At 41.2% G+C, this 144,179-nt stretch overlaps 1 protein-coding gene across 3 annotated transcripts; it reads right to left on the reverse strand.

Annotated features, from left to right (window-relative positions):
* Window positions 1–5,774: 5,774 nt before the first annotated feature.
* Window positions 5,775–68,247, reverse strand: LOC145342370 (insulin receptor substrate 2-A-like). 3 transcript variants are annotated; one of them, XM_080187899.1, is made up of 2 exons: window positions 64,283–68,243; window positions 5,775–12,357 (listed from the first exon to the last, which is right to left on the reverse strand). In XM_080187899.1, the coding sequence occupies exons 1-2, from the start codon at window positions 67,977–67,979 to the stop codon at window positions 12,353–12,355; spliced, it is 3,702 nt and encodes a 1,233-aa protein (XP_080044025.1). In that variant the 5' UTR covers window positions 67,980–68,243; the 3' UTR covers window positions 5,775–12,352. The 3 variants fall into 3 exon arrangements, with proteins under 3 accessions (XP_080044025.1, XP_080044024.1, XP_080044023.1); XM_080187898.1 differs by lacking the exon at window positions 5,775–12,357 and adding an exon at window positions 60,911–61,391 and having other exon boundaries at window positions 64,283–68,247; XM_080187897.1 differs by lacking the exon at window positions 5,775–12,357 and adding an exon at window positions 60,911–62,505 and having other exon boundaries at window positions 64,283–68,246.
* Window positions 68,248–144,179: the final 75,932 nt, after the last annotated feature.

Here is a 144,179-nt window from a genome sequence, read left to right on the forward strand (position 1 = left end):
TTGCAGCAGGACATAGATAGGATGCAGGACTGGGCGGAGAAGTGGCAGATGGACTTCAACGCGGATAAATGTGTTGTCGTCCATTTTGGCAGAACCAACGGGATGAACGAGTACACTATTAAGGGCAGAAGTCTGAGTAGTGTTGAGGAGCAGAAGGATCTTGGGGTCCGGGTCCACAGGACTCTTAAATCGGTCTCGCAGGTGGAGGAGGTGGTCAAGAAGGCGTATGGTGTACTGGCCTTCATTAATCGAGGGATTGAGTTTAGGAGTCGGGAGGTAATGCTGGAACTTTATAAGACCCTTGTCAGGCCTCATTTGGAGTATTGTGCGCAGTTCTGGTCGCCTCACTATAGGAAAGATGTAGAAGCTATTGAAAGGGTGCAGAGGAGATTTACAAGGATGTTGCCTGGACTGGGAGGCATGCCTTATGAAGTTAGGTTGAGGGAGCTGGGACTCTTTTCCCTGGAGAGACGAAGGTTGAGAGGCGACCTGATAGAAGTTTACAAAATGTTGAGAGGAATAGATAGGGTGGACTCTCAGAGGCTATTTCCCCGGTTTGAAATGGTCGCTACGAGAGGACACAGATTTAAGGTGCGGGGAGGGAGGTTCAGAAGTGATGTTAGGGGTAAGTTTTTCACTCAGAGGGTGGTGAGTGAATGGAATCGGCTGCCGTCAGTGGTGGTGGAGGCGAACTCGCTGGGGTCTTTTAAAAGACTTCTGGATGAGTATATGGGGTTTAATGAGATTGAGGGTTATAGATAGGTCTGTAGGTTGGTAGGTGATGTGGTCGGCGCAACTTGTGGGCCGAAGGGCCTGTTTGTGCTGTAGTGTTCTATGTTCTATGTTCTATGTTCTATACCCACAATCTTGTTTGTGGGGTACTACAAAGTTAAATTTCCCCGTACCATTCCGCCCTCCCAATTTGTTCAGAGGACTGCTATCTGAGAAATTGTACCTTTCCACTTCTGACCCCACAGGTTTCGTTTAAAGGGCTTGCGCCATGCTATAGTATCCGCCTTAGTATCGATTATACTCCCAACTGTTCTAACAGACCTTTTCAGATCACTCAATCTACAGTTTCTAGCTGCCAGATGTATAACCCCCTAACTACTGGCTGGTTATTAAAAATGTACTCACCCACTTCTGGGAAACATGTCTTGCCTCCAGACTCCAGTGACCGATCTGGCCAACTACCAATTGCAAAGGGATTTTCTGGGGGCTTCTCTCTGCTGCCATGTATTGAGCTGAAATCAGCTAATACAAAGATTCACAAAAGACAGTACGCAATTAAAGAAGTTCTTTATTTTTCCAATACGCATTGGGAGAGACAGCCAAAAGATTCCAACTTCTCCCTTACCGTATATGCGTAAAACATAAATTTTTCTGAAGGTTCGTTTCTCCCGCCCAGCCTGTCATCCAAACTGAATGATCCAATTATACTAATGCACATTATTTACCTTGGCCAATAGCATTCTACCTTGTAGCAGAATTGAAAATGCATTGGTCATCGGACCCAGATGTTCTTCTCCCCCATTTTCTAGCAATCTTACTTACTCAAATCCGGTAGGTTCAAGGATCGTCCTCACCATCTTCAAACCATGGGAATGGAGATGAAGTAATTTCCCTCTGTCTGCTAGCTATCCCTTATCAGTAGAAGCTGAATACTTCTATTCACTGAAGCCAGAAGCTAAATGCCTCCATCCATTTTAAAACCTTGGTAGCTTGCTGCTGTAGGGTCTCCCATTGATAATAGAGAATATATTCTGTACTTTATTGCTTCCAAAGAATGTGGACTGTCTAGTTTTGCTCATTTCCCATTATGCTTTGGGGCAGGCTGCATCTTAGCCAAAACTTACAAGACACTTAAAAATATATTTTAAATCTACATCCCTTTCAGTAATGTTCCTTAATCCATCATAACCAATTTTGTGCCTTATACCATTGTAGTTTCTTTTATTTAGATTCTGGACTCTAGTCTTGGAATCGACTATATCACTCCATATTTTAATGACAAACTCTATCTGATTATGGTCACTCCAAGGGGTCTTGCGTAACCAGATTACCAATTATTCCTTTCTCATTATACAATACCCAATCTAGGATGGCCTGTTCCCTAGTTGATTCCTCAATGTTTTGGCCCAATAAACCATCAACCATCCCATACACACTCCAGGAAACCCTCTTCCTCAGTACTGTTAATAATTTGATCTGTTCAATCTAAATGCAGATTAAAGTCATCGGTGAACAAATATTGCCTCCCCTTCACATGACACACTCGCAATCTTCGACCCTATCAACTCGCTCTGCCTCTTGTAAACTTAGCCATACCCTCCTGTTGTGCTCCCCAGGTGTCAACAATTGATTCCACCAAACCCTTCCTGTGAGAATATTCACCTGGACTTCTCCCCACCCCATTCTCACACTTGGATATTCACCACCCACCAAATGGCCCTTTCCCAACTTCCTCCTGTAGTGCCTGTACTGCATTGTTACATCTCTGTAAAACCCTCTCCTGGATCCCCAAACACAACACCCTCTCTAGGCTCCTACAAGTGCAGTCCTCCCTGTCTTCCTTAACCCAACCTCCCAGTAGTAGTAGGGCACATAAATAAATTTTGATCACAACTGTTTGCATGGGTGAACACATTGTCACAAATCTAATCTCTGTAAATATAATTATTTGTGCAGCTGTGTCCATCCAGCATCAAGTTCTGCTCACTTTCCAACTGATCAACATGGTTGTTGTCACATATTTCTGCCCCCCCACCTGAACCATTGACACTCATGGTATCACTTTCAACCTTCCCACTGTCACCTTCCAACTCAAACCCTTTATGGAGTTGAGGAGGAACTTCTTCACTCAAAGGGTGGTGCATCTCTGGAATTCTCTGCCCGTTGAAGTGGTGGAGGCTACCTCGCTAAATATATTTAAGACACGGGTAGATAGCTTTTTGGTAGGCAAGTGAATTAAGGGTAATGGGGAGAAAGCGGAAAAGTGGATCTGAGCCACTTCAGATCAGCCATGATCTTATTGAATGGCGGGGCAGGCTCGAAGGGCTAGATGGCCTACTCCTGCTTCTATTTCTTATGTTCTTTGAGAATATCCAGGTGAATAATCACATTCCTTTCTTACCCAAAAATCCCAATCCCTTACAAATTGACTTGCCCGACATCCTACCATCCACAACTCCTCCCCCCAGTCTCCATGACTGTTGCCGCATCTTCTCCAAAGGTTCTTGCCTCCCCTTCGCCTGACACACCCTCACTCTTACACTCTACAAATGCCGTTTTCCTCTTGTAAAGTTAGCCATACCCTCCTTTATGCTCCCTAGGAGACAACAATTGATTCCATCCAACTCCTTCCTGTGAGAATGTTCACCTGGATATCTCCCCATCCCATTCACACACCTGGACATTCACCACCCTCCCTTCCCACCCATCAATATGGCCCTTTCCCAACCCCCACCTTCTTTCCCTGTACTGCATGGCTACACCCTGTGAAACCCTCTCCTGGACCCCCACAGTGCCCACACTAGGCTCCTCCAGTTGCAGTCATCCCTATCTTCCTTAACCCAACCCCCCTTCACCATCCATCAGTAACTCTTGTTGTCTTTCAACTTTGGCAGCTCAAGGATCCAAGCCCCAACATGAAATCCCTGGAAAAGGTCCGGAGCCTGAGCAAAGTTGTTGCCTGTAGAACTACCACCTTCCGAAAGCTTTTTCGTAAAGGGCCGATATGGATGAGGCGCGCCCTGTGTTACAATGCACAATTGCTCCAGGGTCCAATAGATGGAGGCCTCCACCCTCTTCTTATTGAATGTCCACAAGCTGCAAAGCCCTAAGGCAAGTCCTGACATTTGCATGTCACATTGATCCAGAGGTGACAGAGAATTGGGGAGTAGCAGGTCTGACATCCTTATGCAATGAGGGTGCAAAGCTAATCGTAACAAGACTACTTAATCTAACAACAGTGGCAGGGAAAGTTTGGGAACCTTAATCAGGGAAGAAAATCAAGACTTTGAGAGGATCGAGTAAATTGAGAGCCAGCCCAATTTGTAATCTAATTGAATTTTTTGCTCAATAGAGAAGATTGATGAAGGGAATGCAGTGGGTATTGTCTGTATAGATTCATGAAAGTGAACAAGGTACCACACAAAAGGTTGGTTAACAGAACTAAGGCTTATGAGATCAGAGGGCCACTGTGCAATTGGATAAAAATTGGCTGAAGGTTCAGTGGTTTCCCCTTCAATGAGTGGAATATTATATATAAAAATAAATAATCTTGGAATATGGAATAAAATTTCAAAATTTGTCGATGGCACTAAACTTGGAGGAGTCAGGATGACTGCAACATACCCATCTTGCAGAACAGGCAGACAAGTGGTAGAAGGCTTTTTAAACAGAAAAAAGTGTGAGGTGATGCATTTTGGCAGAAGGTATGGGGAGAGGAAATGCTACATTAAATGCTATGATGGTTGTTCTACTTGGAGCAACAGAGAATGATGGGAGATTTGATTCAGATCGCAAAATTATGACAGGTTTAGATAAGGGAGACGAAAAGCTCTTCCCAGTAGCTTATGGTACAAAGAGAAGGGAACACATTTAACATTGAGAAGCGACGCAGGAGAATGTGAGGCAGAATGTTTTAAAACACAGGCAAGTGGTAATAACCTGGAACCCGCTGCACCTTAGGGTGTTGATTGCAGAATTAATTATGTTCATCAGAAATTAGATGGACACTAAAAGCAAATTGACTTGTAGAGCTACTGAGAATGAGCAACAGTGAATGGAGCATTCTGTCCAGCATGGAGTTGATGGGTCAAATGGTCTCATTCTGTGCCATAATAGACTCTGGAAGTCTGGCAAATGTACCAGATAATGAATATGACCAATGCAAGGAAGCTGATCTCTCTCCACATATCACCTCAAGCCACCCCAGCTACGTTAATTTTTTTCAGTAAGCTGTGTCTATCACTTTGCAACAGAAGGTCTGGAATACAACAGGGTTGAGCCAAATCTACTGGCATGTTGTGAACTGATGCTGCAACTATTGTACAATAAAATGAGTTTTTACCTTTCACATCTCAAGAGGTAGAAAAGTTTTTGCCATGATGGAAAGGCTTTTGCAGTGAAGGGAGTAGAAAATGGCATTACTAACTGACCATGGTAGAAAGCTACTATTGCACAAACTAAAGAATTCAACCAGGAATTGATTGATGTTGAGTTGCCCATCCTCACCGCCTGGAACTTGTGAAAAGAAAAGCAATGCAAAAATTAATAAAACATGCTAAATCACACAAGAGATGTAAGCAATAACATGAACACAATTTTATTGCATGTAGCTCTATGGAAAGCATTTGTGATAAATATAAACACTATACAGAACTCTAAGCCAGTCTCCCATTCACAGACATGGTGGATTAACATTTAACTGCTAAACAATATTTACAGTGGAAGACACAGCAAGATAAAGTTAGATATTTTCAACCTTCTGTCATGTGTGATGCAGGAATAGCAATATATAGAGTATCAACCGTCTGCTTTTCTGTACAGCCAAAAAAAACTATGTCCATTTGTCAAATTAATTTACAGAAGGAATACAATTGTTTCATCTTTGTTTTATTATACAGCAGCATACTATTGTCTGGAAGATGCAACTTTTGTTTTGCATGTACGAGATGAGGGAAGATATTTGCATGTTACAGTGGAAAGGTCCAAAAGCAATACTCCCTCTGCTCCCCCCACCACCGCACCCCCTGCCCCCCCACCCCTCCACTAACGGCTCAATTATTTTTAAATTTTAAAATCAAGTGCATTTTATAGCCAGTTACAATAATTTTGAACAATCATTTGAATAATGATCCTGCTGATTGTACTTCATTCCACTCCTCCCCACCCACCTGCTTTCCCAGGATTTGTGTAATGGAAAAGGCAGCAGGAAAAGCATCTTTTCATGCTTGAGGTTCTGACCAATTTACTGAGAAAAGGATTGAAAATTTAACACAATTTTGAGGAAACCTGCAAATTATCATCACTTACATCTTTTTCTCCACATGGAAGCAGATACCTGCCCTCATTTGTTTTTATGTTGCTTTCCACCACTAATTTTCTTTTTCAGAAATTATTTCTTCTGTACCTATCAAATGATATGTAAATTCTTATCCGGAAATAGTCTTCCAGCACAATACTGAATAATTTAGTAACTCTAAGCTACAAGTAGACTGAGAAAAAAAGAATTGCATATTGTGTATGCCATACCTATTTAGCCAGAAATTGGCTTTTGAGGTTACTGTATAAAATCAGAACGCAGGTAGTCAGTGCTCAGTTTCGTACACTAGTAGACTTCAGGACCCAGGTGTTTGATTTATTAGCTAAACTGCATGACAATGCTAGTAGTCCTTTTGCAGCGTATGTTGACTATTTCATAACCATTAAAAAGAACTCAAAAAAACATTAGTACCAAAATGCATCAGTCCAGTTAGATCTGCTACATTTTTCATTTAGTACCCACTGGTACTAGTATATTACCTTGACCTATACTAAATTTAGGAGACTAAATAGGATTCAAAATGCCTTAAGTTAGAACTATAGTGGTCTTACAGTGAATGCGTAGCGTGAACCCCATAAATCATCCCCCCCAACTTTTTTAAACCAGTATAGATCTCCTAACAGAATGGTATTTCTATCTCTATTATTACAGATTCATGCAGTATCTGGTGTCTATAATTATCACTGAACCGCAAATACTTATTGGGATGGGTCAGTATCTAGAATTCGTACCTCACTATTACAATCCACATAGTACTGTCTTGTGGTACAAAGCCAGCATGTATATTTGTACCTTTATCACCACTTGTGCAATCTCAAGTCACTGGTACAAGCCATAGAGCAGCACTATCCTGGTACAGGTCTAGTATCAGTTATTTGTACCAATAATATATACTGTAAAGTTTACCTGTAATGTGATGCCGGAGAAAAAATTTAATTTTGTTGCGCAATGCAACATGCTGTTTCCCCTACTTCATAATTACTGTAACCACCTTTATTACTTCTTCGACAACATAGATCTGCCTTTACCATACAGTCTTGTCAATTGGACACATATGCAGCAAGGAGTTTAAGAAAGAAATAACACTTAGGGTAGTGCTGCCATTCACTGCAACTTTTCTGTTATATCATCTGTAATGCTCAATTAAATGTTGGTCACATTTTACTATACATATACAATATAAAATCCTTATTAATGCATAGCACTCTTATGACAACATTCTTAGTGATTGGTTGAGGCTTGAATGGGAAGGCAAATGTTCACAGTCACATTTTTATTTCTAGTTGTGGCTGAGATGTAAAACGCTTATGTTTCTTCAATAGCTGTGTTGTTTCTATCTGACATTTTCAGCAAACAGTTTTTCTTTTAATTTCCTCTGTTGTGGACTGCAAACAACAATGTGGACAGGTTGGGTGATACAAGCCATGGAGGTTGAAATATAAGTATCTGTTTCCCAATGGAGAAGTCAATGCAATCGATCTACTTTCAGACAACTCCACCACCCCTGATTATAAAAGGTATGATTGATAGCGATCAATCTGGAAACTGACAGATCATGAAATCATCAATATTAGGCACTAGCTTAAACCAATTTGATTCATCAACTTCAATGAAATGAATGGAACGGATGGGACATCAGAGGGAAATCCTCAAAAAAAAAAAGAAATTTTAACTACTAGACATGATAAATACCCAAACTGAGTATCCATTCTTAGAGCTGCATTCCCATTAAATTGTAAAGCTTGGCAGAGTAACTTCTAATTGTTAGTTATAGTAATCACTGCAAAAGGTGATGATGGTGATAATAATTATATGTTTCTGGGCCATTTGTCCCTATGTGAAAATACAAAAAACGAATACTGGAACTGGGGGCAATGCATATGTTGTGGAATCTCCACACATTTGAATTAAACATTATATCAATACAAATTGGCCATGTCAGATTTGACTAGCCAAACAAATCATATTTCGTCTTAACAGTTATTTAGGAGTATTTCTTACAATAAAGAAATTTTATTAACATCTATTTAGTGATAGTCTGAAACATAGCGCAACCACCAAATTGGTTAAGCCTGTCAATGAATAATAGGTTTACCGATACAGTCAGTATGATACTGTCATTTCTAAATAAATGAAAATAGCCAATTTTCGGCACATGGATATAACAGAGAGTGGTTACTTAATCCTTTCACCCAAATATTACTTCCCATTCTACATACTATTCACAAATCAAGGGGACAAGCAAACAAGAAATGTGCACAATGTAATGTGCAAGAAGGGCCCACATAACTCCAAAATTTCTTTTCACTCCCTCTAGAGGAACAGCTTAAGTTTCCCAGTCATTCAACGGCAAGACCATAAACCTTCAGTGCAGCTTTTGGGGAGGGCGGGTGAAATCAAAGTATAAAAAAGGAACAACTAGGCTCCTATAACTTTATGGCACAGTAAGCTGACTTATGCTATGAAACAGCTAATCTCTCCTCCCCTTCTCTGTATATACTGCCCTTCAAATAAGATCAGTTTTCTTTATAACAAAGTAAATTGAAATGAAAACAGCCTACTTTCAGCAAGGATTTTGATATTAACAGCTTGAACTGGACAAAGACGTGGTTTAAAATAAAAAAAATGTTGTAAATTCTTAGCAGGTCTGGCTGCATCTAAGGCGAGAGAAATAGGGTTAATGTTTCAGGTGAGAGGAAAAAAAATGCCTACGATGTGAGAGAAGACAGGAAGCAATAAACGACAGTAGTTGGGAAGATAGGCTAAATGGAGTGGTAATTGAACAATAAAGAAATAAAAGATAATTCCTGAGGAGTTGTGAATAGTAGAACAACGAACAGTTGCTGACTAAAAGAAAAAAAAGAACAAGTCTAAGACCAACACATACAAAGAAAGGAAACAAAATGGGAGGCAGAGATTATGGTCTACAACTGTGACTGTAATCTCTGCCTATTTTGTTTGCTTTTCTTTGTATGTTGGTCCTTACCACTTTATCTATTACCACTACCTGTAGCTTTGCCAAATAATGTCTCCTGTCTTCCGCTCCATCACAGGCCTTCCCTTTTGTCTTTTACACCACTCTTCCCCCATTTCACTCATTTAAATATTATATTTCTAATATTTCCCAATTCTGATGAGAGGTTAACTAAAATGTTAACTTTGCTTTTTGCTCGACAAATGCTGCCAATTTGCTATTTCTAGATTTTTCTGTTTTTAATCCAGTTTTCCACCATCTGCACTATTTTTATTTGGAAACATATTACTTTGCTGTGGATCAGCTATTCCCTTACTGAAACAGTGGGCTAGTTTCGCTGAGACAGGAAGCTCGGCCCAGGATGTTTCCTGATTCAGATGTATCTCCTTTAAAAAAACCCCCATCATACTTTCATGTCTGCAAGGTGGCATGTTGGAGTAAAATCTGCTCCCGTTGGAGCAAGTGCCACGATGGGTTAGTTTAGAAGACCCAGCTCAGTTCGCTGGGACTTTGTCCAAGTGTACTGAAGGCTATTAAGCTCGCTAGCTCTCATTTCTCTCAGTGTCCACTATACTAGCTCCATGCCCCTTCCATAATCCCTTGTACCCTTTATCCTCACTCACCTAGAATGAGATAAAGGACCAATGAGCAGGTTTCTAAATGGTATGCTTTTTACATGCTTTTCAAAACTTCCATTATCAGATGGTTTATTAGCTCCATAGTGCATAGCAGAGTGAGCAAGCATGGAGGCTGCAGGGATACAAAGTTATAGAATCCAGACTATGGTTCACAACTCCTGAGAAGTTCATGCCCTGGGAAACAATCCAACTCCACAAATATTGTAGGGGGTGCTATGAAATGCTTATACCTGAAATGGAAGATGCCTAGGGTGGGAGTGCAGGTTGCAGCGTTGGTACTTGCAGTCTTACCCGCACCAGCAAATATCTCCAACAGTGGGAAAGGCGGGTAGGAATCCTGCAATCAGGTCCCATTAGCCATTTTTAAAGGTCTCTGGAGTCAGCCTGACTCCACAAAAACCTGATGCTGTATCTTTTGTTGACCTGGATTAATTGGATTTAATTTAAAAAGCAAAATTTTACAGAAACTACAATTAAAGTGCTGCATATTTGTGTACACATATAAACCATGAATTTGGAAGTAACAATGTGAAATGAATATGACAAATGCTTAGTGGGGGAATAATCAATTACTTAGAATGCATGTTAATGCACATTTAAAAGCTGCCAGGGGTTTCATATTTTCCTTTTGTTTACTACTCTATTGAAAGGTTGTAACCATGTCCATGTTCTCTTAATACCATGAAAATAAATACCATGTCTCAATGACTCAGATATATGTAGGATAGGAAAATAACTGAGTTTTAAACAGTACCCCTACTAAACAATTTAAAATATTTCATTGTTCTGACCATCTAAATGACATCTAGTACCTTTTGGCTAACTGATGTCTTTAAAAAGTGGCATTTTCTGTATTGCGTGTAGCATATTTTTTGTAACTGGTATGTCCAAATAGTCCATTGAACTTGTTTCAATTATACCCTTCATTGCAGTATTGCTAATGCATTTAATTTGAAAGTTGCCTGATAAAATTGCACCCAAAACTTATCTCGAACAAAAATGCATCTCTCTAAACTAGAATAAATATGGTTCATTGTACTCCAGTACTAGAAGCTTCATTATTCCTTTAGTCAAAATATGTAATTGCTTAAGCCTTCTCTTAGTTCTTAGTTTTAAACATTAAAAAGCATTTCTTCAGATTAAACTGTCCAAAAAAAAAACTCAATGTAGAATAAATACACCTTTAAAATGGCTAGTTATTGTTCTGACAAAAACAGGAAAACAAAAATAAAGAATGAAATCACACACACTGGTCAAACCAAGTTTATGAGACATGTACTGTGAACAAACTGGATGAAGAGATATGGAAAAGAAAATCACTTTTGATGGATATTTGGCATCATTCACTCTGCAGCTGTGCAGAAAGGATGTGGTGATATATCAATGATATTACAAAGGCAGTGTGTCATAAAAGTTAATTAACTCTATAGAGGACAGCTACAAGGAATACTGTAACTGTTAATGGTCACTTTTCAAAATCATGCACCATGATAACACCTGGGAGATTAAAATTTGCATATTCATGAAAGGGTAAATTCTATTAGTTGCCGGGGTGGGGGTGGGGGGGGTACTGAAAGTAGATTTTCATTTGCGTTTACATAATGCACATGTAGATCAAAAGCCAACAACATCGTAGCTTTAACGTGAAATTAAGCAGCTTTTAGAAAACAGAAAAATGTATCCTGGTAAAATGAAATTCACTGAGGTAATAACTGGCAGTGAACATATCAAATATCCAAAAAAGGAAACTTAAATGTTTTACAAATATTTTCATTGCTTGTGACATCAAGGAGATAAAAGTTTAAACTTTGGGTCAGCCTATGCTGTATTCAGACTAGATTTAACAATTTGGCCTACTTGGCTGGTGGCCACACGTGAGTTGCAACATGATTGCTTTGAAACCTAGCACAAGTTAAAGCAGGGAAAGAAAGCAATAAACTATGTACAGCTGGCCTACCTTAGGGATCTGTTCAACCATCCCATCTTGATTTTACAAAGGTGTAATGCATGAACTTATATAATAGTCTAGTAAACCCACCAGTCCTTTGTAAGGGTTAGTTTCAAAATCTGCTATCCTTCCAAAATATTTAAATCTAAAACATAATATGCTTAAGGATACCATGGAATATGGGTGTTCCATGATTAGCTACAACATTGTTTACAAACCACTTGTGAAATGATTTTCATGCTCCATCATGAATGGGTAGCAGTCACACCAGTTGATTACCATATAGCACGAGTCAAAAAAAGCCTATTAGTGTTTGAACTGGGGAACATTTTAAAGGTGATTTTTAGCAGGTATTTCTTTGTGAACAGCTGTATTAAAAAATGAACATTTAACTGTTACTTGTTAACATTCAAATGGATTCAAAACACTTCAGTAGATAGGTTCACATTAGCTATGGCTCTTTTTTTCTTTTTTGCTCAGCTGAAACTTGCAGGAAGAATGTCTTTTTGTTGAAGGAAGTACCAAAAAGGCAGCAATTTGTGTTCCTGTTGAGATTCATGTGTTGGCTTTTCCCACTCATCTGCATGGGAAATAGGTCTATGTATATTCTTGCAATAAGGTGACTGCTTCTGACAGTACCAGTTCCAGCTAGTGAGTTGTACAATTGCAAGGTTGGTGACTTTGGGAAAAGGTGCATTCAATCCTTTCCTCTGTGGACACGGATTTAAATCACGTCAATGCGCCTAGTCTGCAGAAAACACAAAATCAAAATGGTTAAAATCAGAATACTAAAGAAGTAAATATAGCAGTAAACCTCTGCCATATCCAGTTCAATAATCTAGTTGAGTTTTGAGGATGAAATTTCTTCTAGGCCTGACATTGGCCGGTTCCATGCAAATCTCGTCATTTGACTAATACTGCTGCAACACAAAACTGGCTAAGTGATTGGTTATGAAGTACTCCATTATAAATGAAGGGTAAATAGTACAGTCTGATTGTTAATTGTTATTTTGTACTTTTATAAAACACTCATTAAAATATACAGATTGAAAGCTTTCAACTATTTTCCCACACTATGAAGCTCTCTTGATAGTGCATAACACTGATCTAGGCTAACTCTATCTATGCCTCTACAGCTATATGCTTCTTACTTGGAATCAACAATCTATCACTCCCTGGCATTTTTGCACTTTTATCCCAAAATGAGGTGCTTTTCAAAACTCACAGCCCTAGTTCTTTCCTAGTGGTAGTGACTCATATTTTGATTTTACAAGCATCTGAAATATTTCTGCATCTCAAAGCATTCACACTGAAGTTTTGACAATATTAACAGACTTGAGCATGAAGGGCACCAAAGCCAAGTGTGATTTTTCCTCATTCCAACATACAAATGAACACTTGTGCAAGGAACACTAGATATATAAGTACCAAGAGTGGAAAAGACACATTTGATTTTCCACCTATATATTACCAGAACATTAAAGCTAATTACAATGCTGTGTGCAACATGAATAGTGAATAAGTCCAGAGTGGCACCTTCAACTTTCATAGGGAATAAAGATTTGTTGGGACAGCATGGTGGCACAGTGGTTAGCATTGCTGCCTCTCAGCACCAGAGACCCAGGTTCGATTCCTGGCTTGGGTCACTGTGTGAAGTTGCACGTTCTCTCTATGTTTGCGTGCATTTCCTCTGGGTGCTCCGGTTTCCTCCTGCAGTCCAAAGATGTACGGGTTAGATGAATTAGCCATTTTAAATTTCCCCTTTGTGTCAGCAGAACTAGCTAGGGTAAATGCATGAGGTTACAGGGATAGGACCTGGGTGGGATTGTGGTCGGTGCAAACTTGATGGTCCGAATGGCCTTCTTCTGCACTGTAGGAATTCTATTTGTCTGTTTGGTGTAGTGCCATGTGGGTTGGGCTGCAAGTACTTTATTTTGCTATTCCAATACAATGAATAATTTCTCAAGCATAATCAATATGCACCAAGCTGTGAATGGTTTACGCAAAACATATCTAATTATAACCACAGCATCTGTGACAATGACCTGACTTCATTCCCCTTGCATCATTGCTTCTGGATTCTCCCAAAGATGTATCCTCAGCCCCTATTTTTTTCTCATCTACATATTACACTTGAGCACGTCATCCAAAGATGAGATCAGCTTCTGTGAACATTTACCTCTCCACTGCCATGTTGGACCCCTCCATTGCCTTAAATGTTATCAGATTGTGTGCCCTCCACAGTTTTAGATGAACCACATTTCCATCATTTTAAAAATTTGCTCATAGGATATGGGCATCGTTGGCTAGACCAACATTTATTGTCCAAACCGGAGGACATTTTAGGGTCAATCCCAAAGCTGTGAATTTGGAGTCGCGTGCAAGACAGACCAGGTAAGGATACTAGCCTTCCTTCCCTAAAGTAAAGCAGATTGGTTTTTACGACAATCAATAATGGTTTCATGATCATAATTAGAATCTTAATTCCAGATTTTTATTGAATTTAAATTTCATCACCTGGTACGGTGGGATTTGAACGCTCGTCCCCAGAGGAATACCCTTGGTTTCTGAATTATAAGTCCAGCAACAATTCCATTACGTCAATGCCTCAAGTTTGGGAAAACCAAAGGAGTAGTCTTTGGCTCCTTCTGCAAACTATCTTTCCCGCTAATTCCAGTCCTCATCTCTGCCACAATATCAGGTTCAACCGCTCTTCACAACAAAGACATTGTGTTCAATTCAGAGCTGAATTGTCAATCCCACATCCTCTTTAGAAATATTGACTATTTCAACTTCCATAACATTGCCCATCAATTTGGAACCCTCATCTATATGCCCATTTCTTCACAACTCAACTATTCCAACACTCACTCTGTTAACCTTGCATCGTCCATTCTCAATACACTTCATCCCATGACATATTCCTGCATTTTATTCTGTATCAAATTCCACGCTCCCATGATTCCTTGCTCCCACTGATCTAAACGGACTTCTAGTCCTTCAATGTTTCAAATTTAAAACTGCCATTCATTTGTGAAAATCTCATTATTTCCTTGACCCTAACCCATCACTGTAATCTCCTCCATTGCAACAATTACCCTAAATCATTTCTGACCTAGACTTCTTGTGCAGTCCCTATTTTGCCACACCACTAGCTGCTATGCCATCAGTGATCTAGGCTCTTATGTTCTTGAATTGTCACTCTAAACCTCCATCGCCTTCTCTGCCTGCAAGATCTACTTTATTTCGCTGACCAAACGTTTGGTCATCACTCATTAGACAAACTGCAACATTATTTAATGTATATGCATTTCTGTCCACAACTAATGGTTTGTCAAATTGGTCTATAACTACCAGATTTACAGTTCACTTTCAGCAAATGTAAAGCTTGTTATATAATTTCCGATCTGAATAACTGAAATTGCATTGTTGTTTAGGATTTTAGAATTTGAAGGGAAGTTGAAAAATACTTGAGAATCCTGAAGTTACAAATATTTTAACAGCATTCCCCATCTGAGAAGGAAACAACTTATTACTTTCAAGCCTCTGAATATAACTTCAGTAATCTGTTAATGTTTTTCTTCTTTCTGTGATGTTAAAATCGTCTATTTTCAAATATGCCAATGTACATCACAGTATGTATCGATTTTATTGCGTAGACTAATGTTTAAAATCTGTAACTGCAGCAGGTCAGAGTTAGTGAAAAATCCCGCACTTGTTGAAATTAATTTTTCACCAGTCAATAAATATTAAAACACATCAAGGGTACAATGTGCTAAATTCACACAAAAATTATCAACATTTAAACATGCCATCGCTGTACACTGTCCTGAAGATAGATGTCAGGTTAGAATTTGTAGGGGGTCTCTTCTGAAATATTTCTCATGTTTCTGTCTGGTATTAATAAAAGCAAACAATACTTTAAATCGATGCATCGTTTCTTCGGATAGTAGCAAATGCTGTAATTTGCCTTTTCTTTCTTGTTTAATGATTGTTAATACTCCATCAAGATGAGGGCATCAGTATGTGGAACACATACCTAAATACGGAATCAAGTATTTTTTAAACAACTCAAATCCCACCTCCTACTGCATCAATACAATTGCAATGTGGTTGACTCTCAAGTGCCAATGGAAATGGCCTAGCAGGCCACTCAGTTTAACGGCAACTAGGGATGGACAATAATGCTGGCCCAGCTAGCAATGCCCTTGTCCCACAAATGAATAATTTAAAAACAAAAATGCTCTCAATTTCTACACCAGCCATCTCTTGGATGGTTCAATTTATTTTTGGATTGGTCTCTGTCCCAACTGACTTTATTGTTGTAATGGGCTTCTTTTAGTCCCAGACTTCCATGTTTATATAAGTGATAATGACAGTAAGCAGATGTCATGATAAATGCAATGCAAAACAGAATCAAGTTCACAACCTCAACATTTTACGTTGAGTTGACAAAATGTTTTATTATGTAGTGACTTCACATTCTGGCACGTTGATGCTGAACTGGCTAATCCACACATTATGTACAGTAAAACAGGATGTTTTTAATGGAGAAATTACTGCAACTAAATAATAGCACATGATACTGCTCTTAAGCAGGAACTGTCCTACTCAGAAAACCCAGATAATAAATGACACTTTGAAAAATTACGGCTTTGCAAATTTGACAGTTCACATACAGAGATTAATTTTTACTGAACTAGTTTGTATTACTGCAGCAACCTAGATCTGAAAAATGTTTACTGTTTCAAACAGGCAAGTTTCGCAATATACACAATTATTTTCTATTAATGTTCCGCAATTATAGCCAAGATTTTTAATCTCATCATCAAATTTACTAGTATTATAAAATCACAAGCAGTTTTTACTAATAGTTGACTGATGAGCAGTGGCAAAAATTGTGCCCAGATTGGGGATAAAGTAACCGCATTCCTTTTGTTTACTGAACTGAAGCTATTCTTCAAAATCTACAGACACATCTATCATCAATACAGTTGTACAACACTCACCACAAAATCCGATAGCTGTAGGTTTGAGATTAAGAGGAAAGGGTAGAAGAAGGAAAGAACTTGTATTAATGTAGTGCCTTTCATGGTGTCCCAAAGTACTTTATAGTCAACTTTTGAAGTGTAGTAAGTTTGTATTGCAGGAACTATGACAGTCAATTTGCACATATAATGAAATCACAGATTTTCTTAAAAAAATGTTAATTGAATAAATATTGACAAGATATAAGGCCATTGAACTCCTCTATTCTATAATAATGCAATGGAAACCTTTACTAAAGCAACTCCCATTTACATAAGTCTGTTTAACTTAGTAAAACATCTTGAGGCAATTCACTGGAGCATTTTTGTACAAAATTGAACAAGGACTCACACAGACAACATGTTATTTTGTGGGTGGGGGGGGTAGTTTCTGATGAGCATCTGAAAGGGGTGAGAGTTTCATAGAAGGAAATTCTAAAGATTAGGTTGGAAGATACAGCTGCTAATGATGGACCAATGGCAAGCAAGGACACACAAAATTGGAGTATTGCAAGAGATCGAAGGGTTGTAGTACCAACGGTTCTGATGACAGGTTAACTATGGAGGGAATTAAACTCCGGCATGATGTTAAGATAAGAAATAGAGGAGTAAGCTATTCAGCCCATTCAAGCCTGTACCACCAATTGATAAGATCATGATTGATCGGATTAACTCTGCTTTCCTGCCTATAACCCATAATTTTGTTGTCAATCAAAACTCTGTCAACTGCTTCCTTTTTATCCATTTTGCTTGTTAGATCCTCAAAGAATTTTAATATTTTTTAAAAACACAATTTTCCTTTCACAAATCTGCCTGACTGAATCATGATTTTCTAAATAGCCTGCTACTACACATTAATAATGGATAATAACATTTGTAAAGGTTCACAAATGGACAGAAAGGTAGACTGATCTTAAAACATGAAAAGATTGAGCCAGGTAATCTTTAGCTTTATCAATCTGATATTCCAAAACAAACAATCCTGAGGTTTGATCTTAGTCTTGAAAAATCAACTAATTGATTCAATTTTATCACAGATGTTACCTTACCTATTGAATATTTCTAAGTTTGGTTATTGAGCAGGTTAATGGTCTTTCTAGCTACAATTTCATAAATGATCTTTTGTGGTGTCAGGACCAACCAAGACTGTGGTATAATAGCGAAAACCCCTGTTCCATTAAGTCCAAAACAAAGACATAAAAAAAACAATTATGAAAGGTAGATCACTGCTGCTAGTTCTGAAGCTACATACCTCAAACAGCTTTACAAAGGGGCTCCAGGTTTGCAATCCCTGAGTGTATAAGGCTGAAGATTTAAATTTAAAGCTGAAGGTTAAGCTTATACAGAACCAAAAATGAAGATCTTTGCAAATACTCATGCAATGTTAAGTTATGAAAAGTCAGTCTTTTAGTCTACAAAGATTTGATTTATTGTCATATATATTGGTGTACAGTTAAAAGTATTGTTTCTTGTGCACTATACAGACAAAGCATATTGTTCATGGAGAAAAAAAACAGAGAGGGAGCAGATTGTGGTGTTACAGTCATACCTAGGGTGCAGAGAAAGATCAACTTAATGCAAGGTAGATCCATTCAAAAATCTGAAGGCAACAGGGAAGAAGCTTTTCTCGTGTCGGTTGGTATACATCCTCAGACTTTAGTATCTTTTTCCCAACGGGGAAGAAAGTGGAAGAGGAAATGTCCAGGGTGAGTGGGTCCTTAATGATTCTGGCTGCTTTGCCAAGGCAGTGGGAAGCATAGACAGTGTCACTGGGTGGGAGGCTGGTTTGAGTGAAAGACTGGGCTTTATTCACGACCCTTTGTAACTTCTTGTGGTCTCAGGCAGAGCAGGAGCCATACCAAACTGTGATACCAGAAAAAAATGCTTTCTATAATGCATCCAAGTCTCGTAATGGACATACCAAATTTCCTTAGTGTTCTGAGAAAGTAGAGGCATTGGTGGGGCTTCTTAACTATGATGTCAGCACGAAAGGGACTAGAACAGGTTGTTGGTGATCTGAACACCTAAAAACTCGAAGCTCTCGACCATTTCTACTTCGTCCCCATTGATACAGACACAAGCATGTCCTCCACTATGCTTCCTGAAGTCGATGATTATCACCTTCGTTTTGTTGACATTGAGAGAAGAGATTATTGTCTTCGCACCAATTCACCAGATTCTCTCTCTTTTTCCTGTACTCTGCCTCATCATAAACTCTGATTCACTATGGTAGTGTCATCAGCAAACTTGAAAATCGAGTTGGAGGGGAATATGGCTACACAATCATAGGTGTAAAAAGGAGTATAGTTAAGGGCTGCAAACACAGCCTTGTGGGATGCCGGTGTTGAGGATTATCATGGAGGAGGTGTTATTGCCTATCTTTACTGATTGTGGTGATTTTGTAAGGAAGTTCAAGATCCAGTCATAAAGGGAGGAGCTGAGTTCCAACCCACAGAGTTTGAAGATGAATTTCGTAGGAATAATGGTGTTGAAGGCTGAGTTAGTATGCATATTCGGTATGCATATCAAATGCACTCATATACATATTTACAAGCATCTTTATTTTAGTTAAATGTAATTTGGTATAACAATATACACTAAATCATGTTTGTAATAGAGGTTTACAGCATGGAAACAGGCCCTTAGGCCCAACCTGTCCATGCCAACCTTTTTTTTAAAACCCATAAGTAAACTAATTCCAAATGCCTGCATTTGGCCCATATCCCTCTATACCCATCATACCCATGTAACTATCTAAATGTTTTTTAAAAAACAGATTTGTACCCACCTCTACTATACCTCTGGCAGCTTGTTCCAGAAACTCACCACCCTTTGTGTCAAAAAATTGCCCCTTTGGACACTTTTGTATCTCTCCCCTCTCACCTTAAGCCCATGCCCTCTTAGACTCCCCTACCTTTGGGAAAAGATATTGACTATCTTGCTGATCTGTGCCCCTCGTTACGTTATAGACCTCTATAAGATCACCTTTCAGCCTCCTACGCTCCAGGGAAAAAAGTCCCAGTCTATCCAGCCTCTCCTTATAACTCAAGCCATCAAGCATCCTAGTAAATCTTTTCTGCACTCTTTCTAGTTTAATAATATCCTTTCTATAATAGGGTGACCAGAATTGTACACAGTATTCCAAGTGTGGCCTCACCAATGTCTTGTACAACTTTGACAAGACATTCCAACTCCTGTACCTAATGTTCTGACCAATAAAATCAAGGCTGCCGAATGCCTTCTTCACCACTCTATCCACCTGTGACTCCACTTTCAAGGAGCTATGAACATGTACCCCTAGATCTCTTTGTTCTCTAACTTTCCCCAATGTCCTGCCATTAACCGAGTAAGTCCTGCCCTGGTTCTATCAGCCAAAATGCATCAGCTCACATTTATCTAAATTAAACTTCATCTGCCATTCGTCAGCCCACTGGCCCAACTGATCAAGATCCAGTTGCAACTGGAGATAACTTTCTTCATTGTCCACTACGCCACCAATCTTAGTGTCATCTGCAAACTTACTAACCATGCCTTGTATATTCTCATCCAAATCATTAATATTAATGACAAATAACAGTGGACCCAGCCCTGATCCCTGAGGCACACCACTGGTGAGTTGAATTTCATGCGTAACATTAGTACAACATTATTTGACTGAAAAGCATCCGGCCAACCAAATATGGTATTTTTCAACAGCTACCAATTTGCTATACAGTGACTTCTGTTCAATGAGAAGGATCTTCGAATGGATTTATTTCCATGTGTGGCTTAGAAATATTAAAGATTATTGTAATGATATTACTGCTCAAGTGGGTATCAATCACTTCAGAGGACACACACCAAAGTCACTTCAGGGGACATGAGAATCACCTTTTTTATTCTTTCACAGGATTTGGACATCATTTGCCCTCAAGAACATGAGTAACCCATGTGTGTGTGTGCACAGAAACTTGATTCACTTTATTTTTATACAACCCACTTTTTATATTCATTTGTGGGACATGGGTGTCACTGGCTGTCCACCATTTATTGCTCATCCCTAGCTGCCCTTGAGAAGGTGCTAGTGAGCTGCCTTCTTGAATCGCTGCAATCTATGTTCTGTGGGATGACCCACAATGCCACTGGGGAGGGAATGCCAGGATTCTGACCCACTGACTGCAAAGGAAAGGCTATATATTTCCAAGTCAGTTTGGTGAGTGGCTTGGAGGGGAACTAGCAGGTGGTGGTGTTCCCATTTATCTGCTGCCCTTGTCCTTCTAGATGGAAGTGGTTGTGGGTTTGGAAGGATCTTTGGTGAATTGCTGCAGTACATCTTGTAGCTAGTAGACACTGCTGCTACTGTCAGTGGTGGAGGGATTGAATGTTTGTAGACGTGGTGCAAATCAAACAGGCTGTTTTGTCCTCAACGGTGTCAAGCTTCTTGAGTATTGTTGGAGCTGCACCCATCCAGGCAAATGTGGAGTATCCCATGACCCTCCTGTCTCGACTTTGTAAATGGTGGCTAGGCTTTAGGGAGTCAGCTGGTAAATTACTCGCCGCAGTATTCCTAGCTGCTGACCTGCTCTTGTAGCCACTGTGTTTATGCGGTGAGTCCAGTTGAGTTTCTGGTCAATGGTAACCCCAAGGATGTTGACAGTGGGGGATTCAGTAATGGTTACACCATTGAATGTCAAGGGGCTGTGGTTAGAATGTGTCTTATTAGTGTTGACCATTGCCTGGGATTTATGTGACGCGCCACTTGTCAACCCAAGCCTGGATATTGTCCAGATGTTGCTGCATTCAACTTTCAGCTTCCTTCATTTAATCACTTCAGCCATTATAGGCTTTCATAATAATTTTGTAAGTCCAAAACGCTACATTATTACTTAAATTAAGTAAAAACAATTAAATTACACATTCCTGTATAAGCTAGTGTAAATTTTCCACTTGTGTACTGCACGACAGTAATGCACAGTGTGCAAATGTGCAACTCCAGCTTGCAATTTAACTTCATTTATCCAAGGATAAAGATCTTAGGGATATGCAGGCATAGAGGCAAAGGATTGAATAATTATGAAACTGAAAAAAGGCAAAAAGACTTCTGAAAAAAAATTCAAGAAGTAGAGCCAGAGAAATGTTTCCTTTTAAATTTAAAGGAGCAGGAGCACTGAGCGTGCAAGCAAGAGAACTTTTTAATTATTACCAGTTCACCCACTCCTCAAGTGGGTACTACTTCCAATGGTTAACATTAAGGGGCCATGGGAGCATGGCTGGCTGGGGGCTAATGTGTGAGAGTCCATGTAGCTGGCAAATAGTTTTGTGACTGTGTGCCTCTCCCCAATTCCAAACAGATGCACAGGTATAGCTAGAAAGACTTGCTTATATTTGATTTTTGTGTTTGCACCTATTCCTTGGCACAAAAGGGGGCAGTGACAATATGGAAGTGCTTTGGGTCACTTAATGCTCTTGGGAGGTCAGTGGGGGTCCTACGGCTCAAAGTTTGGGATATCCTGTTCGGTGTGATGAAAGGGCAGTCAGTGCAGAGACAAGAAATTAGTGAAGGGACAGAAAACGTAGAGGTGAACTGTTCTTCTTCGGACTGGACAGAAGTGTGCAGTGGTGCCTCGCCAGGAGTTGGTACTGGTACCTCTGCTCTTAATGACCCGACCTGGGGACACAGGACATAATTTCAAAATTTGCAGAACAAAAACAGTGAGAGGATAGTAAAAAAAAAAGTTTCAGGATGATAAAAATAAATTGGTGAAATGGGCAGACATATAACAGATAAAATATAATAGAGAGGTGTAAAGTAATTCACCTTGGGAGGAAAGCAGGAGATGCAATATAAACTCAATGGCACAATTTTAAAAGTGTGAAGGAACAGGAAGGGGATGTATGTTACAAGTCTTTGAAGTGGCAGGACAAGTTGAGATGGCTGTTAAAAGGCACAAGAGATCCTTGAGGGGCAGATTACAAAAATAAGGAAGATATGCCAAAAACCAACATTGGTTAGGCTTCAGTTGGAATATTATGATCAATTCTGGGCACCTCATTTTATTAAGACTGTCAGAGGTGCAGAGGAGATTTACTGGAGTGGTATCAAGGATTAAAGAATTCAGTTACTGAAAGATTAGAGTAAAGCTGTAGAACAGAGCTAATTGAGAAGAGGTTTAATAGGGATGTTCAAATTCTCAAAGAATTCTGATAGAAACAAATACAGAGAAAATATCCTTCTAGAGGCAGAAGGTGCAGTAATGAGGGGTCAAGGATTTTTTTGAAGTAAATTGATAAAACAAGCAGAGGAAACAGGATGAAAAAGAAAAATCAATTTCTAATGATCGGGAATCTATTGCCCAAAAGGGTGATGAAATAACTTTCAGAAAGGAATTGGATAAATATTTGAAAGGCAAAAAAAAAGACTGGACTATGGGAAAATTGCAGGGGAATAGGACTAATTTGATAGCTCTTTAAAAGAATTACAACATGTGCTGCATGATTTTAGGTAACTTATCATTTGCAAATTCAGCAAATGTAAAATAAAGTGGTCCAGATCCATTGGAAGGAGCACTTCTAGCTACTCGCAGGCAGCATCTTCTGTCTCTACTATTTGCTATCTAACTATTTTATTCATATCGTCCGTAACCTCCCGGTTCTCCAGTATCGAATTTTTGGGGTGTGCTAAGATCCCTTTCAGACGTTCCCAGCTAAGTGGTTATCCAGCAATTGTCCAGAAGGGCTAACTTTCCCTGAAAACTGCACTGCACTGGGAACCATCTGACAAACTGATTTAAATCATTGACCTCAGATAAAACTGCTAGTTTTACACTCAAAGCTGCTCTGAAAGTGTGAAAGGAAAAAAAGCACTTCTTATTTCAGAATAACTGAGCCTGGACAGGACAACCGCTTACTCCCCCACCAAATAAGCACCCCATCTATATGGCATTCCCAGCCCCCCTCTCCAGCCTGATCCGCCCACATCGCTGACAGCATGCTCCTGCCCCTGTCCGGTCGATGTCCGAATCCCCACCTCCAAATTGCATTCACTCATCTTAGAAACTTCCCTTCCCCCTTTCAATGGGACCTTTAAACTCACCTGCTTCACAGCAGCTAGAGCCACAAAAAGAGAAGTGTCCTCCTTTGCACTGCTCCTTTTGCACTTCGCTACTGGAGTAAGGGACACGCTTTGCTCCTCGAGTCCCACCCAGCCTGCGTCAGGAAGGTCAGATAGAACAGGTGCTTTAGAACTTAAGGGCAAGTAAGTTAGTATGAGTAACACTACGCTGCTGATTGCCAATCAAAGGAATTACTGGCCAATACCACACATTCACAATTTAATTATAACAAAACGCAGATCAAATGTTTCCAGGAATCAAAATTTTATATCCAAAGAATATGACTCCTTGTTACCTTCAAATAATTCCAATAGATGTGCTGATACTTTTACAGCTTGTAAAAAAATCAACTTTTATGACATGAGTATGCTTTAGATGAATATCAACAGGATCTTGTAACATGCCTTTCAGAAATTTCCCTACAAGTCAGGTGAATTAAAAAAAAAACAAAAAATGCAAGCTAAAGTAATAAAAGGGATAAATAAAAATTACTGTCTCAAAGAAATTGAGGCAGCACTAAACAGCAGACCAAGAATAGAAATCAAACAGGAACCTCCTCTGGGGCCATTCAACTGTGAATGCTGTCGGGAGGCAGTGGGCTGTGGTCAGCATCCACTTCCAGTATGTGATGTCATTGGAAGGAATCTTGTCATATGGAGTTCTAACATTAACCTTGTATGACCTGCATAAATGGATAGTTAAATTGGTTGGAGTGAAGAATTCACACAACCCATGGCATTTTACCCTTTGTGAAACTTGTCAGGGAGACAAATGAGGGATATCTTGCATGCAAAAGCCACAGTGACCTGATGATCAAAGGGATTTCCTATCTGCACCAGCAAGGTTATATTGTGACTGAAACTGTGGCATTTGCCAAACAGTTTTAGAACATGAGAACTGGAAGAAAATAAAAATCTATAGAGATTTTATTTTACAACATTTAGGGAATGAAAACATAGCCATCCTTTAAGCTTATGTAGTTACTTTAATATATATTATGCAACTTGTTTTACCCTCAACTCCAAAAATCTATTACAAAATAAAACACAAACTACCTATGTTAAAAACTTCCTCTGCCAAATTCTTGAGATATTTGCTGAAATTTTCCTGTTACAGTGTTTGATTCATAGTCCTACTATCTATGCTCCAATAAAAATATCCCCAGGAATAGTTTAACATTTTAAATATCCTCAAAAGGGGCAGTGAAGAGGAATATTGCTAAGAAGAATCTTATTGTACTAAAAAGCTTGGCAGGAGTCAGGAAAGATTAAAAAACTTAAAATTACTGGAATTATTTAACTCCAACATTCATTTTACTTAAACATCTCTTCACAAAATCTACTGTAAGTTTAGATTCACAAATCAGAGACTGTGATATGCAATTTTGTGTAGTGTTGGGGATTATGTAAATTTCATGCGGTAGGTACCCCCAAACTACAATCAATGATTTTTCTTGTTTGAATGCACATACAACAGTATCCAGATAATGATCAGAAACATGATACTTGTCCAGCTTGAGGCTTATTTTGGAAATTATTGAGAAGCTATTATATCTTGAGTAACCTGCAGATTTAACAAACATCACTAATGCCCCTTTAACAAATTTTAGTGATCAACTGCAACCACATTTTGGCTGCATCACTTCACTACATTATTGAATACTGACAGACACTTACTTGAGTTCTAACAGTGGTCTACAGCCCTGGCAAAAGCAAATCAGGGAGAATAGGGATCTGGTGTGTTCTAGTTAAAACAGGCATGGCAACTGGATTAGAAAAAGGAAGCAAGTAGCGCTTCAGGCTGGTGAGAATACCTTTTGGACAACAGCTGACAGTTTAGGTTGAAGCAAGGATCCAGGGTGCAGGATGCGTTTTCAGATGTTGAATGCAGGAAACACAAATTAATCTGATTCAGGACAGGACAAAGTAAAAGTTGAAAGAAAAGGTAAGGTGCAGATAGACAGAGGTGTTTGAAGCAGTACCGGGGGGAAGCAAATAAGATGTGTACCAAGCACTTGGGGGATTGAGGAAAACAAGGAAATTGGAGGTAGTACAGGAACATGTGATGAGAAGCTCCTACCTTTGGAAAGGTCCTATAATTTACAGCTTTAATTGTTCAACCACTAGGCTTTCCCCTAAGCCAAGGGGACCATTAAACGGGAATCCTCTCTTGTAACTTAAAAGCCCAGTACTAACTTTAAGCAGAAACTGACTTTTAAAGTGCAAAAGCATGATTCTTTAAGCAGCATCCCATGTCTTCTGAGAAGACATATCAGGAGTTTCCTCGTCATTATTGTTTAATTAATATTCTACAATGTACAATATTCTGTCATAAGATTATTCAAAATTTGTGACTTTTAGTAATAGTTTGTGGTCAGAAAGTGCCATATTCAAACTTGTTTGTAAACATCTTCAGGTTTACTGACAGCCCCATTCCCAATAACAAACACAGAAAAGAAGCCTATGAGAGAACTACCAACCAAATCAAGTAATGCACAAACTTAATTTGGAAGTACAGGATTTATGGATCCTTTGCTTGCAAAGCCAACTTCTCATGCCATCATCTCTGTAAAATGCCATTTTTGTCTGATTATGCTTCTGTCAAGCAACTTGTGATATTTGATGCCATTAAAGGTATTTTAGTGTAACAACAGTGGCAGATTTTCCCTTTCATAACACAGGGATGCTTTATACAATATTATCCTAGAGAAGCCCAACTGGAGGTCAAATAACACACCAAGATTACATTCTATACCCTGCTCTTTTATACAGCTAAACTATTGCCTAAAGTTAGCAGACATCTGTTGGATGAAAGAGATGGCATGAGTGAGAATGAGTCTGCATGGGCTTCCTCCCAGTGCTCCAGTTTCCTCCCACATTCTGAAATGCACGCTGGTTAGGTGCATTGACCCAAACAGGCGCCAGACTGTGGCAACTAGGGGAATTTCACAGTAGTTTCACTGCAGTGTTAAAGTAAGCCTTACTTGTGACTAATAAATAAAACTTACCTAAAATACTACGGTCCGCACTTAAAACTAACTAAACTAACTTGTGTTTCATTCAATGACAGATCTGGCACGTTATAACTATCCAAAAACTTGGCAATTACTATTTATCACAATTGTTTCATGATACAATCTGTTATAATCTGAGTTTTACAATTCTTTATAATCTGGTTTTAAAATTTGAGTCATGACTGGTGGTGGAGCCAGAAACCAGTTAGACTTCATTGGTTACTTTTCATCAATTCACTTCCATTGCTATTGATTGGTGTCAGCACCTTTTCTAATATTTACATAAAGTGCTGAAGTCCCTTTCTCATCGTAGACATCCCACACACCTAGAGCACTTTTATTCCACATATTTTCCCCAAATTGCACATTAGTTTTGAGATTATATGAAGCAAAATCTGTAGTGTGCAGACAAAAGGCAAAACCTTAAATAAAAATAATCATTTGGCCATCAAGAGACTTGACATCCTTTGTGCTAAGAAAAAAAATGTGACGGAAGACAGGATTTGTGCTATGTTTGGTCACACTGTCCTATAGCCTCAATAAATTTCTGGCATTTTGTGCTATTGAAGTTAAAGATTTAAATTAGTTTACTAAGATATCGCATAATTTGCAGTTAAAATATGCAAGTGAATTACATTGTTTTTATTCAAATAATTTAATGGCAGCCATTCAATGGAACTTGAATTTGGCAATATATATTAATCAGATTCATTCAACTGTAGCCTTTGAATGCAATGCCTTTTCACAATTCCATGTCAATCAGCTATTGAAATATTCCATCAACGGTGATACACTCCAATACCTCTCATAAAACATGAATCCCTGACACAAAAACTAGGACTTCTTCATCGAGCTTGTAAACCATATATATTTGTTCAATTTATAGTGTTAAACTGAGCATCTGTGATGACCAACTTTCATTTGCAGTATCGCATGTAACTTTAACTCATTTGACTTGTGGTCTATTTTATTCATTCCCATTGGCATACTCTTTGCTGAGAGGGATATAGTCATAAACTGTGACCCAAAAAATTCTTACTTTCTGGAGTGCACACTTCATGCACTGGAGAGCAGGATGGCAATGGATAGAACAGATCAGAATACAGTATGATAATGCATTAAGGAGTGCAAACCGCCATCACATTATTTACGATTCTGACTCACTTCCCAAATCTTTGTCTGTCTATCTTTGCTTTCTGATCTACATTAGCTTCGAGAAACTTTCCCAGGAAATAAATAGTGAATCCTGTTTGGTAATGATACTGGACTATCCTATACCTTCAAAGATTCATTTCGATTTTGAAATACAATTGAGCGCCACAGTCAACCCCATCTGTAAATTATAGTGCTAAATTAAGCACCTGTTATTAATTTGTTAATAATAATTAATTAGTTAATTTGTGGGACATGGGCATCACTGACTAGCCAGCATTTATTGTCCATCACTGGTTACCCTTGGAGAGCAGCTAAGTGTCAACCACATTGTTTTGGATCCGAGCCACATGTAGGCCAGGCCAGGTAAAGATGGCAGATTTCCTTCCCTAAAGGACATTAGTGAACCAGATGGGTTTTGCCCAACAATCAACAATAGTTTCATGGTCATCAGTAAATTCTTAATTCCAGATATTTCTATGGAATTCAAATTCCACCATCTGCTGTGGCGGGATTCAAACCCAGGTCCCCAGAATATTAGCTGAATTCCTGGCTTAATAGTGTACAATAATACCATTGGGTTATCATCTCCCTGGAGTGAGTAACGCAATAGAAGTTAAATACTGTGAAATACAGTTAAATACAGTGAGTAACACAATAGAAGTTAAAATATTTTACAGCAAACAATTATCTTCCAGCTTAGCAACTAGAAAATAGCATCTCAAAACTATATCTAATCTTTTCATATGATTTTAAAACGTTGCATCTCTTCTGAGACTGTCATACAAGTACATGGCCAGAACTCTCCTAAAAAATTTTGAAATGTAGAATTTGTGTCAAAACTGGAGCAATTCATGTTTTTTTCAGCGAGACTTCAGAGAAGAATCTACCACATCTGTGCAGTGCAGAGGCCACGAGCGTGAATATTATTAAAACCAGAGAGCAGGGTCTATTCCCGCTGGAGAGGCTGAAATCAGTATGCTGAGTGGGCCACTGCGCAGTCACCAGTGTGCCAGCACTGAGATTGGTGCATGCACAATGGTCTTTTGGTTGCTGGCCAACCCCCACAAAGTTGGCTCCTCCCCCCTCCAACCAGCCCTGATTTCCAGTCACCTCCGCCACCACCCACTGATACTCTGACAGCTATCCCTACCATTCCGACCCACCCAGCAGGCTGACCATTCCTCTGCCGGCTTACCCCCACTCCCCACAGCATGCCCTGATCACTGGCCTCCCTCCTTCCTCCAACAATCCCTATGCAGAGTGGCAGCAAACCCTCTAGGCCCTTCCCCATGGCACTCCCGTATGCCCAATGGGCAGTGCCAAGTTGCCCCCTGGACATCAGCACTTTCCCCTTGGGAAGAGCTGGGGACACAGGTTGACACTGCTCAAGGAACACCCCACACCACCCAACCTCTGAGCCCCCTGCAATTTCCCCTCCCTTCACTCCAGCGGGGTCCGGCTGCTAGTTTGCCATTATTTGGGAGTTACTCTAAACCCTGCTAGCGAGCCTCGAGACTTCAGTCCTGGGATGCTAACTGTATTTAAATCACATTCAAATTGCCACTTAAATGGTTTTTGTGCCTCCCCGCCGATTTCTGGCAGAGCAGACACCACTAAAAATCCAGCGCTGGGAGGCGTTAGCGGTGTGCAAATCCTGTGAATCGGCCAATGCTACAATCTCTCAGCCTGCTGCACTAGAATTTAGCACAGCGGTATGAGAAAATCGAAGTCTATATCTACATGTGGATATCTCATACCTATACCTGATGTAACACTGACTGATTTCTTTATCTGAAAGGCCAATGACAGGCAAAAACACGAAGACAATGGTCCATTGGGTGTACTGAGATTAAATAATGATATACTACGTGCATACAGCTATTTTCATAGCTGATATAATGGGTGGGATTTTATTGCCTTTCTTGTCCCAAAACCGAAAAATTCGCACATGCCACCACAGCCCCCCCCAAACCAAATTTTCCATGATCCGTCCCTCATCCACTCCAATTCCCTTGGGGGTGGGGTAAAATTTCAGCCAAAGTACTTTCCAAGGTGGTATAATTAAAAATACACTTTAAATTGATTAGTGTAAAATCCTGGATATGGAAAATATTGATAGTATTAAACTATAATATTTTTTCTCCTACAAGAGGATCATATGAAATGCCAAATACTTTATTTTGTGGGCACAAAATACTTCCATAGCACTTTATGGTTTCCTTTCAATTCAAATGGTGGTACTTGTTGATGTGTTCAATCAAAATGATTAAACTTGTTAGCTGGTTCCAAATGTAACCATGTGCATGGTGCACAACTATATACTTCTCAGATCATCTGCCAGGATTTGTAGAGCAATGCCCTATATGTTGCCTCACTGCACAGCCCATTACCACTAAACAACTCCAGACCTAAAACCAATCCACTAAAATTAAGTTACATTACACGATTATACTATTTGCCATTTAGCAACTGACAGTCTGATGATTATTTCATGAAGACCATTGTGCTACCTTAATTGATTCACCCAGAAATAGCTGACAGCCCCTCTAATAGTTTCTTAAATGTTCAAAGTTTTTGCCTTCACGGATCTATATGGAATTTAACTTTATGTCAATAACTCCCTATCTCAGTTTCGATTTAATTTTCTTGATGCTTGTTCTAATTCTCCGAAGGCTTATTTCCATGGTGAAAAGTCCATTTTTTCCCAGTTTGATTCCCAGTTGATGGCTTCTCAGTGACCAGGTTGGGAAAGAGTACTAAAAATGTTCACCGACTAGAATGCTGTACTATTTAATCAGTGCTTCCTCCAATTTTCATTCTTCTCTTTTGACCATTTGTTAGGCCTCTTGGGTGCAAAATCTACCAAGACTCTTGGATTTCTTTTAACTTCATCTTCAGTTACTTCTACACCATTCATCAAATTTTCTTTTCTATATGTACTACTCTGTATTGGTCAGTATTAAATTTCATCTGCCATTGTCTAGTTGTAGATTTTGTCCAATTCATTCTATTGCCGTTCCTAGCTTAATATAAAATCTGTAATTTTATGAATTTACAGTTAGTTTCTGAATCATAATCACTGACGTAAATAAGGAACAATAGCCAATCCAAACATCAAGTCAGAGAGGTTCTTTCTAACCATTTTCTTATCTTTCTTATCAGTGACATTCTCTTTCCCACCTTCCCACAATGCCATACCCTTGCCATTCAGCTGTCGAAACAAAAGCTTTTCATTAGCTATATGCTATTTTCCCCTTACTATACAACTCTTTTATCCCTCAACCAGCTAGGAGATCTCGGTTGCCATCAACCCGCAAAACTATTCTCTCACTTCCATCTTTGATATCTTTGTCCCCAGCAAAACTATCCTCATATTTTGACCAGCGCATCTCATACCTATACCTGTTAAACGTGGAATTCACAAAACAGAACTGTGCTTGGCTCATTCATAATTGATCACTACATCTAATTTGAACACTTAAACTTGTTACCATGTCTGAATAGACATCTGGACAGCATGAACACCAAGTTATCCTTATGACAAACCATCTCTTTTTCTGTTCAGTTCCACCACCAATGTCAGGTGCCTGAAGGTTGGAAGGCAGCAAATGTTGTGCATATGGAGGGTGACAAATGTTGTGCCTTTGTTTAAGGGCTGCAGGGAAAAGCCTGGGAACTACAGGCAGGTGAGTCTAACATCTGCAGTAAATTGTTAGAAGATATTCTGAGAGACAGGATCTACAGGCAATTAGAGAGGCAAAGACTGATTAAGGACAGTCAGCATGGCTTTGTGAGTGAAAAATCGTATCTCACAAATTTGATTGAGTTTTTTGAAGAGATAACCAAGAAGATAGTTGAGGGCAGTGCAGTTGATGTTGTCTACATGGACTTTAGCAAGGCCTTTCACAAGGTACCACATGGTAAGTTGTTACATAAGATTAAATCTCACAGGATCCAGGGTGATGTAGCTAAATGGATACAAAATTGGCTTGATGATAGGAGACAGAGGGTGGTTGCAGAGGGTTGCTTTTCAAACTGTAGACCTGTGACCAGTGGTGTGCCTCAGAGACCGGTGCTGGGTCCACTGTTACTTGTCATTTATATTAATGATTTGGATGAGAATATAGGAGGCATGGTTAGCAAGTTTTCAGATGACACCAAGATTGGTGGCATAGTGGACAGTGAAGAAATTATCTTGGATTGCAACAGGGTCTTGAGCAATTGGGCCAATGGGCTGACGAATGCAGATGGATATTTTAGATAAATGCGAGGTGATGCATTTTGGTAGACTGAACCATTGGTGTCAGCAATCAATACATAATAAAACTAATTTCCAGAGCCTCAGAACAGCTCCAAATGAGTTTTGGAATCTCAGTGTTTCACAGAGCATTCTGTTGGTAAAGTCTCAAAGGGTGGCGACAATCTGTTAAATGAGGTGTTATGTTTATAACAGTGCTCTCTAATTTAGTTACAAAAAAGATTTCTTCAAGAGCATGTTTCTATTTTGTCATAATTAATAAATTAGGAGACTGGTGGGCAGAAAATAATTGGAAAACCTTTACATTTGGCTCCTGCACTGATTTTTGCCCTGTTCCCTTCCATCTCCAAACAGCATCTGGACATTTAACAGACGTGTGTGTCATGGTCAACCTTCTGTAATTGCTCCTTTTGTGCCAATAGCACACAATTCCTTTCAAGTGCTTGTTTCAATGGATCTCCTAAAATGAAGGTTGAACACAGGTGGATGTTTCTACACTGCTCTAGCTTACCAAATATGCACATTTCAAAAAGCCAAAAACTGCGGAAATGCTGGAAATTTGAAATAAAAACAGAAAATGCTCAGAACACTGCAGTCTGACAGTATCTGTGGATTGCAAAACAGAGATAACGTTTCAGGTCAATGTCTGTTCATTAGATTGCACATTTCAACCCTTGTTGGCAGCCATGCACTGCTGTCCACTGCTCAATGTGCTCAACAATTCTATGAAAATAACTATGAGCTAAACAAAACAAAGTTCTTCAATTGATATCCTGTCATTAGATTCTCCAAGAAAACTTTAAGGCCATCAGAATACTGTCCTTTAAAGGCATTTCACAGAGCAGTTCAAAAAATCTGCATGGGATTGCGTAGAACGTACAGTACAAAAACAGGCTATTTTGCCTAACCATTCTATGCACGTGTAAATGCTCCACTCAAGGCTCCTCCCCCACTGTAACCATCTATTCCTTCCCCTTTATATGCTTGTCCAGTTCCCACTTAAATGCATCCCACTGGGTTTAACTACTCTTTGTGGTAGCAAGTTGCACATTTCTTACCACTCTTTGGGTAAAGAAGTTTCTACTGAACTCCCTATTGTATTTCCTGGTGACTACCTTTTTTTAGAACATAGATTTTTTTGATGGCCTCTACTTAGGCTCTTTCCTTAAACAGCAAACATTTTCTCTACATCCATTCTGTCAACACAATTCATAATTTTAAGACCTCTGTATGTCACTCCTTAGGTTTCTTTTGTCAAGAGAAGAGGGAAACAGACCGTCAATCTTTTTCTGATGTATACCCACACAGTTCTGGTATTATTTTTGTTAATCTTCTCTGCATCCTTTCCAGTGTCTCCGTATCCTTTCTGCAACATGATTTTATAACACTATTTTTAAGTATGGTCTAACAGCTTTCCTACAGGTTTGGTGTAATTTTCTTACTTTTCAAATCCATCCGTCTACGTCTAAAAATAAAGCCTAGTGCTTGGCTTGCTTTTTCAAAAAGCCTTGTTAACCTGTGGCAAAACTTTTAGCAATTCTTGTATTTGTATTGATTAGAGACCAGGTAGACAAAGTCTGAAATCCCAGTTACTTACTCAGGGAATAAAGCCACAGATTCCATAGTTTCAAACAAAAATAAACTTTTGCTCCTTAGTGTTGTAGGAATAGCAGGGTAAATCTGTGGGGTTACAGGGATAGGGCATGGGTGGTATTGTGGTCAGTGCAGACTCGATAGACCAAATAGCCTCCTTCTATGCTGTAGGGATTCTATGATTCTATATAGCTTATAGTAATATTCAAAATTAACACTGAAGTAAATATGAATTAACAAACAAACTAATGGAAGATGCAACCAAGACAGTTCCATGGATTTCTCAGCAACCCACCAGATGTCAGTGATCACTGAGTTAAACAATCTTGTTAAAGTTCTGCCTCCCTCAAGAAGAGATCCTGACTTCCCTTAAAAGTTACTTCAATTCAGACTGCTTGAATGACTGCATACCTCCCAATGATGCAATTACTTCTGTGAGATTCACAAAGCTGCATTCCAGCATCCAATCGGTGGCACTATTTTAGCTCCTTAGCAGACCACTAGCTTCACTGTAGGAGCTGTCCCTGGATTTCTGACCTCCTGCCTCCTTTATAGTATTGAGCTATAAATTGCTCCCAGGGTTTCTTTTCAGCTGTAACATCTTCCAACACAGAGGCTGCAATCTTCTGCGATCTTGGTTCACTAGTGCTTCACCCAAGTCCTCAGTACCTGGCGAATGCTAACAGCAGCATTTTTGCTGTCCAGAATTGCCTTTTCTGCACTTCTCCCAATTATTTCTCTCTCTGCCCTGCCTCCCCCTCCAATCCTCATTTTTATGGCACATTTTTACACGTGGCAAGTGCATTGGATAATACTTATCTAGACTCATGATTTTGATCTGTATCAAATCTCCTCTCAATCTGATATTTTCTTAAGGAAAAAAATCCTCGGTTCTTCAACTTAGCTCTAAAATGAATGAATTTTAAGTCAGCTGAGAAATATGAGAACAAAGTTCTTATTTTGTGGAGCAACTTGTCAGGTATTTAGCCACAGCAGTTACTTTTTCGCACCATTACTTTTTTTCAACTAATTTAAATACTAATGCAAAAAATTACAGTTTCAAAACTGACAAATTAACCACACCTATTAAGTATTTTAGTTCCGCATGTCCAAAATTTTTGAAATTAGGCAGTTTAGAACTCTGCTCAAATGTCTATCCTTGGTTACTAAATATAAACTGTTTAAAATTACAAACAGAGCGGAAAAACCACCAACAATAAACCATTGTCTGCAATCTGTTACCAAATCTGGTCAAGTTATTTCCTTTGTTCAGCTACCCTGAAATAAACCAATTTCATAGTCTGCACTGATAAACAACCTCAAGGAAAATGCATCAACTATAGCTGCACTTTGCAAAATGTGAGGATTCCCAAATAGTCCCATTTCACAAACTGAAGTAAGCTTTACACAGTTCACTGTACTGCTACAGAGGGCAAGTTACATCTGCCTGTAAATTAATCACTGAGCGAAGTACTATCAGTCCAGAACTTGCAGTCTCCAGAAGATTGTACTCAAGATACCAGATTATACAAATTAGGCCTGTTTTCTCTAGAATTTAGAAGATTGAGGGGTGATCTGACCAAAGTCTTCAAGGTATTAACAGAAAAAAGACAGGGTACATAAAGATAAACTGTTTCCACTGATTGGAGATTCTAGAATTAGAAGGCATAACCTAAAGATTAGGGCCAGACCATTCAAGAGAAATGTTAGAAAGCACTGTTACACACAAAGTGTGGTAGAGGTTTGGAACTCAATTCCACAAATGGCAGTTAATGGTGGATCATTTGCTAATTTTAAATCTTTAGATTTAACTTTTATTTTAACTTTTTCTTTAATCTTTAGCAAAGATATTAAGGGATATGGGCCAATGGCAGGTACACAGATCAGACATGATCTCACTGAATGGCTTACTCCTGTTCCTTTGAAAGATGCACTGATGCATCGCTCAGAAAACCCCGTGTAAAGACTGCATGGGAATTGCCGGGGCATTTCAACTACTGTTCGATGATTAACCACATCTGTAACCTTCTAAAGATCTTGATGTGAAGTTGGAGACTTAGGATGGTTCAATCTACTTAGTAGAGTGCTACTTAGGAAGTGGGCAGTCATGCCTAACAAATTTGATTGAATTTTTTTGAGGAGATGGCCAGGTGTATAAATGAGGGTAATGCGATTGATGCAGTCTATATGGATTTTAATAAAGTCTTTGACAAGGTCCAACATGAGAGACATCTAAAAAAGGCAAATGCACATGGGATACAGGATAATTTGATACGGTGAATTCATAATTGGCTTAGTTGTAGGAAACAGTGGACAATGACTGAAGGCTGGTTTAGTGACTGGGGAACTACAGAGTTCTGTGTTGTGTCCTTATTATTCATCATTTATATAAACATAAGCCTGGAATTGCATTTTAAGCCATGGACGCTACTAGACCTTAATGTAGAGAGAAGTGTGCAGTACAACTTCAGTCTTTGCAGAAAACATTTATGCAGGGCTGGCTTTTACTGCTCACTCCAAGTTGCCCCTGAGGTGATGCTGAGGTGCCGTCTTTGCAGCAGTTTGATGCAGCAGAATGGTTTGCTAGTCAACTTCAGGAGGCAATCAAGAATCATTCACATTGGTATGGAGTCAATCACACATAGTCCATACTTTATTTCTTTAAGGATATCAATTAATCAGTTGTGTTTTTACAGCAGATGTGACGACCCACGTACAAGTAATCGGCAAAATCTAAGGTCCTTTAATGGAAGGAAATCTACTTGCATATCCTGAGACCCACAACTGCCCTCCAAAATGGACTGGCAAGCCACGTACATCAGGGGCAATTAGGGATGGGCAACAAATGCTGGCCTTGGCAGTGACACCCATGTCTCATGAAAATGTTTTCCTTTATTTCATCTGGGCTCCATTTGTAGGATGGTCTTTTGATAGATAAAACCACAAGCACTGCCATGAATTGTCAGGAAAAAATCACAAGCCATTTGAATCAATGGACTTGATGCACCTCAGTTTTAAACGACCAGCTCTATATCCTGCAGATAGGTCCCCTTCTTCTGCTAGTGAAGACATCTTGTCATCCACCCTGTCAAGCCCCCTCAGGATCCTATATGTTTGAATAAGTTCACTCCTCACTCATACAGACCCTGACTATGGGTGGCACGTTGGCACTACTGTCTCAGTGCCAGGGGCCTGGGTTTGATTCTCAGCTTGGGTGACTGTCCGTGGAGTTTGCACATTCTCCCCATGTCTGCGTGGGTTTCTTCTGGGTGCTCTGGTTTCCTTCCACAGTCCAAAGATGTGCAGGTTAGGTGGATTGGCTAAATTGTCCCATAGTGTCAGGAGAACTAGCTAGGGTAAATGTATGGGGATAGGGCCTGGGTAGGATTCTGGTCAGTGCAGATTCCACAGACTGAATGGTTTCCCTACAGTGCAGAAGGAGCATAGAAACATAGAAGATAGGAGCAGGACGCCACTTGGCCCTTCGAGCCTGCTCTGCCGCTCATTAAGATCATGGCTGTTCATTCGGTTACGAGGAAAGGTTGGAGAAACTGGGACTATTCTCCTTGGAAAGACGGAGATTGAGGGGGGACATGATAGAGGTATATAAGATACTGAAGGGAATAGATAGAGTCAATAGTGAGAGACTGCTCCCTAGACTGGGTACAAATACGAGAGGTCATGATTTAAGGGTGAGGGGGGAGAGGTATAATTTGGATGTGAGAGGAAGATTCTTTACGCAGAGAGTTGTGGGGGTATGGAACGCGCTACCGAGTAGGGTGGTGGAGGCAGGAACGTTGGACTCGTTTAAGGTTCAGTTAGATAGACACATGAGTGAAACGAGGATGGAGGGTTATGGTAGGGGCTATTAAATAAGGTTAGAACCTCAGGAGACACTGGAAAAGCAGACTTGTAAGATTAACGTTTTTGACTTTTTATTCCGCAGGTGGAGGTCCACCTCGTGTCAAACGAGGGGCATGCACACAGTGGGTCATGCGTGGGCTGCTCTTGGAGGTTCCGGGAGTGGCCTAGTACTTCGTGTCGGTGTGTGTGCTTGATCCTGGACCGGTAGATGGGTGCCGCAACAGCTCGGTGACTAGCACTGCTAGCTGTGCAGATACATGGATTTGGGCCTGTGTCTGTGGGAGTTTGTGCATTCTCCCTGTGGTTACGTGGGTTTCCTCCCACACCCCAAAGATGTGCTCTTAGGCTGACTGGTTTTACCAAATTGACACTATTCTCCCCTGAATCTGGCTAAGTTAGGGGTTCCATTCGTAGACACGCAGGGTAGAATAGTTGTAGGGTGATGCGGCGGCGCGGGCTCATTGGGCCGAAGGGCCTGTTTCCCGTGCTGGGTTGTTCTTTGTTTGACTCAATAGCCTAATCCTGCTTTTTCCCTATAACCTTTGATCCCATTTGCCCCAACTGCTGTATCCAGCCACCTCTTGAATACATTCAATGTTTTGGCATCAACTACTTCCTTTGGTAATAAATTCCACAGGCTCACCACTCTTTGGGTGAAGAAATGTCTCCTCACTTCCGTCCTCAATCGCCTACCCTGAATCCTCAGACCCTGACTCCTGGTTCTGGACACCCCCAGCATTGGAAACATCTTCCCTGCATTTATCCTGCCTGGACCTGTTAGAATTTTATAAATCTCTATGAGATCCCCCTTCATTCGTCTGAACTCCAGCGAAAACAATCCTAACCTAGTCAATTTCTCCTCATACATCAGAGCCACCATCCCAGCCTGGTAAACTTTCGCTGCACTCCCTCATGAGCAAGAACAGCTTTCATCAGAAAACGAGGCAAAACTGCATACAATATTCTAAATGTGGTCTCACCAAGGCACTGTTTAGCTGCAACAACAATTCTATCACTCTATGATGTACAGCTTCATAGCTGTTATCTGTGAAAGGGACTTTCTATTTCCACATCATTTTTGAAAAACTGAATTCAAGTTCTCAAACTGTCATGATAAGACATCAATTTATATATTCTAGATGATTATTTAGGTCTCTAGATTATAAGTCCTATAACATAATCGCTAAAAGAACTGTACTTACAGCAATTACAGAACAATGATCCTGGCAACACAGAGAAACTTAAGTAAATCAGTGTGCACTTTTGGCCATTTAAGGTAGCAGGAATCTATTTCCTTGCTGAAATCCCTAAAATCTAATCTGATGGGCAGGTAGAAACTCCATTCAAAGATGTATGTCTTCCACTCTGGGACCAAGAAACAATTCCCTTGTCATAGAGAAGATCAAGCAGTATGACCTACAATCTTGATGAAAAGGTCAAGTGAAACAGTAATCCATTAATATCTGAAAGGAAAAGATCCCGTTATACAATTCCAACATTTTTACTTTTTATTTCAGCATGGTTTACACGTCAAACAACAAGGTCATCACCGACCTTCGATTCAAGTCCTAACATTCACCATGCAATGGCTGGTAATCTGGTAACTTCTCACTGTCTTGCAATTCAGAACATAAATGATTTCTGCAAACACTGAAGTTGCACTGCACACTTCTTGCTACATTAAGATCTAGAGTCCATGGCTTAAAATACAATTCCAGACTCTTGATATCCTGAAGAAAGACTAATCATTTTACTTGAACGATCTAGCAATGAACTGGTGGCTAATAAACTGACTTCAGGTTAACCACGGGTCTACCCATTCTCATTTTGAGACATGCTCTGTATTTCACTTATCAGCAACTTTACAGGTAATAATTTTCTTCAATTAAAAGACAAATGCACACCTGCAGTTTTATATTAAGTAAGCACAATGATAGCAACTCATCACCAAGTGTAACTAGCCAGAGTCTGAATTTGGGAATTGACTGAGGAAATTTGAATTAAGGGGGAAGGAAAACAGGTGAGTGATTAGTTGGCATGTATTTACTCATTATTTTTCAAAGCCCATGCAATTATTAGTAAGATTTCATTAACAGTAGTGAGGTATACTATCAATAGTAAAGCTCAGAAAGTAGCAGTCATTAAAAATTAAAATAAAACACAAACAAGGTAGCAGAGTAGGTTACACAATCAAAATGAGGAAGTGACTGGAAACCAGTGTGATCCAGGAACTTGGCTCGGAGTCACTGAGCTAGAAGCCAAGCTGCACATACAACGATTCTTCAGGGAGAGGGAAATTTACTTAGACACTTTGTTCCAGAAGGTGGTCACATCCCTTAAGTTAGATCTTCTGATTAAGTCAGCGGTCAAAGACAGAAGGGTGTGACTGCAAGTGAGCCAGTAAGGGAGCCGAGAGTGTAGAAATGGATAGCCTCAGCTCTTGCAATTGTCCAATAGATTTGACGTTCTTGCTGGTGCTGCAGGGTGGATAAATGAACTGACCATGGTACAATCAAAATATTTGCCAACAAATCACTTAATCTTATGAATGAAGAAAATTATTACCTGTACAGGGAGCCATTCAAGTGGGCGAGTTCACGGAAATGTAGTGGCTGCAGGGGACAGTATAGTCAGGGGGCATTGACTGTTCTCTGAAGTTGAAAATGTGAGTCCTGACAGCTGTGCTACCTGCCCAGTGCCAGGGACACCTGCTCAGGGCTGGAGAGGAACCTGACAGGGACAGAGAGGATCCAGTTGTTGTGGCTCACGTTGGTTCTGCTTCAGGACTTCGAACAGCTAGAGGCTAAAGCAAAAATCTCTGAATTATTGCCTGAGCCATGAGCAAATTGGGACAGGGTATGAAAGATAAGAGAGATGAATGTGTGGTTCAAAAGTGTGGGAGAAATGAGTTGAATCATTATACAATGTGAGAAGGAATTTAGTAAATCAAAGGGCAACACCAAATTACTCGAGCAGTGATTTAGGTAAAGATAATCAGAGCATGGCAGGAAGAAACAGTGATTACCAATTTAAGAGTGCAGTATTCTTAACAAAATAGATGAGTTGTTAGCACAGATACAAATATGACCAGAGAGCCATCACAGAGGCATGGTTGCAGGGTGACTGAGGCTGGGATGGAATATTCAAGTGTATTTGATACTTTGAAATTATAGGAAGCTAAGAAAAGGTAATGAGGATAGTTATATTAATTAAGGATGCCATTAGTACAAAAGCATGAAATTATTTTAGCTCACTTTGAATCATAGAATCCCTACAGAAATGGAGGTGACCATTCGGTCCATCAAGTCTGCACCTACCACAATCCCACCCAGGCCCCACTCCTGCAACCCCAAACATTTACCCTGCTAATCCCCATGACATTAGGTCAATTTATCATGGCCAATCAACCTAACTTCCACAACTTTGGACTGTAGGAGGGAAGTCATGCAGACACTGGGAGAATGTGCAAACAACACAGACAGGTGACCCAAGGCCAGAATTGAACCTGGGACCCTGGTGCTGTGAGGCAGCAGTGCTAACCACTGGGTTGACCTTGTTTCAGATTTGGATAGATGTAAGAAATAGGAAAGGCAAGAGGTCATTTGTGAGAGTAGTTTATAGGTCCCCTAAACAGTAGTTACACTTTAGGTTAGAAAATGTGTGATTTAAATTTACAAATGGATTGAACACATCAGATTGGCAAAGATAATCGAGTTGAGCCTACATGGGTCAATTTCCTAGAGCACTATTTCTACGATTAACTGGACTCTAATGAGCAATGAGGCAGGATTAATCAATAACCTCATGGTAAAGGAGCTTTTAGATAACCATTATTATAACATGGGTTTGAAGGGGAGAAGTGTGGGTCTAACACTACTGCGTTAAGTCTGAATATAGATAATTATAAGGATACATAAACACAGCTAGCTAAAGGGAATCATAGAACCCTACAAGATTAAACTAGATTAAAAGATATGACAGTAGATATATGGTGGCAGACATTTACAGTAATATTTTATGATAGTCAGATTTATTCCAGTGAAAAGATGACACTGAGAAGATGCTAAACAACGAAGTTAAGGGTGCTATCAAATTGAAAGAAACTCTGTATAAATATGCAAAGATTAGTGGTACGTCAGAAGATTGCTGGTTCTCAAGTCCAACCAAAGAATGACAAAAAAAAGGAGAAAATTGAGTACGAGAGAAAACCATCAATATAGAAAAGATAGTAAATGCTGCTGCACATAGATGTAGAGTAATTAAAGCTGGTGGTTGTCTTCTAAAGAGAGGTGGTTTAGTGAATTGATAATGAAAAACAAGGAAATGGCAGAGGCATCGGACAGATATATTGTTTATGTTTTCACTGTAGAAGATTTAGAAAACTAAACATACCTGAAAATCAAAAGGTGAACAAGAGTGAGAAAACTTTGCAAAATCCTCACTACTCGGGAAAATATGCTGGGAAAACTATTAGGCCATTTGATCCATTGAATCTGCATTAGCTCTCTGAAAGACCATTCTACCTAGTCCCACTCCACCCTCCCTGCCTCATCTCCACAACTTTACATACATTTCTTTTCCCAGATAACAATCCAATTCTCTTTTGAATACCTTGATTGAACTTCCCTTCATCACATTCTCGGAAAGTTTGTTAGAGTCCAACCATTCTCTGTGTGAGTACTTTTCCACCTCACCATTGACTTAGGGCAGCACAGTGGCAGAGTGGTTAGCACTGCTGCATCAGAGCGCCAGGGACCTGGGTTTGATTTCCAAGTTGGGTCATTGTCTATACAATGGCTGCATGTTCTCCCCGTGTCTGGGTGGGTTTCCTCTGGGTGCTCCAGTTTCCTCCCACAATCAGAAAAACGTGACGGTTAGGTGCATTGGCTATGCTAAATTCGCCCAGTGTACCCGGGCTGAATAAACTAGGCTTGTACTCGTTAGAGTTTAGAAGAATGAGGGGAGATCTCATTGAGACGTATAGGATGATGAATGGGATGGATAGGATAGAGGTGGAGAGATTCTTCCCGCTCAGAAAGGACAGTAGGACTAGGGGGCACAGCCTCAAGATAAAGGGGGGGTGGTTTAGAACGGAGTTGAGGAAGAACTTCTTCACTCAAAGGGTGGTGAATCTCTGGAATTCTCTGCCCGTTGAAGTGGTGGAGGCTACCTCGCTAAATATTTTTAAGAAGCGGGTTGATGGGTTTTTGATAAGAGAGGGGATTAAGGGTTATGTGGAGAGGGCGGGAATGTGGAACTGAGCCACGACAGATCAGCCATGATCTTACTGAATGGCGGGGCAGGCTCGAAGGGCTAGATGGCCTACTCCTGCTCTTATTTCTTATGTTCTTATGAACTGGCACCGGAGTGTGGCAACTAAGGGATTTTCACAGAAACTTCATTGCAGTGTTAATGTAAGCCTACTTGTGACACTAATAAATACTCCTTTTGTCCATTATTATGAATCCGCACGCTCTAGTACTTGATGCTCTCTTGAAGGTGAGCAGTTTCTCGTTGGGGCAGCACATTGGAACAGTGGTTAGCACTACGGCCTCACAGGTCAGGGTCCCAGGTTCAGTTCCTGCCTCAGGTCTCTGTGTGTGGAGTTTGCACATTCTCCCTGGGTCTGTGTGGGTTTCTTCTGGGTATTCCAGTTTCCTCCCGTTGTCCAAAGATGTGCGGATTAGGTTGATTGGCTATGCTAAATTGATCCTAGTGTCAGGGGGACTGGCAGGGTAAAGGCAGGGGGTTAAGGAGATATGGGCTGGGTGGGATTGTGGTCAGTACAGATTCGATGGGTCAAAGAGCCTCCTTCTGCACTATAGGGATTCTATGTTTCTCACTATTTATCCTGTCCAAACCTCTCAGGATCAGGAACATCTCGATCAAATCTCCTCTCAGCCCTCTTTTTTCCAAGGAAAACAGTCCCAACCTCTCCAATGTACACATAGCTACATGGGTTGCATGGTGGCACAGTCAGCACTGCTGCCTCGCAGTGTCAGGGGCACGGAATTCAATTCCAGCCTTGGGTGACTGTCTGTGTGGTTTGCAAGCTCTCTCCATGTCTGCGTGGGTTTTCTCTGGGTGCTCCAGTTCCTTCCTACAGTCCAAAGATGTGGAGGCTAAGTGGTTTGGCCATGCTAAATTTTCCCTTAGTGTCTCAGGATATGTAGGTTAGGGTGATTAGCAGGGTAAATATGTGGGGTTACAAGAATACGGCAGGGGTGGTGGGCCTGGGTGAGATACTCAAGAGTCAAAGCAGACTTGATGGGCCAGATGACCTCCATCAGCACTATAGGGATTCTATGATTTGTTTATCTCTGGAATAATTTTTGATTCTCCTTTGTACCTTCTTCAGTCCTTCACATCCTTCAAGTATGGCATCTAGAACTATATGCAGTACTTCAGATGACACCTAACCATTGACTTTTACAAGTTCAAAAGACCTCCTTACTCAGTGCCCTATTACTGAAGCCTGAGACGCTGTTTGCTTTAACTGCTTTCTCAACATACTCTGTCACCGTTAATGATTTATGTACATATACAGATCCCCCTGTTTTTTCACCTCCTTCAGAGTTTCTCTCTTTATTTCGTACTGTCTCTTTATATTCTTACAGCCAAAATTAATCATCTCTCACTTCTCTGCATTGAGCTTCAACTACCACTTGTCTATGCTCTCTTTTGATGTTCAAGACTATGCTCACCACAGTTAACATTTCCAAGCTTTGTAGCATCTGCAAATTTTGAAATCATGCACCAAACAACCAAAGTCTTGATCATTAATGTGCATCAGGAAGAGCAAGGACCCCAAACTGATAGAACTTCACTGCAAACCTTCCTCCAATCTGAAAAACAACCATTTATCACCACTGCTTCCTGTCACTCAGTCAGTTTCTTATTCAAGTGCCTGCTTTTCCTTTTATTCCATACAACTAGAATATTGCTCAATTTTGTGTGGCACTGTGTCAAATGCTTTTTGAAAATCCACATACACGAACTGAAGTGCACTTCTCAACCCTCTCCGATACTTTCTCAAAAATCTCAAGCAAATTAATTAAGCATGATTTTTCTTTAATCCTTTTGATAGAGATATTCAAAAGAAAGAGATCTGATAGTGGTATTCAAAATCTGGATAGATTAGGTAGGGAGAAATTGCTCCCACTTGTGAAGTGATCGGGAATGAGAAGGCGCAACAGTCCCAATTTCTCCAATCCGTCTGAGCAAAAGTGATAGGAGGAAAAACATCTTTACACAGTGAGTGGTTATGGTCTGGAATGTACTGCTTGAAAGTGTGGTGAAGACTGGATCAAAGTATTCGAAAGTCAATCAGACTGTAATCTGAAGAGGAAGAATGCGTAAAAGGCAGGTGAATGGCACTAGGACAAATTGTTTGGGGAGGTGATGCAGATAAAATGAGTCAAATGGCCTTCCTCTCTGCCAGAATGTTTGTGAAAACAAATCATGTGGAATGAATCTAGTTGGATCATTTGAGTAATTTTGAGGTGGTAACCAAATTGGCACATTTAGGAATATCTTTGGATGTTAGTAATATGGACTTCCAGAAGATATTTGAGAAGGTTAGCAAAAACAATGAATTTTGAATTGAAGGTAATTTAGTTACATGGTTAAGAAATGAGTTAGGAGGCTGGAGGCAGAGCAGGGATACTGGACATGCAGTCAAACTGGCAATGCGACTCATAGTGCTCCCAGAAATCTCTACAAGGGTTTCAGCTTTTCCTTGTATTTATAAATTATTTAGACAAAGGAATAGAGAGTAGCGCATTTACAGGTTTGTTAATAACACTCATCTCCAAACTCCGTGGCCTGGGCCTCGGTACCTCCCTCTGCAACGGGATCCTGAACTTCCTAACTCACAGGCCATAATCAGTAAAGGTAGGCAACAACACCTTCTCCATGATAATCCTCAACACCAGTGTCCCATAAGGCTGTGTTCTCAGCCTCCTACTATACTTGTACACCCATATTCCCCTCCAATTCGATTTTCAAGTTTCCTGATGACACCACCATAGTGGGTCGGATCCCAAAACAATGACGAGACAGAGTATAGGAATGAGATAGAGAATTTGGTGAACTGGTGTGGCAACCATAATCTCTCCCTCAATGTCAACAAAACAAAGGAGATTGTCATTGACTTCAGGAAGTGTAAAGGAGAACATGCCACCCCCCCCTTCTACAACAATGGGAATGAAATAGAAAGGGTCGACAGCTTCAAGTTTTCAAGTGTCCAGATCTCCAACAACCTGTCCTGATCCTGCCCATGCCGACACTATAACTAAGAAAGCCCACCAATGCCTCTACTTTCTCAGAAGACTAAGGAAATTTGGCATGTCAGTTACGACTCTCACCAGCTTTTATAGATGCACCATGGAAAGCATTTTCTGGTTGTATCATAGTTTGGTATGGCCCCTGCTCTGCCCAAGACCGCAAGATAATACCAAAGATTGTGAATGTAGCCCAATCCATCACGCAAACCAGCCTCCCATCCACTGGCTGTCTATACTTCCCAATGCCTCAACAAAGCAGCCAGCATAATTAAGGATCCCACGCACTCTCTCATCTCCTTCTCTATGAACTGTATGTTTTGTCTGTATAGCACGCAAGAAACAATACTTTTCAGTGTATGTCAATACATGTGACAATAATAAATAAAATCAGATAAAAAAAACACTGATGGCAGCAGAAAGTTGCAAAAGGACACGCTAAATTGAAGTCAATCAGCAAAACTGTGGCACATGGAATTCAATGAAGGGAAGTTTGCGATTATCTACTTTGGACCAAAGAAATACAGATATTAGTGTTTTATGAATGCTGAGAAGCTAGAAACTGTCCTGTAACCACAATATAAGTGCTTGCATTCAGTTCTGGGCACAAATCTCAGGAAGGATATATGTATCCTTGCCCAGGAGGATGTGCAGCATTGATTCACCAGAATGGTACCAGGACTAAGCAGGATCAATTAAGACAAATAGGTTGTAAAGAGGTAGGTTTGTATTACCTTGAGGATAAAGTGTTAAGGGATATTCTAAAGTTTTATTTTTACGTTTATTTATTAGTGGCACAAGTAGGTTACATTAACACGCAAATGAAAATGAAAATCCCCTGGTCACCACATTCCAGCGCCAGTTCGGGTACACTGAGGGAGGAATTAGTATGGCCAATGTACCTAACCAGCATGTCTTTTGGATTGTGGGAGGAAACCGGAGCACTCGGAGGAAACCATGCAGACACAGGGAGAACGTGCAGACTCCACACAGACTGTGACTCAAGCCGGAAATCAAACCCACGTCCCTGGTGCTGTAAGGCAGCAGTGCTAACCACTGTGCCACTATGCCACCTGTGCTGTAATTGAGGTGTAAGATTATTAAAGAATCTGAACAATTTCCTCTAGTGGGAGAATCTAGAACAAAGGGGCATAACCTTAACATTACAGTCGAGTTGTTTAGGGAACACATCTTAACACAAAGGATATTACATTTTCAACTCTTGTCCCAAGAGCTGCTGAGGTTAAGTCAATTGAAAATTTTAAAACAGAGGTGGATATAGTTGGGTTATTAAGGAATAAGGGATATTAAATAATGTGGAATCAAGACAGTGAAATGGAGTTGAGATACTGAACTCAACTAACATTTAAATGAATGATGGAACAGGTGAAAGGGTTGAATGGTCCTTTCCTGTTCCTATGTTCCTATAGGCTATATCTTGTTATTTCTGAGTAAAATAATAAACTTAGACCCTTGGACCTATAAATGAAATAATTCTGAAGGACACAGATAGTTACATAATTTTGACATACTTATTCAAAGCAGTTTGTCAATTGCTGAGGTGCATAACAATTTTTAATAACTTTCACTCAGTCAGGCAAATAGAAGGAAACAGTTGATGGCTGCTTCAGGTTATTAAACCACATCCAGTTACAGTGTGAACTTATGGGAAATAATGTGCTGTTATCTGCATCAAAATGCAGAATAATGTATAAACATTTTCATTCAATTTATAAAATTTCTTAATGTGATCTGTTTATTCATATTAATTTATGGAAATTGCCTCTTGTAGTCACACGCTTTAAAATTTGGCAGGATGGATGTTATGAAAGATCTGTACCAATGCTGCTGTATGTGGTATACCTAAAGTTTTACAATAGATATAACATCTGCATGCAATCTACATCCACAACAGCTTACATCGCATTATTTTTGTGTTTTTTTTATTAGCAATTGCTATGTTCACATTTACAAAGGAAACTGTCAACATAGAAGTGTCACAACATAACTAAACCTTCTTTCTGGTATAGACATAGTAGCTGTTAAGCTTTGTATTTCTCAGATCTTCAGTTTACGCTGGACTAAGAAAATTGCATAATCCCACTTTACTTCAAAAATTGCTGTAAAATTTTCTGTTTGTAACTATTAATTACAAAAAAAATCAAAACCTTTTAGGAAAGCTATTTGCACAATATAAGATCAAAATCTGAGAAAAGCGTGGCTTTAAATAGGGATCAAATTAAACCACCATGTTCTGATCCAACGAACCCTTTTCCTCTAACCCCATTTCACCTGCAGACTATACTTGGTCCCTACTTTTCTTATACAATAATGATATGGGAGATTAACTAGTGACACATAAACAGCTTTTTAAAGTATTAATTTATAAAGTGAAACCTTTCAAATCTGCTGCATTTTCCAGACCTTCTGGCTTCTTCACTATATTCTCAACACTGGAAGAAGCCTAGCTCCCGAAGCAATGCTGTGGAACTGCCAGAAAAGGCAGGAGGTTCAGTAAGGCAGGAGTACCTACAGGCTTCTGTTGAGGGTTATAGTCAAGATTAGAGGGGATGTGAATGAAGGGAGGAATATGGGGCAAACAGGTGGAAAGCAAAAAGGAGTCACAGGGAGGTTAGCTCCACTGCTTTTCATCCCAAACTCAGCACAATATCAGAAAGGAACAGTTCATTCGCTTCAATGGGTGGTGGCTTTGCCTGAGGCCAATTCCACTCACCTGACTTACCTCATACCTCTTCAACGGTCCTTTTCATCAAGGAGCTATGGAATTCCCTATTAAAATAATTTATGCACTAACTTTGACAACAGTTTCCAGCAGAATCTGACATAGTATGGTACGGAATAAGGTAATTTGGCCTATCAAGACATTACTGGCACTCCATAGAGTAATTCTATCATTGGCATTCCCTCATTCTATCCCTGGTGCATTTGAACATAAGAAATAGGAGCAGGAGTAGGCCATCTAGCCCTTCGAGCCTGCCCCGCCATTCAATAAGATCATGGCTGATCTGTCGCTGCTCAGTTCCACTTTCCCGCCTTCTCCCCATAACCCTTAATCCCCTCTCTTATCAAAAACCCATCAACCCGCATCTTAAAAATATTTAGCAAGGCAGCCTCCACCACTTCAACAGGCACAGAATTCCAGAGATTCACCACCCTTTGAGTGAAGAAGTTCCTCCTCAACTCCGTTCTAAACCGCCCCCCCTTTATCTTGAGGCTGTGTCCCCAAGAGTCTCTCCACCTCTATCCTATCCATCCCATTCATCATCTTATACGTCTCAATGAGATCTCCCCTCATTCTTCTAAACTCTAACGAGTACAAGCCCAGTTTATTCAGCCTCTCCTCATAGCTCAACCCCCTCAACTCCGGTATCAGCCTAGTAAACCTCCTCTGCACTCCAAGGCCAAAATATCTTTGCACAGGTGCAGTGCCCAAAACTGCACACAGTACTCCAGCTGCGGCCTCACCAATGCCCCATACAGCTGCAGCAAGACCTCCCTACTTTTACATTCAATCCCCCTCGCTATGAAGGCCAGCATCCCATTTGCCTTCCTGACCACCTGCTGCACCTGCAAGCTGGGTTTTTGCGACTCATGCACAAGGACCCCGAGGTCCCTCTGCACCGTCGCCTGCTGCAGTTTTTCGCCCCGTAAGTAATAGTCCTTCCTACCATTCTTCCTACCAAAGTGGACCACCTCACACTTGCCAACATTAAATTCCATTTGCCATTTCCTGGCCCATTCGCCCAGCCTATCTAGATCCTTCTGCAGACTCTCCACACCCTCCGCACAATTTGCCGTTCCCCCAATCTTGGTGTCATCAGCAAATTTGACACCAAGATTGGGGGAACGGCAAATTGTGCGGAGGGTGTGGAGAGTCTGCAGAAGGATCTAGATAGGCTGGGCGAATCTAGCTTATGAGAAACAGGCAGGCAAGTGAAGTTAATCCATCTTCACATCAAAAGAGCCATGATCTTTAGGGCAGCATGGTAGCACAGCTGCTTCACAGCTCCAGGATCTGGGTTCGGTTCCTGGCTTGGGTCGCTGTCTGTGTACAGCTTGTGCATTCTTCTCATATCTGCATGGGTTTCCTTGAGGTGCTCCGGTTTCCTCCCACATCCAAAGATGTGTGGGTTAGGTTGATTGGCCAGGCTAAAAATTGCCCTTAGTGTCCTGAGATGCGTAAGTTAGCGGGATTAGTGGATAAATATGTAGGGGTATATGGGGGGGTAGGGCCTGGATGGCATTGTGATCGGTGCAGACTCGATGGGCCGAATGGCCTCTTTTCTGTATTGCAGGGTTTCTATGATTCAATGAATGATGAAGCAGGCTCGCGGGGCCAAATGGACTAATTCTGCTCCTATTTCTTGTGTTCTGATATATCCAATGCCTCTATTTAGGAGGTCTAAGATCCAAAATGCTTTGTGAGCCATTCTCTCAATGTATCCAGCTACCTTTGTAATTCTATGTATATGATCCCCAGGTCCTTCTACTCTACACACCGTTTAGAAATGTGCTAAGTCTATATTATCTCTCCCTATTTTTTCTGCCCAAAATGCACTACATCACACTATTAAATTCCATCTACAACTTGTCTATCCATTACTCTGCATACATGCACTTACACACACAATGGGTCTACCACTGGCCATGCCATATACCACGCTCTAGTCTGAAAAATAACTATCATGGCTTGCTGTTTGCTTTTCTGCCCTTGAGCCAATTTTTTCTCCAAGCTGACACTCCAAACCATAATTTTGTTAACCAACCTTTGTCAAACACTTAAAAATCCAAACAGAGAACATCCATTCTGTTCCCTTTACCAACCTTCTATTATTTTCAAACTAGATTTGTCAAGCACAGTCTGCCTTTCACAAATCTGTGCTAGCAATCCTTAATTAATTCAATCTCCAAGTGCCTTTTGATTTTGTCGTCTGATTATTCTAAAACCTTACCCAAAAGTTACTAGGCTGACATTACCCCCTTTTTTTAAATAATGGTATCACATTTGCCATCCTCTAATTCCCTAAGCACCTCCCACATGTCTAGGGAAGATTGTAGCAAACAATTGAACATCTCCAGGCTCACTTCATTTAACTACCTGGAATACAAGTCACCTGCACCAGGCACATTAAGCACAGTCAGTCTTTCCAGTACATTCTGTCCGTCAATTTTCACCTCATCCATTATGTCTACCATCTTTGCTTCTATTGATATTTTGTCCGCATCCTCTTCCTTAGCAAACAGTGATTTAAACCAACCCTGTGCCTCTAAGTGCATATCCACCTCTTGAGTTTAAAACTTTGCTGCTAAAATGCTGGTAGAAGATTTTGAGTTCCCTTCTATGTTGACTGCCATTCTATTCTCATATTCTCTTTTTGCCAGCGTTATTTTCTTCTTCATTTTCCCTCTCAACCAATTGTATTTGACCTGGTTTTCACTTGAAGAATTGCTTGAAGAATTCACCAGACACAACATATTAAAAAATGTGTAAATCATTATATTTTCTTTCTCCCTAGTCATGGAAGAGCCCTGGCTTCAATCCCCCTATTTTTCACCTTTGTTGAAATGTACCTAACATATACTCCACACCTCTTCTATAACAATCAACCATTGTTCCATTACAGTTTGTGTCAATCTTGTTCCATTGCACATTGACTAGAATCCTTTTCAAAGAACAAAGAAAATTACAGCACAGGACCTGGCCCTTCCGCCCTCCAAGCCTGCACCGACCATGATCTCCGACTTACCTAAAAGCCTCCATCCTTCCGGGGACCATATCCTTCTATTCCCATCCTATTCATATACTTGTCAAGATGCTCCTTAAAAGTCACTACCGTATCCGCTTCCACGGGTTCCAGGCACCCACTAGTCTCTGTATAAAAAATCTGCCTCGTACATCTCCTTTAAACCTTACACCTCGCGCCTTAAACCTATGCCCCCCTAGTAATTGACTCTTCCACCCTGGGAAAAAGCTTCCGACTATCCATTCTGTCCATGCTTCTCATTCTTGTAGATTTCTATCAGGTCTCCCTTCAACCTCCGTCGCTCCAGTGAAAACAAAGAAAGTTTCTCCAACCTCTCCTCATAGCTAATGCCCTCCATACCAGGCAACATCCTGGTAAATCTTTTAAAACGTAGAACATAGAACAGTACAAGCCCTTCGGCCCTCAATGTCGTGCCAAGCTTTGTCTGAAGTCAAGATCAAGCTATCTCACTCCCTATCATTCTGGTGTGCTCCATGTGCCTATCCAATAACCGCTTGAAAGTTCCTGAAGTATCCGACTCCACTATCACAGCAGGCAGACCATACCACACCCCAACCAGTCTCTGAGTAAAGAGCCTACCTCGGACATCCCTCCTATATCTCCCAGCATGAACCTTATAGTTACGCCCCCTAGTAACAGCTACATCCACCCGAGGAAATAGAGTGAACGTGCAGAGACTATCTAGCCCCCTCATCATCTTATAAATCTCTATTAGGTCACCTTTCATCCTCCTCCACTCTAAAGGGAAAAGCCCCAGCTCCCTCAACCTTTCCTCATATGACCTACCCTCCAAACCAGGCAGCATCCTGGTAAATCTTTTCTGCACTCTCTCTAATGCTTCCACATTCTTCTTATAGCGAGGTGACCAGAACTGCACTCAATATTCCAAATGTGGTCTCACCAAGGTCCTGTACAATTGCAGTGTAACCCCACGGCTCTTAAACTCAAACCCCCTGTTAATAAACGCTAACACACTACAGGACTTCTTCATGGCTCTATCCACTTGAGTGGCAACCTTCAGAGATCTGTGGATATGAACCCCAAGATCTCTCTGTTCCTCCATATTCTTCAGAACCCTGCCGTTGACCCTGTAATTCGCATTCAAATTCATCCTACCAAAATGAATCACCTCGCACTTATCAGGGTTAAACTCCATCTGCTATTTTTTGGCCCAGCTTTGCATCCTATCAATGTCTCTTTGCAGCCTATAACAGCCCTCCACCTCATCCACTACTCCACCAATCTTGGTGTCATCAGCAAATTTACTGACCCAGCCTTCAGGCCCCTTCTCAAGTTATTGATAAAAAATCACAAATAGCAGAGGACCCAGCACTGATCCCTGTGGTACACCACTGGTAACTGGTGTCCAGTCTGAAAATTTTCCATCCACCACCACCCTCTGTCTTCTATGAGATAGCCAGTTACTCATCCAATCAGCCAAATTTCCCTCTATCCCACACCTCCTTACTTTATGAGTCTACCATAGGGAACCTTATCAAACGCCTTACTAAAATCCAAGTATACGACATCAACCATTCTACCTTCATCTACACAGTTAGTTACCTCCTCAAAGAATTCAATCAAATTTGTGAGGCAAGACTTATCCTTCATGAATCCATGCTGACTATCCCGGATTAAGCTGCATCTTTCCAAATGCAGTAAAAAGTCTGACAACACCAGGTTTTGCCGCATTCCCACATCTTTCCAAATGGTCATAAATCCTATCCCTCAGGACCTTTTCCATTAACTTACCAACCACTGAAGTAAGACTAACCAGCCTATAGTTACCAGGGTCATTCCCATTACCTTCCTTGAACAATCTCCACTTTTCATTTGTGCCTTTTCCTGACAGTTCTTTTTCCACCTTATGCTCCCTAATTCTTGCCTAATCGCATCATAATTACTCCTCCCCCAATGAGAACCTTGCCCTGCCATATGGCCCTATCCCTCTCCAATGCAATAATGAAAGACACTGAATCGTGGTCACTATCTCCAAAGTGCTCTCCCACAAACAAATCTAACACTTGGCCCAGTTCATTGCCCAGCACCAAGTCCAATGTGGCCCCACCTCTTGTTGGCCTATCCACACACTGTGTCAGGAAACCCTACTGCACACACTGTACAAAAACTGCCCCATCCAAACTATTCGATCTATAAAGGTTCCAATCAATATTTGGAAAGTTAAAGTCACCCATGACAACTACCCTGTGACCTCCACACCGATCCATAATCTGCTTTGCAATTTCCTCCTCCACATCTCTATTACTATTTGGGGACTTATAGAAAACTTCTAACAATGTGACTGCTCCTTTCCTATTTCTAACTTCAGCCCATATTACCTCAATAGGCAGATCCCCCTCGAACAGCCTTTCAGCTGAAAAACTATCCTTGACCAACAATGCTACTCCCCCACCTCTTTTACCACCTTCCCTACTCTTACTGAAACATCTATACCCCGGGACTTCCAACAACCATTCCTGTTCTAACCATGTCTCCATAATGGCCAGAACATCATAGCCCTCTCCTAAGCCTCCACATCCTTCTGGTAATGTGGCGACCAGAATTGAACACTATATTCCAAGTATGGCCTAACTAAGGTATCTATAAAGCTGCAACATGACTTGCCAATTTTTAAACTCAATACCCTGGCCGATGAAGGCAAGCATGCCGTACACCTTTTTGACTAACTTCTCCACCTGCGCTGCCACTTTCAGTGACCTGTGTACCTGTACACCCAGATCCCTTTGCCTATCAATACTCTTAAGAGAGTTCTGCTTTTTACTGTATATTTCCTATCTGTATTAACGCTTCCAAAATGCATTATCTCACATTCGTCCGGATTAAACCCCAAACCTCCTCCTTTTTGATCTCAACATGACTCAAACTAGCTACACATCCTTTCTCAGACTCATCATCCAACAGCATCATCCAATGAAATCAGTTCTCATCCAATTCTGATGCTCTAATTTAGATTCAAACATTCTAGCTATTTGCCATTTAAACACTTTTCCCCAACATAGACCATGGGTCTACAAAGACATGCTGCATAAGTTATTAAAACAGATACTGCTAAAGTAAGAGCTCCCAATTTACAAAATAAAGTTGCTGTTGCTGCAAACCAATAATTTAAATCTAAAGAGACTGCATAGAACACAAGCTTCATAAAACATTCACCTGCAAGTGGGAATCTCTTCCAGGCAGTACATTGAACTGCACAAGTCCCACATCAAAAGAGCATCATGGTCAGTATAGACCAGTTGGGCTGAAGGGCCTGTTTCCATGCTGTATTGCTCTATGACTCGACTGCAAAAATTAAAGCTGATAATATAGTGCAGTACTGAGTGAATGCTGCACTGTCAGAATTACCTTCTTTCGAATGAGATATGAAATCAAGGTCCTGTCTGTATTCTCAGCTGTAAATAAAAGTTACAAATGGTCAATGGTGTTTTTCAAAGAGCCAGAGAGTTATCCCTAGAATCCTGGTAAATATTTAATCCTTCAATGAACATCACCAAAAAGGGTTTTCTGGTCATTACTGTTTGTGGGATTTTACATTGCAATGTAGGAAACTTAGCACTGCAGAGTACAACAGTACGTTAACACATAAGAACTGGGAGCTGGAGTAGGCCATTTGGCCCTTGAACCTGTTCTACCATTCAATAAGATCATGGCTGATCTTTTCATGGACTCAGCTCCACTTAATTCCTTACTGTTTAAAAATGTATCTATCTTTGCCCTAAAAACATTCAATGAGGTAGCCTCAACTGCTTCCCCGAGCAAAGAATTCCAGAGGTTCACAACCATTTGGATGAAGAAGTATGTCTTCAACTCACTCCTAAATCTGCTCTCCCTTACTTTGAGGCCATGGCCCTAGTTCTAGTTTCACCCGGCAGTGGAAACAACCTCCGTACTTCTATCTTATATGTTTCTATCAGATCTGCCCTCATTCTTCTGAATTCCAATGAGTATAGTCCCAGTCTACTCAGTCTCTCTTCATAAGCCAACCCTCTCAACTCCGCAATCTACCTAGTGAATCTCCTCTGCATCCTCTCCAGTACCAATATATCCTTTCTCAAGTAAAGAGATCAAAACCATACATAATACTCCAGGTGTGGGCTCACCAGCACCTTATGCAGCTGCACCATAACCTCCCTGTTTTTAAACTCCATCCTGCTAGCAACGAAGGACAAAATTCCATTTGCCTTCTTAATTACTTGCTGCACCTGCAAACCAAAGCTTTTATGATTCATGCACAAGGACACCCAGATCCAGCATGCTGCAATTTATCAAAGTAACAGTCCATTGTGCTGTTATCCTTACCAAACTGGATGACCTCACATTTACTAATATTGTGCTTCTGCCAGACACTGCCCATTCAAACTATCTATATCCCATTGCAGACTTTGTGTCCTCTGCACACTTCGCTCTATCATTTACCTTATCTGTGAATTTTGACACACCATTTGGTTCCCCAATTTCAAATCATCTACATAAATTGTCAGCAATTGCGATCCTGACACTAATCCCTGAGACACACTGATCACCAACCAGGAAAACACTCATTTACCTCCACTCTTTGCTTTCAAAATTACTTCACTGGCTGCAAAGCATTTTGGGATATCTTGTAGTCATAAAACATGATGTGGATATGCCAGCATTGGACTGGGGTAAACACAGTATAAAGTCTGACAACACCAGGTTTTAGTCCAACCGATTTATTTGATAGTAAACTCACAAGCTTTCGGGTTAGTCCCTTCGTCAGGTGAATGGGGAGTTCTGGCCTCAGACAGAGCATATAAAGCACAGACAGTAATCTCTAAACTGTCTGTGCTTTATATGCTCTGTCTGAGGCCAGAACTCTCCGTTCACCTGACAAAGGGACTAACCCAAAAGCTTGTGAGTTTACTATCAAATAAATCGGTTGGACTAAAACCTGGCGTTATCAGACTTTATACTGTCATAAAACATGCCATATGACTGCAAATGTCTTTCTTTACTGTAGAAGAGACACAATTACTAAACTACAGCTTTCAGGATAGTTATGGGAAGTTGACAACTTGACCAGTTGCATATCAGCAAATTTCTCCAAATCTTCAACACACAAGATATGTCACATTTCAGTCTCTAACAACATTTAACATTCAGTTGAAGAGGCAAGGGAAAAAACATTGCATTGGCATTTGAAATAAAGGCTATGACTTCCACAGAGTGGCAATCAGCAACAGATGACCACTTGTACCGAGTTATTTCATCTAAATTGTTTAAGTTTTATTTATGAGCCACAAGTAAGGCTTGCATTAACACTACAATGAAGTTGCAGTGAAATTCCTCTAGCTGCCACACTCCAATGCCTGTTTGGGTCAATGCACCTAACCAGCACATCTTTCAGACTGTGGGAGGAAACCGGAGCACCCAGAGAAAACCCAGGTCCCTGACACTCTTGAGGCAGCAGTGCTAACCATTGTGCCACTCATCACTTAAATTGTTGAGTGCTTGTTTCACCTGATCTTCCTGACTCAGCCTGGGTGAGACTACAGAAACGAAACGTGTACCAAGCTGAAGTGAAGTTTAAAAGGAGCAGAGCGAAGGAGAACATATCTCTTTTCTACAGCACCAGCTGCCGCAAAGCAGGTGAATTTAAAAGGTCCCATCAAAAGGGAGCAAAGTTTCCAAAGTATATGAATGGGATGTGTGCGTGTGGTGCACATATGCAACACTGCGTGGAGCGGGTCAGGGGGTGGTCAGGCCCGGCCGGGTCACAGGGATTCCTGTGAGGGTTGGGGATGTCCTGTGTGGTCCCAGTCTAGGTCTTTAAAATAGTTATGCTGAAGTTAAGTGCTTTCGTCAATTGTTCCCAGTGCACTGCAATTGTGCAGCATAGTTAGTCCTGGTGGATAAACCCTTATCTGGAAACTCCCAATTGCATGTTTAAAGAAGTTGCTTGGCCAGCCTGATAAGAGTCCTATAAGGAAGCTAACAGATATGGTGAATGGAGGGGAAATGTTATGGATGCAATTCCTGTGAACTTGCAGAATTTTATTAAGAAAGTTGAAAAGCAATTAATAGAGAAGATAAGAATTATGAAATTGGGGAGAAAAGTAGAAAATTAAAAACAGCATTGTAGTAAGGGAAGAGAGAGTGGGTTAAGGGGAGTTTCAAAAGTGATTAGAAATGACTAGCCATCTCCCATGAGATTCTATTTACCCGATGTATTAATGATTTAACTTATGGAGTTCAGTCCAAATTTTACAGTCAAAGTGAAGTCATACAGAAATAGCAGACAGCAAATAATAGTGAACTTAAAGTTCTGAGATAGTGATAAGATAATGCAAGGGGCAAAAACAAATATCAGATGAAATTAAATAGCAGTAGGTACATTTCAGCATAGGAGCCAGTTAGCTTACGTGGCTAGATAGATTGCGCGTGGTTTAGAATTTTTAAAATGTTCCAGGGATGTTGGCATCGTTGGCTGAGCCAGCATTTATCGGCCATCAAACCAAGTGTATTTCAGATGTCATTCATTCAGAGGCCAAGTGGAATTAGGTGGGCAGGTCAGAACCTTTCATGTCTTGGTGCAGACTCAAAGGGCTGAAGGACCTCTTCTGTATCATAGCATTCTGTGATTCTAATTCAACAGTGTGGACGTGGAATCACATGTGGGCCTGGCCAGGCAAGAATAGCAGATTTCCTTCCCTACAGGACGTTAGTGAATCAGATGGGTTTTTACAACAAGCATCAATAAGTTCAGCAAGAGACTTTTAATTCCAGATTTTTATTGAATCAAAGTTTCATCAGCTGCCATGGTGGGATTTGAACTCAGAGTCCCAGAGTATTGCCCTGGGTCTCTAGATTATAAATCCAGTGACACTACCACTATCTCCCCTGTAATGATACGAACAGCATGGTTTCATTTCCTATTCCACTTGAAGTTAACCTGGGGCCTGCTCCCTGAGAGTGGAAGGTAATATCTAACAACCACTGAAATATTACCAAGGAAACAGCTCAGATTGAAGCCTCAGCAGACAATGCGCCAAGGGCCTTTCGTTCTTGGTGACATTTTGGCATGAAGTTGGTAATAATCATATTTCTGAGTAGGGAAAGTTGTTTGATGACAGAATTATGGAATCAGTTTCAGATTCACAGGACAATGTACTAGCTTTAAAAGTAACTCCACCTACAAAAACAAATTATTCCAAATAAGGTGGTAAAAGCAGATACTGTTGCGCTTGGTTTGAGATGTATTGGCTCTATTTGCGAAGCTACGATGTAATGATGCTTAGACCAGAAAAAAATTAAATAGTGATAAAATAATACCATACCATTAACACACTCCAACCTGTAGTTTAGTCATTTTAAAAAAATCTAAAAAGCTAAATATAGCCCCAATGGAAAATTCCACTGATGGATAAAGGGAATATTTAAGGTTGAAGACTTTATGAACGGTTATGTCAGCCTTTTTGGGAGCAGGGACACGTGTGTATGGATATTAAGCAAGAATAATATTGAGTTTGAGTGTGATGCTACTGATGGTTAAATAGCCTGCTGTCACTCATTACCTGAGTTCTCACAGCAAAATCAGACACTTGAGCAGGATAATGGTTGATGCTTGTAGAATTGTAAAGAAAATGGGGAAATAAGATGATAAAGCCCTATCAAAATACCAAGTAGATGATGTACAAAAAAAATTCATTTTAATTTTCATGAACCAAATTGGAGATAAAAGTTCTTCAATGTCTATAGCAGAGGTTCCCAAACTAGGTTCCACAGGGGCAGGGGAACGAATAGGCAAGCGTGCGAGAGAGAGTGAAAATGCATTTTTATTTGTTTGGCTTTCAACACAAGAAGAATGTTTCTTAGGGGTCCCTTCAGTACTCATTGGAGGTCAAAAGGGTTCCATGACTTGAAAAGTCTAAAGGTCCACAGCACGCCATCAATTTAAATGGCACATGCCAGATATCAATACTGCAACATTCCTGTTCCAACATTTTTGCTGCATTTTGTGACATAGTCTGAATCCTTTGTGGTGAAAAATGGACTTATTAGACAAGTAGGTGTGACAACCAAGACTACACAACGACCACTCAACTCTTGCACAGATATTTTATTGTGTTTTTCTGAAGATTATCTAGTGCTGTTTCCTTTAATTTCAGATGAATGATTCCCACAAAATTAAAATGGACTTGTTATTTCAAGGAAACCCAAATCAAACTGATAATTTAAGATAATTCAGTAGGTTGAAGGTTTGCAACATTGTAGATGATATACAATACACACAATTTTTATGTCAGTTCAAAGTAGACAGCTATAAACAGAAGCTACATGCACAACAAAGTACCCACAAATTTGGCCGTAAGGGAACTGGTTACCCAGTATCAAAAACAACTAAATTAGCTCATCAAATCACAGGTAATGTGGGGGAACTATGTTAAGGTTAGGATATTCTGCTACCTCATGGAGTGGACAGAACAGGGAGGTTGGTGGTGGCGGCAGGAGCGCAGGGGGTAGAAAACAGTGCAGCAACTTGCAGTGGAAAAACAGCGAAGAGTCATATACCAAACTTAAACAAGGCATAGGTTTATTCCTTTAGACTCATTAATTTTGAATCCAATAACTGGCAATAGGCTTTAGTTTCTTCAAGACACTAAGTTGAATTTACCATGTGCAACTTCTAGATGGATACTTTATTGCTAAAGCAAAACAAAAAGACATATCATTTATCTAGAAACTAAAATTTTCAAAGAAACATCTGCCCTCTCAATAACCTTGGTTTACAATCACTTACAGCTAGCCAAAAATTGGCTACTTAAACCACATTTTTGCTGGACAACTTGATCAGGTCTTAAGAGTCACAACAGGTTAGCACCCAAACATAAAACTCAAGTGCCTGCAAGCAAAGCCAATGGTGATTTGGCAGTTTTATTCATTTATGAGATGCCCAAACTACAGCACAAAGTCGATATTGCAGCCTGCAAGTCAAAGCTATCCTGTCAGCAAAGCCCCAGTGACTCATTTGTCATTTGTGCTTATGGTGTATGCATCACTTTTTATTCTGTACTTCAACTTTGTAAGTCTGAAGGTTTGGAAAAGTCTTCCTAAGCACTATTTTCCTATTGATGGATCAGATTTACAGTCATCAACAAAGCAGAGTGGAAAAGACCACTTTGTATCACCAGACTTCAAAAGAAGTTAAAATAAAAAAATGAACACAATTAAAGAGTTAATTAAGTGTAAAAGAAGAAAACGATGAATGCATCGACAAAAAAGAGCACGTTAAAAAGTAAACACCATCTTGATTTCAGGTAAGAATTATTATAAGATACTTTTTTGTTAATTTAAAGCATATTTTAGCACATAAATGTCAGTGTTAAACAAAGTATAACCTCAGCCAAAAAAGTTAATGTAGGCATTCACAAAACAAGCAATAAGTTTCAAAAAAAAAATGTCAGGTTAAAAAAGACAATGCACAACAGGTGCCAACACAAAATAAAACTGTAAAATCTATCTTTATTGTTGTAGCTTTATCAATATAGATTGGATGGTGGAATAAAAACATGTTGATAAATATACAAGAAAGTATAAACAAGATTGCAACTGTTCTAAGAACATGCATTGATGCGAGACTTGGTCAGCCTTTGATTGATGACTCCAGTGTTCAGGGGATCATTAATGTGGCAGGTTGTGCTAGTACACTGTTATCCTCGCTCTCTAGCCAACTAGGAACGGAAGATCGATGATTATAAAAGGATAATCACAAAACAAGAGAATCCCCCAAGAATCCAATTTGCATAGCATTTTCCTTTCCAAAAAATATACATACATTAACGTCAATATGACACATACATTTGTCAAGGAAAGACAACTGGCTAAACAAAAAATCTGTTGAGAAGTAACAGAATTAATTATAAACCCACATATCAAAAAGTCAGGTAAGTTTTAGTATGATTGCTGAGAAATTCTAAAATAAGCTAAAAACACATTCAGTGAACATGTTCATGGTAAAATTTTAAGTAATTAATGAATTTCAAACTCCCATCCTCCACATTCAGTGAACTTCAGTTAAAAAAATTCTGGTTCCTGCATTTTATTTCACACCAAGTTCTGCTTCACCATAATTTGTCCTACCTTGACTGGCTCATGCTAACAACTTAAAGTTTTTATCTTCATGTTTAAATCTCTTCATAACTGTACCCTTCTCATTCTCTTCAACCACCCAGCCCTAAAAGCTTCCCAGCACACAGTTCTTCCTTTTCCTCCTTTCCTGACTTTACACCACTAGTGGACATCTACTTTCAGCTTCCTGGATACTGTTTAGAAATTCCCTGCCCACAACTCTCCTGCCCTTTTAAAGGCTTGCTTACAATGCACCTCTTTGGTGAAGCTCTATATCAGCCAAGTGCAGACAGCACAGCATGGTGGCACAGTGGTTAGCACTGCTGCTTCATAGCATGAGGCACCCAAGTTTGATTCCAGGCTCGGGTGAATGTGTGGAGTTTGCACATTTTCCCAGTGTTCTCGTGAGTTTCCAAAGAAGTGCAGATTAGTTGAACTGACCATTTAAGTTGTCTCTTAGTGTCCAAAGGTGTAGTTTAAATGAATTAGCCATGGGGTTATAAGGAGAGGGTAAGAAACTATTAGAGAGTCTGTGCAGACTCAATGGGCCAAGTGGCCTCCTTCCGTGTTGTAGGGATTCAATAATACTACAGTCACCCAAGGCTGGATTCGAACCCAGGTTCCCTGGTGGTGAGAGGCTGGAGTGCTAACCACTGTTCCACATGGTAGGTCGCATTCTTCAACCAGTAGGCAGTTTGATTCACTCATGTGCACCTACTAAATAAAAAATTTTGAAATTAGGAAATTATTCATATTCAATTTTGAAGAGCTAGATTTGAAGCTAAATGGAGAACAGGTTGATACAACAGTGATATTTTGTCCTCTATACAGATCTATATATAAAAAAATGATAGTGACATTCACTAGCAAAGAGCAATATCACATTAACCTTTATAGGATTGGCATGAATGGTTTGCCTCCTTTCTACAGATGCATGACTGATGTGTCAAGTAGTCAACAGTTCCAGATAAAAGAAATAATCAAACACTGCAGTATAACGCGTCCAAAAATAGACAGAAAGTATTCTTTCAAAGTGGTTAACAAATAAACTGAAAACTTCACCATAACCATCTGCATACACACACTACAACCTGTGGCCCTGCCCTTTCACTCATTAACTTACTGAAACAACGTTACGTACAATGAGAAATTGTTGTGCAACATTTGCTCCTTTATTTATCACTAAATCCACAGCTTATGATCTCTTCATGCAGTTCTCAAGCTCATGGATCAATAAGCAGATCGCTAAGTCAGCTTTTCCAGCATGATCTAGACAACAATTAATTCAGACATTGGATTTAAAAAAAAGTGTCATAAGCAATATTCCACAAATATCCAAAATCGCATTGAGGATATAGTCATTTTATCTCCCTCAATCATTTTAATATTTATTACAATTTTATTCTTATATCTGTAATAGGATATTGGTATTTGACAAGTAAACGATTACAGCAATTGTAACATCAAAAAATACAGTAATACAAAAGTAACAGTGCAGGACAATATTTCCCCCATCCACACTTTCAAGAATAGTGGTCTTTTGCGAAACAAATCTATACTCTCACTATTTCTTCCTCCCATTTGGAATTAAACGTCTTTTTGCCTATTGAGGAAACTATTTACAGTATGATCTAGTGACTGCAACCGGCAAGAAAAATGGTCAATTAATTTGGAATAAATATGTAAAAGTCAAAGATTTGCATTCATCTCCCTTCACACAAAAAAAAAACTGACCTGAAGACCACCAAAATTTATCTCTGAAGCCAACATTAGTAAATTATAGACCACAAAGTAAATCTATTGTGGCAGTTGCATGCACAGTTACATTTACCAGACTTTACAACAGTTGGCTCTAAAAGAACTCTTTCCTTCCTCACTACTGCAAACAGTGGTTCCAATATGATTGGAAAACATGTAAATAATAAATCAAACATACCCTCCACAAGCAGATTTGAACAAAGCTTCATAATTGTTAGCACTATGCTGTTTTCCAGTTAAGAGTAACTATGCAATCTACCTGCTGCCAACAAACATGTTGCCTATAATCACTAAAGTTTACATTTGCAAATGCCAAAAACGAGCTGCCCAGTGTCTCAATTACCAGTTATGCACAGTATAAAAATGCACTAGTCATGTAAACTTATATTAAAACCAGAGCCAATACTGTCAAATTATGCATTCACTAATACATACTCTTAGAGCATTTGCAGTTAACCTATTAATACATCAGTTGCAGAAAAATAGTCAAAAGCAAGGTAGCAAGGGGTTTGAAAAGAGGAAGTATTATGGGAAAAGTATTATGAAAGTTGGAATTTAATTCCCCCAACCACTCACTCATCAATATACACACACCACACACATCAGGATTATAAATCACCATTCCACTTCCTATAACCTGACAAAATCCTCATCTTCCATTTTGTCCAGTTAATATTTCTTAGCCTCATGCAACTTTATACCTTGTCTGAAATATGGGAACAAAAACAGAACAAACCTTCAGATGTAGAGGTATATTTCAGCCCATCTGATTTGGTAAAGTCTATGCTGGCATAGCCTCTAGAATCTGTACTGTTAACGATTTGGAGGTGAGTTGGAGTCTGCACACTTCCATTTGATTCACAACATCCATGATCTTCCCTTAAGTCCAAAGCAATATAGTTTAATCCATTCTGAAATCCAGCAGATGTATTTCTGCACATGGAACTCCTGTGCTCATCACTAAGGCAGTCATTTGGCTTAAGCCAAACATTATCAAATGAAGCAGAGCTGTGCCTCTTACCACCATCAGCAAAAAAGGGAGAAGAGGGTGCCACTGTGGGTGTAGAGGAGAATGTCTCTGAACTGTGTCGCCTTCTTCCCTGTGGGTCAGCACGGATCACCTTTGGACCATGATTGGCATCAGAGGGAGGTTTAGAGACAGGAAAAGTAGTTATACTAGGATACTGATCAATAATGCACAATCTCTTCACAATGGCTGTAGGACTATTCACCTCTACATTGTCTGGCTTTGGCAAAGCAGGACAAGTGGCCGATACTGTCAAATTAAATGACATGTCGGTATAATCATCCACTTCAGCAGGTTTACTGACACAAGTGGCACCAAGGGGAACACTGATGTAAGCAGCATTTGGCTGGCTTCTGGGTATGCTAGAACTTGAAGCAATGGCCATACTAGTCAAAGAATTTGAGGAATGAATAGCTGGCTTCGGTGATTGTACATCTAAATCTACACTCATGTAGTCTGACAACGGAGACCTTCTGTGCTCACTGCTGGAGCCAAGTGAAGATGGGGATCCTTCTGCTGAGAGAGAATATGGTGTATTACTAGTTTTTTCACTGAAAGCAATATTAATGTATTCGCCTGGACTTTTTGGCTCTGGTGGCAAACTATGCTCAAACAGTTTTGGTAAAGTGTTTACTTCTGGCGTACCTAGGGATAATCTTGTGGGTCTCTCAATTCTTCCTTTTTGTATAATACGCTCATCCTGGTTTTGTGTCCTTGGAGAATGAGAAGTTTCATGAACTAAACCACTGTTACTAATACTGCCAGTAAACACTGATGCCTCTCCATACATCAATTTTCCTGGTGAACACATAGGAACATATTCATCATGCTCACCATTTTCCTGTGAAGGAGTTTTGAATGATCGAGGCAGTGAATAATACGAGCTATATGATTTAGGAGCATCAGGACTAGTGAGATTATAGAAGCAATCATTGGATAGTTTCCGCCTATTCAGGTTTCTCTGGGACATGTCCATGTATTCACTATTAGTTATTTTTTCATTGTTGCTGCCCAGTAGTTTTGAACTGTACTCTGTAAACATGCTTCGCACTGGAGAATTGCTATCATTGGGGGACATCACCATGTATCCCCGCGAGTCCATTTGACTTACTGGCAAAGAACCAATTTGTTTTGGAGCAGAAATGCTTTTAAGATTCATTGGCATATAATCATGGTTTCTATTATGGCTAGCAGATGCAACACCAGGCATCATTGGCATATAACCATCATCTCTTGCTCTGCTTTGGCTTTGGTTAACCGAGGACCCAATCTCAATATGACTATAATCTTCATGGTAAGGATTACAGGTAAACTTTGGTGATGCAGAACATGATAACTGGCTATTAATACCCACACAGTTTGAATCAACATTAGACTCATCCAAAGATGAAGTTGTCTGTGTGGTTTTTTGGTGCATTATTACAGCACCAGAGCTGGTTAGAGAGTGGGTCCTCTTTCTGTATCCTTTCTCAGCAACCATGTAGTCATCTCTTGTTCTGTCATGATTTGCAGTATTTATATGCTTGTCCATTGACATATAATCGCACAAACAACTTTCTTCTTGAATTGGTGGTGTGTTCCCAAGTGAATCTGGCGTATTACTCCGAACACGGAAGTATCTAAAGTCCCCGGGACTAGACCCATATTCATCGGAGGAAATAAAACCACCGTCACTTGGAGAACCACAAATGGATGAACTAGATGGCCGTGTAAGAGGATCAGATGCAGAACCATGTCCACTGCTGGAAGAAACGCTTACAGGGCTTGTAGTAGATGGCAAGTAAGTCACAGGCAGAGACACCGACCTACTATGGTTTGAGGGACCAAATGGTGGCTTTACATACCTCCCACTCCCATCACCTCTGCTCAAGCCCATCCGTGCAGAATTTAAGTGGATTAAACTCCCAGTAACAGATCCGAAGGGTCTCGTCATTGTGCCTTCACCCTCACTGGATGTTCGAAAACGATATGCCTCACTCCTGGATGCAGAGGTACCAGTCATGCTCTCAGTCCTGGAGCGCCTTTGCAATCCGGTCTGACTGGGTGGCAGATTCCCGAGGTGCCGCCGAGTCAGAAACGATATGGGGTTGGTCCCGGAGGACTGGCTCTTACTCCTGGGCCGGAACTCGGTGAAGGCTTTCAGAGCTCGCATGGTCTCCAGAATCGTCTCGTGCATGTTCTGAGCCACCACCGAGTCGTCCACCTGCATCCACAGCTCACCGGGGCCGATGGAGGCGGAGCGGCCAACCTCGATGAAGAAAAAGTTCTCCGAGTGGCCGCACCGCCTGATGTTCATCAGCTGCAAGTGCACGGAAGGCACGTCAGAGTTGATCTTAACAAAATGGATCATCTTGCTGGAGAGACACAGCCGGTACACCCCCGTCAGGTTCTTGGTTTGCCCCAACCCTTTGGGCTTCACGTTAATCTGCCACACTTCTTTGAAAACGGTGCCGGGGGTAAAATTGCCATAGTTCTCCACCTCGTCGGGCTCCGGCGGCGCCTTCTTCCCCTCGTTCATCAGCTCGCTGATGGCCAGGTACCAGCCCTCCTGCTCCTGCTCGTTCTCGGCCACCATGGCAAAGTACTCGTCCTTGGTGTACAGGGCCACCAGGTACTTACTCTTGGCGTCCGCCCGCCGGCTGACCGTCAGGCACTGGCAGAGCAGGATGACTCTCTTGGGGGCGGTCGAGCGGCTCCTCCATTTTTTCTCGCTGTCGTAGTACTCGAGGCGGGCCGGACCCAGGTGGCTCTGGCCCCTCAGCACGAAGAAGCGCTTGTGGCCGTGCTTCTGCTTCCTCAGGTAGCCGTGCTTCCTCACGTCCTGGTAGCCGTCCATGGTGGTGGAGGTGGCGGCGGTACTCGTCGTGGTGGTGGTGGCGGCGGCGGGGGCGGACGCCGCTCGCGCCGCCCAGACCTCGCGCCCCGCGGGGGCCACCGTCTCGCGCTGCTGCGGTGGCGTGGAGCAAGCGGACGACTCGCGCGCGCCGGTGTTGTTGTTGTCGCCGCCGCCGCCGCCGCCGCCGCCACTGCTGGGGGCAGCCGTTGGCCCCTCGCGCGCGTTGGCAGGCACCGTCTCGCGCTGCGCGCCACAAACCCCCCGCTCGAGCCCGGCGGCCGTTGGCGGCGGGGAGCTGTGTAGCGCCAGCTCCTCGAGCCGGGCCGGCTCCGCCGTCGCGTGTCCACTTCTGACCGTTGGCGTTGCTAATACCGTGGGCGGCGGGGTGATGCTGCTGCTGCTGCTGCTGCTACCGCTGGTTGTTGTCACCGTGGCCGTCGCCCTTCTCCTCGCTGCTGCTGCTGCCGCCGCCTCCCCGGCGCGTCGGTTGTTTTCATTGTCCCCTCTGTTGTTGTAGTGCCGGTGTAGTAGTAACCGCTCCTGGTGGTAATAATTGGGCGAGCTCGCCATTGTACCGGGTGCTTCCCCTCACCACCACTCCTCCTCCTGATGGAAGGGGAAGCCCGCCACCTCTTAATTGCGCGGCTGCCCCCTTGTTTTTTTTATTAACCCTCCCCTCCTCCTCTTTCTCAACGTTTCGACTCCGTAAACATCTCGTCGTAAAAAACATAAACATCCGAATGGAGCGATTTTTTACCCCCGTCTCCTCCCCGCCCCCCCCACCCCACCCCCTTTTTCTCAATCACGGTAAAAAAACAACCTGTGACGTACCCTTAATGGAGTGAACCGTACTCGCTCAGCCTAACGTGGGCGGGCGGGGCCCGCCCTTGACGGACAGGCGGATCGGCCAACGGGGAAGCGGGAGGGCCTCCAGGTGAGCTGTCAATCAGGCGCCGGCGACCAATGGGGGGTGGGCGGGGGGGGCGGGATGTTTTCGTTGAACGTGCGCCTGCGCCAATGGGGCTGACAGGAGGGCGGGAGAGTCGTTGCTGCTGATGGTTGCTGTGTCTCACTTGGTGCCAAGTTTGCTGGAGCCGCAAAGCTTTGCTGATGAGGCGAGGTATTGTGTAAAAAATCACTCTCTGATTGTGCAATTGCATTTCTCATTTGCTCTTAGGCTGGTGCTAAAGCTCGAACACGCTATATATATATAGAGCGCGAGGGGGAAAAGAACTTCCCTGATTAATATTCATCCAGCGCGCCGCCCAATCTCTCTCACCATCGTCTAGAAGACTGATTTGATAGGGGGGGAAAGGAAGGTATATAATGTAGTAAATGGTGATGGCCAACTGTCAATTGGGCATACCATATACGACAAAAACAGAAAATGCTGGAAAATCTCAGCAAGTCTGACAGCATCTGTGGAGGGAGAACAGAGTAAGAAGTCTTACAACACCAGGTTAAAGTCCAACTTGGACTTTACCTTGGTGTTGTGAGACTTCTTACTGTGTTTACCCCAGTCCAACGCAGGCATCTCCACATCGAGAGAGAGCAGAGCAGAGCCAACGTTTCCACAAATGTTGTCAGACCTGCTGAGATTTTTCCGGTATTTGTTCCAGATTAAAGTCCGACAACGCCAGGTTCAAGTCCAACCGATTTATTTGATAGTACACTCACTATCTTACTAGTTTACTATCAAATAAATCGGTTGGACTTAAACCTGGTGTTGTCAGACTTTTTACTGTGTTTACCCCAGTCCAACACCGGCATATCCGCATCATTCGTTCCAGATACCAGCATCTGCTTTTATCCTGGCACGTAATAACATACAGGTTTGAAAAGGGGAGCACATGAAGGAAATCTGCCCCCAAAGTTGGGGGTGTTTAGCTTTAATTAGGTTGCTGCGTTGTAATGGTTTAAGTCTGTTGGGCACACGGCTTGGATAAACAGGACGGCGCACTATGTCAAGCCCCCATGAGAGTTGTAGTTGACAAACACGCTTTCCTTTCCTTTGAGAAAACTGCAGTTGCGAGAGAGAGCCGTGCAAACGCAGGCGTGCTGCTGTTTGCCTCTTCTCCACCCGCCCCCCGCCCAATGCATGTGTTGTTTACACCAAAATTCGAGATGAATAAGCATTTGGTGTCTGCATGTAATGAAAAGGGATGTTGTTACCTCCTCTGCGTACTTCAATCTATTAGAAATCAGCACGATGAATCATCTCTACATTGTCAACCACAGCCTATTGTACATTCTGATGTGTTTTTTTTAAATGGTTAGGGTTCAGACTGCTAGTGGAGAAAAAAAGGCGGATGGTATGACTTATTTTCACAAGGGCTGTTCTGACATTATTGATTCATTGATAACTTTAAGTATGCATTACACAGCACTTGTTTATAAAGCTGTCGTTCCCGAGTAAGGCGCTTACAAAAAAAACACCAGGTTGATAAAATACAGTAAATCTCCTGGGACATTTTTCAGATCTGTGACTCGTAAAAAATAGTTGTTATCTTACTGAATGAGGCCAATACTTCTAACTCCCAAAATGCATGCACATATGCTACATTCTACAACAGGCTGCTTCGCGCGTTTGCCTCAAGGACAGCTGTCAGTAACAACAACCTCCAAAGTAAAAACTTATCAGTAACTAGATGAAATCCATTGCACAAAAAATGGAATTAAAAGATCACAGGTGTATTTGACTTCAGATAGTATTCTTTTATATCAGTGTATTGTATTTCTTGATATTAGTTGTTTGTTTTCAGTGGTGATAAAATCAATCTATATCCATGAATAATTACAATGTAGTTAACAAGTGAATGTTTGTCACATAACCAGCAAGATGGACCTATGAGCTGTGGTAACACATTGGTAAGATGAGCCCCAGAAGTCCTCATATTTAGCTGCACTTTCAGGTTAACCTAGGTCAGCAAAACCTCCTGCTGATTGCCTTCCTCTGTATCACACACCCTGTGAGACCCAATATAGGCATGATGATATTAACGAAATTTAAAACTGTAATTTTAAAAAATGGACCAGAAGCTGTTTAAGATGGCTGTAGCAAATCATACACAGATCTCTTTGTCAAGTATGCGTCAACAATGCATCAGAAAGGACCATGGACAATAAAGACCTCAAAACTCAATGGATCCTAAATGAATATGAAATGTATTTCATCAACCTTTTATTATATTGTGATGGTTGCTCATCCCAAATGCACAAATCTTGGTTGCCTGAAACTCCCAGGGTGTGAGAAGCCACAATGATGGATTTAACTAGTCAAACATACCACCTTATGTGGAAAAGGACTTAGGACTTGTGAGACAACCATGTTTGGTACCTGCTTTTTAAAACACAATAGCAAAAGCTCATTTGAGTCAGATACCAACAGAAACACCATCTAAATCATTGAACCAGCTACAACTATGCAGCCAATGTCATTTCCATCTGTACCTTGAAAGTAGGAGAAGGAGTTTTCACTTCCTCCAGTTTGAAGTACACATGAGAACCAATTTTCTGGCAAATCAACTGCAAGGAGCCTCACAGATTACTGAGAATCATCTGCCTTTAGAAGACGTCTACTCCAGCTAAAGCATCAATTCATCTGAGAAGCTATGGGCCTACCACCAAAGAGACTGAAATAATTTCAGATTGTTCACCTATATTATCACCTATATTACTCATTGTGGTTAAATCTCTAGGATAAGTGTGCATTGATGAAATAATGTTTTTTTTTAAATGCACAAAAGCTTGCTGTTGTACTCGTTTAAATTGGGACAGACCACTTTGAAGTTAAGGAAAGACATTAATCTCACACATTAAACACTTGGATCGTGGACATAAATAAACAGTCAAACCCTGCCCATGATACCTCCAACAGATGAAGCAATGCTCTTGCACGCTGAACATGACCTGATGGAAGCTTTTAGGAAAGCAGTGACACAGGATGCATTAAGTAGCACACTTCGATGTCAACCACTAAAAATGGACTAATGGTATGATCTATGACTAAATCCTGAAAGACATAAAACTGAACCTGCATGAAGTGATAAAGGAGTAATCTGCTTGATCCCATTTACACTAATTACCTGTTACAGGCATGTCAATCCATTATAGCATCTGTAAGGGTAGCCATTAAATTCAATGATGGCGCATCCACAAAAACTGCATTAGGGAATTTCAAAGAATCACAACCTTTTGATTGAAGATGTTTCTCATTTCGTCCTAAATAATGGCCTCTTATTCTGAGATTGTGCCCACTTTTTCTGGATTCCCCAGTCAGGGCAACACCCTCTCTGTGTCTACTCTGAGAAGTCCCTTCAGAATCTTGTGTCTTTCAATGAGATCTACAAATAAGAGTTAACATTCACGCAAAGTTTGGAAAATCCTTTTTACAGTCTACCCAGTTTCAGAGCTGGTTACCACCACTACGTCCAGAGCAATCAAAGCAATTTAGTAGTTCAACTAAATTCAACCCCTTAATATGCAGGCTGGAAAGCGACAGATCAGCCATGATCTTATTGAATGGCGGGGCAGGCTCGAAGGGCTGGATGGCCTACTCCTGCTCCTATTTCTTATGTTCTTATGTTCTTATGAAACAATGCAGTCCTATTTCTTGTATGGCTTGGGTCCTCAATGAAAATGATATATGTGCTTTAGTGCCAGTAAGGTAGGAATGGTGTATTGGTTTGTAAGTTGAGTATAAGTTCAATTGAACATTACCTTTCTTTTAATATCCCTGTTCCCTTCAGAATTTGTTTATCTACTTTTGTTAAGATATCATTATTAAATTTTTGCATGATTTTAACCTGATTTCTCAGTCCATACATGAATTTTTAGATGCAAGTTACACTCCAATTTAGCCTTTGAGCAGCAAACATGTTTCTTTAATAAATACCAACGTATCATTATAAAACTTCCTCCATAATAGATTCCTCCATTTTCACATTGAATGATGTCAGGCCAACTGGCCTGTATTTTTCTGTTTTCTCTCCTTCCTTTCTTGAATAGAGGTTACATTTGTTAACTTCCAATCTGCCAGAACCATTCTAGAATCATCACCCGCTCAGGCTGCACACTCAACATTCAGCTAAAAGCATCAGTACACCTGGCAAAAAGTGTCAAATCCATGCTCAGGCTTTTGGGAAAAGGTAAGTCTTCACGTAAAATATTCATCAAGAGCACACACGACATGAAAAGAAATTCAGTAGACAAAGGAGATCACGTTATTGTGGAACATGTAACTTTTAAACTTTCTTTAAACTCTTATTTTGGACTTTAGATACTTCAGTTACTCAGGAAAAAATGGGAATGGCAAACATTCTGGAATTTTGAGTGATGGGAAAGAAACTCAGTGCTCAGATTATGCAGTTTCTGAGTGCCAAAAATACAAGTCACGATTCTTCCATTGCAACCCGCAACTTTTCTGTTGACAGTCTCCGGCCTTAAACAGGGATTTGCACGTGTGCCGGGAACGCACATCTGCCAGAGCTGGAGAACAGTTGCTATCCAGACCACACTGGAAACCAGTGGAAAGGCAGGTAAGTAATTAAATCTTTTCTGCATATATTTTAAATATGTATATGAGTTAATTATTGGGACCCGATTGAATCTCCCACCCTGTCAGGAGTACTTAATTCCTGCAGGTTTCAGACTAGCTCCCCATGCTCGGGGAACTAGCAGGAGGCCCCCGCTGAAATGAAGAGGGGGGAGCAATTAGGGCCCCCCGGGGGATTGGGCAGCTGAGGGTAGTGCCCTCTGGGCATAGGCATCCTGGCAGTGCCAGCCTGTGCTTCTAGCACAGCCCATGAAGCAAAGTGACCATGCCCAGAGGGCGCCTTGGCACTGCCTAATGACCCACCGGGCATCAGGCAGTGCCAAGGTGGCAGGGCCTATTGTGGGCAAGGCCTAGGTGCAATTGGTGGGGGTGGGGGTGTTCTCTGCAGACAGGATCCAGTCTGGGATGGAGGGAGGCCAACGATTGGGGTGGGCTGAGGGAGGGTCGCCACTACAGAGGGCTGGGGCCTGGACATCAGGGCGCTCCAGGACAGGGGGTGATCAGGGTTGGCCTGGAAATTGCTGTGGGGGCCATGATCGGGCCGTGAGGGGAGGGGAGCATAGGGCTGGAGGGGCAGTACTGTGGGAGCCCCAGGCAGCAAATGGGGAGTCTGACAGAATGGAGCCACTGCACATGCGCAGAGCTCCAGAGCTGTCAGACTCCAATGTAAATAGATCCCATCTCTCTCCTCCCTCCACCACCACCACCACCACACCCCCATCCCCCCCCCACCCACCCAAGGTTTTTAATGATATTCATGACTGGGACCTGTTCCATGCACCGAGAAGCTGAACTGACCGAACAATCAGGATTTAGAACAGTTCTCCCACCAATTCAGCACTTTTGGAAGAATTGTGGCCATGGTTTCCATTATAATTGTGCATTTAGGAATTTGTAAACTGAGACAAAAATGCAACAACAAGCAAGTGATTTTATAGAGCAGAAATGCTTGCAGATGTAAGATTTTTAAAAAGAAATCAACAGATGCATATGTATTTAATGTTTCACCTACTGAATTGCTTACTGTGTTAGAGGGAATTGATTTTAATGTAAACAAAGTGCTGGGCAAACTCACCAGGTCTCACGCTATTTGTGGAACGAGAACAGAATTAATGTAATGACTTTTAGATTTAATCTCATTTTTATTAGCAATTTTCACACAATTGTGTTTAAAGTATTCTGTGACATTGCTCTTGGAAATAAAAAAGTTTTGCAACAAAACCTTTTTGCTATTCTTTATATTTTTATCTCTATCTTTGTTTTCAAACTTGTATAGACATGACACGGGAAGAGAGGTTGGAGATAGGGAACAAGAGATCGGAGCTCAGAAGTTGCTCTTGGAGTGGTGCAAGCAAATGGGCGGGTGAGAGAGACGGGATTGACAGTCAGGTGAGGAAGTGAACATGAGAGGAAACAAAGCTTGTAATTCCAATGTGCAATGAAGAGGAGTGCCATCTAAAAGACAATTATGAAGGCTGGAGCTCAGATTAATTATAGTGACATGAGGATCTGTTTGGATCTGGAACAGCTACTGTGATTACTTTCCAGACCATGGAAGTACGTGTGTGAAGGTTGGGAACACTGGCAATGGGATTTCAGAAGAGTTTTGAAGACTGTGCAGAGTTTTCAGATAAAGAATAGGTTTACAGTGTTGATGTCTTGATGATTAAAGTCTAATCATTGCATCTCATCAAGAAAGTATACCAAATTTCATTGTAAGATATTTTGATTTTTATACGTCCATCTTGCCAATAGACATTTCTTAAAAGCTATTTTATTCAAATGAGGCTGGTTACATTCAGCAGGTTGGTGGACAGTTGGACAGAGTTAGGGTCATGGAGGAGTGTTACATTGGGTTGGGATGAACAGAGACAGCTGGATTGGAACATAAATGGGCTGAAGAGTATTGAGCGTACATGCATAAGATGTATCTACAGAATACAGAAAGAGTAAATTGAAGCTGAAAACACTAAGAATGGACAAACAATTCAGAATCAAACTTCCATATTTATGCTCAGAAGCAACTAAAGCAAGGAACAAAGTTTAATATGAACTGCATGTACAATAGAGATGCTGTACCAGACAGTGCTATTAAGTGGCAGGAATCTGAGCTTTGGGTGATGAACAAGAAGTGTATCAGCAAAGATACGGCTGAAGAGATAGTGAAGCGTTTTTAGATAAAGAATAGCTTTACAGTGTTGATGTCTTGATGATTAATGTATAACCATTGCATTGCATCAAGAAAGTATACCAAATTTCATTAAGGTATTTTGATTTTATACATCCATCCTTGCCAATAGACAGTTCTTAAAAGCTATTTTATTCAATGGTTCAGTAGGAGCTCCACAAAAGACAGTGCACTGGCAAGCCTGCAAATAATTCTTTCTTACCTTTTATTTATCCTCTTCTTTCATGTCTGTATCTCTCTCCCTCTACTTCTGTTTGATTTCACCCTTTTACCCTCTTTCTTAACATTTCATTCATTTATCTTTCATTCCCTGCTCTGTCTTTTTTTGATCCTGTCATCTGCTTCTCTGTGTCGTAGCTTGGTCAGTATGTGAGCAAGATGGGAAGACCTCCAAGAAGACAAATCAGGTTGCACTCATCAGTTGAGATGGGTAACAAACAGGAGTGCTGGGAAGTACTTGGGTCAGGAGGGCAGGCAAACAAGTGGGCTGGGAAGCATGCTGGTGCGATTGCTGAGTGGAATCCCTACAATGCAGAAGGAGGTCTTCCAGTCCATCGGGTGTCTGAAAGAGCATCATACTCAGACTGGAATTGAATTTGGGTCCCTGGCTGTGAGAGGCAGCAATGCTAACCATTGTGCCACTATGCCACCCATAGTTAGGCTGGGAAATAATTTACTTTGGAGACAGTATGAGTGTTAGATGTGCAATTTCACAACTAGACTTCTCCTTATTTTACTTTATATGGTAGCAGTAATGGGTTTAATGACATGCTGATTCGCTTACAATAACCGTACAAGTCCAGGGCTGGAGAAGATTTACTAGTTCTTTTCAGAACATTTCACAAACCAGCGACAAGGTATTCAAATAATACACTCATACTAAATTTATTTTGAAAGATCGAACCATTTTTGCCTAGGATCTGTAATTTAGCCAATTAAAATTTATACCAGATAAAAAGAAAATTTGCTGGAATGCAAAGCACATCTGTCAGGATTTGAAAAGATAGAAGACATTTTAATATTTTGGATAGAATCCTTCTGCCCACTGCTGACAAGGGCTTCCACCCTAAATTTGAGCTGTTTTACAGTACAGGAATAGAGGGATATGGTCCGAGTAAGAGCAGAAGCGTTTTTTTTAGTTTAGGGCATCACGATCAGCACAGGTTTGAAGGGTCTGTTCATGTGCTGAATTTTTCTTTATTCTTTGTCTTGGAAGCTTGATAGGGCTGGTGCATCTTCTTGCTTATGCTGTTTTTATTTGAATACTCATTCTATCCTCTAAAATTATACACTTTCTCCTTTTAAAACTGGAAACATATTAACTAAATCTAAGATCAATTTAAATAGCCATTCAAAGTGATTATATATGAATGTGGAATTGACCGGTAACATTGTAATGAGGGAGTGAAAACCAAGTTGTCGTCTCAAGGAGAATTTGGGTTGATTGGCAGGAGATAATTGAATCAGTGTACAGAGGTAATTCAACACTAGTTTAAGGGCTTGCATTCTTTTATTTTTTAGATTTATACTGTAAATTGCTTAGTTCAAATGTGTGGAAACTCCCTACGCAAACTTGTCAGACTGTGATTACATTCCCACTTCTGTAGTGCTGCTGACAGAGAAAGTTTATTTTTAAAAAAACTCCAATGATAATTAAAAGCAGTAGGAATGAGATTCCACAGTTGTAAAAGACAATTTTAAGTGCTGGATCATTTGGCAGTAATTAAGAGTAATCACACTTTTAATAGGCATTATGAATGTAAGACTTTATAACACAATCATGTTTTAAAATGTTTCCTTCAATTTAAGCTAAAACAGGTGCTCAGAAGGAAGTGATGGTTATCATCCCGAATTCTGTTCATGTGATTTGGTTGCTGTTGCAACACAGACCCAAGTTAGAACCCTGAAAAGCTCAATTGTCAGTTTTCACATCTTCACACTAAAAAATGGGCAAATGGTCCACCTCTTAGAAGGGAGAAACAGCGGGGTGATGTGAGAAACAAAAGGGGAAAAAGATGGTTGTTTGTTAGCCTGATCAAAATGCTGAGGGAAAATGATTCTCTGGTCAAAGAGGTGGAATTTGAGGAGATTTAAGAACCAAGGAGTTGCCAGAGAGTGCCTTGCTGCTGGAAGAATGAATGAAGCAGCTTTCAAAAGTATACTGGAAACCTCATCCTGACGCAGCAGGGAGAAAAGAGTCTGCTGGAAAAGTGAAGTCGTTTTGGATTTTAATCTACAAGGCTAGAGAATTTGCTCAATAACTTCATTGCAATTTTAACACAAGCTTTATGACAGTAATAAGTATCTGCCGAGAATGTAGTGTAATATATAAACATGGTGTGGAGCTTTCAGTTAATTAGGAAGGTAACTTCTTCATAGTTTATTGTATTAGTTGCTTACTAAATAATGCTTAGTCAATGTTGATTTTAGTTTGTTACAATAAAAGTCTTAAAATGTGATACCTCGTGCCTTTCTGTTTGTCACAGGAAAATTTGTGTTTCCTTTTTAAAAGTTATTTTAATGGAAATTGTAGCACAGGGTACCTATAATGGAATGTACAAGCCCTGGGGCAACTTTAATCCACATTTGTGATAGCAGTTTATATGTTAATTGGAAGATTGCGGACAGAATTTTTATAAAAATGGTCAATGACCCAACAGTGGCTGGGAACGCACGTTGGCAATGTGTGTGTTAGTTTACTGCCAAGTCTCCTCCCTTGATTTTATTGATGGTGGCTCAACCGCCTTGGCAGTGCCAATTGGAGCTATGACCCTTCTATGGCATGCAGGAGTCATCCAGCAATCTCCATTTATTAAAAAATAAAAACTAAATTGATGGAGGGGAAACTGTTCTTACCAGTATGCGGCCATGGGAGCTGTCCTGTTTGCCTGTGACCCTTTCAATCAGGAAAAGATGCTTTATCCCATTCCTCAGGGTTGCTGTTGTGAGACCACCATTTGGCAAAGGGCTGATCAACCAGTATTAGCAGCTTGTCAAAATATGAGGCATTTAGGTTTGCTTCCCTCCTCCTTGTGATGGCCTTTAGTAAGGTATTTGAATATTTAGATTTGTTTTGTCTCCTTGTGGCAGGAAGCTGCCAACTGACAGTAATCAACTAAGAAATGGGCGTGGCATTCTCTCATTGAACAGGCACTTTAACAATTCCCTGAACCAAGAATCAACAGAGTGCTTTGAATCACTTCACAACATTGCCATCTCAAGCTGAATTCATCAAGGCCATAAAGCAACTGTCTGCGAAGCTGATGATATTTGACTTGAAGGAGAAACTCACATAGTTAGGAGACTTGCTCACCTCTTCTGCTTAATCCTGAAGTGGCGAATGGTGTTCCAAGATAACAAATATGCTTTCATAGCTCACTTGTATTAATTGAAGGGAAACAAAGTTCATCACTGACTATCATTATGATATTTCACTTCTCTCTGCAGTGGGAAAAATTATTGTAAGGATTATTCTCAACATGATGGTCACTTATCTTACAGACATGGAATCACAGTGCGGCTTTTGTGTTGGACAAAGAACAGTCAACGTGATCTTAGCAGTCTGTCAAATTTAAGAAAAGCTGCACAAACAGAACAAGCACCTCTACATGGCACTTGGTGACTTGACCAAGCCTTCAACATGGTCACCATGAAAGCCTGTGAAAGGTGCCACAAATTTGGCTGCTGTGAAAAATTGATCAATGTAAACCACTCATGATGGTCAACGTGATGCAGAATGGTGCCTCATCAGATTCCTTTCCTGTTATCAGTGACACAAAGCAAGGCTGCACAATGGTTTGAGTTCTGCTTGCAATCTATTTTTTGGTCAAGCACTTGCTTGCATTTGAATGTCTCAAAAGGAGCACACGTTTAGTTTAGGACAGAACACAACTATTGCAATCTGCAAAGGTTTAAGATTCACTCAAAGATCACATAATAGCTCCTAAGTGAACATTGTTTATCAATGACTATGCTCTCATAACACAGTCCAGAGGACATCCAATTTGTCCAAGTCTCAGAATGCTTTGTCTTTGCAGTAAGTCTGAACAAGACAGAGATTTTGGGCTGAATTTTACCAGCACGTCTGCCCAAGGTTTGTATGATCCCACTTGAGGCCAATGGAGAATGCTATTCTCCAAGCCCTGCCTGCTCCCAGAATTGGGTGGGGGCAAATTCCAGTAAAATTCAGGCCTATGTACCAAACTGCTCCAAGACCCCATAGTCACAATCAACAATACGCTTTGTCCAAGTCTCAGAATGCTTTGGCTTTACAGTAAGTCTGAACAAGACAGAGATTTTGTACTGACCTGCTCCAAGATCCTACAGTCGCAACAGTACACTTTTCAATAAAGTTCAGAACTTCTGCCATTATGGGAGTATTTTCTCAAACAACATCAAATTGGATAAAGACATCACCCATTGCTTGGAAAAATCAAGGTCAGCATTCAGCAGGCTCACTGATAGGCTTTACAGCAAGCATGGAGTTTGTCTGAAAACAAAGGTAAGTCTACCAGGCAATGGTTTTCAAAAGTTGTCTATGGTTGTAAGGCAGCCTACCAGCATCACATAATGTAATTAAAAAGTGCATTTTTACCTCACTGCTAAAGATCCATAAATAACATCAAGTGACACGGCAAAATCCTTAACACTGAAGTAATTGCAAGGTGCCAAGTACCTGGTATTGAGAATTTACTCATCAGAGCTCAACTTCACTGGATCGGCCATGTGGCTCTCATAGAGGACTCTTGCACATCAAAGGTGGATTTCTACGGCCAGCCAAGCGTGGGAACCCACATCATAGACCACTGCAAACTAAGTATAAAGACATTCTGAAAGCCAATCTCAGAATCTGTAAGCTGGATCCCACTAGGTGGGGAGAAAACAACTCTGGACAGATCTCAATGGAAAAGACTGTTACCAAGCAATTTCAACACTTGTGGAGAATTGCGTGAAATTTCTTCAGAACGAGGAAGAGCACCGCAAAACTAGCGCCTTCACCCACACCGCCAATTTCACATGCAATGCTTGGGATCAGATCTGGAAATGAAAATATGGCTTAACATCATCTATGAAACAATATAAGTTGCTACTCTTGATCCGTTGAAGCAATGGGAGAATCCATCATGACATCAATACAGGAATGTCATGGCATTTAATACATTTGAATTGAGAGCCAGGTGGTCAGATGTCATGTTTTCAGAATGTTTGGAGCAGCACCGCATCTTGGACAGCAAATTACGGATTTTCATGTTTTAACTGCCTATGTGTGTCTGCCAGAAGTTGTTGCCCAATTTGTTCATAAACAAACAGTGTTAACCTTACCATTATTTTTGTGGCAAAATCTGGCCAATTGGAAAGCTACGAACTGTGAAAATTTTCAATACGTAAGTCGGAGAATTCACTATTAAAAAAGTAGAAGTATTTATGAAAAGACAGGAATACATTTGATACATTAGTCTGCAAAGACTGAATAAGTAAAATTCCACTTTCATTTAAACATATTCTTTGATTCTTCACCAGCATTTTGGGAACTGAATTTACAAACTGTCCATTATTTTGTGCAAACTAAATCAATTGTCTCTATTTATATTATTTTACATACTATGCATTTAATTTTTATTACTAATCATTTCAGAGGTGCCAGTAAAATCTGAGATGAAAAGAACTCTGCTGACCAGAATCAGGAAGAAACAGTTGGAATTTCTTGGACACGCAATAAGTAATCATGATTTACGCTGACGGGATAGATTGCGGTTAAGAGAAAAAGAGGTAGACAAAGAATTATATTTTGAATAGCCTCACAAATTGGATGAGTGTACCACCAATGAAGATGATCCATGCCTCCAGAGCAAGATTAATGTAGAGGTCACCAACATCCTCTCAGGGCACAGTACTTGAAGAGAAAGAGATTTTAATGCTAAGAAAACACAATCCCATTTTTATGCTGAAAATGCACAAGATGCACCAATTGAGTTAGCTATTTTATTCATAGCAGTAACACAAAAAGGAGGAGAATTTCCTGCTACATTTGAGGTTCAACCTTGGAAAATGGATGCTAACTTATCGAATGGTCTTCAGGAGAACTGCTGTAGTTTGGCAGCATATGGACAGGGATCCTGGAGTTTGAGAGAACAGTAGAATGCAGAGTTTCAGTTTGCCACAGCTGGGGATTAATTGAGATTTTGCTTACTAGTAGATTCTGGTATTAGTCATCAGTGAGAGGAGGGCAGGGCTGGATGGGGAAACAAGATCCCACAAGCACTGACTTGTGCCTTTCTAGGGAATTCTATAAACATTGAATTTGGTGTTTTCCGATCCCGGGTTTGATTCCTGGCTTTTGATTTCTATGTGTTTATATGTTTTTCACTCTAGTATACATACATTTACAAATACATTGTTAACCTGTGATAATTGGAGCTTTCAAAATTCAATGTAAGCAAGCAGTAGAGACTTTATGGGTGGAATTGAGAAATAGAAACATTTTAACACAGCTTTTATAGACCGCCTGGTAGCAACTTTGAAATAGTAGCTTGAATAATTGTAAAAAACAAACATGCAGCAAAGACAGGGTGGTTTTTAATAGCGGGAATTTTAATGTTAAGAAAAATTGGAAGAAACAGATTAGCACATGTTAGAAAGATAGTGAATTTCTGGGATAGTTTCTTGCAAAGATGGAGAAGTTTTATACCCCCATCACTTTTTTACCCATGACTGAACTATCTCCCATATTTGTTGGGCAGGTAGGACACCAGCCAGCCTGCTCACCCTTAAGCCATTAACTGGCCAATTATTGGATGGGGGAGGTGGAATGAAGGAGACCAGCCCACATGTCGAGCTACAATGCAGGAAGAAAGCAGGGTACCTCCTTTGAGTGGTCACCTTTGATCAGAACCCCCCCCCCACCCCATTGGCCTCCAAAGCCTTATTCTTACATTCCATCACCCCCCCTCCCCATTATGTATCCCGATCGCTCCCGAACCATAAACTCCTGACTTCCAATCTGGCATCCATGAGTCTTCTTCGTGATCTCCCTTATGGGTCCAGCAGTGGCCACTACAATGTTCCATGCTGCTGAGTCTGGTCACTTGCTGGCCAATCAAATTGACAGCTGTCTAGAGTGGGGCTTCTTGTCCCTGAGGAGCAGTAGTTCCATACTTGTAAAGGCTGACCTCAGTGTATTATCGCTTTGGGCCAGCGTGTTCTAAAGTCGATGATCCCAAGATCAACTTTTCTAATGGTGGGGGCAAGGAATACGCCAAACCACACCCTCCCCCCATAAAAATCATTCCAATATGTCCTAGATCCATGAAGGAGGCATGCCATATTTAATTAGTAATAAGCTAGATTTAGTTAACAGCTTAATTTGTCTACTACTGATAGTAATGTGATTGAGTTCAACTAGTGTTTGAAAGGAATAAAGACAAAACAGCTGCTATGATTACACATTTAGGTAAGACTGACTTTGATATGATGAGACAAAGACTATCCATAGTAAGTCTAAGTTTATTTATTAGTGTCACAAGTAGACTCATATTAACACTGCAGTGAAGTTACTGTGAAAACCCCCTAGTCTCCGGTGCCTGTTTTGGTACACTGAGGGAGAGTTTAGCACGGCCAATGCACCTAACTTGCGCGTTGTTGGAGTGTGGGAGTAAACTGGAGTACCCAGGGAATGGGGAGACATGCAGACACAGGGAGAACGTGCAAACCCCACACAGACAGTAACCCAAACCAGGAATTAAACCCGGGTCCCTGGCACTGTGAGGCAGCAGTGCTAACCACTGTGCCATTGGGTGAGTTCATTATTGGTTAAACAACAAGTGACCAGTGAGAGGGGTTCACAAAACAATTTGATATCATACAGGACCAGTTTATACTCCTAAGAGATTAGAACTCTTTAACAGTAAAAACAGCCACATTTGACGAAAGAGATAAGAGGCAAGACAAAGCCAGAATAAAAAAGCATGTTAAATGTCAAAGATACCACAGTTCCTGAAGGGTAAAAAGATCAGCAAAGATAGACCATACAGATAGTAAAAACACAAATAGACATGAAAATAACCATGCAAGGGATATTAAAATAAAACATGTTTACAATTTCATTAAGAAAAATAAAGTGGCTTGGACCAATGTAGGCCCATTGAAAACTGATACTGTGAACAAAAATATCGAAATCGCTGGCGTAATTAATAATATTTTGTGTCATGTTTCCAATTGCAAAATAAGTCAGAATGCTGAACATCCCAAGGAAGCATCTGGACCAAGGCTTCTGTAAAATTAAGGTAAGCAAAACAACAGTAATGAAGAAAATAATGGCACTAAAGACTGATCTGGGGGTCACCATTGCAGATGTCAGAGCAGCTTTCTTGAAGGTCAACCCATGGAAAGCAATTGGTCCGAATGGGGTACCCGGACGTGCACTCAGATCCTGTACAGATCAGCTGGCGGGGGTATTCACAGACATCTTCAACCTCTCTTTACAACAATCTGAGGTCCCTAACTGCTTCAAGAAATGACCATCAGCCCAATACCAAAGAAAAACCAAGCAGCGTGCCTTAAAGACGATCGGCCAATGCCTCTGACATCCATAATTATGAAGTGCTTTGAAAGGTTAGTCATGGCACGAATTAATTCCAGCCTAACTGGATCCACTACAGTTTGCCTATCACCGTAACAGGTCCACAGCAGACACCATTTCCCTGACCTTGCACTCAACCCTGGAACACCTAGGTAACAAGAACACCTATGTCAGACTCCTATTTGTTGACTGCAGCTCAGCCTTCAGCACTATTATTTCCATGAAACTCATCTCCAATCTCCGTGGCGTGGGCCTCGGCACCTCCCTCTGCGACTGGATCCTGATCTTCCTAGCTCACAGACCACAATCAGTATGGGTAGGCAACAACATCTCCACAATAATCCTCAACACCAGTGCCCCACTAGGCTGTGTTCTCAACTCTGTACTATACTCCTTCTACACCTATGACTATGCAGCCAAATTCCCCTCCAGTTTGATTTTCGAGGTTGCTGATGATACCACTGTAGCAGGTCGGATCTCAAACAATGACAAGACAGAGTACAGGAATAAGATAGAGAATCTGGTGAACTGGTGTGGAAATGTCAACAAAACGAAGGAGATTGTCATTGACTTCAGGAAGCATAGAGGAGAACTTTGTCTACATCAATGGGGACAAAGTAAAAAGGGTCAAGAGCTTCAAGTTTTTAGGTGTCCAGATCACCAACAACCTATCGAGGTCCTCCCCATGCCGACACTACAGTTAAGAAAGCTCACCAGTGCCTCTACTTTCTCAGAAGACCAAGGAAATTTGGCATGTCAGCTATGACTCTCACCAAGCCTTACTGACACACCATAGAAAGCATCCTTTCTGATTGTATCACGCTTGGTATGGCCCCTGCTCTGCCCAAGACCACAAGGAACTACAAATCGTTGTGAATGTAGCTCAATCCATACGCAAACCAGCCCCTTATCCATTGACTCTGCACTTCCCGCTGCCTCGGCAAAGCAGCCAGCATAATTAAGGACTCCACACACACTGGTTATTCTCTCTTCCACCTTCTTCCTTCGGGAAAAAGATACAAAATTCTGAGATCACGTACGAACCAACTCAAGGACAGCTTCTTCCCTGCTGCTGTCAAACTTTTGAATGGACTAACCTTGCATTAAGTTGATCTTTCTCTACACCTTAGCTATGACTGTAACACTATGTTCCGCACTTCTCATTTCCTTCTCTATGAACGGTATATTTTGTCTGTATAGTGTGCAAAAGACAAAACTTTTCACTGTAAATACAAATGACAATAATAAATCAAATCAAAGCTCAAGACTGGATGGCTTTGCCTCAGGAGTTTTATGGAAGTTGAGAACACTGCAGATATCCAAACTATAATCTTTCAAAGTACTCTTAATTTTGGAGCTTCTAATTTAGATTGGAAAACTGTACTTGTCACTTCCCTATTTACACAAGGTAAGGAAGGAAACAAGGGAATTATAGACCAGTTAGCCGAACATCTTTTGGATTTGGTCTCCCAAATGTAGAGAAACCTTATTATGAGCAGCAAATACAGTACCCTAACTTGAACAAAGTACACATAAATCACTGTTTCACCCGGAAAGAGGTAAGAGGTAAAAGGGCAGATGTTACATCTCTTGTGTTGACATGGAAAGATGCCACGGGAAGAGGATGGGGTGATTGAGAAGTGGACCAGGATGTTGCTGCAGGAGTAGTCCTTCAGAATGCTGGGAAGGAGGTGGGGAGGAGATGGCCAGGGAGGCGTATTCCTCATTCCGCTCCCCACCCCCATCCCATTAGAAAAGTTGATTGTCAGCCCTAATATCTCCTTACTGGCTCAGTATCATATTTTATAATGTCTCTGTGAAGCACCATGAGATGTTTTATTATGTTAAGGGTGGCATAGTAGTAGCCGAAGGTGAACCTAGAGTTTTACAGGCTTGGATTTAATGTTCTCTTTAAGCTGCATGGGTGCACAGCAGTTTTGAATGTATTAGGCAATGCAATAAACAAAACGTATACAAAAAAGAGAGGGAACAATGCTTGGACCGTCACGCTGTCCTGGAGTAAATAAAGCAAAGGCAATGCTTACTGCTACATGACCATAGCAGCAATTCTATCAGAAATGTTGCCTAAAATGTGGTATTGGCACTAATGTAAAGTCTCGTACACTAGGACCGTTTGCAAAAAGTTCAATGATCTTACCAAGGCCAGCAAGATAACACACCAGATATTCCTTTTTTCTTGTAGGACCAGCACATGCATCATCCTCTTAAAACTGGCTAAGTATCAGCTGTGATTGAATGGATATCATTCTTGCCTTAGAGTCAGAAGGTTGCAGTTTCAAATCCCATTCTAGAAATTGGAGTGCATAAGTCTTGACTAAAATTGGGGAGTGCTGCACTGTTGGAGATCTTAATCTTTCAGATGAGACTTTAAACTGAGTACCTTTCTGCTCTCTTTGATTTGATTTATTATTGTCGTATGTATTAGTATACAGTAAAAAGTGTTGTTTCTTGTGCAGTGTACAGACAAAGCATATTGTTCATAGAGAAGGAAAGGAGAGAGTGCATGAATGTAGTGTTACAGTCATAGCTAGGCTGTAGAGAAGGATCAACTTAATACAAGGTAGGTCAAAAGTCTGATGATAGCAGGGAAGAAGCTGTTCTTGAGTGGGTTGGTAAGTGACCTCAGACTTTTGTATCTTCCCTGACGAAAGAAGGTGGAAGAAAGTATGGCTGAGGTGTGTGGGGTCCTTGATTATGTTGGCTGCTTTTCCAAGGCAGCAGGAAGTGTAGACAGTGTCAATGGGTGGGAGACTAATTTGCATGATGGAGTGGGCTTCGTTCACAACCATTTGCAGTTTCTTGCAATCTTGGACAGAGCAGGAGCCATTCAAGCTGTGATACAACCAGAAAGAACACTTCCTATGGTGCATTTCTATAAGTTGGTGACAGTCATATTGGACATGCCAAATTTCCTTAGCCTCCTGCAAAAGTAGAGAAGTTAGTGGGTTTTCTTAACTATAGCCTTGATGTGGAGGGACCATGACAGTTGTTGGTGACCTGGATATCCCATGGCAGTATTTTGAAAAAAAGGGAAGTTCTGATCAATATTTATTCCTCAATGAGCATCACTAAAGCAGACTGATTTGACATTATCCGATTGCTGTGTGTTATTGATTGTCATGTTTCCTAGTGACTACACTTCATAAGTACTTCAAAGTTTTGAGCATTTTGGGAAGTCCTAAAGTTGTGAAAGGTGTTACCTAAATGTGATCTTTTACTTGCATGCACCACTTCCTACACTTTAACTGACTGACATACCCACATCCTTCTTCAGCTATCCCATGCTGCTTGCTACAAATTGCTCAGTCAAATAATTTACTAATTTCTTGCAGGAGAATTTGGCACACAGTGCAAGGCAATCTCTGCTGGATCAACACCAGCTTTAAACAGTTCACTGTATATGTATATATATATATATATATATATATATGAAGCCCATACAGCTCATCAGGAGGCATGCAGCTCTTGTTATGATATATTATTGATGTCAGGTTCGTAATTCAACATCTATACTGCTATCCTGGCATCCCTGTGAAGTCCATGCAGACACATGTTTAAACCCATTCTCTGCTTCCTTAATCCCTGGTGTAAATCGAAGCAATTGTTGCTTCTATGTTCCCACACTGTAGAAACACAACCCTGAAGTCATAGGGGGAGGAAGAACAGACACAACTATTCTTTTGGCTGTCGCGATGATGATAAAAAGGGAAATAAAGGTCAATTGAAGTTGAGCCATCAGTTTCTGAGCAGACCTCCTGCTTTGTGATCCTCTGGCCAAACAGCTATTGCTCGTCCCCTTCACTCATCTTGTTCAGATACTTTCACCTGGGGCAATTAGATAATGTATTTGATATTGCCATCTCGTAATGTAGCAGCATATAACAGGCCACCAGCCTTCCCGCACTGAGCATCAAACCAATGGAACAATGAAAACAACAAAGCTGTCCAGGAACATGTTCCAGAGATATAATCAAGAAGTGACTCCCTGCCATAAATGAGCTACCATGGGAAGAGAACTGTCTTAGTTCTATAGATCACAAGTAGCTGTCCGCCTGTTGTGATGCTGACTCAGACATAGCACAGGAGAAGAATGGTGGTAGAAGACAGTAAGTTGTCTTCTGTGTACTTTGGATTTCATTGTAATAAAATAAAATATGAACTGACGTGTTTTGTTACGGATGGAGATTAAAATCAAACAGGAAAGGGTGTTTTGATTTGATATATTAGTATATAGTGAAAAGTATTGTTTCTCGCACACTATACAGACAAAGCATATTGTACATAGAGAAAGAAGGGAGAGGGTGCAGAATGTAATGTTACAGTCAAAACTAGGGTGTAGAGAAAAATCAACTTAATATGAGTTGGGTCCATTCAAATGTCTGATGGCAGCATTGGAGAAGATGTCCTTGAGTCGGTTAGTACTCAGACCTCAGACTTTTTCTTGATGCAAGAAGGTGGAAGAGAGAATGTCCAGGGTGCATGGGATCCTTGATTACGCTGGCTGCTTTTCTGAGGCTGCAGGAAGTGTAGACAGAGTCAATGGATGGGAGGCTGGTTTGCATCATGGGCTGGGCTTCAGTCACAACCATTTATAGTTTATTGCGGTCTTGGACAGAGCAGGAGCCAAGCTGTGATACAATCAGGAAGAATGCATCTGTAAAGGTTGGCGAGAGCTGTAGTGGACATGTGAAATTTCATTAGCCTCTTGAGAAAGTAAAGGTATTCTGTGGGTTTTCTTAACTATAGTGTTGACATTGAGGAACCAGGATAGGTTGTTGGTGATCTAGACACCTAGAAACTTTAAACTCTCGATCATTTTCACTTCATCCCCATCGATGTAGACAGGGGCATGTCCGCCACTATATTTTGTCAGTCAATGACTATCTCCTTCATTTTGTTGACATTGATGGAGAGATTATTGTCATCGCACCAATTCATCAGATTCTCTGGGGGCAATTCATCCCAAAAAATTTCTAATGCTGAATTGGCAGGAAAATTGGTGTAGTTCACGATTGTATTTTCCGTGGGAGTTCAGACTCTAATCTCCCACACTACGTGCAATGCAGAGGTCACAATCATGAATCTCACTAAAAGCACAGCGGGTGGGGGCTATTCGTGCTGGAGTCTGACAGTTCTGGAACTCTGCACGTGCACAGTGGCCCTGATCTGTCTGCCTCCCGTTTGCTGGCCAGCTCGATTGCGGGCCAGCCTGGGACCCCCACAGTGCTGCCCCTGCTGCCAACCTCACAGCCTAATCATGGCCCCCACAAGCATCCCCGGGCCAGCCCTGACCACCCCCCCCATCCCAGTGCGCTCCAATCCCCAACACCTCCCCTCTGCAGCAGTGACAATTCCCCCCATAGGAAGTAGAGCCCCCACCCCCCTCCCATAGGAGACAGGTCCCCCTCCCCATGGGAGGCAGAACTCCGCCCAGGAGGCAGACCCCTCCCCCGCCAGACTACCACCGCCCCCCCAGTTCACCCCCATCGCTGGCCTCCCTCCAGCCCTGACCGATCCCCATGAGAGTGGCAGCAGGGCCTCCCACCCCCACCGATTGTGCTAAACCCCATCCACAATAGGCCCTGCCCCCTTGGCACTGCCTGCCAGGGTGCCCATTTGTACCGGCTGCACGCACAAATCCCAGAAAAAGGCCAATGACGTGCATCTCCCAGCCCAACCCACCAGAAAAGTTGTGGGTCACGATGGGAAAATCACTTCCATTGTTTCCACTGGTGGGTGAAACTAGAATGAGGGAGCATAGCCTCAAAATAAGGGGGTGCAGATTTAGGACTGAGTTGAAGAGGAACTTCTTCACCCAAAGGGTTGTGAATCTGTAGAATTCCCTGCCCAGAGAGTCAGTTGAGGCTGTTTCATTGAATGTTTTTAAGGCAAAGGTAGATAGATCTTTGAACAGTAAAAGAATTAAGGGTTATGGTGAGCAGGCGTGTAAGTGGAGCTGAGTTCACGAAAATATCAGCCACAATCTTATTGAGTGGCAGAGCAGGCTCGAGGGGCCAGATGGCCTACTCCCAATTCTTATGTTCTTCTGTTGAAAGTGGCAAATACAGCATGCTAAGTGTGAAGGAAGTAGAGGTAAATCGTTGTTTCAGTGAGCAGCATTGTTTGAAGTTACAGTGGATGGTGATATATCTCCAGCGCCTGCATGGAATTATGTTATATGAAATGGAGCAGGTGATGGAGTAACTGAGGGGACTAGGCTGTTGTGGGAGGAATGACTCAGAATCTTCTGAGGTCATGGACCTGGTGCTTTGAGGCAAGACCTCAGGAGTAAACCCTGAATTAAAGCCATATTCCGCTTGAAGACTTGAGTTATTCGTATGGGCAAGATGTCTCCTCTGGGATTAAGTCATCATTCCACCATTATTAAGAAAATACCTATTGAACCAATTACACAAAAGCCATTGTATATTGTGAGAATGAAGGGCATTACGTGAAGCTACTTCTAATGGTCTGCTTTCAATGCTGTAATAGAGGAGGAGGCGGGAATGCATTAATCATTCATGAGAATATGAAACCTGCCACCATTAGCATCGTTGCACCCATGGCAATCACCAGAAGAGGCTTGGTAACAAGTACACATTGATTACACAAGACCATTTGAAGGATGCTTACTCAAAATGGCTCTACCGTGAAATCAACTTCATCGGAGAAAGCTGTTGAGAGACTGGGAGAAATCTTCAGCAGATTCTGTTACCTGAACAATTGCTGAGTGTTAATGGACCACAGTTCATATCTCAAGAGTTTGAAAACTTCTTGAAGGAGAATGGGTCCATACCATACCATCCTGTTACGAACAGACGAGTTTTGTCCAAATGATGAAGCACATGTTAAATGCAACTAGGGAACAAGGTTCATTAGCCAAATGCTTGAGTCAATTCCTGTTCATGTACAGAAATACTGCTCACTCAACCAAAATTTCTCCGGCGTTGCTAATGATTAAACGATAACTGACCTATTAAAACTACAAAAGACAATCATCCAGAAAAAGCAACAAGATCAGGTTGTATGGCAGGAAAACAAGACGAAACACTGTGTTTTCTGCCAGGGACAAGAGGTTCTGGCAAAAAATTATACTACAGGTGAAAAATAGGTTCCCGCCACAATCATAGCCCAGAGCAGAACGGTCTCCTACATAATCCAAACTTGTGATGATATATGGAGGAGGGATGCAGACTAACTGTTGATGACGAAAACCAATCCACCAGAAGCAGAATCTGCATTGTCAAAATCCAAAGGACCACCTGGACTTCCTGAAAACCCAGGAAAACAGCACCTTAATTGTAAATTGGAAGTCAACCACAGGTCATAATACAGTTAAAACAACCATTCATAATATTCACATCAAGCAAAGACACCAGAGGTTACAGCAAGAGCTAAGAAGCAGATGCCAGAGGTACAACGACGATCTCCAAATCGTCTGACTTATTGATTGTTGTTCATTGATTGTTCAGGTTACTAATTGATTGTTCATGTTATAGTGTTCAATGTGTTAGGGATGTTTGATTTAAAGGCAGAGGAAATGTTGGGTATCTATTGTGTTTTTAATGATTCTTTATCAGTAGCATTACAGTTGAGCGGGGGCACTTTAAGAGAATGCATGCATGGCATTATCAACCATTTGTGCTGGTAATTGGGCAGTGTAAAGTCACAACCTGTAATGTTAACATCCACTGAATAAACTGTCTTGTTTGTTGAACCTCCACGGCCTCTTAAAGTCAATCCTGCAAACGCCACAGTAACATCTTCAAGGGATGACCTTTGCGCATCTGGGAGCAGCTCCCCAAAATATAATTTTCCTTCCTGCCCACCTACTCACCAAAATCCACCATCCCCAACCCCACCCTCTCCTTAACCTGGCAGTGAACCAATCCGAGGGATGCTTCCTCCCTTCCCAGGAGTAGAAGTCCCACAGTCAGGCAATTTACCCCACCTACAACATGTTATGGCTGCAGAGTCGGCTGGCATGCAACAAGTCAGCTTCCTTCCAATTTTAGTTCCATGGGTGGGGGGGGAGCTATCCACAGACCACCACCGCCCCGCGCCCCCCCCCCGCCCCCCAACCACCACCACCACCACCACCACCACCACCACCACCACTAAGTTAAGTGCAGCCATTTATCTCATAAACGAATGGACAGCTTTCGAAGAAACTTAGTAGGATATAGCCCGTGGATGATTTTGGCGAAAATCCAGGTCTTTGAATTTTTTAAAGGCTGTTTTAACATTGGAAGATTAGGTTAATTGACTTTTTAAAAATAATGCTGTGAATTGTTTAATTTAGAACTGTATTGATTGTTTTAGAATATTGTGATTGTCTCAGCTGCTGGGAGCAATTTGCCTTAGCTATCAAAATGTGAGCAGCATTTTCAGAGCAGGTTGTTTAATGTGGATTGGCCCCCTCATTGAGATGGAAGCTCTTAACAAAAAGACATCAGTTTCAGCTTTGTAGTTACAGGACATAAACCAGGCAGGGAAAAGCCTCAAAGAAAACTTACATAATTGTAATAATGTTGAATTAACACAGTGCGGTGATGGCATGTGGCTACTGAATGCCCTACTTATTCTAGACATGCTATCAGTTAACAAAGAGTTGCATTACTTTTATTAGCTAGAATTCAACCTTGGATTAAGCAGGTGCACGTTAACAGGTGGGATTTTATTTCCTGAATTGTTTGAAGGCCGCTGAAACAATATTTCTAACATCTGGCTGTTATGACATTTTAAATTAAGGCTGTGAGCATGAATAGTACACCATGATGTCATTAAATATGTGAAATGGATACGTTGGTCTGTTTTTCTTCACAATTGCCTCTCAGTATGTCACAGATTTTGGTGAAAATGATGTCACAGATTTTGGTGAAAATGATGGGATCAAAGCACATCAATATTGACAGCAGATGGGACTGTGATGGACAAGATCAGCTGGCTACCTGCTTGGATGGCGAAGATTTTGACTGGAATTGTTCCTGTCATCAATTGGTCACACACTATGGTGGGACTGTCTATAGGCCCAGCAGCCATCAGCCAGGTGTGGTAGCAGTCCCACCACACCAAGGAGACAAAGTAAGTTCGGATTTGGAGATTTCTGCAAGGGGACAGATGAGAGTTAAAGGGGAGAAGCACGTTTGATGGGGATAAGCCTCCCCACCAACACGCTGGTGGGTTTGAAGGTGTGGGTCACATGAATTCCTGCAGGTGGCTTATCACTTTCCACCCATCCACCTCCACCTCATTAATTATCCACTTGAGAGTCTCAGTAAGGCCAAGGACAGACAGGGTTGCCTAACCAACCACCTCCCTCTCCGACCCCCCTGTAAAATTTCAGACTGGGGAAGTGGGTAGGGGGCAGAACACTACCTGCTAGATTTTACATGTTCACTGCCTTCAAACTCACCAGAGTGGGAGCATAAAATGTAGCATTTAGATTTGTATCATTATTACGCAAAATCACAGTGAAGCTGCTGTGTCACTCTCGCATTTGAATCTCAACAATATGGCTCTGCTCACGAGAGGCACTAGAAGGTAGGAACACATGAGACAACTTGGGAGTCATTCAGCTTTTGTTTTGAAGAGTGGCTATGTTACAACTATTTTACAACTCAAAGTTGAAAGTGAAGACTCAGAAGAAGACAATTCTTGAGCACAAAAATGCAATTTTGCGAATGGCAATTGGCCCAGAAATATGTGGCACATGACCAACTTTCTTACTCAGAATCGGCAAAAGATGTGCCATTCAAAACAATTACCACCAAGTTGGAAAAACATTTCAATTTGAAACAGCTAGAAATTGTGGAAAACAACAAATTTGGAACTGGCAAGTGGAAAAGTAGTGAAACAGTTGGTGAGTACATTATGGTACTGAAGAATTTATCATTACATTGCAACTTTGGCACATTCATAGACCACTTGTGTGTGGATTGGTGGATTAAAGAATCCAATCAAAATGACTAAATTATAATATATTGAGCTCTTTGTTTGGAGATGATCTCAAAGAATACTGAGCAATTTTGTCATCTGCAATTGACCAGTGCAGGTTCTGACCACAGTCAGAAAGCACTGCCAACCCTAAGTTGGGGAATCCTGGTCATAACAACGCTGGTGATGTCAGGTTAGTGTCTTGTTATCACTGTAATGGCAACCATACAGCAAAGGCATGTTAGTACAGAAGTGCCAAATGCTGTAATTGACAAAGCATAGGCCATTTTGCAACTATGTGCCAAGTGAAGGCCAAATGAGGAAAGAGGACTCACTCCACTGCTAATGGACAGCACCAACATCACAAGGGTGGAGTTCACAATCTTGGTGTGAATTCAAAGTACTTGAGTTAAGAGGGCTGTGTGGCATTTATGCCACAAGCCGTCACTCAAATAGCAGAAAGCTAGGTGCTGGTAAATCAACAGTATATTAACATACTGCAAATTGTTTCATCATGAGCAGAAACACATATCCGGAATTCAGTGATGTTGCTCTAACTGAGAGTACTGTCCAATTGAAAACCCACTCTGGTGAAATGCTGGCAATCTGGACAAGTGGAGTGTTATGTCCAATATAAGCGCAAGTCTCTCAAGTTGCCAATTATTGTAGCAAGATGTCAACACACTAATTGTAATGAGTAAAAATTGGCTTTGAAAGCTGAAGTTAGACTGGAAGCACATTTTCAAGTTAAGATGACCAGGAAGCTTGATCAGCTACTGAATAACTGCAGCTACTTTTTCCAGGACAGCTAATGAAGACATAGCCAATGTGGAAGTGCATATCCAAATTAGGTCTGATGAAAACCTAGTAAATTGCATGGCTAGGCCAGTTCCTTCTGCGCTCAAAATCTATATTGAGGAAGAACTAAAGAAACAAAGAAGAAATTGTGTGCTAATTAAATCTGACTACAATAATTGGATCACCCCATTCTTAGTATTGCCCAAATCAAACAAAACTGTGAGACAATTTGGGGACTATAAAGTCACAATTAACCAGACATTGGATGATGAGAAGTATATATTACCCTGCCCAAAGTTTGTATGTGGAATCAACAAGATCCAAGACATTCACAAAACTGAATTTATCTCATGCTTATGCACAACTCATTGTGGATTGAGAAAGTCAACTGTATCTCACAATAAATGTGCATGTGGGGTTGTACTCCTACATTAGGTTGCTCTATAACATGATGCTTTCTCCTAAAATCTTCCACGCTACAATTTTTAAAGGATTGCTGCTTTCTTGTGCCATCTGGATGACATGTTGATCATGACTCCAACAGGAGAAAAGAAATGTTAAAAAGTATGAACACTATGTAGAGTTGAAAAGAATCAAATGTGTTTTCATGCATTCTGAGACCTTGGCCTGAATATCAGTGAAAAGATGCTGCAGCCATGGAAAGAAATAATAAAGGCTATAGTCAATGCCCCAAAAGCAAAAAATGTATCTGAGCTTAATTTTTTTCTAGGCATGGTGCGTTAGTCATGATTTCTGCTCGAGTTTGCATGGATGTTAGCTTCACTGCGTGAACTGTTGAGGAAAGTTGTGAAATGGGAATGCTCTAAAGTGGAACAAGATGCTTATGATGCATGTAAAAGAAACTGGATGAGTTATGCATCACTTGTTCATTATGACACAAATCATTACATCTGATATATGATGCTTCAAACCATACAGTTGAGGCCATAATCAGCGATAGAATCATAGAATCATGGAAACCCTACAGGGCAGAAGAGGCTGTCTGGCCCATTGAGTCTGCACTGACTACAATCCCACCTAGACCCTACCCCCATTTCCCTATATATTTACCTGCTAATCCCTCTAACCTACGCATCTCAGGACACTAAGGGGCAATTTTAGCATGACCAATCGACCTAACCCGTTCATCTTTGGATGATAGTTAAAAGAAGACCACGACCGTGAATGAATGCAATTATGCGCAAGTACGCAAGGAAGTACTTGGAATCATTTTTGGAATCAAAATGTTTTATCAGTCTTTGTTGGATAGAAACTTCACATTCATAACAGATCATAAGTATTTAACTGCTATTCTGGGACCAAAGTCTGCACTGATGGCAGCATCAAGGATGCAGCAGTGGGTTATGATATTATTAAATGTCACAATTTAAAGAGAATGCTGTCATTCGTAGGCCATGGATATGCAGTCTTCACATTAGGTGTAGCGGATGATGATCTTCCAGTCACAGCAGCTGAAACTCAGAAAAACTATGTTTAGAAAAGAATGTACAAATAGAATGGCTGGACTTAGCTGACGGGAGTAGAGATGTGGAATATATTTTAAAAAATGTTTATTTGCTTTATTTGAAGTGGTATAGTGAGTACAACAGAAAATAGTTCATTTAAAAGAAAAGTGAAGGAGTGTACAGTATTTATTTGTTATGAGTGTGTGCAGTTCACAAAGATATCATTAAATGTGTAAACTTGCCATCTTGGTATCTTTCTTTGCAAGTGCCTTTAAAATATAACTGACATAAAAATAAATCTTGCATTATTTTCCTTGAAACCACAATAATTTTTTTTTGCATGATTACTCTAGAAATTATCAAGTAGATTATTGCATTATTATATTCTTTTGTCTCACAACTCTAGCTTATCTGTTTATCTAGCTGAATTTAGGTGCGGGTGAAACTAGATGTCCTGATACTATAAAGATAAAGATAACTTTGGAGGTAAGTTTCTGTATGTTTGCAAAAAGCATACATCTGCCAGATGGTGTAGAAGAGAAATAATCCATGTTTTATCTTGGAACATATTGGTAAGACTTGCACCAAGGACAGATATTTTGCTGTACCTCTATAATGTGCTTCTCACTACCACCATTAACTTGTGGGGATTTGGGTGCAGCCACTAAAACTTTGCAAAGACACAAAAATCTTGAACCATGACAATATTTTAAATTTGGATTGCGTGGATTGGACAGAGTGCCTTAATCTCTGATAAAAGCTGACAGGAGTGGAGCCAGAAGAGGCCTAGAAACATTAACAAAGTGATATGTTTCCTACGTCCCTTGTGGCTGAGAGAAGCCTGCTTTTTGACCGACACCACAAGGATATATTGGATCACCCCGGCAGGCTTCCAAAAATTTGCAGATTTTCTGAAGATTTGTGTATATGTTAGGCATGTGGAAGAGGCTATTGCGAGCATGTTCAGACCTTGATGTGTTGGAGAATGGGCCTGTTTTATGCAAATGACATTTAACATTGTTACGAATGTCAGCAGAATCAATACTAAGCACACTTACACTCTTACAAAGAAAATAGCTAAAGCTTTGGGTGAAAGGAAAGCACTGGTATGTTTTGCGACTAATGGCATGAAATGCAGTGAAAGCAAGTAGGATACCAAATTGCATGTACAGATCTTTCCATTATGCAGACAATATTGTGTATTATGTGCTGCTCCACATCGGTACTCAATATGTTGGTATCTCTAACCCTGTAATTATAACAAATCTACTTATGTTGTATTAATGTCTATCATGCGTCTTACAACAAATTGTTCCACTGTCACGTAGTTTTGCTGAAATTGCTAGAATTCGGAGCACGGAATATTAAGTTGTTTTATCTTTTCCGATCTATTTCATATACCAACCTTAACAGCTGATATGCCAGCCCTACCATAGCAGGGATACCAAGATTTGCAGACGAACTCCAATTGTTTGTAAACAATTGGTTTAATGTGCTAAGTGAAGCAGATAACTGACTGGCTGTTCACCAACTTGTGAATTTGTAATCCTTTTGCTTGTCATTTCCCTTGTGAATGTATCACTAAATCATAAAACTGTAGCAGAGAGATGACCAACACAGGCTTTTCATTTCCATTTTCTTATGATCCCGGCTAACAATATTGAATACGTCAGATCTCACAGTAAAACCTGGCTTGATAGATTCCTAACTTTTTTTTAGAAACCAAGAAGGAAAGTTACTGGACAAATTCACAAGAATCTGCTAATAAACTAATAACACAGAATACAATATTTATTGAACAAGAAAAATTGAACTATATTACGTTAGACAAAAAGGATGGAAAGAGCTCAATACAAATACAAGAATGTGATTCAAATTCACACTATTCCTTTACCTCAGCAATATGTTTACCAATATCTAAGCCAGTGAAGAATTACCATGAGCTTGATATATAGACTTCTCACTGGGGACTAGCACAGTTGCAAATGGTTTTCTCCCAGTGAATTCCTGAGCGTTCACTTGATGCTTTTCAGCCAATTTGTATCTCTCCCCAAGGCACCCAAAAACCACAGTCTAAATTCAGTGCTTTTTCAATTGCAGAGCAAACTAATGAGTTCCCTGAACTCAGTCTTCCAGCAGCAGTTCTCCTGAACTGATCACTTTTCTGAGTTTTATAACTGACCATTCAGTCAGCCACTGTGCCCCAAAGCACTGTTGCCTTTCTTCTCAGAGAGTTTAAAATTCTTGTCTGTTTGACATAATCTGAATTCGCCAAAAATTTTAACTGTTGAATTTGCATAAAAACTGGAGTAAAACTGTTTTTTACAGTGGGATTTTAAAAAAGAATCTCCCACACTTTGAGTACTGCAGAGTGCCTCGGCATAAATTGCGTTGAAGATCAGGGGGCACTGCCTTTTCCTGCTGCAGAGGCCGGCAGCATAGCGCTGAGCGGACCACTGCACATGCGCCAATCTGTCACAGCAGAAATCGGTGCATGCGCAGTTCACCCACACTGCCGGCCTTCCGATTGCTAGCCAGCTTGATCACTGGCCAGCACAGTGATCTCTGCATCGCTGACCCTCCCCCGCCCCTCCCACCGTCACTCCCAAGCCTGATCGCTGGTCTCCCAGACATGTCTGGTCCAGCCTCGACCCTCCTCTCAGCCCTGATCTGCTGATACCTGCCCCCCAAACCCCACGATAGCCAGCCCAAATTGTTGGCCTCCCCTCCTCCCTGACCACTCCCAAATGAAAAATGGCAGTGGGACCCCCACCCCCACAGATTGCCTTTCCCAGAGGTCCTGTCCCATCAGGCCCCATCCTATTATGCCCCACCACCTTGGCACTGTCCCATGCCCTATGGGCAGTGCCAAGGTGTCCTCTGGGCATTGGGACTTTGCTCCATGGACACATGGGCCGAGGCTGGTACTGCCAAGGTGCCAAAGCCAAGGGGACACCCTCATGATGCACAACCCTTGAGGAGGTCTCAATTGCTCCCCCTTCACTCCAACATGGTCAGGCTGCTAGCTCACAGCAGGTGGGAAGCCACTGTAAACCCCGATGGAGTGAAACACTCCTGGCGGGGGCGAGGTGCTAGTGGGCCCGGTGATTTCAGTCCCTGGCCTGCTAATGACAAAATTAGGGGGTATGTAATTTATTCAGTTCCTCACCCTTTTCCAGCGCGGAGTTGACGGTGCCGGATATCTGGCACTGGGAGAGTGCTCAGGCCCGTGAAATGGCCCCCTCTAGAATCTCGAAAAAATCAGCACAGCAGGATGAGAGAATCTTTATATAAATATTTGTTAATTTTGTTTAATTTACTAAAAGATGAATAATGCAATTGTCAAAATCGGTAAACCAAAACGCAAACATTTTTCTGAATTCAGTCTATTAATTTCCAAAATAGAACTGAATATGTGTCTCATGAGGAAATATTTGTCAGACAATGGAGAAAGAACAGAGAGCTGATTGAATGTGTCTTTCAAGGAACTAATGGGCATAATGTGTAGAATCATTGAGTCATAGAGGTTTACAGCATGGAAACAGGCCCTTTGGCCCAACTTGTCCATGCCAGTTAGTTTGAATCTATGTGTGTAAACCACATATATTTCATTTTGTGTAAAACCCACAACCCCAAGCATATTTGGGGCAATACACTCTCCCACAAAGGGAAACAAGCTTTCTGCATCTACCAGTACATCTACTATCTCTGTAGCTACTTCCTTTAAATATCCTGGGTTGCAACCCACTAGTTCCATGGGACTTATCGGCCTTTAGCCCCATTAGTTTCCCTAGTACTTTTTCTCCAGTGCCAGCTATTTTATTAATTCCCTACCCCCCAACCCCCCACCCACCCCACTTCTGCCCCTTGATTATTTAATATTTTTGGAATGTATTAGTGTCTTCCATGATGAAGATAAACACAAAGTATTTGTTTAACTCTGTAATGACCTAACTATGTAAGGGGTTTCAGCAAAAATAAAGGTGTAGTTTCCACAAGTAGATTCAAACTGACAACAACAAAGTTTATTTTGAGACATCTGGCCTACACAGAGTACAAATTGAAAATCAAACAGCAGCCTGTGCCACACCCTAATGACATCACCATCAAATTATGTGATCTGCTCCTACAGAAACCTACAACTACTTAAATAAAAAAAATCCCTCCCCCTTTACTTTGGCCATGACAACAAATTGCTACAATGTTATACCAAGGATCAGTAATAGTGTAGACACAGTAATATAAACTATTCATTATTATAAAATTTGCAAGAAAGTTGATCAGGAGGACATCTATTCCTCTTTACTTATGTACGATGTTCTGGAATTTGGCTGTCCTTGACCCCAGAAGAATGATTTGGAACTTTAAAAGGCACGTCTCCCTTGGAACTAATGCTGCCTCATTCTCAAAAGATAAAGTAACATAGACACAACCAGATTCAACAAAATCTTCTGTAATATCTTTACAACACTCGGGACTAAAGATATTGGTACTTCTGGAGATGATTCTGAGAAATCATTTCGAATTAACAATTGGTCAGAATGGCATCGCCAAACTAGTTCATCTTTGGTTTGAACATTAAGAAATTAGACTTCTTTTTGCTTAAGATATGGGTGGTACCCACTTGTGTCATAATTACATGCTAACACTAGATCTCTTTGTTGAAATGAATGTTGTTTATCCTCGCTGCACGTCTAGCAACTTGAGATACTGTTGATGCTCTATTATCTCTCAAGTTTCTGGAGGTAATAACAAATCAAATGTGGTTCTTCACCTTCTCTTGAAAAATAGTAATGTAGATGAACTTTGGGTAGTTTTTCAATGGTTTGTTCAGATGTAGTATATCAGTGATAACTTCTGGCCATTTTGATTTGATTTATTTATTATTATTGTCACATGCATTAATATACAGTGAAAAAGTATTGATTCTTGTATGCGAAACAGACAAAGAATACCGTTCATAGAGAAGGAAAGAAGAGAATGCAGAATGTAGTGTTACAGTCATAGCTAAGGTGTGTAGAGAGATCAACTTAATGCGAGGTAGATCCATTCAAAAGTCTGATGGCAGCAGGGAAGAAGATATTCTTGAGTCAGTTGGTACATAATCTCAGACTTTTCTGGTTTTTCCCAACGGAAGAGGTAGAAGAGAGTATATCCGGGGTGCATGGTGTCCCCATTTATCCTGGCTGCTTTTCAGAGGCAGCTGGAAGTGTAGACAGAATCAATCAATGGATGGTCTCTTTTTCTACTGTATGATTCTGAAATTCTGTGATTCTTGTGATGCAAATGATTATGTCTCAGTTTGCTATCTGAAATACCAGCAATATTGCTATTGGTATCGGTTATTCATTCTAATTGTTTTGTAGTTAGGTGAGCTACTTCCTGCTAAGTAATGCAGCTTTTTGCCTCATGGTAACTAGCCAGACAGGGAATTGCATGTTCTGGTATGTATTGAAAAATCTGAACTCTCAGATTCATAATTTTTGAAAAATCCTTTCAAAAATGGATGTTGGCTTGTATGCTGAGTGTAAAATGTTGTTGGTGTAGGTGGATTCCATTTGAAATGTGAGAAAAGTACAACACCAATAATTCAAATTAAATCAATAACTCAAATATTCTAAGGGGTGCCAATCACAGTTGGATTGTGACACATTCCTTGCAACATTAATAAGTAAACTAAAATAAATGGCTTCTCCAAAAATTGAAAGCATATAGTTCCTCAAAGACTTTTATCATAGCGTTGCAGCATCGGGGAAGGCAAGCAATGCCCACTTTTTACGGCACTAGCTGCCATATTCTGGTAAGCAAGTTTATATGTCCCAAAGCTTATTTGAAAAGGATTGGAGAGAAGGTGAGTATGTAAGAGGGTGGGTGGATAAAAAGGTAAAATAGGTGAAGTAACAGAGTAAGGGGTAAAGTAAAAGATGGTTGAGGTGGTGAGTGTGTGGGGTCATTCGTGCATGGTAGGTACATTAAGTGGGTAGAGTGATATGATGGCAGGAGGTTCTTTTGGTGGTTGGGGGATAGTTAGGTAGGAAGGGCCTGTCAGGTCGGGGAATAGCTGGATTGTGTTAGGGCTGAGTCAAGAGGTCGATGGGCGACATCCACGATCAACTAACTCCCAACAACCCTCCGGATAGTTTGAGATCGGATTAAGCCCAGAAAATGTGCTATAGGACCCTTTAGAAGTTCTAACTCACTGACTCTATGTGAATTATCTGGGAAGTTTGAACTTCAGGTAGACTCAATTGCTCCCTTGTATCCTCCAAAAAAAGTCTCTGAGTTAGAGTGAAAGACTTTAGGCAGTTCCGACATGCTTACCTGAATAGCTACCTAGGAATCTTCAGACAGAAAAATCCGAGTCTATTTCCTTTCCTACTGAACTAACACCAACACGTTTACAATAACCCCCTTTGACACAACTTGATCAGCTTCCATGATCAACTAATCCCAACAACCCTCTGATTCCCCTGTGAACTCCAGCTCCCCACTGACATGACCTGCCTAACTCCTGACCCGAACTGACTAACCCTCACCACCTGATTAACCCCTGACCTCCCATCACCCCAACTGTTTCCCAATCCCACTCAACCCGACCTGATTACCCCCTCTGACCGCACTGGCTATCCAGAGACCAGATGATCTGGGCCAATGTTTCACATTTATTTAATGAAATAATTATGAGATATTGTTTGAGCCCCAGTCATAATGTTTTAAAAACACATAGATTCATTGGCTGAAATTTCTGGCTGCTCATGTTAGTGGGATCTTCTGGTCCTGCTAATGGGCGTGTTGCCACGTTTGACTTGCTTATCCAGTATTTGAAATTTGACTTGGTTTTCAAGACTACTGACATCCTTGCCATTATGGGTTAAAAGGAATGTTTGAGAAGCTACTGTCTTAGTAGACTCTCTGACTCCACTGACAAGCATGGTCTATTCAATGCAAATGGCTTTCGTGTAGGTCTTTTTAGAATTGGATTGTGTTGTCCCCAGGTGGTCTGTTAGAAATAATGAGGTGCGATATTTCCTATACTGAAATATAGCTTCTTTTGTTCTTTGTTTGAAGATATATCAGAACAAATGAAATTAAAACTTTATCTTAACTACATTAAATAATCAGCCTTTAATTGGCATAAAACACAGAACACATTGTGCAGCAGGGGAAGAAAAAATAGATAAAAGAAATAAAGGTGTTGAATCATTATGTGAAAAATTGGCACAAAAGTGGAAGAAGATATTCACCCTGAAGAAGACGTCTGTGATGGAACAGACTTACTATTGTGTATTGTTTAAATAAAATATATCCTCATGGTATTTCTTAATTTTAAATTGGACCTTTTGACTGACAAAGATCATTAAGATGGCTGACCTTATATCTGTAGTTATTGTCTGTGATTCACATGTATTCTGCTGCCTGGGTGGAGTTGTGTGCCCTTTAAGACCATAGGGTCTTCCTGAGGTCAGTTAGAGGGTAATTGCTTAAGGAGATCTAGGGATCAACTAGATTTTCTTTAAAAGCACATTGATTTTTTAAAATCTTTTTAAAATTCCCTGCCTATGAGACTTTGCCCCTTAACATCTGTCTCTTCACCTTTAAAAGCTTCTCAAAACTCACATTTTGATCACAGTCCTGACCACCTCCTCGAACTTTTACATGATATCATAGTGGCGGAATTTGACGACCTCATCAGACCTGTTCTGTAGTGGGAAATGTCGTAAAATCGGGTGTGATATAACTAGCAGGAATAGTGTCTGTTTACATGCCCATTCCCATTTTACCAGGGAAAAAAAATTGTCGCGATCAAGACCTCACCCAAAACTGGCAAAACATCAATTTGCTGTTTTTTTTGTATTCATCACAATGTAATTAGCAAGCTTCACTGCCAATCATCCCTGCTCACCTGCCTCAACAATCTCATTCACTGCAGCCGGATCAATCAGGAAAATACCTCCATTATAAAAGTTGCATTCATGCATTTGAGCAGTGAGGGTGAGCGAGGACGTACGTCTCTGCTTTCAAATTGCTCCATATTGCTCAGGGGAGTTGTTTCGTGGTGGACATATTGTGCTTCAGGTCAGGGGAGCCTGCAAGTGTATAGGGCTGCTGTTATTCACGAGGTCCGACTTCAGCCTTGGGTCAGGGTGCTGACCTTGGGTCTTAGCATTGACTCTGGGTCCTACTGGTGGCAGCAGCAAGCACTGTTGCTTGCATTCGGCACTTGTCAAGCACCACTGTCTGTGGCTACTACTGCAAGGCGTGTGTTGTAAGTGGGGAGGATATGGGTGGGACTGTAGTGCCATTCTGGGGTCTGTGGGGGTTATGGGAAGTATGTGTTGCTGGATAACAGAGCACTAAACCCCCAAGTAGGGCCCCAGAGTGGATGGGGGGGATTTCTCATGGGTTCTGGGGATGCCACAGCAGATGGTGTCACTGCCAATGCATGCTACCTGCTGTAGCCAGTGAATTATTTGAGTGTTTTGATTTTCTCAGTAGCAGTGCGTTGAGGGGCTTCCCCCACTGACATCAATGTGCAGGGTTCCTCTGGCGACTATTGAGGAAAGTACATTGCTTTTAGGGGGTAATCAGAGACAAATTAGTCACAGGTGTGGGGTGAAATAACATAGAAACGAGAAGCAGGAGTAGGCCATTCGGCCCTTCAAACCTGCTCCATCATTTATCTTGATCATGGCAGATCATCAAATTCACTACCTTGATCGTCACTTCCTCCCATATCCCTTGATCATTTTAGCCCCAAGAGCTATACCTAATTTCTTCTTGAAATCACACAACATTTTGTCCCCATTCTGTGGTAGTGAATTCCACACATTCACCACCCCCGAGTGAAGAATTTTCTCCTCACCTCAATTCTAAAAGGTCAAACTATGATTCCTAGTTCTGGACTCCCCCCACCATTGGGAACGTTCTTTCTGAATCTATTCTGTACAACCCTGTTAGAATTTTATGAAGTTCTATGAGATCCCTTCTCACTTTTCTGAACTCCAGTGAATATAATCCTAACTGACTTAGTTTCCCCTCTTGTGACACCCCTGGCATCCCAGGAATCAACCTGGTAAACCTCCTATAACAAGGACATCCTCAGATAAGAATGCCAAAACTGCACACACTAGTCTGCCTTATACAATTGCAGCAAACCATCCCTATCTCCATAATCAGATTCTCTCACTATGAAGGCCAAGATACCATTTGCCAGGTTGCTCACCAATCGCCCTCCATGTCAATTTGCGTCTGCAGGCACTTAAACAGATGATTCCTATCCCCTCCTGTCAAGTCCCCTCTATTTGTTTATACTGGTCCCTGCTCACCTGCACTTGTTTCTGTTTCAGTGTGATGCCTTCTGGGAAGCATAGTGCATGTGACCTGCTGTGTACTTCTGACTGAGAAAAAAAATTAAACATATGTGCTGGGAAGTATCACCCCTCCACAGCTCACTCTTGAAGCAATAACATCATGGAGGGATCATCATAATGGCCAGCATAGTGGACATTCACGTGCATTATTCTGATCCTGTGTTCACAGATTGGCCACAAATGAATAAAACCATTTTTTAATGAAGTGGCAGCGTTGAGGATAGGGATTTTCATTGTCATGTGGTGTAGTCAGCTCAAACCAGCCCAGACTCTTGGTCGAACACAGGGCCCTGACATCACCTTAGCCCAAAGGAAGCTGCATGTAAGTAAAGTTTCCTCTTTTACTTGGAGTATTATTCATTTTTCCTTCTCTTCCTAGCAGCAATATGGGTCTACCTACAGCACGTGGACTGTGGTGATTCAAAAAGGCAGCTCAGCACTGCCTCCTCAAGAGCATTTGAGATGGGCAATAAATGCTGGGCCTAGCCAGCAATGCACAAATCCTGTGAATAAGTAAAGATGTACTCCACAAATAATAATTTCTTACACTTGGAGAAATCCAGTCAAATGGTGCAGGATTATTTTGTGTTGCCATGGTTCTGCCACGTTCATGATGCAACTGTGCATTACACATTGTGTGATGTGCTAGATACGATCTGATGCTGTTACTTGGAAGGACTCAGTGGCATAGGAATTCAAGACAGAAGTTATTTTAACAGCAGATGTTTCCGTGAGTTGGTTTCCAGATCTGGCTACAAGGTTCTCACAGTAAAAAGTCTGACAACACCAGGTTTTAGTCCAACCTATTTATTTGATAATATACTCACAAGCTTTCGGGTTAGCCCCTTCGTCAGGTGAATAGAAAGTTCTGGCCTCAGACAGAGCATATAAAGCACAGACAGTTTAGAGATTACTGATTAGAATGCGAATCCTTACACCTAACAAGACATGCCGGATCATCGACATGGATACCATCATCACACGTGAGAATACCGTCCACCAGGTACATGGTAAATACTCTTGCAACTCGGCCAACATTGTCTACCTGATACGTTGCAAGAAAGGATGTCCAGAAGCATGGTACATTGGGGAGACCATGCAGACGCTACGACAACGGATGAATGAACATCGCTCGACAGTCACCAGGCAAGACTGTTCCCTTCCTGTTGGCGAACACTTCAGTGGTCACGGGCATTCAGCCTCTGACCTTCGGGTAAGCATTCTCCAAGGCGGCCTTCACGACACACGACAGCGCAGAGTCGCTGAACAGAGACTGATAGCCAAGTTCCGCACACATGAGGACGGTCTCAACAGGGATCTTGGGTTCATGTCGCACTATCTGTAACCCCCGTGACTTGCCTGGGTTTGCAAAACCTCACTTACTGTACTGTCTGGAGACAATACACATCTCTTTAAACTGTGATCAGTGCTCCTTCCACTCACATTATCAGCCACTTCAGGTCTTGAACAGCAGGTTAGGTGTAAGGATTCGCATTCTAATCAGTAATCTCTAAACTGTCTGTGCTTTATATGCTCTGTCTGAGGCCAGAACTCTCCATTCACCTGATGAAGGGGCTAACCCGAAAGCTTGTGAGTATATTATCAAATAAATAGGTTGGACTAAAACCTGGTGTTGTCAGACTTTTTACTGTGTTTACGCCAGTCCAACGCCGGCATACCCACATCATGACTACAAGGTTCTCTTCAGTTCTGCCGTGGTCTTTTTTTGTCAAATCAATTTTCTGAACAAATGGGGTGAAATTGGTCGAAGGCAGCAGCGTGAGTTTGCTCGGAGCAAGTTGGCAGATGATTTTTCACTGTGCCCAATCTTTTTTCCACTGAAGTTCACAGAACAATAGTTCAAACTATCTTTGTAGATTTGTTTCCTAGTCTTCATGTTGTTTTTACTTGATGTTAAATTAAAAGTCTTGCTGATATTTTCCTAGTCAATGGAAGATAAAAACTGGTGTAGTGTTTCACCGTAAATCTGTTTTGTGCTGCCGACATAGACCAGTTTCAGCCCCCAGGTATATTTTTAAACATCTTGAGATAAAATTATTTGGTCCTGTAAATATGTGTGGACAGGTACTGCTCTTGCATTCTGACCCACTTCTTCCATAATGTTCAAATAGAGATGGTCAGATGGGAACACACTTCCTTAGTAATAAATATAAAGTTATGACAATTGAGGTCTTATGACCTGAACACAGGCTGATTGCTTTCTAGCTGGGACATGAGCCACCTCAGCTTTCCTGTCAGGTTGCAACATACTATTCCAAGTCATTTAATGGAATAGGCACAGATAATATATATTGTACAGCCTTGAGAAGCCATCAATAAGTTTGATTCCAGCAAACAACAAAGAAAATTACAGCACAGGAACAGGCCCTTTAGCCCTCCAAGCCTGCACCGACATGCAGCCCAAGTGAACTAAAGCCCCCTACATTTCAGGGGACCATATCCCTCTATCCCCATCCTATTCATGTATTTGTCAAGCTGCCCCTTAAAAGCCGCCACCGTATCCACTTCCACTACCTCCCCCGGTTGTGAGTTCCAGGCATCCACCATCCTCTGTGTAAAAAACCTGCCTTGTGCATCTCCTTTAAACTTTGCCTCTCACAACTTAAACCTGTGCCAGCTAGTAATTAACTCTTCCATCCTGGGAAAAAGCTTCTGACTACCCACTCCGTCTATGCTCTTCATAATCTTATAGATTTCTATCAGGTCATCCCTCAACCCCTGTCGTTCCAGTGAGAACAAACCAAGTTTCTCCAACCTCTCCTCATAGCTAATGCCCCCCATACCAGGCAATGTTCTGGTAAATCTTTTCTGTACCCTCTCCAAAGCCTCCACATCCTTCTTGTCGTGTGACAACTAGAATTGAATACTATATTCCAAGTGTGGCCTAACTAAGATTCTATAAAGCTGCAACATGACTTGCCAATTTTTAAACTCAGTTTCTCAGCTGATGAAGACAAGCATGCTGTATGCCTTCTTGACTACCTTCTCCACCTAAATCACCATTTTCAGTGACCTGTGTACTTGTACACCCAGATCTCTCTGCCTATCAATTTTTAATGGTTTTGCCATTTACTGTATATTTCCCATTTTTATTAGACCTTCCAAAATCCATAACCTCACATTTCTCTGGATTAAACTCCATCCGCCATCTCTCCGTCCAAGTTTCCAACCGATCTATATCCTGCAGTACTCTCTGATAGTCCTCATCACTAACCATAAATACACCAACCTTTGTGTCATCTGGAAACTTAGTAATCAAACTCATTACATTTTCCTTCAAATCATTTATATAACAAACAGCAAAGGTCCCAGCACTGATCCCTGAGGAGCACCATTAATCACAGCTCTCCATTCAGAAATGCACCCTTCCATTGCTACCCTCTGTCTTCTATGACTGAGTCAGTTCTGTATCCATCTTGCCAGCTCATCCCTGATTCCATGCAACTTCACCTTCTGCACCAATCTACCTTGAGGAACCTTGTCAAAGGCCTTACTGAAGTCCATGTAGATAACATCCACTGCTCTACCTTCATTAATTATCTTCATCACTTCCTCGAAAAACTCAAATCAAGTTAGTGAGATATGACCTCTCCTTCACAAAACTATGTTGCCTCTCACTAATATGTCCATTAATTTCCAACAGAGCTAATTAACAAAGCAATAGTGAAATAGTTAAATAGGTGGAAATAAATCTAGCTGCTACTTGCAAGGAGTCCAAAAACAAAGGCTAAATTACAGAAAAGAGAAAACCATGATTGGAAAGATGTGCCTTGAAGATCTTTTTCATATGTCCTGATACTGAAACAGATTTCTGGGATCTAGCTGTAATGAGCTGAGTACATGTATGTAGGTTGTCAGAGCCACAGATATCTCTAGGTCACATTGTTATATGTGCCTTGTGCGACAGTGTTGAACAAAGCTTAGCACTCTACATGGCAGAACATTACATTGTCAGCCTGATGTTGACAAGAACTTGCTGAGAAGCAGTTAGGGTTTTTTAAATTTGCAACAAATTTGCTCATTGTATTAACTTGGTAATTGAACAATAATGGTGTCATGAAATATCATTTTTCTTCAATATAAGAGCTAATGTTCTTTTGCCTAATGCCCAATATGTGTCCAGTTCACAGGGAAATGTTATGAAGGAAAAGGAGCCTTGTTTGTGTTTGATGTCCATTTTAAGTCCTAGCTAAAAAATGGCTGACCATGGGATGATGCAGGCACTCAGGTGTTCAGGGATTGTAATGGGGGTTTTGATAGAGGAGGTGAAAGGAGTAAAGCTGTTTCATATTGTCAGAGTCAAATAGTGTGGGTGGCACAGGAAGCTATCCTGACACATGATTATAATATTAGGGTGAGCAGGCAAAGTAAGAGTTAATGTGAGACTGGGAAAACTGTTCCGCCCACAGTATGATATAGAGAGGGGGATTTCCCGGCCACACTCACCCTAAGTCTAGAAAATCCCGACCAAAGTCAATGGACCTTTTCATGGTCTGTGGCTCGCCTGCTACAATTCCTGTGGCGGGTGGGATGCGAAAATTCCACCCCTAGAGTCATATTATAGTGGACTGTATATAACAGAGTCTGGAAGGAGTGCATGGTAGTACCTTGGTAAATATTACCTTGGATAAATATTTAGTATTTATTGCATCGCCAATAAATAGTTTATATTCAATTATACAAGCTTGCAGGTCTCTTAACGAGACGCTAAACAATCTTACAACAATGATGGGGACCAGTGGCTGAGGAAGCTAAAGCCAAGATTGTAGCCCCAAGGATCTGGATGTTGTGCAAGAAGAAGTGGAGTTAATTCGCAGGAGTATCAGTGAATGCATTTTCAGATACCATATCCCACCAACCACACCACTTGCCTTGGCACTGAGGTTAAGAAAGGGTGTAGGATAGAGTGTGGAGCTCCAAAATGGCAGTAAGGCATCAAATCAGCTGACACCATAATCCACCAGCAGCGTCCAGTACAAGTGTGTGTGTGCACTAACCATTTTACTAATTAACACCTGAAGTAAGTATGCACGCCACAGACACCCTTTCAGATTTAAGCCCAAAGCTACCGAGTCCAATTTCGTCCTTGGAGGGTTTGATGGGTTCTTTTTCAGTTTAATTAAAAATGAATGTGTAACAGGCGTGGAGACCTGTTTTATAGTCATTCAGCATGCCCCTGGAATGAGGGCAATCATACTTGGATAGATTTTTTTCGTCAGGCACTAATATGTCACAAGAAACTTCTATTCCTTCCCTGACTCCTGAGGCATGTTTTAAGCTGACAATCCTCTTTAAACCTACTTGTCGATTGTCAGCATTTTGCAAGAAAACTCCTTTTTTCATTATAATTCAAGGTTGTAAATAATAATAAATCAAATTCATTGGATAGTAGGCGTAAAGATTTATACAAGTAATTACAATCACGATATTATGTTTCACTATTAGTTAAACATGGACTTAAGGCAGAACTGTTTTTAGATGAGTTGCAATTATGTTAATTTAGTGTTTGACCTTAAAAACGTTAAATGAAATAAAGAGTTGCTAAATTGCTGTTTTGTAAAACAATTTCATTTTCTCATGTTATGTTTTTATTTTTGGAAATCTGAAAACCCTCGAGTGCAATTTAGCCATCCCAATAGCCGCAGGCACAAATCTCCTCACGAGGGACATAGACAAGGTAGATAGTCAATATATTTTCCCAAAGGAAGGGGAATCTAAAACAAGAGAACATAGGTTTAAGGTGAGAGGGGAGAGATGCAAAATTGTCCAGAGGGCCAATTTTTTCACACAGAGCGTGGTGAGTGTCTAGAACAAGCTGCCAGAGGTAGTAGAAGAGGCGGGTACAATTTTATCTTTTAAAAACCATTTAGATAGCTACATGGGTTCGATGGGCATAGAACAATGTGGACCAAATGTGGGCATTGGGATTAGCTTATGGGTTTTAAAAAAAAGGCAGCATGGACAAGTTGGGCCGACATGCTGTAAACCTCTGTGACTCTATGACTCCTCGTGGCTATTGAATATTGCAAGAAGCCAAAAACAGGATTTGCGCTGGTGAGATTTCAGATTGCAATTTTCTCAGCCCCTCTCCAATGAGATGTTTAAGTTCACACCCAGGAAAGGCGCAGACCCAGGCTTTCCACTGTGGATGCCACCCTTGCAATGTTGGCCTGGGTGCCACATATTACCAGTACCATCTTCTGCAACAGAAGGCTTTGAAACTCCTTGATTTTGCTTTGCAATCACCGGAATGTTGCTGACCACCCCTCTTGGTACTCTTAGCTCTGCATTTGTACCTCAAGCAGCTGAGGGACGTGGCCAGAGACATGACACCTGAATGGGGCACATCTGAGTCTTGGGATCCAGCAGACGTAAAAATTGTTCAATTCCTGGAACGTTCCTGCCTCCACCTGATGTTGGTAGCTGCATGGACCCCCGCTGACAATGACAAGATCTGCAAGGCTTAAGAGGCTATAAGATGAAGATGTGTAAAATCACCGGCCCCAACGCACTCCTCCCTGATGAGCTCAATGCATTCTACGCCCATTTTGAGCAAGAGGTCAGCAAGAGCACGCCCTCCACCCTGGAAGCCTCAGATGAAACTGTATCTGAGGTCACCATTGCAGATGTCAGAGTAGCTTTCTTGAAGTTCAACCCACAGAAAGCGACTGACCCGGATATGATATATGGACGAGCACTCAGATCCTGTGTGGATCATATTCATATAAGGGTTGCGATTTCTTGCGTCTTCTGTTTACTTTCAATAAAGTTGTCCCCTCATAGCTCCTCCAGTTGCTGCATGATTGTAGACTCCCAGCTCAGTACATGCATCAGTATTGTCTTACGTGTAGCCACCTTGGGTCAGAGCCCTCCTAGTTCTGATGTTCTTTAACTCTGAACTCTTGAATCTAGGAACTCTCTTCTCAGTTTCATTGTTCTGGAAGTCTGATACACTGTTAATAGAATTTTTCAGTTATCAAAAGTTTTAAATCCTTTCAACTATCACATAGACATTTAACTGAATTCTACTTGGAAGAGATGTTTCCTGCGGCTATCTTTGTTCTAAACTAAACTGCTTTGAAACAGAATTAAACAGAGGAATCTACTTCCCCCTATAATTATCTTCTGTTTACCCCCTTTGTTTATCTCCAAGGCAGTTTGGTCACATGATCAGTTGGTGGAAGCAATATGCTTTTACAAGAAATCACCTTAAAGAGAAACCTTGTTCTTCACTCCAACATAAAGTCTAGGTTTTTCCTCAAAAGCACATGGGCCTTTACACTCCTTGGAACATTCTGGAATTTAACCCAAAATTGTCTCATGAGAATGCATCATTTCTTTACAACAAGTTGTAGACACATTTTCTTGAGGTAAAGATGTTGTTTGCGTTGTGTACATATTAACTGGCATTATTTGAGCCTTCCTAACACGGCACACAGAATTGCCAGTTTGCAAGTGAAATACGGAATGGGGTTAAAATTGTGGTGTGTAACATTAATTTCAAAGAATTACACTTGGATATTGCATTTTTAATATTTTACAATAGGATCACAATATTACCAGACAATTTGATCTTGTGTGGTATTTGGTAACGAGTGTAAATAAGTGGTATGCTTGCTGCTATTGCCAGTTCATTCCTAACAATATGACTAAGGACCAGCACTCAAGCAGATAATAAAGGGATAAAAACAAGAATTAAGGCGTGGGAATGGGTCAAAAACCCAGTCACTATTTTTCATCCCTTGGATGCTAACTTCAGAAATGAAACTTCAAAGTTTTTATTTATTAGCCACAAGTAAGGCTTACATTAACACTGCAATGAAGTTGCTGTGAAATTTCCCGAGTTGCCACACTCCACCGCCTGCTGAGGTCAATGCACCGAACCAATGCGTCTTTCAGACTGTGGGAGGAAACCCACACAGACACGGGAGAAGGTGCAAACTCCACACAGGCAATGACCCAAGCTGGAAATTGAACCCAGATCCCTGATGCTGTGAGGTAGCAGTGCTAACCACTGTGCCACCGTACCGCCCCAAGTGTTATTAAAGGGCAGATTTAGCCTCATGCCTCCTTCTTCCTTCTACTTGTTTTATTTTTATGTACCTCCTTCCACTTAGAAAAGTACAAGGATTTATAAAACTGTGAACATCAGTAACAGTGATTGACTCGGCCTTCCCCAGTTGTGCACGTGGCTGCAACTTGTCGTAAGCATAGTGGAATCCCGTTCATAGTATAGTGCGATACCAGCTGGAATCCAGTTCATATGAACCTGACTAACCTACTAACAAAATGAACCAACTTCAGTAAAAATTACCATAGGAACAGAAGTATGCCATTCAGACCTTCAAGCCTGTTCTGCCATTTAATTAGCTTGTAGCTAATCTATATCCTAACTCCATTGACCAGCCTTGACATATCCTTTTATACCTTTGTCTATCACAAAAAGGTCAATCTCAGATTTTAAATTGTTAATTTAAGGAGCACCTACTGCTTTTTATGGGAAAGAGTTCCATCCATTGGTAAACATCAGTTGGGTGTACTTTACATTCATTCATGTATGTGCCAGTTAAGAAGAATGACAAGAGCTGCCTGATAGTTTCAAAAAAAAAGCAAATGTGATTCCTAAAATACCGATAGAAATAAACTTGGGTGTGCTGACATGTGAAGATGACAAATTATACTAAAAGTCAGTGAAACATGGAGTCATCATAATTTAAGCTCCAGGTACACACAATATTCCATTACTTTTAAGCAGAGGGCAAAATTTAAATATGCAAATAAAACGAGTCTCTCCTCATAAGTCAACGCTCTCAACTCCGGAATCAACCTAGCGAATCTCCTCTGCACCTACTCAGTGCCAGTTCATCTTTTCCAAGAGACTAAAACTGTACACATAACTCCAGGTGTAGCCTTGCCAGCACCTTACTCAGATGCAACATAACCTCCCTGTTTTTAAACTCTATCCCTCTAGCAATGAAGGACAACATTCCATTTGCCTTCTTAATTATCTGCTGCACCTGCAAACCAATGTTTCACAATTCATGCACGAGATCACCCAGCAGCATGCTGCAATTTTCTTGCTATTTAAATAATAGTCCATTTTGCTGTTATTTTTACCAAAATGGATAATCTCACATTTCGCCAACGTTGTACTCCATTTGCCAGACTCTTTCCCACTCACTTAAGCAATCTATGTCACTTTGCAGACTTTCAGTGTCCTCTGCACACTTTGCTCTATCCCTCATCTTAGTGTCATCTGCGAACTACACTACACTTGATCTCTAATTCCAAATCATCCATGTAAATTGTAAACAATTGCAGTCCCAAAGCTGATCCCTGAGGCACACCTGAGTCTTAGGCTGTGAGAAGCAAATAGAAAGGTGTGTGTAGACAGAATGACAAAACTTATTTCTCAATAAAAAAAAACCCCAGCTTCATAAATTACCAGTGAAATTCTCCAGACTCTACTGTCACAACTTTTCACTGCTGTGTGTATCAGCTAATCATGGTGGCAACAATGCTTTACGTATATCTGTCCATGTTACTCCAAATGCATTAGGAGTATAAACTCAGAAAACTCAGAACTGCGTTGGAACTAGACCTCTCACTAATAACACAAAGATGGCCAGTCATATTTCAGAAAACAGATCATGGATAGGAACAAAGAAAACACAAGGAAAATTGAGGGAAGCATTTTATTGGGCAGAAATGGCTTCTCATAATTTTCCTGAGAAGATTGTGGTGAGGTACCTTCTGGACCAGGAGAGATTGGCATGACAGTATTTTCATCACACTAGAATTCCAGAGACCCAAGGTAATGCTCTGGGGATCTGGGATTCAAATCCCATCATGGCAGGTGGTGTAGTTTGAATTCAGTAAAAATCTGGAATTGGAAGTCTTTTGATGACCATGAAACTATTGTTGATTGTCATTAAAAGAACCGATCTATTTCACTAGTCACCTTTAGGGAAGGAAATCTGCCGCCCTTACCCAGTCTATCCTACATGTGACTCCAGACTCACGTCAATGTTGACTCTTAATTGTTCTCTGAAATGGCCAGTCAAGCCATGCAATTCAAGGGGAAATTAGGGATGGACAATAAATACTGGCCTTGCCAATGCTGTACGCACCCAGGAATTAATTGAAAAAAAACACTGTGTTAGAGAAGAACTTGCAGGTGATGGTGTTTCCATGTGTCCATGTCCTTGTCCTTCTAGGTAGTAGAGGCCATGTGTTTGGAAGCGCTGTCAAAGGAGTTTTGATGAATGCTACAGTGCATCCTGGTGCATTCTGCTGTCACTGCGTGTCTATGTAAAGGGAGCGAATGTTTAAGTTGGTGGATGAGGTGCCAATCAAGTGGGCTACATTGTCTTGGATGGTGTTGGGCCTCTTTTACTGCACAGGCTGCTGTTGGGTAGAAAGGAGGATACCTCCTTTTGGGGGACCCCTGTGACTATCAGGGGCAACCTCTTGAAGATTGTACCCCTCCCATTATTCTATCCCCAATCCTCCAAAACCCAAACTTCCACCATTTTCTTCCCCATGTCTGAGGTCTGCCAAACAGGCCCAGCCAAAATCCTTGGACTTAGCTGAGCTCCAAGATCAATAGTACTTAACCTTCAGAGACTGTTTGTTCCAGCAGTGGCCACTATTTGATCCTGGCACTTCACGGATTACAGAGCTGCTGAACAATATAGTTGGCTGGCAGCTCCCTAGGGCAGAACATCCTCCCTTGAGGGGCAGAGGTTCCACACTGAATTAATTAAGGCCACCCCCAATCTATTATCACCATAGGCTGTCAGATTTCTGGTTGGCACAGAGCCAATGGACTTTTCAACCAGGGGACAGATTATCCATCCCACTATAAAATTCTCCTTTTGAAGAGTACTCACTTCAGATCCTTTGTCCATTTTGGACCATGGTTGTAGTAAGGGCAGGGCTATAACCCTGACAGAATCCAAATTGAGCATTAGTAAGCAGATCATTGTTGTGTAAATGCTGCTTGATGGTATTGTTGACAACAAGATTTACAGCATGAAAACAGGCCCTTCAGCCCAACTTGTCCATGCCACCCTTTTTTTTAAACTCCTAAACTAATCCCAGTTGCCCACATTTGTCCCATATCCCTCTATATCCATCTGACCAATGTAACTAAATGCTTTTTAAAAGACAAAATTGTACCCACTTCTACTATCTCTGGCAGGTTGGTCCAGATTCTCACCACCCTCTGTGTGAAAAAAATGCCCCTCTGGACCCTTTAGTATCTCTCCCTTTTCACCTGAAATTATGCCCTCCAGTTATAGACTCCCCTACCTTTGGAAAAAGATATCGACTGTCTAGCTGATCTGTGCCCTGCATTATTTTATAGACCTCTATAAGATCACCCCTCAGTCTCCTACGCGCTAGAGAAAAAAGTCCCAGTCTATCCTGTCCTTATAACTCAAACCATTGAGTCCCAATAACATCCTAGTAAATCTTTTGTCTTGCTTTTTCTGGACTTGTCATACCTGGACAATTTTCCACATCCTTCGGTAGGTGCCAGTGTTGTAGCTGTACTGGAACAGCTTGTCTAGAGATTCAGCTAGTTCTGGAGCACAGGTCTTCAGTATAGTTGTCAGGCCCATATCTTTGGGGCGTCCAGTGCCTTCAACTGTTTCTTGATATCATATGAAGTAAATTGAATCGACTGAAGACTGACATCTGGAGACTTCATGAGGAGGCTGAGCTGGATCACTCATTTGGCAATTCTGACTGAATATAGTTGCAAATGCTTCAGCCTCCTATTACATTGCTGAACTCAAAAACTGTATTCAATTAGCTTTTCTGAGGATGCCATTAGTAGTTGTGCAAACAAAATTTATTAAAAAAAACACAGTTGACGTGTTCTTTAACTATTCTCAACAATTACGATTCATGGTGAATGCACATTTTTGTATGAGTGATTTCCCCAGCATGATGCCACAGGAGTTGAACTTACTAAGATATTTGATAGTGTTTGTGTTCTTTAAGGGTTCTGTATAAACCGTGGATTATTATTATTATTGCTTTGCTGCACAGAGCAACACATCTTAGAATGTTGTATAAAAATGTCAAACCACAATATCAATTGTCTTGACATTTGCTGCTGTGGTACTGGCAAAGCTATAATAGAATACATTGTACATTTCCAGAGATTGCCATCAGAATCCCTCAGTTTTATTGGTTTTGTGTTGAACTCTATTACCTTCCTGTTATCCCACAGTAATTTGTTTTGGTTCATTCTATTGCTTCAGATATATTGTTGATACAAACAAGATTTGATATGGAATTTGTAAAAATTTATTTTAGCTTAAGCTTTACTGTGTTATTGTATGCAAATAAAAAGTTTATTTATTAGTTACAAGTAAGCAGTGAAGTACTGTGAAAATCCCCAAGTTGCCACACTCCAGCACCTGTTTGGCTACGCTGAGAGAGAATTTAGCATGGCCAATGCACCTCACTTTAACTTAAAACCTAACTTAAAATTTCACGCACCTCTATCAAATTCATAGAATCCTGGAATAATAGAATTCATCTCCATTTATTTAATAGGAGTGTTGACCTTTTTGGTCCATACTTTGAATCCTTCATTTCAAATAGTAGGCCAGAGGTTGGAAAACACTTTTATAAATATATGAAAGAAGTAGAGAAAAAAGGACGAGTTAGAAATAAAGCTCAGGAAAAAATAGCCGGGGATTGGATTGAGGAACAGAGTTAACGTTTCAGGTCTGTGACCTTAACTAAATTTCTTTTTCCACAACTGCTGCCCAAACCTGCTGACTGTTTCCAACATTTTCTGTTTTTATTTCAGATTTCCAGTGTCTCCAGTACTTTGCTTTTGCACAGAAAATAAAAAAAGGATAAATATTTCGAAAGGGGTTAAATTGGATGGCCCCAAAATTGTTCCAGGTGATACTTGCATGCTGCCCACTAATTATAATGACTGTGGTGCTCAGTCCAGCACTGAAAATACTGCTGGGTGGCTGCATGCCTCAGCAGAGGTCAAAGTTCATGAGAGGCTGGCAGAACTTAAAGCTACCTCACATTACTTAAAGCCAGATTACGTTTCTTAAAGTCAAGCAGCAGTCACTTGAAGAAGAGTGGAACATCTGGAGGAAGGAGTAGAAATAATGCAATAGACCAGAGAGCACACCTCAACATTTGTGAACAGTGCCTTGGAGGCCTTAATTCAGGAGGTAGTTGGGAAGAAAGATATTTTCTACCATCACGATGCTAGGAGTTCCTTTAGACAAGTATTGAGAAAGAAGAGGCAGCAGCAAGCCATAGTGCTCAATGCCAGCAATATAGCCCTAAGAGCCTGGATATTGTACCAAAAGAAATTTAATCACTTCGCATGAGTGATCAAGGTAAGTGAATGCACCCTCAAAACTGCACCATTAGCCTCCCACGCTGCTACGTTCTTCACTCTCCTGCTCACCTACCAAAGAACACAACCAAATTGCATTTGTTCCCTCCATATCAACCTCACACACTTGGCACTGCAGTTATCAGGTGACCTGTACAAAATTCCAAGTCATTTTCCAAATAAGGAATTGACACTTCATCCAACCCTCCTCTCACCTATGGTTCTTAGATACTTTTAAATTCACTCATGGGATGTGGGCATCACTGGTTGAGCCAGCATTTATTGCCCTTGAAACGGTGATGGTGTGAGCTGCCATCTTGAATTTCTGTAGTCTATGTGGTATAGGTACACCTACTGTGCTGTTAGGGAGGGAGTTCCAGATTTTGACCCAGTGACAATGGAGGAACGGCAATATATTTCCAAGTCTAGATGGTGAATAACCTGGAGGTGGAATCTCAGGTGGTGATTTTCCCATGTGTGTGCTGCCTTGTCCTTCTGAGATGGTAGTGGTTGTGCGTTTAGAAGGTGCTGTCTAAGGAGCCTTGGTGAATTCCTTCAATACATCTTGTAGATGGTATTCACTACTGCTACTGTTCATCAGTAGTGGAAGGAGTGAAAGTTTGTGGATGAAGTGACAGTCATGTGGCTGCTTTGTCTTAGATGGTATCAAACTTCTTGAGTGTTGTTGTTGCACTCTTACAGGCACATGGAGAATTTCATCACACTCCTGACCTGTGTCATGTAGATCGTGGATAGGCTTTGGGGAGCGAGGAGGTGAGTTACTGGCCACAGGATTCTTAGCCTCTGATCTGCTCTTAAAGTCACAGTATTGATAAGGCTAGTCCAGTTTCTGGTCAATGGTAACCCCAGGATGTTGATATTGGGGGATTCAGCAGTGGTAATGCCTTTGAATTTCAAAGGTTAATGGTTAGATCCTCTCTTGTTGGAGACGGTCATTGCCTGGCACTTGTGTGGTGAGAATGTTACTTGCTATTTGTCAGCCCAAGACTAGATATTGTCCATGTCTTGCTGCATTGGACATTTACGCTTCTGTATCTGAGGAGTTGTGGATGGTACTGAGAATTGTGTGATCATCAACAAACGTTCCTCACTTCTGACCATATGATGAAAGGAAAGTCATTGTTGAAACAGCTGAAGATAGTTGGGCCTTGGACGCTATCTGAGGAGTTCCTGCAGTGATGTCCCATGTTCAGTGATGAAATGGTTGACTTCCAAAAACCACAACCACTTTCCTTTGTAAGCGATATGACTCCAATCATCTGAGAGTTTTCCTTCTGATTCCCATTGACTCCAGTTTTACGATGGCTCTTTAATGTCATTATTGTTCAAATGATGCCTTGCTATCAAGGACAGTCACTCTTACCTCTCTGGAGTTCAGCTTATTTGTCATGTTTGGACCAAAGCTGTAATAACATAAGGAACTCAGTGACCCTGGTGGAACTTGACCATTGCACAATTTACATTTTTTTAAGAGGAATCAACAAAACCTTGTTATCTCCTGGCCAAGCCCACAGTGAACCATAATTAAATTAAGGATTGTCCTTTGTCCTCTCAGAGTATGAAATCTACAATTCTGTCTGGTAGCTTGGAACCATTATGAAATAGTCTTTAAACTCAGGCAAAGGGTATTTTTAAATATTGTCCGTAAAAAACAGTTTTTCAAAAAGTTTGTACCACCATAACTGTGCACCATTACAAATTGTATAAATGATTGGACACAGGTTCAAGAGCAATGATATTGAAGGTTGTTAATTATATCAAATTACACCAAACTCCTGGATTTGAAACAGCTCGTTCATTGAAAGGGACAGGAAAATCCAGCAGCTCCACTGCAGAGTCCAGCTGGCATAGGTAAGGAAAAATAATTTTAAAGGAAGTCTCTAGAGAATTGAGCAGTAAGGAATTTATTTTTGTGGGGCTTCTTCCCACAACAATGATTTACAAAACAATTATTTTTTTGAACAGCCCACAGTGACAACCAAAGGATAGGCCATTCAATACTGAGTAAGCAAAAGGTAGAATATGTGGAGCACACAATTCACCTACACGTTCACCAGGATTGATCTTGGTCTTTTGGTGTCATTGGATCCCAGCTTGATTGATTGAATGATGAGGTGAGCATTTCGTTCTAGTGGCTACATAAACAACCCTCTGTGATGCTTCAACAAAATGGAGGCAGCTCAGAAGTCTGTAGTGACCATTTCCACAGCAAAACCGCTCAAACCTCTGGTAGGGTGGAAACCAAACACGAGGCAACTAATTATCTGATGACCATAAAACCAGACTAAGCCTTCCAGTTCTTGTGGAGGCGGACTTTCCAGCTAGTGGATGGGACCAACATCTCCAGATAAAATATATAGCCTATGTTTTCCCATTGGAGTTGTTTTAATGCTCATGTGCACCCAGTTAAAATTAATGGTTGTCTTGATAAAGCTGATAAGAAAACTTAAGCTGTACTGTCAGGATTTATTGAGTGGAATCTTACCCAGGAGTAGGAAGCAAGGTGACCAGGAGCACTCAATTGTACTTGAGGCCAATAGTCAACTTCCCATGGATCGGATGGAACTATGGTATTAGTTGGTTGTGAATTGATGACAAATTGAGCTCCCTTATGGTAAGTATCGGGAACACCTTTTTAATATATTTACACATCATGAATTTTCTTTAAAAGGCATCCTCACCAGAATTAAGAGCATCTTTCCAATTAAATAATCAGTAAACAAGAAACATGCACTTTCAGATTCATGAATGTTTATAAGTGTTATGCAGGAGGGGATGCAGTCTTTCTGGTGGATAGTTTGCTATTCTATGTGGAGGGGAGGCATCGATGATTGAGATTGGATGGTGGCAGTCGAAGAGAACAGGGCATAAGTGAAGAAGGGAAGGAGGGAGAGAACTGGCAATCCTATAGTTCTCGGGGACAGAAGAAGGAAGCAGGACTGGAGAGGAGAAAGCGAGAGGAAGACCCAGAACAGGCAGTCAGTGGCACCGAGAGGAACAGGTCAGAGGTGTGTCCTCCAAACAGGCAGACAGCAGTACCAAGAGCAGTGGGTGAGAGGAAGACTCTGAGACAACAGTCAGCAGCATCCTGAGACAGGCTGTCAGACCAGTAAACAACAGTGAACATGCTAAGTACCTCACAAGAGGTTATTGCAGAAGGTCAGGGGACATGGAGTTGGGGGTAGGGTGTTAGCGTGGATAGAGGATTGGTTGTCAAATAGGAGGCAGAGAGTGGGGGTCAATGGGTGCTATTCGGATTGGCGGTTGGTGACTAGTGGGGTGCCCCAGGGGTCGGTGCTGGGGCCTCAGCTTTTTACCATTTATATAGATGATCTGGAGGAGGGAACCGAGTGCAGGGTGTCGAAATTTGCTGATGACACCAAGATTGGGGGAAAGGCAAATTGTGCGGAGGGTGTGGAGAGTCTGCAGAAGGATCTAGATAGGCTGGGCGAATGGGCCAGGAAATGGCAAATGGAATTTAATGTTGGCAAGTGTGAGGTGGTCCACTTTGGTAGGAAGAATGGTAGGAAGGACTATTACTTACGTGGCGAAAAACTGCAGCAGGCGACGGTGCAGAGGGACCTCGGGGTCCTTGTGCATGAGTCGCAAAAACCCAGCTTGCAGGTGCAGCAGGTGGTCAGGAAGGCAAATGGGATGCTGGCCTTCATAGCGAGGGGGATTGAATATAAAAGTAGGGAGGTCTTGCTGCAGCTGTATAGGGCATTGGTGAGGCCGCAGCTGGAGTACTGTGTGCAGTTTTGGGCGCCGCACCTGCGCAAGGATATTTTGGCCCTGGAGGGAGTGCAGAGGAGGTTTACTAGGCTGATACCGGAGTTGAGGGGATTGAGCTATGAGGAGAGGCTGAATAAACTAGGCTTGTACTCGTTAGAGTTTAGAAGAATGAGGGGAGATCTCATTGAGACGTATAAGATGATGAATGGGATGGATAGGATAGAGGTGGAGAGACTCTTCCCGCTCAAAAAAGACAGTAGGACTAGGGGGCACAGCCTCAAGATAAAGGGGGGGTGCGGTTTAGAACGGAGTTGAGGAGGAACTTCTTCACTCAAAGGGTGGTGAATCTCTGGAATTCTCTGCCCGTTGAAGTGGTGGAGGCTGCCTCGCTAAATATTTTTAAGAAGCGGGTTGATGGGTTCTTGATAAGAGAGGGGATTAAGGGTTATGGGGAGAGGGCGGGAAAGTGGAACTGAGCCACAACAGATCAGCCATGATCTTATTGAATGGCGGGGCAGGCTCGAAGGGCTAGATGGCCTACTCCTGCTCCTATTTCTTATGTTCTTATGTTCTTATACCTGTAAGAATTAGATTTAAAGGAAGAAACCAGACATCCAAGGTAAATTAAATGTTTGGTGACATTTTAATACAGCCTGTGAAGCAGTAGTGTTCTGTTAGCATGGCTCTGTACCTGAGAGATTGTATGGAAGCTTGAATGTATGTGGTATTCCAGGACAGAGGAAGATTGTAAACCATTAATTCCTTAAATACTAACAATTTCCTCTCTACATCAGACCTTTCAATGTATTTTTCTAATCTACTGTGCCAACATGCCCCCTGTCTTAGAATTTCCTGTGTTTACATTTAAACTGATTTGATTTGATTTATTATTGTCACATGTATTAACATACAGTGAAAAGTATTATTTCTGGCGCACTACACAGACAAAGCGTACTGTTCATAGGGAAGAAAACGAGAGAGTGCAGGATGTAGTCTTACCATCATAGCTAGGGTGTAGAGAAAGATCGACTTAATGCAAGCAAAGTCCATTCAAAAGTCAACAGGGAAGGAGCTGTTTTTAAATCGGTTTGTACATGACCTCAGACTTTTGCATCTTTATCCCAACAGAAGAAGGTGGAAGAGAGAATTTCCGGAGAACTTCAGTGGTTTGCGTGATGGGTTGGGCTACATTCACAACCTTTTATAATTCCTTGCAGTCTGGGCAGAGCAAGAGCCGTACCAAGCTGTGATATAACCAGGAAGAATGCTTTCTATGATGCATCTGTAAAGGTTGGTGAAAGTCACTTTATACTAACATATGTGACAACAATATATCAAATCAAACTTTCCAATCCCATCAATGAGTCTAATGGCCGTCTTCTGCATTATAGGGATTCTATGGGGTAGCATACAGGGATGGAGTGAGGGAGAGTGCCTGGGTAAGAATCTCTGTCCGAGTGTTGGTGTGGACTCAATGGGTCAAATGGCCTCCTTCTGCACTGTAGCAATTCTATGGGATAGCATACAGGGGTAGCATGAGGGAGAGGGCCTGGCTAAGATACTTTGTCAGAGTGACGCTGCAAACTTGATGGGTCAAATGATCTCCTTCTGCACTGTTGGGAATCTATGGCAACCTTGCTCACCCTGCAGATACATCTCTGTATTGGCAATTAGGTCATCTCCATTTATTTCTATTTGTGCTGTCAGTAACTGCTTTATGAGCATGCCTTACGTATAGCAGCTCCTGTTTCCTCCCTAGTAAATGCTCCAAGCACACACTGTCCTGTAATTGATACAACTTTCAGAGCATGAAGTATTCCACATGGATTTTACGGCCTCACTTGGGCGAGACCAGAAATTCATGCCCGAGGTCAATGGAGATTTCCATTGTCGGATCCTTGCCTGCTCTGACTCTGTGATGGGCAAGGTGGCAGAGTTCCAATGATTAAGTCCAGGTATTCTGTCTGAGATCTGCAATCCAAATGCCTGCTTGGCATTTCTCCCCTCTCTAAAATTTACAATGCTTGGGCCCTTATAAGTGCCATTTACCCTTACAGAGATTGATCAAGCTTTTCCTGTACTATATCCAGATTCTTATATGGATCCTAAGACCACTTATCCTTGCTGTAACCTCTGTTCAGACAGGAGGACTTCTTCCTGTTATCCTGAGAAACAGGACCTCCTGCCATTTGCTACAGTGTGACATTTGCTCCAGGAGATCCAGGTGAAGAGGGAGTGGCAGAAGTTCCAGGGATCCAGGTGACAGCTGGAGAGAGCACAACAACAGTTGCAGCTCCCAACAGTTCCTTGGACATAATGAAGCTTCTGGCTTGCAGGGAATTGCATCTCTGGATGTCCTTTAAATGTGGCATTTCAATTCAATGAGCTAATGGTTGGGGTGGGACTCCCTGCTCGTTCACACTGCAAGACTCACAAAGCTGCTTGACAATGAATAGTATCATTGGGTTGCAGGGCCATCGTGTGTAGCCAACCATCCAGCCTATGGCCAGAAGTGTTGTGCGCTTCTGGTGGCATTTCTGACAACCTTCTTACTGCTGGAGGATTCTGTCGTTTGTTTCAGAGTTCCCCTCATCCAAACCTTCTGGTCCCCATACTTTAATATTATCACCTGTGCTAATGAAAACATAAATTTCCTGCAGTGTTTCTAGGTAGAAAGTTTTTAGAGAATAGTAAAACCAATGATAATATCCTGATATAAGAGATTAATTTCAATGTTGGTTTCATGCAATCATTTTTGACTATGATATTGGTGCTCTTAGCCACTGCCCTGATTTGGGTGATAGAGCCTTGGCTCAAGCTAATGAAACTGTGTCTCATGAAAGTGTGGCCGATGATAACAATCCATTTATGCCAACACTCCCACTTTTACACACACACACACACACACACACACACACACACACACACACACACACACACACACACACACACACACACACACACACACACACACACCCTTGAGCTCTTTATCCCACTTAAGAAGCATAAACTATGATTCCTATGTCTATCAACTATGCACAATGATTTAGCTAGATAGGAGGACTTACAAAGTTCTGTATCACCATATAGGGTTCTAGGGTTTGAATGCAACTACATAAAATTCAAATAAGATATTTGGCCTCAGAAAGTCCATCTCACCATTTTGACTATGGCAACTCTTTATTCTTTAATCCCAATTTCCTGCTCTTCTTTTGCTTAAGCCCTTTACTTCCCACTTATGTATGTGTGCTGATCTTCATAGTTTCTGGATTGGCCTTCTCAAACAGTGTTCTCCATGTTCTCAAAATGTTTTGAGTGATTCCTTGGAAACTCTTACATTCTTGTCGTTCAATTTTATAATTTTATCACAAGATCAAAATAAATACAAATTTCACCAATTCAAATTTAAATATCATTCTACATTTCACTTGCTTTCATTATTGCTGCAGTACCGTGATTTGGTATATAATATTGTCATTTAAATTAGATAGCAGAAATCCATGTCATGACATATATAGGGTGTAATTTTCGCCAAAAAATGACAAAGTATCATTTATGGCAAGAATTGGTGCAATTCCTGCTGGACCTGGCAGTATGATCTGGATCGCAATTTTGAGGCAATGAGAAAAAAATTTTTCCTGACGTGTAAAATGCCGCACTTGCGGTGCGATGTGTCTGATTCACACACACACTGGGGGCCATCTGAGATCTTTGGTGAAGGCTACACTTAAATGACTCCATAGCACTTGGTCTCATTCAAGCCAGGAGAATGGCAGTGAGGAAATTAGCTCATAGGTTTACGGATGGGCCCCTCAGCTGTTTGCTGGATGCCATGGAGAAGTAGTGGGCTACAATACATTCTCAGGCTGGCACCCTCAAGCAAAGTAATGAATCCTGCCTGGGAAATAGTGATAATACTGGTCAGTGCTAGCAGCCTAACCAAAAATATGGGTGTGCAATACAGAAAAAAGATGAATGACCTACTCCTATCAGCCTGGGTAAGTGCTCCCTGTCTCCTCTCAGTACTTCATCTTTCTGTCACCCCCTTGAATGTCATCTCAATCCTACAAGTGGCCACAAAGCAGGGCCGCTGCAGCCAACCTTCCACCAGCATCCTCAAATCTCCCCGGCACTTCTCATCATGACCCTTCCCTGCTTACACAAAGTGCTCACACATGCCAGATGTTATCAATCTCTGACCCACCAGGTGTCCAGCTCATGTTATCTCCCTTTGTATTTCTGCTGAGAAGCTTGCCCACAATCTCCGCATGTGAGAGAAAACGGGCAATAGGATGCCCGAGCTGAGGATCCTAACTCCTTAGGAGGAGAGGGCTCTGGAGTTCGCAGGGATGGAATATGAGGGGGCTTGCACAGCCACCAAAACCTCCCTATCATAGAGGTTTCTACTCCTATTAATGTCACTGGTTTGATTCCTAGTCTTCCTTGTTAAACTCCAGCCTCTACTGCCATGTCTATCCCTGTCAGGGCTCTGCTCTCTGTTAACAGAACTTCAATCATAGGTTTGTGACCTCTTCCTAGGTTAATGAGTGCTCACAGACTCATTGGCAAAACTTAATCTCACTTTTTTGGCTTCCATCTTTCCACCCCATTTTCCCAATCTATAGATTTTGCTTTGTCCCCTTGCTCTTGAATGTTGAGCTAGTTTATATTTTCTATGTTGGGTAAATAGTGCGCCACCCACATTTAAAAGTGTGCGAGTGGCTAGTAAGAAATGGCAATCTGTCCCACCAGAGTTTGGATGCTGGTAAATCTACATACACAGTTGGAGTCAATGCCTCGTCACTCTAAATTAGTTTTGGGAAGAGGAAAATCCAGTTCAAACCGTAAACCTTTTGGTTGGAAATCATATTGTACCATTAAATAACTAACATCCAATTGGGGAACTGCTGAAAGATGCTGTGTTTTCTGTCACATTTTGCGCCTGCACTTCGGGAGATGCAGCACTAGATGAATGTGATCACTCTTGGTGTTTAGCATAAATTGGCATAAATTGCTTAAGCCTTCTTAATGAGACGCATTTAGATCTTTTTGCTGTCCGCTGAGTGGTGTTGATACAAGCGTAAAGAGAATACATGTGAGTAAGGGAGAGAGATTGAGAGGATTGTGTGTGTGTGAGGGAGAGTGAGTATCTGTGTGTGTGTGGAGATACTGGAGTGTGTGAGTGACTGAGAGTGAACATGACAGCTGAGTTGATTATGGTCTAAAGTATATATTAACACTGCATCAAGTTTGAGATTGATTTTTTAAAAAAAAACATGGCCAAACTATGAGTCAACAGCCCAGAGTAACAATGTAATTAAACCATGGGTACTGCAAGATTCATAGCTTGGTGACAAAAGTGGAGAGTGGTCTGGTTTGAAATCTTCCAGGAGGTCATCCTGGTCTTCAATTTTATTTGCAAGTGATTGAAGATTGTCTAATTTTATATTGACTTGCAATGGTAAAGTGCACCTTAGTGCAAGGGAGAAACCGAGCAGCATTTTGTTTTTCTGCAGTTGTATTTCTTGGGGATCAATGTTTGTATCACAGATGAAAGAAGCAGCTAATTATATATAATCATGAGGGGGCTCTTTGTGCCAATCTCAGTACTTTCAGAGTAGGCTGAGTAAGTTAGGGGCTACCTGTGGTTTAGGTGTTCACTGGTGATAGTTCGGACTGACTCCTGTAATATTATCGCTGTTAATTATGTAACTGAGCTGAAAAAGTCAAGAAGTACTGTGTTAGCAGATAAATACTGGGAGGATGAGTTTGAAACCACCTGCAGACTGCATTTTGTGTGGGATCACAATATCATTTTAAAGCATTTACTGCATACTGAACTGGGATGTGTTTGATCAAAGTTGTTTTGTTTTTAAAATCTTATAAAGAAACCTTCTCCAGGGACATGTACTGAATTCTCCTTTAATATTCTGGCTTAATTTGTTCACACAGAAATGAACAGTCCACCTTGTTGTCAAACGAGGGGCATGCACACGGTGGGTCGTGCGTGGACTGCTCTTGGAGGTTCTGGGAGTGGCCTAGTACTTCGTGTCGGTGTGTGTGCTTGATCCTGGACCGGTAGACGGGCGCCGCAACAGCTCGGTGACTAGCACTGCTAGCTGTGCAGATACATGGATTTGGGCCTGTGTCTGTGGGAGTTTGCGCATTCTCCCTGTGGTTGCGTGTGTTTCCTCCGGGCGCTTCGGTTTCCTCCCACACCCCAAAGATGTGCTCTTAGGCTGATTGGTTTACCAAATTGACACTATTCTCCCCTGAATCTGGCTAAGTTAGGGGTTCCATTCGTAGACACGCAGGGTAGAATGGGTGTAGGATGATGCGGCAGCGCGGGCTCGTTGGGCCGAAGGGCCTGTTTCCCGTGCTGGGTTGTTCTTTGTGGTTCTTTGTTCTTTGAACAGAGGGATGTGACATCATTGGGGACATCATGAAGATCCCCAGAAATGAAGGTGAACGCGGGGCTCCAAGAAGTGTAAGTCTACCACTGGATGTCCCTTGTACCCTGCATACCATTGCTGCATCTGTGGTGACTTTTGAAAATGCCAGGGATCTGCAATTGCCAGAGGATGTAACCACCATGCACACTCCCTAGAAAGTGGGCATGCACATGGATGAGTCACATATTGAATTGAATTGAATTATTATTGTCACCTGTATTGAGATACAGTGAAAAGTATTGTTTCTTGCAAGCTATACAGACAAAACATACTGTTCATAGAGTACATAGGTGAGAAGGATAGGGTGCAGAATACAGTGTTGCAGTTACCGATAGCATGAAGAGAAAGATCAGCTTAATATGTGATAGGACCATACAGACGTCTGATGGTAGAAAAGCTGTTTTTGAGTCAGTTGGTACATGTTTTCAGACTTGTGTATCTTTTCTCAATGGAAGAAGGTGGAAGAGAGAATGTCCAGGGTGTGTGAGGTCCTTAATTATGCTGGTTGCATTCCCAAGGCCGCGGGAAGTATAGATGGAGTCATTGGATGGGAGGCTGGTTTGCATGATGGACAGGGCTACATCACAACAGTTTGTAGTTTCTTGCAGTCTTGGTCAGGACAGGAGCCATACCGTATAGTGACGCATCCAGAAAGGATTTGATTTGATTTGATTTATTATTGTCACATATATTAGTATACAATGAAAAGTACTGTTTCTTGTGTGCTGTATCGACAAAGCATACTGTTCATAGAGAAGGAAACAGGAGAGTGCAGAATGTAGTGTTACAGTTATAGCTAGGGTGTAGAGAAAGATCAACTTAATGCAAGGTAGGTCCATTCAAAAGTCTGACAGCAGCAGGGAAGAAGCTGTTCTTGAGTCAGTTGGTACGTGATCTCAACTTTTGTATCTTTTCCCTGATGGAAGAAGGTGGAAGAGAGAATGTCCAGGCTGCGTGGGGTCTTTAATTATGCTGGCTGCTTTGTCGAGGCAGCGGGAAGCATAGAGAAAGTCAATGGATGAGAGGCTGGTTTGCTTGATGGATTGAGCTACATTCATGATCTTTTATAGTTTTTTGAGATCTTAGGCAGAACAGGAGCCATACCAAGCTGTGATACAACTAGAAAGAATGCTTTCTATGGTGCATCTGTAAAAGTTGGTGAGAGTTGTAGCTGACATGCCAAATTTCCTTAGTCTTCTGAGAAAGTAAAGGAGTTTGTGGATGCTTTGTACGATATATCTGTAAAAATTGGTGAGTGTCACAGTGGACATGCTGAATTTCTTTGGCCTTCTCTTATTACTGGGTCTCCTCTGGGTGCCACCACACATCGCTGCTGTAGTTTGTATTCCTCCAATGTTGTAATAAGTAGAATGGCCAGCTCCACTGCCTCCAGACCAATCTTGTTCAGTTATCTGCAAGGGATTAGAGAGTCAGATTGGTGCTGCAGCTGGGTAACATTAGTACCTCCTCTAACCCATTGGCCTCCCAGATCTGGAAGCAGCCAGTCACAGACCTTAGCCAGTGGTTGAGTCTCACTCAAGCTCAGGTACCCTCTCATAGTACAGGCCCTGGATTATGTCCTTGCCCAGTTACAGTTGCCTTTGGGCTCTTGTCTGGTTCTCCCCTCCCTTATTCTTTATTATACTGAGGGTTCTGACAGGGAGGGAAATATGCTTGGACTTCCCTAAAGAGCAGGGCCAGTTGTTGGTGATGTCCACGTTGGGGGCTAATGGATCCTCCCTAGCCATTCGGCCTATCATGCTCATGCTGTTCAACAAAGATCTGACTACATTAATCCCATTTTCCAATGCTTGGCCAACTGCTCTAGAGGTTATGACGGTGCTACCATTTTTTCCTAATAAATGTGTTATTATTTATTCATGGATCAAGGATCAGTGTTTTATAGAAGCACAAAATTTTGAACATCTACTAAATCTCCCTTTAACTTTCTGTTTTGTAAGGGAACAATCCCAGCTTCTTTAAGCTCCATAACTGGTTTCGTTCATGTTTGGTAATTTTTCTGAATTTCCTTTACATCCTCTCTCAATATGATGCGAATGGAGAAGCATTCTATGTAACAGAACATTAAACAAAAAACACTGACTGATCTTAAGAAAGCAGCCTGTCTTCTTATTGCTTCCAGTGGAATGCAAAGTCAAAGATTTTGAAAATCCATTGTAAAACAGTTAAACTGTTTTTGGCTACCCAACTTGCTCCATGTTTGTCTAAACTGGTACTTGTATCCGGGATATGTGGGAGGGCTGGAATTTCTGGAATTCATACATTAGTGGCATCTGACATCAAACTAATGTATAACTGTCTCTTGTTTTTATTTTCTAGACTAATGGACTGTACAGAAATTAAAGTTCCTTGTTGCTGCTGTATTACACAATCAAACCACCAATTCCTACAATCATTCTTGAGGCAAATGGTTTACTACTGGTCCCAAAAGGGTACATTTAGACAGTTCTCTCTGGCCTATATCATGTCAGAAAGGATGATGCACAAATAGATTTACCTATTAATTGTATAGTGTCGGGATCAGTCATGATCCAATAAAGGCACCAATCGTTTGATTAACTATGTGTTTATCAACTGATTTGCAGCAATTCTGACAGAAGACCACAAGGGAGCTTTAATCTGCAATCTACAAATTACTTACAGGTTAAACAAGGTTGCTGTTATTTCAAAATAAAATGTAGTTAATGTAGTAATTTTGTGTTGCCTTTTCCCATAAATCTTTGTGTAACCTGTGCTTGATGTAACAATGACTACAGATGCATTAACTGGATCAACTGCAAAGTTTCCAGAAATATATATCATTGCACCATATTTAGATTTGAGCAAAATCTTTCTGGGATAACAGTATTTGAAAGGTGAGTATTTACTAAAATTTGGAATCTTTGGCTCGAGTATTTTACAGATTTAGTGTTTTATTGAATGTCAAACAAAAGCAAATTGTGAACTGTCACCTTTTATGCATCAGAAAAACTGTCCAGAAACAGATTTAAATGAGATGATTTAATACTTTCTGATATCAGTTTCAGAAGCAGGCTCAATTGACAAATTCAAAAGGGAATTACCTAAAAAAGGAAGAACCTGGAGTTTACAAGAATAAAGCAGGAGAATTGTCCATTTGGAGAGCCGGTGCGGGTAAGACGGGCCAAGTGAGCCATCCTTCTACAGGGTGACATCTCTGTGAATGTGTGATTGAACATCTGATTTGAAAGCAAATGACAACTTTGTTTAAGTGTGACAAAAAAATGCAAATTCACCTATAGTGTTTACAATAACAATATTTAGTTGTAAAGATTAGAACAGATTGGTATTTTTGTCCTGCCATCTATTTTTCCTATTTGATTTGCATAATTTAGCTTGTTCCAAGTTGTCACCGCTATTGCGCAGTCTCCGCACGCTCTCTTTGGGATCAGTCGTGATATACAATTGACTTAAAGATTGCTTTCCATGAATATAAATTCTAATGGTTGTATCATCTTACTTGTGGCAGATAACGATGTCTGAATTTTAACTGCACATTAATACAGGCAGTTATTGTCCATATCTTCTACATTTTCATACTTCATTTACCACTGACAATAAGTTAGAGGGAGATGGTGGAAAGGCAATCTGCTCTAATATGTCTGCCAAAATCACACTATAACAACCCAGCAGGAGATATATGATAATGGTTTTGTGGGATTCATGTCTGCTTTTTCTCTTCCTCCATGTAGGAGACTTCCTACTCTTTTTCTCAGTGCGTTATCTCCTGACAGCACAACTAATACCAGAAAGTCATTACTGGTAATTATCGGCACTAATTTGTGAGCTTATTTTTCTTCAGTCATGGGACGTGGGCATTGCTGGCAAGGTCAGGATTTTTAATCTCTAATTGAGAAGATAACTGAGAGGCTTGCTAGTCTATTTTAAAGGGCAGTTAAGAATGAACTGCATTGCTTTATGTCTACAGTCACATATCGGCCAGACCAGACAAGTATGACTGATTTCCTTCCTTAAAGGGTGTTAGTTGAACCATGATTGGTAGTTGCACGAGGCTAGATTTTGAACTCCCACTCGGGTTGGAAACAGAGGTAGGTGAGTGCTAAAGGCATGCTGGTGGCTGCAACTGATTCCCCTGGTTCCATTCTACCCCCAGATCATTTTCCCAGAGGCTGGATGGTGGTGGTGGCAAGGCTACCCACTCTTGCCTGGCAGGTAGCTGACAAAGCTAGTTCACAGCCACTTTATGTCAATTGAAGGAGGTCAAGTGGAATTTTCCAGAATTATGACAATAATCCAGGGATGAGGGATTCTATTTATGTGGGCAGAATAGAAAGCCTCAGGCTGTACTCCTGAAAGAAGTTTGAGAGGAGGTAAAATAGCAGGGTTCAAAATCATGCAGGGGTTGGATAAAGTGGGTAGGAAGAAACTTTTTCAATTGTCGGTCAGACCAGAGGACCTCGATTTAAGATGAATGAAGAAAAGCTTTTTTACACAACATGCAGTTCGGACTTGGAGTGCACCATCTAAGAGTGTGGTGAAGGAAAGTTCAGTTGTGTCTTTCAGGAGGGAATTGGATGAGAAGCTGAAGAGAAAATATTTGCAGAGCTACAGGGAAAAGCCAGAGGAGTTGAACTAGTTGAATTCCTCTTGCAGAGAGCTGGAACAGACATGGCAAGCTAAATAGCCTCCTTCTGTTCAGTCACAGTTACATGATTCTGAATATTCATTTTTTTTTGCAAGTTCCATCCCTTTTCCCATCCTTTCTTGAATGTGGTGGCTTATACTGAGAAGTGATTTCAGAGATGCTAGCAGCCCTTCAGTATTATGGCTTTGTGACCATTCTTCATATGTGAGCCTTGTGTCAGTAAGTGATTCAACTAAGCCAGCATGATTCAATGCTTCCTGGGGAATCTATGGCTGCATTTTCAAGCAGAACTCATCTCTCAGCCATCAGGAACAAGACCCCTGCTTGACTCTTTTTCTCCCTGAACTAGGAATACTGAGGCAAGCTGCAACACTGCTATTGCTATCTCAACTAAGATAACCTAACACAGCCCAAATAGTTGTTCAAAATGGAACATTCCTGGTCAATATAGCTCAGGACCACATCTGAACCATGGAGGAAGCAGTGGTCTTTTATTTGAAAGTTCATCTTCATTGCTATCATTTTGGTTTACTTAATATAACAGCAAATTAATGAGTAACTGTACCATTGGTAAGACAGTCCTGAAAATTGACACATCCAAGTGCTGGAATGATAAAAAAGAGCAAACCTTCGCTTGGGAGATGTCTACCCACTTCACTATCTCCTGTCTATTATCTCAAAATGAGTTGCTGGACCTTAATTGCCCTTTCCTCAAATGGGTATGCTTCCTGAACTGTAGCAGGTGCTCTTCCATCTGCAGCCTTCTGTTAAATGACACATTCTGTTGAAGAGGTATGTTTAAGACTGAGATAGACAGATTTTAAATCAGTGAGGGAATCAAAGGTTATGGGGATAAGGCAGGAAAGTGAGTTGAGGATTATATCAGTTCAGTCATGATCTCACTGAATGATGGAGCAGACTCGATGCGCTGAATGGCCTACTTTTGCTGCTACGTCTTATGGTCTTATGGGTCATGAAGATTTTTAAATCTGCTTCCCTACCAGTGAGATCATGGAACATCTTTGGCAATACTGCCATTTCCTTGGAATAGCTCTGCTACCGTTGATGACTGTAATGACTCAGGAAGCCTACCTGGAAAGGATCATGTTACAAATTGCAAAGTAGAATCACTAAAACGGTGTACGTAGACTAGCCCTTGCCTGGGACTACAGTTCAGCAGGCTCAATCCTGGGCCTGCATTATAAAAAACTCTGTTAATGAGTTTCAAGAGAACACACCCAATGAGCCTCAAGGGGAGATCAATCAATCAATCAGTCAATCAATTAATCAATTCCCATTGGACCTCATGCCATAGGAATGAGTATTACATAAGAACATAAGAACATAAGAACATAAGAAATAGGAGCAGGAGTAGGCCATCTAGCCCTTCGAGCCTGCCCCGCCATTCAATAAGATCATGGCTGATCTGTTGTGGCTCAGTTCCACTTTCCCGCCCTCTCCCCATAACCCTTAATCCCCTCTCTTATCAAGAACCCATCAACCCGCTTCTTAAAAATATTTAGCGAGGCAGCCTCCACCACTTCAACGGGCAGAGAATTCCAGAGATTCACCACCCTTTGAGTGAAGAAGTTCCTCCTCAACTCCGTTCTAAACCGCCTCCCCTTTATCTTGAGGCTGTGCCCCCTAGTCCTACTGTCTTTTTTGAGCGGGAAGAGTCTCTCCACCTCTATCCTATCCATCCCATTCATCATCTTATACGTCTCAATGAGATCTCCCCTCATTCTTCTAAACTCTAACGAGTACAAGCCTAGTTTATTCAGCCTCTCCTCATAGCTCAATCCCCTCAACTCCGGTATCAGCCTGGTAAACCTCCTCTGCACTCCCTCCAGGGCCAAAATATCCTTGCGCAGGTGCGGCGCCCAAAACTGCACACAGTACTCCAGCTGCGGCCTCACCAATGCCCTACACAGCTGCAGCAAGACCTCCCTACTTTTATATTCAATCCCCCTCGCTATGAAGGCCAGCATCCCATTCGCCTTCCTGACCACCTGCTGCACCTGCAAGCTGGGTTTTTGCGACTCATGCACAAGGACCCCGAGGTCCCTCTGCACCGTCGCCTGCTGCAGTTTTTCGCCACGTAAGTAATAGTCCTTCCTACCATTCTTCCTACCAAAGTGGACCACCTCACACTTGCCAACATTAAATTCCATTTGCCATTTCCTGGCCCATTCGCCCAGCCTATCTAGATCCTTCTGCAGACTCTCCACACCCTCCGCACAATTTGCCTTTCCCCCAATCTTGGTGTCATCAGCAAATTTCGACACCCTGCACTCGGTTCCCTCCTCCAGATCATCTATATAAATGGTAAATATGGACTGGAATACTGTTGCACGTGAAATTATTTCTCCCAATAGGTCTTTACTGACAGACTGATATGTTGTAAACTATTTTTGAACTCCTACTGCAAAATCTTGTTCCTTTGCACTAGCAATTATTCTCTGGCAAAACATCACTTCTTTGTAATGATCAAATATTTGTCCACAAATTGTAGACTTCACACTGTTCCCCCCAGTTTTAGGCTTCCCCTGAAGCCATGGCACTTCAGCCCCTTTACGTAGTTACAATATACTTACAGTACAGAGGGAGCCATTTGACCCATCATATCTGCACCAAGCTTTTGTAGGAAAATCTATCTAGTGCCACTCCCCACCTTGTCCCCATAGCCTTGAACATTCTTCCTTTTCAGATAACAATCCCATTTTCCTCTTGGATGAAACCTGACTCCACTACAGTCTCAGTCACTGCATTCTACATCCTAAACACTTATACTATATGAAAAAGGTTTTTTTCAAAGCTGCCATTGCTTCTTTTGTTATTTAAAATCTCTATCCTCTTTCCCCGCCCCGCGCTCCCCCCCCCACCACCCCCCTTCTTAAATCTTCCACAATGGAAGCAATTTTCCTTATCTACTTTGCAGACCTCTGATGATTTTGAATACCTTTATAAAATCTCCTTTCAACTCCTCCAGTCTCTCTATGTGAATTTGTCCTCATCCCTGGGACCATTCTTGTGAATCTTTTCTACAGTCTCCCTGATACCTTCACATCTTTCTTAAAGTGTGGCATCCAAAACCGGATGTAGTGCTCCAGTTGAGACCAAGTTTAGAATTACCTTGCTTTTATACTCTATGCACTGATACTACATGCTTTATGAACTGCGTACTCAACCTGTCATGGCACCATTCAATGATTTATACACATATACAGTCAGGTCCCTCTGTTCTTGCCCCTGTTTTAGAATTGTACTCTTTATTTTATACTGACTCTCATGTTTTTTTCTACCAAATGAATCATTTCACACTTCCTGGCATTACATTTCTTCAGCCACTTGCCTGCCCAATTCACCAACCTGAGTATGCCCTTTTGAAGTTCTACATTATCCTCCTCACAATTCACAATATTGCCATGTTTCATGTCATTTGCAAATTTTGAAACTGTGTCCTGTACACCAAGGTCTGGGTCATTAATATATCTCAGGAAAAGCAAGAGTCTCAACACCGTCCCCTGGGGAACTCCACAACAAACCTTCTTTCAATCCGATCCATTAACCACTACTCTCCTGTCACTCAACCAGTTCTGTATCCATGTTGTGACTATCCCTTTTATTCTATAAGCCACAGGCCTTTAATGTGTGTCACAACATTTTATGTTCTTGTGCTTTCATGGCTGCACCCAGTAATGGCCTTAGCTCCTGCCTGAGACCTCTCAGAGCTTTCAAAGTAGCCCTGAGAGAATTGGGGCACCGAGAAATGACAGTGTGCTGCTGACATGAAGAGCTTGTTACCATGGACCTCAGTAAAAGCAGTCTTACTATTTTAATTTTACATGGTGATTTTATTTAAGCCTGTATGACAGCAGCGCTTATTAGTGCTAACACCCAGTGCACCATATTCCATACATGAAAAGTTGCACTTGGCAGGATTAACAATAGTGAAGTAACTACTGGACATTTAATAAGAAATTTTCTGCAGTTAGTTACCCAGAAATCCTGCAGCTATTTTATAACCAAAGGAAGAGAAACTTTAATCCTTAAGTATAACAATGATAATCTCATTACCAGGAATTCTTCCAGCAACTAAAGTGTGCCATTAACTGACAAAGCCCTAATAAGTAAAGAATAAAATTTTGTGACATTGTTCATACTGAACTAAACTGGCCTAAGGAATTTTCTTTCTTGTTAAATTATGTTAGATGACACTCAGGTTTGCGAAGAAAGGTGTACCATGAATAAACAGTTGATAAGAATTAAGAAAAAGAAAACATATTGGGTGGGATTCTCCAGCTCTTCCCACGGGGTGGTGGTGGGAGGATGGGGGGGAGGGGTTCTTCTGGTTCTGCCAAAGATGACGCAGCCACAGCGGATTCCCCAGAGTCAGGGAGGGTGGAGCCATGCAAAATGCATTCAGCAGAACCAGGCGGCACAGTGGTTAGCACTGCTGCCTCACAGCGCCAGGGACCCAGGTTCGATTCCCAGTTTGAGTTACTGTCTGTGTGGAGTTTGCACATTCTCCCCATGTTTGCTTGGGTTTCCTCCAGATGCTCCAGTTTCCTCCCACAGTCCAAAGATGTGCTGGTTAGGTGAAATGGCCATGCTAAATAGCTCCTTAGTGTCAGGGGGACTAGCTAGGTTAAATTCATGGTGTTATGAGGATAGCGCCTGAGTGGGATAGTGGTCGGTGCAGACTCAGTGGGCTGAATGGCCTCCTTCTGTACTATAGGATTCCATGATTCTATGAACCGTAAGATCCCACCTCAGGTCAATGTCAAGCCTCCTCTGCCACTGGACGACATACCGCGGTTGGGGAGGGAGTGCAGAAAATCCCAGCCATGGCCTAGCTCTTCCTGTAACAGATATGACTCCTGTAGAAACTTGTTCCTATGGACCAAAAATTAATCTTCCTGAAAGCAAAACATTGTAACAATACCTTCTTAAGCCAGTGACTGTTGAATGTTAGAGGTGGTGAGACTTTTCCTGTGCTGGCAAGTTGTGAGCCAGTCTAGCTCCAGTTGGTATGGTATAGTATATTCCAAGGTCTGAGCATTTCATTGTCGTTCTCCCTCTGTGGGGAAGGTGTCAATAAAATTGTTCAATAATGGCTGCCTGCTATGAGTCCATATGCTAATTTTATTCAGTGCACAAAAAGATGACAACAAGGTTGAGATAGAATTTTCTTTTACATTTCACTTGCGAAATTAAGCTGAAGAATGTTGTGGCATACTCCTATAACTCCTAAAGTTGTTTTTGAGGAAGTTTGAGCAACTTGAAATGTTGCTGCTTGTACCCATTGTATTCAGCCTATGCAAAATCAGCACATTAGATAAATAATATTGAAACTATATGTGGAGACAATGGAGGATTTCAACCCTAACAAAGAGGACTTGTGTAATTAAGAACAAAGCTTACACATTTGGCTGAAAGCAAATAGAATAGATGGAGATAAAGTAAATGTTTTCCTCATCTTGATAGAACCAAAGACTTCCGAGGTGGTGTCAGTACTATGGACTATTCGGAAATTAATGAGATTCTGGACTCATATTATGACACAGTTAAGAATGAGATGGCACTGAGAGGTGCATTCTGTGAAGGGAATCAGTTGCAAAGTGAACTGCAGATTACATTCTTGAATTAAAGGAACTCTCTCATCACTGTGGGTATAGTGTGAATTTAGAAATTATCCTTCCAATTCATAGGAGGCTGAAGAACAATAAAATCTAGGCCAAGCTTGTGAGCAAAGGCAATAAGCAGGCATGCAAAAGGCCTATGATGAGGTGACAATCATGGAAATGGCAGCAAAGAAATAATTGCAAATTGCAAGGGTGTACTTTTCCTTAGTCAGTAGGGGAGGTCCACTGGATTTCAGTAAGAACCAGTCTGTGGGCAACCAAGCTCACAGTCTCAAAATCAGAAAGTTAGATGCGACCGTTGGCAAGGTAGGCCCAACAATTTAAATGCTCCCATTTCCAGTGAAAGTGCTATGCCTGTGGTGAAGTCAGTAACATCCAGAAGGCATGCAAGAATTGAGGAAACAGTAGTGTCCCAGGTCATGGCAAGGCTCCAGTAGTAGATCTAAACCTTGTACAGGAGCCGGGAGATACCTAATGTACATACAGCAGATGTAGAAACAGAAGTTGATGCTACCAAGCAAGAAGATCATGCGTTGTACTCAGTCAGAGAGCAAGAAAAATAATACATGGAGGATTAGAGTAATAGAACTAAGTATAAAATTCCAATCCCAACAGTAGTTCATAATTTACTTTCATTGTTGATGCAGCTGCAGCCAGATATCCTGGAAGAAAATATAAGTCTTTAAATCACATTACATTATGCAAAACTGGTATGAAAGTGGCTACTGATTTTGGTACCAGTACAGTTTAGACCCATTATGATCCCAAGAAAAAAATGTTTTCAGCGTGCAATGCCTCACCTCAAGGGTTATGTATGGTATTATCTCATGTAACGGAAGACAGTGTGAAGTCTGTGGCATATGCTTCACATATTTTGACAAAGTCAGAGTAAAATTGCTCACAAATTAAGAGAGAAGTATTGTGATTGTAAATGACAAAGGGATAGCAGGAGAAACCTCCAATCACTCAAATTCCTCCTACAAGTGAAAGCCACAAATGTACATCCAGAAAAATTGAGGGCAGGATTTTATGGCCTTGCTTGTCTCAAAATTGCAAAATACCGCCCAAGGTCAGTAGATCTTTCCATGGTCTGTCCCTCACCTGCTCCGATTCCTGTGGTGGGTGGGACAGTAACATTCCAGCCACGGTATAAGTTTGCTAATATCACAGAATCAATCAGTAGAGCAAAATGAGTAATAATCTTTGACAAATACTAATCAATCAGTATCATGGTCACAACCATTAACTGGAGCTGGTAATCAAAGTTCTGATTTGATGCAGCCAGAGATATTAAGAGAGTTGTCTAACTAATGGTCATCGAAAGTGATACATGGAGAGAAAGAGAAAAGAGCCACATGGGTTAATTGTTCTTAATGTTCTGTTTTTTCAAATTCTGGCATTTGTGTTAAACACATACTGGTATTAAGAAAAAGCATATTTAAATGCAGATCACTGAACTATCAGTCATGCGTTTTTTAATTGTGAGTACAGTAAAAACAAGTATGCAAGCCAACCTTTTAATTTTTTATGTATTGTCAATGTTAGTTTGGCCATATTGTACTCTGTGAACTGATGTATGTGATGTACTGCTTTATATTTTAATTTCTGAGGTTTTTTTAAAGTGAAGAGGGAGCGTAGATCATTATGTTACATTGGCCTTTCTGTTGCCCTCTCTGTTGGGAAGGTGTAAATAAAGTTATTCAGTAATGGCTGTTTACCGTAAGTACAATAATGGTCTTGTAACACAGTGGGAGCATTCCTGTCTCCGGGTTCAAGTCCCACTTCAGGACTTGTTGTTCACGGAAGGTGCGTTCACAATGTCACCAAACAGGTTGATTATCAACCTGTATAAATCCTTCCAAAATGCCTGATGACAGGTGGTAACGGCGAGGCAGAATCTTGATCAGCCATACTGCAGAAGGCAATAGCAATCCTGTGCAGTACTCTGCCAAGCATAATTTAATGGAAGTCCATGGTTGCCAATGAAGGAGGAGGAGGAGGGCTGTGGATCCACATGTTAGTTCGACTCAGCGCAATATACAATAGTTGGAAAATAGGCTAAATGTAAAAATGCTTCTATTTTCCAAACACTTCTATAGATTGATGTATAAATGATCAACACCCCTTTTTGTCACCTTTTCTTACTTCTCGGAGGTGTGTATTTCCAACATTTTCTGTTTTTAAATACAGATTTGTAGCAACTGTAATATTTTGCTTCTGTAAACCAGTCTGATTCTCGGAGTTACTTTGTTGAATGGGATATTGTCACAGCACTGTGAATCTGTCGTAGCTAATCTGCTGCTTTATCTAATGCCCACAACATGCACTTGCATGCACTTGTAACTTCTGGTGCTCCAGTACAGCAATAACTACTTTATAATTTGATTATGCAGAGATACTGAGATGCAGTTCAGACTGAGCATTGAAATTCATTATCAGGTGCTCATCAATACACCTTATTTGTACTGAGTAAGGGGTCAAGTCCAAAGTGTGGCCTTCACATGACAATCGGTTATGATTGTCACATGATTCAATAGCCTTCTGACACTCATAGTCCAGGCTCATGCACAAAGAACAACCAATGGAGCACAACGCAGAGAATTTTTCATATCACTGGACTGTATTCCAGTATGAAAGACATCATTGGAACAAATCTTTAAAACAATGAATTGGATATTTGTTAATGAAGACTAATCAGTTTCCCTCTCCAGTAAGGACTCTTGAAGAGTGATATGAGGATTAATCTAAATAAAACCATTTTTTCGAATTAGACTCCAACCTAAGCTGGAGCAATAAAGCTAAAAGATATTGATGCAGGGTTGCTTAAAGTTAATTGTATGCCATCAATCTAAGTTTGACTCATCTTACCTCCCTTAATTCCTCCCCAGCAGACTGACTGTACTATGGTATTATAGCTTACTACATCAGTGATTCATACACTTCACACAACAGGTAGTGAGTGAATACTCTTTTTTTATTACTGTACTAACAAGTTTGTTTTTATTTTATGAGTAAAACCGCTCTGAGTCACAGGATCAGTCAGCATTTTGATGCTTCTTTGCGTTTTCTCTCCCTGTGTGGGTGTTGTAATTTGTCAGTGTGTACTCTTCATGGTCTGAATAAAAAATTCTGGAAGATGTTTTGCTTTTCGATTTCAATTTTTCTATGATTATTTTTCTGTTACAAAAAAGGAGGATTTTTTTTCTTACAGTAACTCTGATACGATAGAAGGAATCTTGTTGAGAGTGGTGCTTCACTGCTTGTATGTTGATCATGAAGATGGCCACAAAGCAGTTAGCATAGAGTCATAGAGGTTTACAGCATGGAAACAGGCCCTTTGGCCCAACTTGTCCATGCCGCCCTTTTTTTTTGAAACCTGTAAGCTAACCCCAATTGCCTGCATTTGGCCCATATCCCTCTATACCAATCGTACCCATGTAACTACCTAAATGCTTTTTATAAGATAAAATTGTACCTGCCTCCACCACTAACTCTGGCAGCCCATTCCAGACACTCACCACCCTCTGTATGAAAAAATTGCCCCTCAGAACACTTTTGTATCTCTCCTCCCTCACCTTAAATCCATGCCCTCTGGTTTTAGACTCATCTACCTTTGGGAAAAGATATTGACTATCTACCTTGTCTATGCCCCTCATTTTATAGACCTCTACAAGTTCACCCCTCAGCCTCCTATGCTCCAGAGGAAAAAGGTCCCAATCTATTCAGCCTCTCCTTATAACTCAATCCATCAAGTCCCGGTAGCATCCTAGTAAATCTTTTCTGCACGCTTTCTAGTTTAATAATATTCTTTCTATAATAGGGTGACCAGATTGCACACAGTATTGTAAGTGTGGCCTTACAAATGTCTGGTACAACTTTAACAAGGCATCCCAACTCCTGTATTCAATGTTCTGACCAATGAAACCAAGCATGCCGAATGCCTTCTTCACCATTCTGTAGCTGGCCTGTAGTTCCCAGGCTTTTCCCTGTAGCTCTTTTTAAACAAAGGCACAACATTTGCCACTCTGCAATCTTCAGGCACCTCACCCATGACTCGATGATTCAAGTATCTCAGCTAGGGGACCTACAATTTCCTCCCTAGCCTCCCACAGCATCCTGGGATATACCTCATCAGGTCCCAGAGATTCATCTACCTTGATGCACTTTAAGACTTCCAGCACCTCCTTACTTGTAAAATGTATAGTCCTCAAGACATCTTTATTAATTTCCCCAAGTTCCCTAACATCCATGCTTTTCTCAACAGTAAATATTGATGAGAAATTTTCATTTAGAATCTCACCCAGCTCTTGTGGATCCGCACACAGATGATCTTGTTGATCCTTAAGAGGCCCTACTCTCTCCCTTGTTACTCTTTTGCTCCTTATGTATTTGTAGAAGCTCTTTGGATCCTTCTGCAATACACCAATTACGTGTATAAAGCCACATAACAAAATTGTCAGGTGCCTCTGTGAATTTGAATGCTGTGATGGGATTTGAACTCATAAGCTGATATTTTATGACCTCGTTCAAGCGAGGATCATTATGATCCCGCCTGAGCCCAACGGAGAATTCCATTCTGTGAGCCGTTCACGCCCTGATTCTGGCGCAAGCACAGCGGCAAACTTCCGGCCATGGTTACCAGAGTATTAGTCTAATAACTGAACCATTACACTACCAGCTCCATCATGAGGCCCTCTACACCTTATAAAAAGCCTCAATATCTCACACCATGTGAGGTGATTAAAACTAGGCTGTTCCTAACTGAGACTTAGCCAAAGTCTTGTTCAGGAGCAGAATTACCATATTGTGAAATGTAGCCACCAATTTGTGCACTGCCATGTGTCCATGGACACTGATAAGTTACCAGTTAATCTAATTTGGTCATGATAATTGAGGAATAAATGTTGACCAGGTCATTAGCAGAACTTTGCTGTTCTTCTTCAAATCATGCCACAAAT

This window comes from Carcharhinus amblyrhynchos, chromosome 4 (genome assembly GCF_965287045.1).
Source record: "Carcharhinus amblyrhynchos chromosome 4, sCarAmb.v2.hapA, whole genome shotgun sequence".
Taxonomy (NCBI): domain Eukaryota; kingdom Metazoa; phylum Chordata; class Chondrichthyes; order Carcharhiniformes; family Carcharhinidae; genus Carcharhinus; species Carcharhinus amblyrhynchos.

What these genes read in the sequence shown, in the direction of transcription:
- LOC145342370 (XM_080187897.1), bottom strand. Translation starts at nt 67,979, where the DNA reads ATGGCGAGCTCGCCCAATTATTACCACCAGGAGCGGTTACTACTACAC.